The sequence below is a fragment of the Anguilla rostrata genome, chromosome 2, assembly GCF_018555375.3.
Source record: "Anguilla rostrata isolate EN2019 chromosome 2, ASM1855537v3, whole genome shotgun sequence".
In the NCBI taxonomy this organism is placed as follows: domain Eukaryota; kingdom Metazoa; phylum Chordata; class Actinopteri; order Anguilliformes; family Anguillidae; genus Anguilla; species Anguilla rostrata.
The window spans coordinates 31,834,512-31,957,354 of NC_057934.1; the positions used below are offsets into that span (position 1 = coordinate 31,834,512).

General features: G+C 44.5%; 5 protein-coding genes and 2 long non-coding RNA genes across 19 annotated transcripts in view; 2 read left to right on the plus strand and 5 right to left on the minus strand.

Annotated features, from left to right (window-relative positions):
- Positions 1-1,414: 1,414 nt before the first annotated feature.
- Positions 1,415-2,876, minus strand: LOC135247799 (uncharacterized). The gene is made up of 2 exons (XR_010328304.1): positions 2,738-2,876; positions 1,415-2,087 (listed from the first exon to the last, which is right to left on the minus strand). It is a non-coding gene; the product is annotated as an uncharacterized LOC135247799 (long non-coding RNA).
- A 3-nt stretch (positions 2,877-2,879) lies between these two features.
- Positions 2,880-6,579, plus strand: psmc3ip (PSMC3 interacting protein). 2 transcript variants are annotated; one of them, XR_010328303.1, is made up of 9 exons: positions 2,880-3,239; positions 3,612-3,712; positions 3,802-3,891; positions 4,534-4,645; positions 4,956-5,101; positions 5,182-5,235; positions 5,350-5,409; positions 5,963-6,174; positions 6,552-6,579. XR_010328303.1 is itself a non-coding variant. In XM_064321642.1 (8 exons), the coding sequence occupies exons 1-8, from the start codon at positions 3,215-3,217 to the stop codon at positions 6,017-6,019; spliced, it is 645 nt and encodes a 214-aa protein (XP_064177712.1). In that variant the 5' UTR covers positions 2,880-3,214; the 3' UTR covers positions 6,020-6,537. The 2 variants fall into 2 exon arrangements, 1 of the variants encoding a protein (XP_064177712.1); XM_064321642.1 differs by lacking the exon at positions 6,552-6,579 and having other exon boundaries at positions 5,963-6,537.
- Positions 6,580-6,785: 206 nt separating this feature from the next.
- Positions 6,786-14,671, minus strand: mlx (MAX dimerization protein MLX). Of its 3 annotated transcripts, XR_010328302.1 has the most exons (9): positions 14,537-14,671; positions 11,890-11,929; positions 10,764-10,853; positions 10,165-10,274; positions 9,843-9,945; positions 9,503-9,602; positions 8,296-8,497; positions 7,796-8,115; positions 6,786-7,623 (listed from the first exon to the last, which is right to left on the minus strand). XR_010328302.1 is itself a non-coding variant. In XM_064321640.1 (8 exons), the coding sequence occupies exons 1-8, from the start codon at positions 14,576-14,578 to the stop codon at positions 8,059-8,061; spliced, it is 744 nt and encodes a 247-aa protein (XP_064177710.1). In that variant the 5' UTR covers positions 14,579-14,671; the 3' UTR covers positions 6,786-8,058. The 3 variants fall into 3 exon arrangements, 2 of the variants coding, with proteins under 2 accessions (XP_064177710.1, XP_064177711.1); XM_064321640.1 differs by having other exon boundaries at positions 6,786-8,115; XM_064321641.1 differs by having other exon boundaries at positions 6,786-8,115; positions 11,890-11,926; positions 14,537-14,602.
- Positions 14,672-20,992: 6,321 nt separating this feature from the next.
- fmnl1a (formin-like 1a) lies at positions 20,993-68,858 on the plus strand. Its single transcript, XM_064321622.1, is given in 27 exon segments — positions 20,993-21,866; positions 37,059-37,142; positions 44,208-44,291; positions 45,493-45,566; positions 45,970-46,053; positions 47,013-47,156; positions 48,524-48,632; positions 48,960-49,036; positions 49,244-49,337; positions 53,079-53,153; positions 53,453-53,563; positions 56,889-57,038; positions 57,184-57,285; positions 59,643-59,895; positions 60,297-60,593; positions 60,596-60,685; positions 61,098-61,222; positions 61,581-61,783; positions 62,187-62,421; positions 62,861-62,929; positions 63,014-63,094; positions 63,544-63,673; positions 64,003-64,166; positions 65,147-65,248; positions 65,516-65,617; positions 65,834-65,948; positions 66,883-68,858. Coding segments are annotated over 27 exon segments (3,414 nt in total). The 5' UTR covers positions 20,993-21,707; the 3' UTR covers positions 66,984-68,858.
- On the minus strand, positions 24,625-26,891 carry LOC135247800 (uncharacterized). Its single transcript, XR_010328305.1, has 3 exons — positions 26,778-26,891; positions 26,460-26,572; positions 24,625-24,972 (listed from the first exon to the last, which is right to left on the minus strand). It is a non-coding gene; the product is annotated as an uncharacterized LOC135247800 (long non-coding RNA).
- Positions 68,859-71,018: 2,160 nt separating the features above from the next.
- LOC135248547 (uncharacterized) lies at positions 71,019-77,820 on the minus strand. Its single transcript, XM_064323324.1, has 2 exons — positions 77,795-77,820; positions 71,019-77,599 (listed from the first exon to the last, which is right to left on the minus strand). The coding sequence occupies exons 1-2, from the start codon at positions 77,818-77,820 to the stop codon at positions 77,077-77,079; spliced, it is 549 nt and encodes a 182-aa protein (XP_064179394.1). The 3' UTR covers positions 71,019-77,076.
- The window catches only part of LOC135247782 (SRC kinase signaling inhibitor 1-like), a 150,514-nt gene continuing 105,261 nt past the window's right edge, over positions 77,591-122,843 (minus strand). For 2 of the 10 annotated variants that reach the window (XM_064321604.1, XM_064321608.1), the window contains exons 4-20: positions 121,158-121,353; positions 120,299-120,591; positions 117,752-118,620; positions 115,109-115,198; positions 114,088-114,128; positions 112,841-112,864; positions 111,220-111,380; positions 107,181-107,356; positions 106,568-106,698; positions 103,873-104,020; positions 103,163-103,463; positions 102,435-102,696; positions 99,643-99,785; positions 99,005-99,160; positions 98,068-98,193; positions 95,525-95,617; positions 91,106-94,734 (exon numbers count right to left, since the gene is read on the minus strand). In XM_064321604.1, the coding sequence (XP_064177674.1) occupies positions 93,214-94,734; positions 95,525-95,617; positions 98,068-98,193; positions 99,005-99,160; positions 99,643-99,785; positions 102,435-102,696; positions 103,163-103,463; positions 103,873-104,020; positions 106,568-106,698; positions 107,181-107,356; positions 111,220-111,380; positions 112,841-112,864; positions 114,088-114,128; positions 115,109-115,198; positions 117,752-118,620; positions 120,299-120,591; positions 121,158-121,353 (4,731 nt within the window). In that variant the 3' untranslated portion in view covers positions 91,106-93,213. The other 8 variants (XM_064321610.1, XM_064321605.1, XM_064321606.1 and 5 more) reach the window with 8 other exon arrangements.

Here is a 122,843-nt window from a genome sequence, read left to right on the forward strand (position 1 = left end):
ATGTTGATCAGACTGTTTCCTCCAAACTCTCAATGCTTCATGATAAAAATTATATACACTCATATATCACATGTGTAACTATATACTAATATAATCAATATGTAATCCAATAACTCTATATCAGTAGTTGCAGCAAAGCTTATGGTAATGCAAGAAACCACAGTATTCACTGTAGAAAAAAGCCAAATGCAGAAGGCTTAAGAAAAATCATACTTACTCACTAAGCAGAAAACACTAATCGAATAATAATTCCAGCAGATAACACTAACCAAAACTAATCATATATTACTAAAAATATAATCCAAAAAACTAACAAAGCGTTATTACCCAATAGAAATATGCTAGAAAACTTAGAAAACTAATACTTTACAGTGACCCCTGTGTAACCTGAATAAAAAAGAAAAGTACAGAGGCTATAAACTCTATGAACTTGTATGTGTAAATGGAAAAATACAGAAAGCAATGACGTGTATGCATAGTGAAAAAACACAGAGTAAGGGAAAATTGGAAAAATACAGACAGCAATGACGTGGTGTATGCGTAAGTGGGAAAGTACAAAGTAAGGGAAAATCGGGGTACCTGTCCACTGATGAAGATTAATTAAGAACATCAATAGACTAATTAAAGACATCAATAGAACTAAAAATCAGTTTTGGGGCACCTGTCCACTATGATAAGAATACTTACTGATACATTAAGAACATCATAAGGACCAAAAATCATCTTTATGCCAAAAAGGTCAAGTTGACCCACGAACAGGAAAGTGAAACTCCTTGCTGTGCCAGAAAAGACCAGAGGGCTGATATTTTTAGAAATGTGTTAAAGGGGGGTTGTGGGCACAAATTGTGTATAAAATGTATGCAAAACTGACAATCGAGGTTCAATTCTGCTGAATTGATCCGGCTTTGTGCAACTGTGCAATAAAGTCTGAACTTTCTGAAGAGCTTGCTGCTGTTGTGTCTTTTCCCTCCTGAAATTGTTTTCTACAGATTGGCGATTGGCGTGGAACTCTGTCGTTTCCTAGACACGACACTGCTCTTCAGGTGCAACAGGAAACTCACTCTGTCTCTCCCTCTCCTTTCAAAGGAACCTCTCTCTCCACATTCTCTAATCTATCAGGGTAAGTTTCTTCAACAGGGAGCTGTAATTGATGCTGAGCTGAGGCAAACTTCATCAAGGGCAAAGAGAGAGCTGTCCCTGAAAAAAGATCCTAGTTTCTGCCAGTGATTAATTTTTTTTTTTCATTTTTGCAGACTCTTGCTTTTTTGGAGGGTGCTCATCAGAGATCTAACAATAAAAAGCAAAGATGGACCATACAGTGTAGTTTGTAAGTATACGGACAGTGACACAATTTTTGTTGTCTTGGCTCTGTACTCCCGCGTATTGCATTTGAAATTAAACAATTAATATGAGGTTAAAGTGCAGACAGCCAGCTTTACTTTGAGGGTATTTACATCCATATCAGTATATTACAGTCCTGTATCATTTTTTGAAAACCGTGTTCAGTTAAATGCTAAATCCAGAATTGGACAAATTGCCAAATTGAGCAGAAAAAACTCTTGAAGGCAGCTTCTCCTCCCCAGTCTTTAAGGGAATACATGATATTATTTTTTTCCCCCAAGGGGTGAAATGCACTCCATCCTTAAGAAATAGGTCAGCATTTCAAATTTTTGTAAGGATGTGGGACAGAAATACCGCCTAAATTTCAAACAAATATAGTCTTGATAATTATTCACCCACTTCCTGGTGTTATCAATCTTCCCCGGATTGGCAGTACTCCATCAACGGCCCAGGGTGATCCCTGACAGGGTGATCATGGTCCCTGGAAAATGCCAGTGGAGGTCTTGCAGATCCTATTTCATTCCGTGTGGTCTTCCCAGGATTGTTCCAGGTACAGTGAATGAGCAGGACCTGGGGCTGCTCTTCCTCTCATGGACTGGTGAATGAAGGTGAGAAGGTGCTCCCACCTCAGGCTTCCCCAGCCAAACCAACAGACTCTGTCATCCAGACTCAGGCTCTCATGTCTCTCATGCTCTCTCCTCCCCATACTGGATGCAGCTGTCAGCTACAATCCAGATAGTGTTTTGCTGTGGAATAGGATTACAATGAAATATGTCTCATTCACATATACACTTATATACAGCCATATATGTAAGATATTAAAAACATCATCCACAATGTAGACATAAGTTTGATAGTGTTAACATGGTGCATGGTGTTTTGCCCAATTACACAGGGACATGCTTGAAACATTTGCGATGTAAGAGAAACACACTTGTGTACATTACTTAACTGACTAGTTTAACTCTCAATGCACAGAGTGATTTTTTATGATTTAAAAATATTGGTACTTTGTTGTAGAAGTTGAGTACAGACAAATTCACGTCTGTGTAAACAATCCGTCGTGCAGAAGCAGGGTGGTAAACTTGCTTTACAAAGCGAGATTTTTTCGACTCCAAATCAGTTATTATTGGATGCTTGGTAGATTGGTTAATGATCACTGGCGGTATTTATACTAATTTAAAATGGTTTTCGAAACATTCGTGTTAGCTAGCGGTTATGCTAAAACGAAGCAGACGGTGGTGGTGAACTGGCATTGGTTAATTTAACAGACTACGGTGAAAACCTATGCTGACCATTAACAGCAGCACTACGGGGACATTTATAGTAAAATAAGTATCGGAAAAATAACAGTTCACATACATGAATCAAACATCCAGCCTAGCATCTAAATTACCTTTTCACAAGCCCACTGGGAAATGAAAGGGGAACAACAGACATCTTCCCCATAGACTGTATGATCTTCCTCCTATTTTTATTTTTTACATTTTATAATATTCCCACAATGCTCCACGGCGCGCGAAGTTCGGCACCTGGCTCTTCCAAACAAACGGCGTTTTGCTGCGCTTCGTATGCCACAGGCTAAAATAAAAATGCGTTTGTAGTCACACGTCTTCTCTGCTTGAATATATATATCATCGCTCATTGGAAAGCCTTTTAATACCATTTGAACAAGATCCCAGAAGTTAGTTTTCTCATTTTAAACGTTCCCTTGAGGAATGCCGACTCAGTGGCTGGCGATTTGTACAAAAAAGCAAGTAATGTTAGCTAACGTTTGCTACTAGCTTGCAGTAGCTAACGTTAAACCTCTTAACGTTACTTAATAGTAGTTAGCCAGGTAGGGACGGTTTAACTATCGTCGCATACTGCCGAAATGAGTAAATCGAAAGATGCATCAGGTATGGGTCCTGTTTCTATTTGTTATTCTACACGAACTAATTAAGTTTATCATCTGACAGCAGCTAGGTAGCTCACTAAAGCTCTTTAGCTGTGCCGTGAGTATGTATCTAAACCAGCTTAGGGAACATTAGCAGGCATTTAGTTTACTTGAAAGTGACATCTAACTTGTAGGATAGCTGGCTACTAGTTGTCATTTTATTGTAATGTTAACTTTGGGGGTTAGCTTGTTAGCAAGCCTAAAGTCCAAATTATTTTGCATTCTAGATCATTACTTTCACTTTTTATAACCAAGTTCTAAAACTAACTCATTGGCAGCTCCAATGTCTCTGTAGATATGGGTCTTGCACGTTACCCGTTTTGTTTACTTGCAGGTGTTTCTCTCATTCTTGACTACTTGAATGAAAAAAATCGACCATACAGCGCTCAGGATGTGTTTAGTAATTTGCAGAAACAGCACGGCCTGGGAAAGACGGTGAGAAGAGACCTGCGAAATGTTAATAATTCTACCATTTTGTTCAACCCTGTGAACAAACCCTCTAACACCCATGTTAAACTTCATAGGCTGTGGTTAAGGCTGTAGAGCTGCTGGCGCAACAAGGAAAGATTAAGGAGAAGATCTATGGCAAGCAGAAGATATATTTTGCAGATCAGGTGAGTGTAATTTCAGAAAGTCTTATGAAGTTTTTCTATCTCTCTCACTTATTAAATCCTGAAGAAGTGGTGCAAGAAGGTTTTGTGGTGTCCCTTCAGTAAGAAGCTAATTTAAGTCTTGGAAAGTGCAAACACTTTAGCCAGTGAATGACTTAACTTCTGGCCTGGCTGAAGCACACCAAATAACAAGACAAAGCATCTCTAGCACTTGAGTTTAACACTTGTGTGCTAACTAATTGGACAGCTTACTGATTTGAATAATAATTCAGCTACCAAAGTTCATCAGTCACTGGACAGTTAAGTCTTATCTTTGAAGACAGAAAATAAGTTAAAAGTAATTGGCTTCAAAGTGTAATCCCACCATGCAAATATAGCAGTGACCAAAACACAGTGGGTAAGGAACTAGACTTGTAACCGAAAGGTCGCAGGTTCGATTCCCAGGTAGGACACTGCCGTTGTACCCTTGAGCAAGGTACTTAACCTGCATTGCTTCAGTATATATCCAGCTGTATAAATGGATACAATGTAAAAATGCTATGTAAAATAGTTGTGTAAGTCGCTCTGGATAAGAGCGTCTGCTAAATGCCTGTAATGTAATGTAATCCTTAATGTCATTATAGTAAGTTAACCCTGCCCCCTCAGTCCCAGTTCACAGATGTGAGTGACACAGAACTGAAGGGTATGGACAATCAGATCTCGGAGCTGAACACCCTTGTTCAGACAGTGTCACAAAGCTGTCGACAGCTGGACTCAGGTGAATGGCTTTTGGATCACCCTTGTTTGCTGGTTGTAACTATTTTTTTAATCTGTACGTATTATTCTCTAGGTTGGCATACTTAACTCGCGTTCAGCACTTCTGTGATGTTGCATAGACTTGCTTGGCTGGGAATGTTATTAGCCAGGTCTGGCACTATGGTTCTTAATACACATGGGGTGGATGCAGTGTTTAGTTGGCTATGTTTGCGCACATGTTCTAAAGTGCAATCTTCCTTACCAAGACAGTTGTAATGTTTCAACCTTTTTCCCTGCCTAACCCAGTCTTTTCCATGATGCTCTTGGAACAGAACTGAAAGAGCTCAACAGCTCCCTGACCACAAAGGAAATGACATCAGAAATCCAGGAGCTGACACAGGAGTGTGCCTTGTACAGGGAGCGCCTGGCGAAGATCAAATCAGCCACTAACCATGTCACTCCTGAAGAGAAGGAGAAGGTCAGGGCACCAAGACCCCTCATTTTAGGTCTTCTATTATGAGTTAACTTTGAACTTTAGCCTTTGTTTTTTTCTTGTAGATTCATAAGGAGCAGAGTCTATATGTTAAAGAGTGGAAGAAGAGGAAAAGATTGGTAAGGATCCCTTTGGAAAACAAGTGGAAATCTTCAGTACTGTAGTAGGGGTCTGGCCATGTCTAACCTGCGAATGGTTCAGTTTCACACCTACATTTGTTGTGTGTCATTCAGGCAACTGATATGATGGGTGCCATTTTGGAGGGATACCCAAAGAGCAAGAAGCAATTTTTGGTAAGCCAAATTATTTCTGTCCTTTGGTTTCATGTATTTGTGAGACTAAGCCATAAATCTATTCTGAAGTTTTCCAGCCTTCCTCGTTAACAAATAATTGCTTGAAAGAATTGTGAAAGAAAATCATTAGTAATACACCATACATACGAGATACAGTACCATGTCCAGTCTTACCCAGTGCCCTAATGCCTCAGTTTCCAGATTTCAGTATCTTTAGTACGGCTGAGAGCACAAGAGAAAGACGTGCACTGTGGGAGACTATTTTTAGTAAGCTGAAAAGGAAGTAACTGTTTTATTTTGAATAATTCTGCTAAATCTGCCAAACGTGTGTACTCCACAATTCATATTTCACTGTGGATGAAGAATAACAAAATTTAATATCGATAAAATAATTTATCTTAGGTCGCATTTGAAGCATGCAACCAAACATGCATTTCTGGTCAAAAATAATTTCTTAATATTACCACACATTTGTACACGTGGACTGGGTGCATTAATGTTTGAGGCAGTTTTGAAATGTTCAACTAATCTGCTGTATTCATGTCCAATTCAGGAAGAAGTTGGCATAGAAACAGACGAGGATTGCAAGGTGACAATGCCAGATGTTTAAGAGTTCAAGTACGGCAAAAATTCTGTGTAGAAATACCTCGCTGGATTGACTGAACTGTTCAATCATATCCAGTATGCAATCTCCACAGAATATAGATTGTTCTACTGTCTTCATGTTTATGTTGTATATTTTTCTGTTAAAAGTTCATTTCAGTTGTAAAACAAAACAAAATTTTCTAAATGTATGAAAGGACTTGATAACTGATGTCCACGTTAATTTGCCCTAATTTTTGCTTCATAAGTATTCTGTTTTGAATGCAATTTGTCCACCACAGAAACATCACAAAATGTTGCATTGCTATCAGAACATGATGGGCAACATTTCTCATACTTTCAAATGCAAAATTAAAAAATTGAAGCCAGCTACAAAACGAAATAGCTTTCGTACCTTACATATTGTTGTATATTTTCTGTTGCATTGCTGTGGTATGGTAAGCTGTTGTAAACTCACCACTGAGTCAGTGCTAAATACATCAATTGACTGTCATGCCAACTAATAAATGTTATACATGATAATTAGCTGAGGAATAAAGAGTTGTATGCTATTTTCTGAACTATAAATCTCCAGGAAATTCTTGAAGACAGAAATGAAGTTCATTGTGTATTTGTGCTGGTAAATCTTTTATTTCAAATTAAAAATTTGAAGCAATTCTTCAGTTGTATTCCCTATCCCAACTGATCGAATCGTCACATCAAGGTTGATAGGCTGAATTGATTTCTAAAACTTCTACAGACCATTGAGGCAAATAACTTAAAATGTTGAATTGTTCTTTTTTTTTTGCAGTTCAGCCCACATTTTACTGGACACAAGATTATAGAATTAATGCAGTAGTTAATGCAGGTGGACTGGATGTCCATTAATAAGCACAGGTGCTTCGACACCAGTACTTTGAAACAATCCGGAGCACATTAATCGAGCAAAGCAAATGCACATCCATTTGCCCATATAATTAGGCCTTATTACATTGAGAATTCAAAGACGCAAATGCAAGATCCTGCATTTGTGATAAACTGGAACACATTGCTGTTTCACTCGCATTCACAATGAGAGTGTGGTCTCATTACCAAACACAGTTCTGTGAAACTTTCTCTTTACCTCATGCATCTTTGGAATTTTGGGCAAAATGATTTAAATGCGGTACTCAAAATGTTTGCATCACATTCAAATTTCCACCCAGGTGTCCATTGGGATATGCTTGGTTGGGCTAACATTCAGATATTTGCTGATTTAAAAAATCTTAATGAGCCCATTTCCATGACACACAGAAAATAAACCCTGTAACATTTAGAGAGTAAAATCTCTGAATTCTTGGTTTTTGACCTGGGATGTCCCTTTCCTATTATTGGTGATGTCCCTCTAGGTTTTGAATGTTGTGTTCAATAAGAAATGGATTCAATTTAATTTAGAGATAATCGCTTCTGTCCAACAACTAATTAAACAATAAGTGTTGAGACAAAAATCTGCATGTAGTATGGAACTGGGGGCAGAAGATGAGTGCAGTTGCTGAAGAAGGTTTCACATACTGAATGTGGGGAAAAAAGATGCATTTGAAATTATGTACAGCAGTGGTCTCCAACCCTGGTCCTGGAGAGCTACAGGGTCTGCTGGTTTTTGTTTTCCCCTTAAACTCAGCACCCAATTGAGACCCAAGACACCAGGTGAGTTGAGTTAACTGTGTAATCAACTGCTCTAATTGATTCATGAAGTGCAGAGTCACTAGGAAAACCAGCAGACCCTGTAGCTCTCCAGGACCAGGGTTGGAGACCATTGACTTACAGATTCCAGAAAAATCCAGATTCCTGAGAAATTTTAATATGAAACTCTTAACAAACCAAAGTACAAGCTAAAGAATAATTTTGTTGTGAATATTATATAAAAGGGTAAAAATATTTCAAAATTGAAGTGTCTGACCGAGGTTTGCTACATACAAGACACCGTTTCTGTGGGACAGGCCAAACTCATTTGCACCTTGAGAGCCCAGGACAGCCCACAGGTCAGCCTTTACACTTAAATCTAGTCTAGAGGCCTTCCCACCGTCGTCAGTACAGCTGGCCGTTCAGCTGCCGAAGCACTCCCACCACGAACTCTCGCAGCGTCTGTAAGGGGACAACAATTGCCATCGTCAAACTTGTTCAGTGCTAGCCATTGCAATGCTGTATCTTTCCTCTTTGTGCAAAGTGCATATATTAGAGAATGAGAGTTTCTAGGAGGTCCCTCAGCTGAACCCCATTTTGTTGATTAATTCCCCTCCCCTCCAAAACGGTCACACGATTTACCTGGGGCTTGCAGTGCTCCTCCAGCCAGCTGAAGACACAGGCGGAGAGTTCCCGGAAGCTAGACACTGAGATGGAGGCACTGAAGGACTGGAACAGGGAGTCCATGATGTTTTGGAACACCCGGAACTTCACCTGGTCCGACACATTGTCCTCACCCTGTTGTGGATTGTCCTGATGTGCCTTGACTATGTGCTCATAGTTTCTGTGTGGATGGAGAGAGATGAGCAAACTCGACTGTTCATTTGCATAATGTAAATGTCAGCGGTTCAGAGCAGATACAGTACGGATTATACAGCAAGAAACATCATAACTGATGTACCCCTTTAACTGCATGTTGTGGATAGTCTCCTGCTTTGTCCCTTGTCCTGATCTTTCACCCTACTATATACTGGTTCATAATATTAAAGTTAACCTGGATATAATAAACATTTAATATAGGTAACTATGGGCTGGTTGCAAGGACATGGGTGAAGCCTAATCCTATACAAAAATTGCCTTTTAAATGACTCAAACTCAAATTGGCTTAGATTTAGACTTTCAATTTTACCGTTCTGGTTTCAGACAGTATGTCAAGCTCCTATAGCACTAAACAAGGGCTAAGCGGCAGGTTTACCTCCAGATTAATGTTGGTTAATGGCCGTATAGGAGAGGAGAGGTCCAGCAAACAACACTGAGACACTGAGGAACATGTTTGTCTTCAATGTCCACAATAAAGGGCTGAAAAGTAACTATGTTGCCAAGATACCTACTTTGATCAACTTTAATCAACCTTTGGAGTCTTTACTAAGGACCTTGATTAGTAGAATCAGGTGTGTAACTGCTTGGTTGGAACGAAAGCCTGCACCCACACCGGCCCTTTCTGGCCCGAGTTGAGAACCACTGTTCTACAGGGTGAAAACTTAAACATGACATACTGATATTTCTGATATTTGCTTAATTTAACATTTTGAAAAAAAGAAACTGTAAATGTAGCATGTGAAAAACTTTGCATCCTGCAGAGGCTGTGTTAACTTATTTTCATAACCTTTACATACCAGTGACACTGCTCCAAAAATATCATACAATTTCTTTTTTAGTTATTTGTTTTTTATGTTCATTTATCCTCTAAAGTAACTGACAACTCTATTCTTTATGAAGTATGAGTATAGTAGTGTAGTAGTTTCATTTTTTAAACCAATGACAGGTTCAGGTTCCCTGACGAGCTTACATTTTCATGATTTTCAATGCCATTACTTCTTTCCGCAACGTGGACACTTCCTCTTCCTGTTTTTTCTTCTCCTTGTGTAGAAACTGGATGTAGTCAATAGCTGCTCAATAAACACACAGACAGATTCAAGATTATGAATTTAGAAAAATGGCCACAAGTAAAGCAAATATTTAATCTTCCTCTTCCTGCTTATTTCATGTGGCATTTGCAGTGTCTTCCCTGAAAGCTTATTTCTGTCAACAGAAAAAGCTCAGATCAAGCATCATTTGTAAGAACCCTAAAGACTGATAATAATGTCTTGAGACATTGGAATGGAAAAAAATGTAGAGGAAGTACTTGCTTTTCTGTAGGACAGTGGCCTTGCTGATTTTCTGTGACCCCACAGTGAACTCTGACTGCTGTTGGCATGTGGGGACAATTGACTGCAAGTCATCATAGCCTTTCTGTATGGAATGCAGAGAACACAAAGGACAATAGCTTTCAGCGGAGCAGCACAATCGTGGGGTAATGCAGGAGCTAGGCTTAAATATCAGACTGATTCGGCTATATCCCCGCCAGTGTAATCGCTTACCTTGGATATGAATTAACATTTTTTGTAATGTACTTTTTCCACATAAACTAGGAATCTCCCCTTTCCCTTCACCCGTAAGCCCCCTGGCTACCTTGATGGCATCCCTTCGTTTCTGCTCCGCTTGGGTGTGTGCCTTCCTCCGCCGGTCTTTGTACGACTCCTTGTACGATGTCTCCTGTCTGTAGTCACTGTCTTCATCATCTGGATTCAGAAAACAATCACAGGCTTGCAGTTGGTACGATGAAAAAAAAGCTACAAATGTACTCCTACCGCCTCCACCCACTACCAACACAGAAAACATTAAAATCAAGGAAATCAAACTGAACTTGGATTTGGAAACAACATCATTACATTGAGCATCTTAAACTTCAACTGATAGTGTAATAATGTTATCTTGCTGACAGACACTGGATAATAATTAATTAAAATGAATGGTTAAATTAACAATAAAAACAAGGAAACCAAACTGAACTTGGATTTGGAACACAATTCATTTACTTTCCTGTGACCTTAATCTATCACAACTTCAACTGATATTGTAATAATGTTATCTTGCTGACAGACACTGGATAATAATTAATTAAAACAAATGGTTTACAATGATTTCACAAATTTAATGATGGTCCTAATTTACCATTTTGGTTGGTTGTTACAATGAACAGTTGACACCTTGACTCACACAAAATGTACCTGTATTTGGTACTGATGAGGCACTTGTGGACCCGATGCTATTGGCTCTAGAGCTTCCCATCCCTTTCCCAGCATTCTCAGTCAAGAAATCTATGCAAGAGACACGTAAAAAGGTATAGCCTAATAGAAAATAGAATCAGAGTTTTCATTTATATATGCTACCAGCCAGCATTAGATGACAAGAGCATCAAAACACTGCATCTATTTTAATAAGCAAGAACAGATATCTAGGGCCATTCTGATATTATCCCTGTAGCTACAATAGACACTACATTCCTAAAAGCACATGCAAGGCTGATTTCCCAGACAAAAGATAATTTGACCTTGAATTCCCAGCCAAAAAGATAACCCTAAAAAAGTGCCAGATATTCAAACTGAAACAATTTGAGCTAACAAAAAAAAAACACTCACATAAAACTGCATAATCCAAAGAAAATATTTTAAAATAACAGGCAAAATTGTACATCTGTCAAAGAATTAGCACCCTCCTGAATTTCTGTTTATCATTAACAGAATATAGACTCAGGACAAAAGATTAATTTAAATATAAAATTAAATATAATCAACAAATAAGCCAAGTCTCTTTAGGTCACACACTGATGGAAATTAACAAAAAACAAAAAAAATACACTGTGGATGACTTAATGGTCACCTCTGATGGAAAAAAGTGGAGTACAAATGGTTAATCTTAACCATACTTACTATATAACTGAATTTCTATGCTAGAATCTAAATAACCAATATTTTAAGCTAAATTAACAAATGTGTTTTATTAAGCCTACACATAAATAAATTGAATATTTGAATTTTGAATATTTTATTGACATACACAAAAAATATATTTAGTAAAAAACTTAAACCAGACAATCATCCAGAAAAACGATCTATGGTGTTTTTGAAAGATGCTGAGGGACGATAAAATCTGGAACAAACTACACAGTGACTGACAAGCTTGAAGAATAGACTTTGTAGCCCTTTAGTCAAATAGTAAAAAGTTCCGCAGACTTATCACTTATTACAGTTCTCTGATCATAACTTAATTGACCACAAGCTTAAACGGGAATATTAATTTAAATGAAAGCGGGTCCCAAAAAAGGCAGTTGAAGACAACGTGCACAGTACTTACTCTGGTCAAAACTGCTGTCGCCGAACACACCGTCTGCCTGCTGAGACATTGCAAGAACAGTCCCAAATGGGAGCACGGGGAAATAAATGAATTCAGAAGAAGGCTGATAGTCATTTATTCTGAAATTTCAATATAGGGGCGGTCTAACGCCTTTTCGCTCAACAAAAAAAATACTTTGTCGCGCTTGAATCAAAGCGGCAGGTGGGCATTCAAACGGGGCAATCATGCCCTACCTTTTCATTATGAGTTGCCTCTCCAAACAGAGACTTGCCCTACATTTCAGCTAGATACTTTATTGTTGGACAGACCAATCTGACTGACTGTTGAGAATGAATGCATCTTTACAAAGCAACTAAATCTATTTTAAATATGGATAAACACCAAACAAAAATGTTTAATCAAATGTTCAACATGCCAAGAAATAATATGGCTCCATATTAACATTGAAACATAATGTGTTTTGGACTAGTGTTTCTCAATCCTGGTTCTGGGGCACTAGTATCCATTTACTTTAATTGAACCATTTGTTAATTGCTAATCGTTGATATCTTAAACTGTAATCTTCTATGTTATTAAATTTTCTTTAACAGGATATAATCCGTTGAGATGCACAATCACCTTTAGAGGGGTCCTGTGTAAAAGCATTATATACATACAGTCGGATTTTACTTAAATTGCATGCCATCCACTGTAAGCACAAACGTAACAAGTGCATATGCTAACAATACAAAAGACAAAAGACGCAACAAAATGGATGAAATGAAAGGGAGACAAAAGTGAACAACAGCACAACAGCTACACTGCCTCTCTCTAGGAACAACACAATGATTAGGAGATGAATATGCACAAAGAAATTACAATGGCAAATTTAAGAGCGTAAGCAATTTGTCTTTAAGTATGGGATACGTCTGTACCTTGTGAACCAAGTAACGTCAAGTCAGTTGGCAGATTACTCCAATAATTAGGAGCCTTAAAATGAAATGCCATTTTTCTCAACGAACGTTTGAGAGATTGTTCACTTTAGTGAATAGATATTTTTTTTTTAAGTTGCGTAAGGGAAGTGCATTTAAAAATAAGCTGGCACCAGTGCACCAGCTGTCTGGAACATTTTTTACCAAGGTCAGATCCTCAGGTCACATGATGAACACAAGACCAAGACCCTACTATCAAAAATATCGTATACCTACAGTTTTGTCAGTACGTATCAAGGAGTTATTTTATACATATGCAACTTTTTTCAATTAAATGTCACTAACATGACTATAACAAATCTGTAGCCAACAGAATGAGATTTGGTGAGCGAAATCCAGCAGGTCAGATTGTGTTATATCCTCTAAATGAGAATTTTCAATTGCTCAGGCTGAATCGTTGTTTATAAACAAAATGACATCACAGCATGTGAGGAATTTAGCGGATTGCACAAAGCGGCTGAAATGTTGCCGTCGGTAATGTTCAGTCGTACAATCACAATGGCAGACATTGCAAGAAAGCAACTGCAGCCCCAGGGTTTTTCCTGCAAAGGCGGCAGCCTTGATCATTTAACTGTGCCGCCTTTACAAAAATGTGAACGAAATTTACGCATTTAGAATTCTGAGCATATCTACTTGAAATATGATGCCACTTAAAAAATTGTGTTTGTCCATTTGTTATACGTTTAATAAATAATATATGTGACCCAGTACATGAAAACATTTTTTCATATATTTCATGTAACGCAGTAATCGTAAGTAGCTCTTGATAAGACCGTCTGCCAAATTAAGGTAAACACCTCACAGCTGATACGTCAGAAGTGTGAAATATGTCAGTAGGTATAAAGATCACAGCTCCCTCGCACTTTGAAAACGTTAAATAATTAGAGCTCAAAAAACTAAAACCAACAGACTACATGATTTGCAGCCAACCATGACAAGTGTTGCTGGAAATCTTTAATCGCATACGGATACACTGCGAATGACTGGTAGCCTAGCCGACTGGTCATATGAAAGCTCAGACATACAAAACACATGGGTATAGCAAACAAATAACTGCAGTTTTTTTTTAGAAAACTAACCCATGACTGTACTATAAGACGTATAACTAATCAGACTGCTGCAAAAAATAAATAAATAAATAAATAAATAATAAATAGCCAGCGACCCGAAAAACGTCTTTTACAAAGTACTTAGTAGTTTAGTCTATGCAAAGACGGCTGCTTGTTTTATTTAACCTAGCCCATATAACACCTTGAACCCGTGGAGTCGCCCGATTACACTGTCCGTAAATGTCACTTTTGCGTTGTAAGACTATGGTTTAACTCAGGACTACTAGCTAGAAAATGATTAACTGTATCTTAACATTGGGTGGCTAGCAAATCGCTGTGAACAAACTTGGATTGGTTTTGGGGGAAAACGGTTTTACTACAAGTTTTTCCAGCTAGCTAACTAACAAGCAACGGGTAATTTCTGCGGCACAATTAACAGCAAGCTAGCTAATTTAGCTAGCTAACGTTACATCGCAAGTGGGTTAGCTAAATAACAACTACATATAGCGACTGTACACAGCAATTAAACGCAATGTATTCCGTGCCACTGAAAATACGTTTTATCGAGAAGCGGACTTGCTATCAGTAAGACTGGCTATGCTAGCTAATTTGTCGTTCCGTCCTTACTTTGATCCAGGGATCATCAGACGACACGGCACTTTCTGTCATTTCAGTCTTGTTCTCCGCCGAAATATGACTCGAGTCAAGGTAGCTAGTTTCAAGACAAAAATTGTAGCCTGTGCTCTTCGCACAGAGGATGATGGGATACGACCGGACGTGTAGCACAAGGAGTCAGTGCAGTGGCTTTTCCTTTTAGCCCATGTATTGATGTATTGCAAAAATTGGTGTGTTGTAGAAAAGCTATACTGTGTTGTTTTTACAGTTACAGTCTTATGTTGGCTTATATTCAACTAATTACAGATTCACATATCACTGTTTAAAGTACATGGATTGTGTCAAATGTTCTCTGACTATTTGTAACCAAATAAATAAAAATGTATTACTGTATTGACTTCCCATTTATTTTTTAAACATGTGATGGTGTTATCACCACTGAAATTATTACAATCCAGCTATTGAAACGGAAACAGATTGTTTAACCTATCAAAGCATTGAAGATTTGCTTGCAGAGGTACAGTTGACAAGACTATTTTCAATTTCAATTGGTTTAGATACACTGTATCTGCTAGAATGTATTGCTCAACTCACCTGTGAGTGGTAATTGTCTTTGGAAAGAAATATGTAAACCATAATGATCTTTCAAATCTCAGGTGTCCTCAGAGACAAGTTGTCTCTCTCAGCAAATTCAGCAGTCTGGGATAAATACTCCTGATGTTGGAATTGCTCCTCTATTTAGCACATGCTTGTCAAAATGCTCATAAATGTTCTATAAGTGGATTTAGCATTAATTTTCTCAATCATAAAGCAAAAAAAGAAATATAGTCATAATGTGCGCATTTCCAGAATGTCACATTTTCATCACACGTGAGCTATAATGGTGGTCACCTGTCATTTTGCACCATGCTGGGTTTTAGCCATACAATTTAAATACAATAGTTGAATATTCCATTTTTATCACAAGAAGAAGGTGGCGGTTGTAATTTAAAAAATAGAGTTTTCAGCAAGTGAAGCCAAGGGGAAGCCAGAATAAATTTCAAACTACAATCATATTTTTGCAGTCTCCATGCCCCATAGATACACTGAAACACAAAGATATCAGTGTCGTAGATTTATAAGAACACGGTTTTAAAATACTGTATTTAGGTTTACCAACTGGGATATACTTTATATAAGTTATGTTTGTAATAAAATTAATTTAGCATTTAGTGAGCTATACACAGTATGTAGTCAGTCTAATAAAATAGCTTTATTCCACTGCTTATTTTATGTCAGAATGGGGAAACTTTGATATAACATATGAAACTGCATTTATTTGTTCATTTATGTACAGTGACTCAGTTATTGAACTTTAAGTCTTGTACCTTCTCCTTTAGCAAGCCATAGTGAAATGCATCCATGGATCATGAGACATATCCAACCTGCTATGTGATGGAAAGTCATGTAGGCCTACATTTCTTTATATTGTTGTAACTTAAATGTATTCAGTTCACCCAAAGTCAAAAGTTTATTTACCCTTAAAGCTGCCGATTGTTCAGGAGAGACCTGGATCCTCAATTTCTCCTTATATTTCCAGTGAACAACTGGATATGTTTGTTAGCCTATCTACCTGAGGCAGAGTAAAATAGAGCTCCAGGCATTGCTTACTGGTGTGAACCAATCAAAAGCTGCTGCTATCCATAGCTAAGCACTATGATTGGTTTGTCAGCGAGTCTGACAACAGATAATGGCTGCACCGTATTTGGTGTTCATGGATCCTTATTCACCCATCAGTTCATTGAAAACCCCAAGCCCAACTAGCATTTTTTTATTAAAAAAATTATTATAAAAGGACCAAGGGGGCGGAGGCTCTGCCCGTCCAAGTGTTAATGTAATGGAATATTTTATATGATATAATATTATATACAAAAAGCTGCAGGACCAAAAACAGACAGAGATTTGTCCTCTTGAGTATTGTTCTGAAATAATGTTTTATAATGTCAAATCTGTTTGTCTTGCATATGCATTTTGTTAGCAAATTGGAAAGCAGAAATTTGATCTGCAAAAAAAAAAAACTTAGTATTCAGGAACAGGCTGCATGACTGATCTGAGAAACAATATGTGCAATATGAGGTAATACCCAGTAGGTGGAAACCTTGTATTTTCTTGTAATTCTGTCAGAAGTTCAAATGACAAATAAATAAGTACAGATCATAAAACAGTGGAAATGCCTAATTAGCCATACGTAAACAAGCCAAATTTGAGGCCAAAGGTTTACATACACCTAGGCTAAAGACATTCAAACTTAATTTTTTCACAACTCCACATATTTCATGTTACCATACATGTCCTATGTTAAGTCAATTAGGGTATCTACTTTATTACCATAAGATGTCATTTCAAAATAATGGCTAAGAGACAGATTTCAGCTTTTATGTACTAAATCAGATTTTCAGATTTTCAAAAGTTTACATACTCTTTGTTAGTATTTGGTGGCATTGCCTTTTAATAGCTTAACTTGAATCAAAAGCTTATGGTAGCCTTCCACAAGCTTCTCATAATACTTTGCTGGAATGTTTGCCCATTCCTCGTGACAGAACTGGTGTAACTCAATCAGGTTTGTGGCCCTCCTTGCTCAGACATGCTTTTTAAGTTCAGTCCACAAACGTTCTATGGGATTCAGGTCAGGGCTTTGTGATGGCCACTCCAATACTTTCACTTTGTTGTCTTTAAGCCATTTTGTTACAACTTTGGAGGTACGCTTAGGATCATTGTCCTGCTGAAAGACCCAGTCGCAACCAGGTTTTAACTTTCTAGCTGATGTCTCGAGGTGCTGCTTCATTATTTCTAGATAATCCTCCTTCCTCATGATGCAATCTATTTTTTTAAATGCACCAGTCCCTTTTCTAGCAAAACACCCCCACAACATGATGCTGCAACCCCCATGCTTCACAGTTGGGATTGTGTTCTTCGGATTAAAAGCCTCACCCTTTTTCTTCCATACATAACTCTGATCATTATGGCCAAACAGTCCTATTTTTGTTTAATCTGACCAGAGCACACCTCCGAAAGGCTAGGTCTTCGTCCTGGTGATCACCTGCAAACTTCATTCTGGCTTTTTTATGCCAGTCTTGGAGTAAGAGCTTCTTCCTTGTGTGACAGCCTTTCAGGCCATGGCGATGTAGGATTAGATACTAGGATTAATGGTGGATGTAGATACTGTGGTACCTGATGCCTCCAACTCCTTCACCAGTTCCTTTGTTGTTGTCTTTTAGGGTTCAGCTGAACCTTTCGGACCAAAGTTTGTTCAGCGCTGGGAGTTAATTTGTGCCTTCTTCCTGAATGATGCAGTGTCTGTCTGTCTGTGTGGTCCCAAGATTTTTATATTTGCATACAATTGTTTGTACAGATGCTCGTGGTACCTTTAGTTATTTGGAAATTGTTCCTAAGGAGGAACTGGACTTGTGGAGGTCCATAATTTTTTTTTCTGAGGTCTTGGCTGAGTTGCTTGGATTTTCCAATGATATCAGGGGCAAAAAGGCAGCGGCTCTAAAGGTAGTCTCTTAAATACAGCCACAGGTGCCAATTAACTCCCAATTAACTCCAAATTATGACAATTGGTCAATCAGAAGTTTCTAAAAAGTCATGACATCAATTTCTGGAATCTTCCAGACTATTTAAAGAGAGTCAACTTGATGTTTGTAAACTTTTGACCCACTGTAATTCTGATGTAGTGAATTAAAGCAGAAATAAATCTGTCTCTAATCGATTGTTTTAAAATTACCTCTGATGTGAACAAAGTAGATGCCTAGTATTGACTTGTCAAAAGAAATGTACGGTAACATGAAATGCGCAGAGTTGTGAAAAACTGAGTTTGAATATCTCTAGCTTAGGCATATGTAAACTTTTGGCCTCAACCGTATTAATGAATAATTTCAAAATACATTTTATGGCAAAGGTTTGAAATTAACTATATGGGCTGGCGTCCTCTCCAGTCATTTACCCTTTGAGTGACAGCGAACAAAAAAAGTCACAATGCCATATTCAACAGAAAGTGAGCCATAAAAGGATCTTTTCCAAAAATATTGAACTTCTCAACAGAGGGTCACACATTAATTTTTCACATCCTCTTTGACTCTTATATTTGTCTTCGAAGTGCAGCTGACCTCAAAGTTGTCTGAGAGAATATATCTATGGTGGTAAGTAGGATGAACACAAAGATATCAGGACAACTTCATAAATTGAAAGTTTTAACCCTTATGTTGTCTTCATATTATCATAAGACAATCTTTGCACCTTGATGATTTAAAAATATAAAAAAATAGCAATGTTTAATTATTTCTAATCGTAGAGACACTCCACAAAAAGTAATCAAATTTCATGCTGAAAAATTTAAATTTTGGGAATTTTTACTGCTGTTAAACTCAGGATAGGATCATTTTTGACCCTGAGTTTGACTTTGTTAAGAGGATGAATGTGCTCTCTCATTGAAAGCTTGCATGTCCTCAGACTGCCTGAAAAATAACAAATAGTTGGGAAGTTAAAGAAAATCACTAGTGAAGGGTCAGTACTATGTGGTAAATTGTATCCCCAGATAAACAGCAATTGACATTCTTTTCTTGGCACAGTCATAATGTGTTCACTAGCCATGTGCTTTGTATTTGTAAGGCTTGGTCCAAGTGCTAGGCAACGGCTTTGTCATCTGATATCAGATTCCATTAAATGATTGGCTACACAATGTTGGCAGTTAGGTTACACATGCAGCAGCGCTGTCTATCCAGACAAAGTCAGTGGCAGTGTTGTAGCCTGGACAGGTGTGTACAGAACCTAGGGGGTGTCACCATACACCTCATTATTTATTTAAATACTCCTTCTAAGCACTCTTTCTAAACACTCCTGTTCATTGCAGCCAAAGAGCAACAAGAGCAACACCTCACATCTATCTCATACCCTGCTCCTTGAACCTATGCATTGTGTCCCCCACCCTTTTTTAAGTTTTACATGAAATGTCCCAGCCCACAATTGTGGCATGGCTACATCTTTCCCCTCAGTGACTATTTAATCAAAAAACCTGATGGTAGGTTTTAACACATAAAAGGTAATTTCAGTTACATGCAGAATTGCCAACTTAAAATTAAAAAGTGGAAGGTGGCCTCACTTGACGGACCAGCTGTAGACATATAAAGCAATATTATGACATTCACTTGTGTGATTTGCACTGTCACTGTTTCCATTAAAAAATCTGCAAGATGTGCTGTCAAAGAAGGTGTCATGTGATCTCTATTTTAAAATAATTTTCTAAAATTATAACATGTTCTCATTACTTGCATAAGAATGGGGTCTTAGCCTATTTTCCTCCTAGTCAATTTACAGCTGGTTTGAGAAACCCGTTCTTTGAAAATTGTTAAGCCGTGGACTCTGTCAGCAAGCTGGAGGGTGAATTTCACTTGAAGACAACAGTTGTGCAAATCTCATACCTAGCATATTTCCAGTTGTTAATATGCAGTCCATGCTTGCAGGAAATGCTGGATAATGCAAGAAAGTGACTTCAGAACAGTGTAGACCACAAAGCTAATGAGCCTTTCTGACCGATTAGCCTGGCTGGGGGGGGGGGGGGGGGATTTGCATTTTTCCTGGCAGATCAACATGGTTTGTTTACACAAATCTTCCTGATCCTGTTCTGTCTCACCAACAGGATCTGTTGCTGGGGACACCAGGGAATGGAGAATGGATGGAATGAAGGTGAACTGATCTCTAAACTTGGCCCTGGTGTGCGGGCTCCACCTTTATTTTTTCCCACATACTGACAGGCCAATGCTCCCACCCACTATTATTATTATTATTATTATTATTATTATAATTAAGCAGCCACTTAGCCTTGATTAGATTCAGCCACCTCCTGGAGTTTCACTGCTGCACGTTTGCCTGTGGCAATCTCTCTGATTTCAGCGACAGTGCATTTTGGATTGTGTTTATACAGTTAAGGTGTTCTATAACTAAGTCCACGTTAATGTTGGAGGTTTTAATGGCTATAAAGTACTGATGGAAAGTTTTATTAATGAAGATATACTTTATTGTCCCCAAAGCACACGTTAATCATTAGAATGTTAATTAGCATGCACCTCATCATGCATAAGATTGTATCGATACCATACTGAAGTCAATGTTTTGAATGAGACAGTCCTACTGCAGTACTACAATGCACAATTAATACAGCATTATACAGCACTACTGGGCTATGTGAGAAATATATGCCTTTGTTTTTGATATAATTTTGCTTAGCCACTGAAAGTAAGTATCTGTGAAGACAGAAGAAAATGTTGTTTTTTGGAATTCTTAAACTGGACCTGTACACAGGATTTACCCCCCTCCTCCAACACAACTCTCCCTCTCTCACTCAGAGGGCACTAAGACCCAGCAGCCACATGATCTCCCAGCTCCTCTGTCCCTGACAGAGCTGCATGTGCTGTTCTGTGTGCATTCAGTCTCCACTAGTAGTACTGTAGGTGGCTGTGCATCCCTGTCTCTCCTCTCCGGCTCCCCCCCCCCGCCCCATCCCATTTGCTGCACTATCCGGTATGGCTCCTGCAGGGCTCAGCATCTCCAACACTACACGCGGAGCCCCATCAGGAGAGAGAGGCCATCACCCTGGACTCCATAGCACCTCTTCTCACCTCCGGCATCATCTCAGGAGCATGTCTGCTGTCCACATCTGAGTTTCTCTTCTGCACAGGAAGCCAGCATCTGGCCCCTTCTTTTTTTTCTGCGGCTTTTGCTGCTGTGACTGTGTCACACTCCAGTTCTTCTCTCTCTGTCGGGCGGCTGAGGAACTCCCGCTGCGGCTGTGTTGTGACAGGTCTAACTTTTTGCTCTCGGCGGTTTTTTTTTTAACCACCTGCTCCCCCGGCGGAAAGGATGAGGGTTTAGGGTGTCGCCGGTAAGATGCGGTTCTGTCTTGGGCTGTTACTTTGGGGTCAAGGATATTTTGAAGGGTCAAAGGCTACCACGACGTCCATGCTGTGTCTCACCGAGCCAGTGGCACGGGGCTGAGAGGAATCACGTCGTCCTTGTCCCTTTTCAGCTGTCGCGTGTGGATTTTTGTCTGTGAGTTGGCTGAGAGGTCAGCCTACGTGCTTCTGTGGAACTTTGTGACACCTCAGAGCAAGCGGTGGGGAGTACCGGGGCTTGGGAACTACTGGTCATGGGAAATGCAGCAGGGAGCATGGACCTGCCCCTGGGGCGGGAGTCCAAGAGCACAGCGGGCTCCCTCACCCCAGCGGCCCCGCAGAAGCAGCCTGCACCCCCCAAACTGCCTATGCCAGGCGAGGAGGAGCTGGAGGAGCGCTTCAATGTGGTCTTGGTGAGTGTGTGGCCACACACACGCACACACACACACGCACTCAGACATTCTTTCATGTACCCTCATACGAGGTGGTGTGGTTCTATCAAACTTCCTATAAATATCCAATGAGCTTCGCTATTATACGGCGGTAGCACAAACATGTATGTGCCTAGGCCAGTGTTATCAAGGCGCAATGGACATTTAATATCAGCAGAGTAACCATGGGCACATGGATGCATTATAGTGTAAAGTAGAAGCTTGTTTATGTGTTCATAATATTGTTTATAAGTTCAAATGTGCATTGTACTGAAATATACGGTCAATCGGGGATGGGGAAAGAAGGACTTGTATGTAAAGAGAGTACTGCAGGATGGTGTAGTGTCACAGGTAAGAGGTATTCAGGAAAATTTCTAGTAACACAAATTCATGGTCTCACTGCTTGCTTGAAAACAGGGGATTTCTACATTTTTCAGTCGGTAAACTTAAAAAAAACACCTCATTTCAAAGGACCTACAGAAGCAAAATATTTCACTGCCTCTGCAGGACACATTTGGTATTCTACAAAGGAATGTTTGGAACCCAAACTTTCTCTGCAACTAGATTTTCTTGTTACACCTTTTGCCTGAAAATATGTGACTAATGCATGACGCTAACCTAATATGAAATACTTATGAACAATAGCCCTTGACGGAAAACTGCCTCTGGAATTTAAATAGACTAAAAAATTGTGGCACCAAGGAAACAGACCAAGGCACTCTGCCTCCAAGTGAAGAAATGGATAAAAAGCCTCATTAAACAATTATGCTTGACTTGATGAAGTTGGACTAATTGTCATACTACTCATTTATTCTAGGAATGTTGTTTTTGTTTTTTTCACAGACTTGTTTTCACAAAAGGGTTTTTAACAGAACATTCCCTCTGTTTGAACAAAAATGTAGGAGATATGTAGGAGAGCAGTAATGGAATTATTTCCTACAACCATAAACCGTGAAGTTAATGAAAAAAGCCTAGTTCTGAAAGCATAGTGTGAATGTTTTAAAAGGCAGGCAAACCACGAGCTGGCCGCAGCTTATCACCATAGACTCCATAGATCTCCAAGCGAATAACATTTTCACCTTTCTGTTTCTGTATAAGTTGCTTTGCATTGATTCAAATGATGGAATGAATGGACATTTGCTTAAATGCCTACATCATATTTGTGTATTAATAGAGTGAATCTTCTCAGTTCTAATGTAAAATGCTAAGCAGAACCAAGTGCAAACTTTGCATGAATGTTACCTATTTGACTTTATATTTTATTGCCTCGATGTCAGTAGAATTCAGTGTACATTTGCTGCAGTGGTTACTGATGTACATCTACATGCAGCAGATATGACTTGCTATGAAAGTCAGTTGAATTCCCCCTCTCCTTCAGCTCTGAAGGGGGGGGGGGGTGGTAAACGTGTCTAACGAATGGTTCCGTTTAGAACTAAGCCAATCGCAGTACTGGAACTGCTGCCAGTGTGGCCGATTGTATTTGATGACCAGTCAGTTCACTGGGAAGAAAGACGTTTCTTATGTTCCGTTTACAGTTCACCAGCATGTCACACACAGGCACATTTATATGTGTGAAATAATTCCTGGGCATCGTGCCATAGCAAACCACTTCCCCACCTGCATGTCATTCAACCATGTGGAAGCTATTCATTCGGTAGGCTGAGAGGAAGAAGTGAGTCGCCACGGCTCAGATGAGTCTAACTGAATTATTTGGGAAGATCCCTGTCCTGTATTTGTCTGTCAGAGTTAACAGCGGTGGGGCACGTGGCTGTAGATGGGGCTATTAGTGGAGTGGGGGTGGCACCGGATGAGAAACAACAGGTGGGATTAGCAGTATATGCGTCTAAGCTGGTGTGTGTGGGGGTGTATATCTGCATGTGTGTGTGTGTGTGTGGGTTGAGGATATAGAGCAGTGGTTCTCAACTTGGGCCAGAAAGGGCTGGCGTGGGTGCAGGCTTTTGTTCCAACCAAGCAGTTACACACCTGATTCTACTAATCAAGGTCCTTAGTAAAGACTCCAAAGGTTGATTAGTAGAATCAAGTGTGTAACTGCTTGGTTGGAACAAAAGCCTGCACCCTCACTGGCCCTTTCTGGCCCGAGTTGAGAACCACTGATATAGAGTAAACCATTTGCTTCTGAATTACATTTTGAAAATATTTAATTTCAGTTGAAATACTGAGATGAGTTTAGAAAGTTGAGAAACATTAGAGACACTGACACCGAGAAGTCTGAAAAAATAAAAATATTTTTTAATTCTGTGATGTTTTGGTGAAATGAATGGATCATTTAGTTCTTTTTATATCCTTTCTCTGCCTTTCTGTAGCTTTCCTGTCTAACTTGGAGTCCTGCTGTCAAAAGTACAGCTGTGTCACTGAAAAACAGGCTCTCCAACTGAAAACGCATCCTGATTTGCATGAAATTCGGTTACAAATTTGAGCCGCATCACTCTTCTCCAGATGGTGGGGTCATGTGGAGTGGTTCCATTTCATTTCAGCATCATTTTAACTGCTCGTGTCCTCCAAGGTAATGGAGTAGAAGTTTGTTTTTGGATAGAATGGCAGTTAAAATTAAGTTCAGTTTCTGTCTCTCTCTCTCTCACACACACACACACACACATGCACACACACAAACACACAAATGTACATGTGTATATTTATTAGTAATTAAGTATCATTTTATAATTACAAAAACAAATTTGTATTTGTGTAGTTCACTACTTCTCCAAAAGTATGTGGACACCTGAACATCACACCCGTATGTACACATCTCATTCCAAAACCATGGCATTAATATGGAGTTGGAACCCTCTTTGCTGCTGTAACAGCCTCCACTCTTCTGGGAAGGCTTTCACAAAATTTTGGAACATGACTGTGGGGATTCACTTCCATTCAGCCACAAGGGAATTTTTGAGGCTGGGCACTGATGTTGGGCATAAGGCTTGTCTTGCAGTTGGCATTCCAATTCATCCCAAAGGTCTTTGATGGTGTAGAGATCAGGGTTTTGTGCAGGCCAGTCAAGTTCTTCCCCACCAAATTCAGCAAATAATTTCTTTATGGACCTTGCTTTGTGCATGAGGGCATTGTCATGCTGAAACAGAAAGTGTTGCCACAAAGTTGGAAGTGCACAATTATCTAGAATGTCATTGTATGTTGTAGCATTAAGATTTCCCTTCACTGGAACTAAGGGGCCTAGCCAAAACCATGAAAAACAGCCCCAGACCATAATTCCCTCCAACAAACTTTACAGTTGGCACTATGCATTCCACATACTTTTGGAAAAAGTATGTCTCTATTATTCTTTCATTATAATGATCTGGATACCAAAGACCTCCTCTATTTCATGATGATGGCATTTTTCCACTAAAGTTGAACAGCAACTGCTTACAGGCAGATGATAGAAAAGTCATTTGAAGGTCTCCTTTTATTTACCCTGAGAGATTCCTCACGTTAACTAAGAAAGGCACAGCCAGCAGTATTATGTGCAGTATATAACTAGCCTGTGGAGGATTGGCTAAGATGTAACTGAATTTTCCCACTATGTTTGTGTAAGTACCTCCTACTGAAACAATAGTCATGAGCAGAAATCGGGGGCCAATAGTGTCACACTATTTGAATATCCGGATGAGCTGTCAGACAGACACATGGTGAAAGGATGGAGAGGACAGGGATTTACTATAGCTTATCAAGCAGGGGTTGAACACTGAGTGTGTAACTTACTGAGAGCTAAAAAATTCAGATTATTTTATTTTGACAGTGTTTCTTCTTCTTCTTCTTCTCCTTCTTCTTCTTCTTATTATTATTATTATTGATGTTTTTGTGTCAAATTGGCTAGATATGAGAGAGAGCAAAGTATTGGAACCTACCAGACCAATACTATAATCTTTGTTCTGCTCAGTCTTTCCTGGTAGGGCCCTTGTCTGTGACTGCATTGTCCTTTGCCATTCAGAATTGACCTTTCTCTCACTTACTTGCCAGTTTGCCACACACGATGCACTCATAATATAATGGGACAGCACTTTCCTGTTCCCTGGGAGTATCTGCTGTGAAATCCACTAGAAAGAATCCATCAGAGCTCCTCGTGTCAAAGCTCATTTAGTTTCAGACCTTGGACCCCTAAACAATAATTGTACCAATACCAATAATTGTATAATACCCCCAGGCTAAACTGGGGAAATGCGGCCCCATTGATTCCGATGTACCGCACGTGTATTCATTTTTATACCTCCGAATGGATAATTTATGACTGTGACTTATACTGCATTCTATGCGTATGTATAATGAATTGGATTTTCATAATTCAGTAGTGTAGTGGCAACAGGGGGCAGTCAGCAGCTTTACACCAGTGAAAGGACTGATCTATAGTGAGGGCAGATTGGAGGGGGGGCTCTAAATGTTATTCTGGTTAATTAGTCTACCTGACAGTGGAAAAGCATTTACTATGCATCCTGCCACCTCGTCCCCACCCCCCCCTCCGACTGACAAATCAGGTTACCCTGGAGCTCTGCATGAGGTGTCTGCTGGTGTGGGTACAGGGAGGGGAGCGTGTATCCCCTCTGACACAGCATACATGCTCACCCATCTGAAGCAGGGGTTTCCGCTCCATCACGCTGTTGCGAGCGTCAAACGCCAAAGATGGATCCCTCCGTCCAGGGCCCATCCTCCCCTGCTGCTGATTGCGCATAGTGAATCTACCAAAAAAGCCGTGTTCACCGCATACAGAGCAGCCTGGTTGTTATGCAGGATACCCAGTACAGTCGACCGCAGCTGGGAGGAGCGTAAACTACAGCAGTAAAACTCCGACGCCCAGGTCAGTTTGGGAAACAGGCTGCGTAGTGCGGGCCGAGAGACTGAGTGCTTCAATGATAAAGAAATATTCAGTTTTATGATGCTTACCGAAGGAGTATGTGGAGCTAATGCTGGCTCCATCGCAGAAAGACTGGTCTTCCTCTGTGTTCCTTCTCCACACCAGACCCAAAGCTTGTATGCTGAGGTCTGCACACTTATTTCATTCCCCCTGCAGTCATTTTGATCCGTACAAAAGGTGAAGTTGTTGTTCCTCTTTTTCAAACGGACTTTCTCTTGCTTCTCCTGCAGTGGCTGTGGGGATCCAATTTGTTTTGTCATATCTGCAATTTTTTACGCTTGTATCTCAGCACAGTGTCATAAGCAGATGAAGTAACTGGTGACAGAGCTGAAAGGTGGCAATATTGCTGTAAACGTACTCCCCATACATTATATGAAGTGATGTTGTCTCACATAAATTGCAGCGTGGTGATAAATTGTGCCCTCATGGAAAATAATCTGCATGTGTGTGAGTCTGTGTGTGTGCATGTGTGAGTCTGTGTGTGTGCATGTGTGTGAGTCTGTGTGTGCGCATGTGTGTCTGTGTGTGTGCCTGTGTGAGTCTGTGTGTGTGCATGTGTGTGTCTGTGTGTGTGCCTGTGTGTACAAATGTGCATGTGCGCGTATGTGTGTGTGCATGTGTGTGTCTGTGTGTGTGCCTGTGTGTACAAATGTGCATGTGCGCATATGTGTGTGTCTATGTGTGTGTATGTGTGTGTCTGCGTGTTTGTGTGTGTGTGAGTCTGCGTGTGTGTTCCGCTCAAATGGGGACAGGTGTATGGCAGCCAGCTCCAGCTCTGTGGAGCATGAAGGTATCCATGGCACTACCGTGCACAATGAGGCTTTTGTGACACATAGTCCTGTGTCACCCGGGTCTCATACACTAGCTGGCTTTTTTTTTTACCTTTCACAATGCAGCATCGCGTGATATGAACCCGTGTCTGTTTAGGCAGTCACCTTCTGTGTCCCTGGAAAAGCTGGCTATGCCACAGTGTTTTAGGATTTGAGACAGACAGGTTGAGTTCATCATATGAATATTCTGTCTGTCGTCCCCCTATGCTTTGTGTGAATGTGATTCTCTCTACAGTCAAAAAGGCTAATTCTAATACCCATCAAGGCAGGTACTATAATATAGTCACTATGGGTAGTGAGACCTGTGATGCCCTAACTGGTGACTAAACTCAATTGCTAAGTTAAGTTAGTGCAGATGGAACCCTGGGCTACAGCAGCATTTAACCTGGAGCATGTTTGACCTTGAGGGTGTCAGCACCTATTACCTTTCTTTGGAGGTTGCACTACACACTTTATTGTGGCTTATAAGCCCCGTACCTTACAACAAAACACACACGGCCTGTCAGTCAGACAGCGATATTTATGCCATGGAGGAAAAGTATGGATTCTCTACTGGATGGATCAAGAGTGAATGTTCTGGAAGTTTTCTGCCTCAGATCACGGGGTGTTGCCGGCTCACACGCGGGCACAGTCCCGGCGGATCGATAGCGCGTCGGATGGGGCTGACAGCGACAGCTCTGGCTCTGTGTGCCGTAGCCGCGCGTCGATGCCTCCCCTTCGGGCGCTCTCTCTCTCGCTCGCCTAGCTCGATGAACATCACGCTGTCTGCATTCGCTAATGCGCTCATCTGCAAGCAGCAAACATATGTGGATATGTAATGGAATGTTTCTTTCGTTAATGTGCAGCCGTATAACAGTAAGGAAAATAGGTCAGTTTGGCTTGCTTTCATAAGCATATATATGTTTTATTATCAATTGTAAAATACAAAATGTATGTATGGACATATGTATGATGTGTGTGTGTATGTGTACATATGTGTATATGTGTGGGTGTGCGTCTGTGTGTGCGCGCATGTGTGTATGTGTGTGAGAGAGATTAACAGACAGGTCCTGCTGTACTTGATGTGGGGAATATAGCTGGCGTCAGGAGTCGTAGGTCCCTGGGCTTGGCTGCAATGTGGAGAATGTGCACATAGAATGGCTGGTGTGGGAGATGCACATTCTCTTTGGCCGCGAGGCTGACAGCAGTGGCCTGAGCTCCATTTTAAAGTGTCATGTCATCATCCTGTTATTGTCCGTGCATTCTAGCTGCTGAGCCACTGAATGGCTGGATTATGATGGTAGAGATAAGACAACCCTGTTGAGAAAGGGTGGCATTGATACATATGGATGACACATGCTGCATGCGCGTGTGTGTGTGTGTGTGTGTGTTTGTGTGCGCACACATGTTAGTGCAAACAAGCTTCCTTCCTGTCCTATCTCTTTCTGACAGCACATGTGGAGAGAAGCTGTCCCTTCACCACAGTTTGCCTTTTCCAACAGCCAGATTTTACCTCCTTTTTCAGAAGAGAAAACCACAAACTGTCCCGAAAAATATCTGCTGCAGCACTGTTGGTTCTGGTTCCTGTAGTTTTGGAGAGGGACTGAGAATGGAGGTGCAGATACTATTTATGGAGGTACATTTGCAGCTGCCCTGTAGCAGACACTGACTGATTGTGGTTATTTTGAGAATGAAAATGAAGCCCTGAAAATTCTTTAAAATGAATTAAGTGCCTGCCTGGTTGTTGGCATTTTGGTTTGCCTATCTTACTTTTCTTCCATGTCTTACTGATAGTCCTCTTGGGTTAGTATTAGTGCTGTCCAGTCCGATCACTTTAAAACGATGTAAGTTGTTACATGTGTCATGTGTCTGTGTATTACAATGCTGTAGCAATCAAAATGTCACAAAATGTTTACTCTTTACATTGCTAAGAGTCTGTCTTGCAAAAAGGAGTTGACTCCTTTATTTGGCTCCTTTTTTCTTGATAAATAAAAATGAGAGAAAAAAAGAGAGTTTATTTTTCAGTTTGTACACATTTTACATAAATTTCAGTGACCACAGAACTCAATAAATAAAAAACAAGGTCACAAGGTATGGACTAAAAGTTTGCTTTGGGAAGGGGGCCCACGGACACTGCATTTGCACAGGGCCCAGAGTTTTGTGCAATAGCCTGTGTAAGAGGCATGGATGGAACATCACTGCCCAAAGAGCAACTGTAAATGTGCCAGTGTTCTGACAAATCAACACATCTCCTCAGAGTGGTAGCTCAAATATTTTCCTCTTATGGTTTTAATAATTTCCTCTTATGTTTTTTAAGAAATATGATCACCTTTCCCAAATTGTACCATTTGAAAATAAACAAGCACTTAATGGCTTAAGTAGAAATTATTTATTTATTTATCTTTTACATAACTGTAGACTATTGAGAAATAAATTAAAAAAAACATTTGTGGTGTGACTGGGGGAACACTCTTGATGTTAGCTAGCTGGCTAGCTAGCAGTACACTAACAAAGGCTAGCTGGATATAATCGCCAACATTATAACACCAAACCATAACATTACATGTCAAGAATAACTTTAAAACTTAAATTACTGAAAAATGTGGCAGGTTTTGTGATACAGTCAACAGCACTGAATCATGGGCGGGATAAACAATGATTGACAGCAATGTGAAAAACTTTAAATATTTGCTTAATAGTGGGTAGGTCTTATTATGTACAGCATAGAGTGTCTAATTATATTCCTCAGCATTGGGCCACCAGAGGAGAAAGGTGAGGCCTTTTATGCCACACTGTAGTCATATGGGACAGTGTGACATTCCATCACTCCCATCAGGCAATTGAATTTATGAGTCCATTCATGTGCGATGATACGATTTTTCTTCCATACTCTCCATTTCTAAATTATATAGAGGAATTCTTTTCTTCATGGAGGAGGAAGCTAAATATCCACTGCCCACATCACCAGATGTCCCTCCTTGATGCAATGAATGCTGGTTGTCTGGCATTCACAGCCAGTGATTGTCAGGGGGGGATGCTCTTCTGCAGGAGATTTTTCTTCTCGTTGCATTGCGAGGGAAAGCATCCAATGTAACGTTGATGCTGCTGATCAAGTAGAAAGAATGAACAGTAATGCAGTTGTCTGCCATTTTGGCCATGCCTTGTTGTGACACCCACTTTCTGGCACTCCAGCTTTACACACTATAATTATAGTATCAAAAATGGATATAGGGTATATTGAAAAATGTAATTAGTATTTAATTGGGCCATTGTGTAACTTTCTGTGAGAGGACAAGTTGTGCTGTTTTGCCAGGCTTATTTGATTTTGTGACATATATTCAATGTTTCGGGCATTTTGCAAATGAACTGTGTCATTTTGGCAAACACAGTTCAGCTTTGAGGGTTGTGTTAGCTGCTTTGCAAAAGTAATATCTGTTTGGAGTAATGTGCTCACGCTATTGGGAATTACTGAAAAGCAAAGAAGACACTAGGTATTCTAGTCCAGGCCTTGATTTTAAAAGCTAATTTAAAAAAACACACTCACACACACACGCCCCACGCACACACACACACACACACACACACACACACACACACACACGCGTTCACACACACACACACACACACATACACATGACATACACAAGTCAGCCCTTTTAATGCAGTTTTCTCTCATGGGTGCTCAAATAACCTTGCTAAAATTAGGCTTAGAAGCATTACATAATAGCTGAGATGTTTCATCCCAAAATTAATTTGACAAGTGCTTTGGTTGCAGCTTATACTGTTGAATTGAGGGGTTGCATTGACTTTATACTAGGTGCATAATACTGCCTCTGGTTGGGCTGCAGTGCTCAAGGAAGTGCAGCTATGAGTGTCATAACTGCTGAAAATGATTTCAGCACGCCTCCTGGGTGGGTATCTGGGTGAGGCACTTAGGCTCCATGTAATGACGCAAACCAACTGCAAGCCAACATTCCATTGGCCATAGCGTCACCCAGGTAGGGAGAGTTTCACCTGGGTTGTCCTGTCTTTTTGCTCACAGTCATTCTGATGACTGAGATCAACCTGCTCCACCCATTTCAGTTATTCTGTCCTATGAAGTGGTGACCGGCTCCCCAGCTTGTGAATTGCAGTGTGAAAACTAGAACTTGCAGCCTGAACACAATTCAGAGGATGCCACCAAAATTTCTGTGGAGGCTGCAACAGTAGAATACACTTAATGGGAGGACTATGTATAAAAAGTGCTGCTATTTCTACATGGAGAAACCAAAATTTATTTTAAAAAATGCCCTTTAATAAAAGCTGAGAATCTCCCCTTTAACATACAACTGCATTGTTTGGTTTCAAATGTAAAATTGTGAAGCGCTGAGCCAAGTTTTTTTTAAGTCTTTGTCCCAAACATTATAGAGCTCACTGTATATACTGTGCTTTGTACACTGCTGAGAGAGACAGAGCTGGGCATCAGCACAGCTGGCTATCTCTCTCTCTCCGACAGATCAGGCTGTGGGTGCAGAGATGCAGCCTCGAGTGGTGACAGAACGCCCCTTTAATGCCCTACTGCCTGGTCCTGCGTAGGCAGGGGAGGTTGCGGTCACAAATCACGAGGGCTCTTTCATCATCATCACTCTCCCTGTTACGGCGTGGGTCAGGCGGAGGGCTCGGTCACGGGTGGGAGTGAATCACAGGGGCGAGAGCTCACACAGCCCTGATCAAGGTCCCAGGGCAGGGCAGGGCAGGCCCAGGTACAGAACGTACCACCTGTTTTGAGCGAGCGTATGTGTGCTTGTGTACAAGTGAGCGAATGAGTCTGTCATTCAGTAAGCTAATGTGTTTGTCTATCAGCACGTGAGTGACTGACCAAATTAACATGTTTGTGTATTAGTGAGTGAATAGATTTGTTTGTATGTGTGAGTGAATGGATGAACATATGTGAATGAGTTAGCGAGTCAATATATCTCAGAGTGAAAGAGTGAGTGAGTCATGTGAGTGAGTGAATGAGCATTTTTGAGTAAAGTAGGCTGTCCTAGCATGTGGCTAAATATGAGATTGTGTGTGAGGGGCAGCTCATTTATAAAAGTGCCTGGTGTTAGCTTGTGTGTGTGTGCGTGCGTGCGTGCGTGCATGTGTGTATGTGTGTGCGCGTGCGTGTGTCTGTGTAGCGATCGATACTATCTAATTAAGGATTAGTGCAGTCCTCCCCCCTCACTCAGACCATTGGAGGGCTACCAGGCCTCTTAAAGTGACACACGCTTCACTCATTTTGACAAATGCTGTGCAGTGAACTGAACTGTAGTAGCGTGTCTTTGACAGATTTTGTCTATGATGAAATAAAAGTTGCTGGCTTAACGCAATATGCGTTTATTGCAGTTACTGGGCCTTCCCTCATTTTGCAGTTTTCCCTTTCCCCTGGAGTGAAACTGCTCTGAAGCAGTGGTCGGAAGTGCTATGTCGAAACCTGTGGTCCTCATGGGTCTTGCACAACCAGGGCGAAGGGCGAGGGGCACAGCTCTGCTGACAGGAAACATGCTGGTCTGTGTGTGTGTGTGTGTGTGTGTGTGTGTTTGCGTTGGGGGGGGCTTTACCCCACCACTTCCCATGTGAGCACCATTTTTCCCACCCACAACTTCATAAATGTGGTAAAGCGGTGATATGTTTCCCATGTGCCAAGAGGAACCCGCAAAACTTCCTCATAACACAATGAGATTCATTCAGTTCATTACACACCCAAAAATAATTTAATGGAACCAGTCATCACTATGGGTAGCAGGAATATTCTCGCTGGTCTCCAGCTGACTTGAAGTGCAACTATCAGCACATATACACCGTAAGACCCGAAAAATCAGTCTATGCCTGGCACCAATCCCACTCACACACTCCTCAGAGAAGTGAAAAATATTATTATCACCCACAACACTTGGAAGCCATGATGTCAGTAAAACCTTGTGATGCAGACAATACTCTTGTAGTCGATTCAGCATCTTCGATTCAGCATCACAAGTGGTTTTTTAATCCTGTGCTGATCATTGGCCAAGCAGGGGGCCTCTCCTGGCTCCTTGTTGGCCAGTGGGGTTGATAAATGAGGACACTGTTCATCGCCGCGCAGGATCGATTTATAAAGGCAGGATGTCATCAGATTCATGACAAGAACATACCGTATAACAATCAAATTGAGTGGGTTTGAAATCATTGACTATAACCCAAACATATATCATTTAAATAACAGATATATTTAAAGACATTTTGCCCTTGGCCTACTCAGATAATTGTTGTTGGTAGATTAGTGCATCTGTATAGCCATTCAACTCCACACACATTTTTGCACCGTTGTATATTGTCATTGTTGTTATGTCCCAAATCCACCCACAATTCAATAACAAGGACTTGCACGGATTTGAACACAACATAAAGTCCCTTGTGCCCAAAGCAAAACAAAGTGCAAAAGAAATTTCCCCCCCAACATACTATAAACAACCATTTGTTATAGACACACAAAAACAAACCCCCCAAACTTTCATGTACAAACAGTTGCAGGTGCTATACAAAACAGGTCAGGCCAAAGCAGGGCCTACAGATGAATACTAACCCTGGACTGCAACAAATAGTCATCTTTCTCCAGATGAAAACGAGAAATGGTGAGTCTTCTCTAGCCTAAAACCTGCAACGAAAATGTAGAAATAAAAGAAAAAGAACATTCCCCATCCAAAAACAAAATCACAAACAAAGCCACAAAAGTCTGCATCAATGTGCATGGACCAGCCACAAAACTGCTCCACAAAAGGTGTCTGCCAAATTAGCAGCTCGTTAAGGTGCAGCGCAGGTAGAGGGAGAAGCACAGATCACATGCAGAGGGTTAGATTAAGCACCTGCACGTAACATTATTAACATATTGTACAATAAATTGCATTCATTTCAACATAGAACTCATGATATCTGCACCCCGTAGTCACTTGCCTATACACTAGTGTCATAGCAGGAAACACAATTGTATTTATGCAAGATAAAACACTATTTTGGAGTCAGATAATCGAGATGACATTTAATTAATCCCCTTTCCAGTAGCACCAAGTAAGACTACACCTGTTCTTTCACCATGCAGATCCGCTGTTTGGTTTGCGGAGGGGTTTCTTACAGTTGGTGACCTCAACGTGACAAGTTTAGGTTTCTTACAGTAGGGAACCTCGATGCGCCATTTGGTGTATCTGAGGGGTTTCTTACACTGTACTAAAGTAACACTGTAACAAACATCACAGGACAAGAACCAGAGAGAATCTATCCATCAACTTTAAGGGACTTGTCTATGAATATCAGCTCAAGTAGGTCTTGGAGATAATGACTTTAGCAAACGTTGACTGGGACATGAGACAGTGGACTCACAGAATAGGAGTTTGGGCTCAGAGGGGTGGTGGTGGTGGGGGGCATCGAAGGGATGTGTTTTGTCCTTGAGTCAAAGTCTCCTGTCGCCTACCCCAATTTCGTGCAGCGGCAGGAGCACGCAGATCTATAATTAGCGCTGCTGGGTTGTGGGGGCGTCGTTTTTGGGAGCTGGCGCCGGAGGCGGTATCAATGCAGATTGTCTCTTCCATACCTGTGGGGTGGAATATAGGACACCCGGCAGTGCTAATGTGCTTTATCTGGCGGGGAGGGGGGCGTGGCCGTACTTCCCAGAAGGAGAGGCATGCACTGCAGCGTAACTCATTCATAACTTGCGCTGTCACCACTGAAGGAATTGCAAGCTGTTTCACTCAGAGGCAAGGAGACTGCAGTGCAGTGCAGATGGAAGAGGATTTTTTGGACTGAGCAAAGAATACTTGCATAGCAAGTGGCTTACGTAACTGCAGTGGAATAACAGAGCTACTGTACCTCCAAAGGCTTATTTTTACCCTGGTGTCACCTGTCACCTTTTGTGGTTTCATCAAAAAGCAGAAGAGCAGGGTGGCACTTGAGTCTGTCATAGCTAGTTGCACCTGGCTTCAACATGTTATTTTTAACATTGTCATTTTATTCGAACAATGTGATGTCCTAGGAAGGAAAACTATGATAGAATTATAAACTGAATACATTTTTGGAATATTATATTCAATATAAAGTATGTTTCTTAAAGATGAAGCAAGATACACTGAGAGATATTAAAAATGCACCTATATTTATTGCCAAAAGTTATCCAGATGTACATATTCACACATTTTAATGATGCTTTATTCATTTGATTTCCCAGCAGTGAATTACCCGAAGTTACCCCATTGGATGTTTGCATCAATTTCACCCTGTACATTTTAACATATATATTTATGTAACTGTTCCCATGGACATCCACATCTGAGTAGAACACAAAATATGAATGCCATTGAGAGAGAATGTAATATCATTGGGGATACAGTTTCTAGACAGTTTCATGTGCAGTTGTTGGTAATATTATAGCAATGATCACTAGTACTGTAATTTGGTATGATTTCACTTCAGTATCAACCATTACCTTTAAGTAGGGATACTTTGTTTATGTTGTATCCATTGGTTACCAGCGAACTAGCTAAACTCTGAGTCATATCTGTTGGTCTGGATTGCTGTGCAGCTATACATTTCACAACCGGCTTTTGAGGGGATATGACATCACCTTTTTGAAATGGTGGATCGTATATGCCATTATGGTCTTCAGGCAGAGAGAAGTGATACTGCTCTCTGAAGAGACAGACAAAGGTTCAGTGAAATGTGTGGGGCAGTATATAGGAAACACATTTGCCATGAGAACATTTCTCTCATTCTCAGTTTCAATTCAATTTCAGTCGCTCAATTTTCATGACATTTAAAAACACATTTTGAAAACACAGTAATTAGGCTATGCAGCAATAGCACAATTGAACAGTTAAAGAAATACTTATAATACAAAGTAATAATAATTAGTACTAGCTCTTGTAATGTTGTTTTCAACACTACTTGATTGACAGGGGATCTCAAAGTTCTGTCTTTTGCAACAGTAAATTTTGTACCAAATGACAATACCATCAGAACAACAATGGTCTTTCTGGAATACAATATGTGATCGGTAATGACCTCCAGTGCTGATGATGACATGAGTCACTGGTGCATTGTGAAAGGACAGGACTATCCCCTCTGTGTGTTCTGCTTAATGATATCTTCCAGGGAGAGGGATACATTATTGAAGAGATAATCATAGTAACCAGCAGTGTGTGTATACAGAGGATCACCGGAGTCATTTACAGGGCACCTACAATTATTCTCTGAAAACCTGAAAATGTTTACTTAATTTTATGTCATATGCATATATCAAATTGGAGATTCAAAGCGAATTAATAGGTAAAGAAGGATTTTGAAAGGAACCCCAAAGAAAGTTTAGTTTGGACATAAAAAGTCAATATCTACTACATGGCCTGTTTTCTAATGCTTACTTTTAAATCCAATCAAACATTTTTCCTACACTACAGAAACAGAGCTGGGATTGGGGTGACATCCTGTTCTTATTCCCTTCTCACTTCCTCTCCGCAGAACTCCATGAACCTGCCTCCAGACAAAGTGAAGCTCCTGTGTCAGTATGACAATGAGAAGAAGTGGGAGCTGGTCTGTGATCAGGTGAGGCCACGATCTGTTTGGACAGCACATCTAAAGAAGAGGTTCAGGAAAGCTCATTTACGACCAAAATATGTAGCTGTCTTACTGTGGTCAGCGGGTGGTTCAGACATCTGGATCTCAAGACTTCCCCCACCTCCTGCACTTTGAAATAGAATCATATTCATGTGCTACCCTGATGTTTTTACATACCATGTTTAAAATGTCTGTCTTGCATTCTGATGTGCAATGGTGTATCAGAAGAACTGATTACTGTATATGACATTGACGGAATGTTTCCATTGTGGCTTCTGGTAAACAATTAGATCACAGTGAGACTGCGAGACTTTCATTTGTCAGTGCATCTGATTTTAAGGGAATTGGTCCATTGTAACAGCGCGTGTATCATATAAGACCATCACACCTGTGCTTAACCACACATCTCATCAATATTGGGGCGACATAGCTCAGGAGGTAAGAGCAGTTGTCTGGCAGTCGGAGGGTTGCCGGTTAGATCCCCGCCCTGGGCGTGTCAAAGTGTCCCTGAGCAATACACCTAACCCCTAATTGCTCCCAATGCGCTGATTGGTACCTTGCATGGCACCCTTTCACCGTTGGTGTGTGTGTGTGTGAATGTGTGAATGAGAGGCACCAATTGTAAATGCAATCCATTTACCATTTTGCACATGGCCACGGCAACAACAGCAAGCCGACTTCCTGCAGGCATGGTGGTGACTGCCACGGACATGTAGCCATGGCAGCCAAAACCTGTTTAGCAACAAACTTGCTTCAGTTTCCTCTTGTTCCTTTGTAAATTCACACTTATCTCACATTATCTCACTTCTGTCCCTCACACAAGGTATCGTTGACATCATAGCCTTCTCGGAATGAGACACACATGAATTCTGAAATGCACACAAAAGTGCTGTTTCTGTCACAGCAGGGGCTCATTTAAGCCAATGGGGATTTCCCATGCAGTCCTAGCACAATATTACCTCCCACTACTCCAATAAGTGGCAAACTATTATCATACCTCTTCGGATGCGGAGCTGAGAATGTCCCAGTCAACTTAGCCAAAAAATTGAAATTCAAAATGAGAGACCCTAGTGAAGATGGCACATCAAATTAACTGCCCTGGAGACACCTTGTGCTGTTAATAGAAATACAGGGAAAAGACTGAATTAGTGGTCCTTGGGGACCACTGTTATTCAGGTTTTCATTCCAACCACAATTGAATTCCCAGAATTTTAACAAGCTGTTAATTGTTTTTTTAATTAGGTGTGCTGTTGTGCTGTTCATAGAAATATAGAGAAAAGACTGAATTAGCCTGAGATTAAACAAGGATAACGGTTGCAAGATACATCTCTCGGATGCTCTGGGATGCATCATCAGTGTTCCTGGGGTCATAGGGGGTTTCCGGTCTTTCAACATCAGACCCCCTCGCCCAGGAGGCCCAGCCGGGGTTCATCAAGTCCCGGCTTGCATCCCAGCAGCAACAAGCCACACGCCTGCCCTCTTTATTCAAAGCTACCTAGTGGCTTTCTCTGCGGCTTCAGTGATGGAACATATGGCCCCCCTCTTTGCTGCACCAGTGATTCCAAGCCCAGCCAGAGCTTTGCAGAGTGAGCGCCCGCAAACCCCCGGCAGCCCACTTCAATTGGCTCGCAGTGAGCCTGCCAGCCTCGGCTTCTGCACTGCTTCACTAGCTCCTGGTATTTGGCAAGTTTCCTCTTGTGAGCCTCCTCCATGTGTTCTTCCCAGGGCACTGTCAGTTCCCACATGATCACCTGCTTGGTGGAATCTGAGAAGATGATCATGTCTGGGCGGAGTGTTGTTTGTGCGATGTGATTAGGGAACTTTAGTTGTTTTCCAAGATCCACTCTCAGCTGCCAGTCTGGGGCTGTGGAAAGTAGGCACGGTCTTGTCTGTGGACGTGAACAGGGCTTCTCTCCAACTTTGAGAAAAGGGATGGTTTTCTTCCTGGGGTGGTGTTTCCTGGACTGAATGGCTGTGGCGACCGCTTCCGCAACTGCCTTGAGCACCTGGTCATGGCGCCAGCGGTAGCAGCCGTCAGCCAAGGCTTTGGGGCAGCTGCTGAGGAGATGCTGAAGGGACCCTCTCCCAGCACACAGAGGGCAGGAAGGCGTTTCACTCTTGCCCCATGTGTGAAGGTTTGTCGGGCTTGGTAAGGTGTCGTAGACAGCTTGGATCAGGAATCTGATGCGGCAAATGTCCGCACACCAGAAATTTGACTAAGTGATCTTCCACTGCAGTATGTTTTCCCACCTTGTCCAGGCTCCTTGTTGACTGAGTCCCACCATCTTGCTAACCCGTACCTCCTCTACGCCTGCGCGCACCTCTTCCTGGAGGAGATGTTGTCGCTCCTTCCCTTTGGCCTTGCCAATCTGGCAGCTTGGAAAGTAGCCCAGGCCTGATCTACAATCTACTGTTACCATCCCAACAAGAGCCTTCTGCCTCAACCGTGCCTCTGCCACCTGTAACTCTCTGGCAGCGCTCCACTTTCTGCCTGTGCGGACCTCAATGCCAGCTGCTGCTACTTTAGGGTCCCTGGAGTCTCTGTACTGCATGGCTTCTCTTGTTCGTGTCACCACAAATTCTTCTGAGAGGCCGCTGAAGGGGAGCTGTAAGGTGTTAGTGGATTCGTACAGAGCAGCACTGCTTAGGCTCCTTGGCAGGCCAAGCCACCTCTGCAAATAGCTGCTGATCTTCTTCTCCAGGGCTTCTACAGTTGACATAGGGACATCATATAGTAACAGGGGCCATAAAACCCTGGGCAGGATGGCATGCTGGTATATCCAAGCCTCGAAAAGACCAGGCAACCCAGATTTGTCAACCTTGGTAAGCTAGGCCTCAAGGTCCCCGCTGGTTTTGTGCGGGTCCTCGGCAGTCCACCTCTGCTGACTTGACCACCATATTCATGGCGAGGGCGAAAAGGATGACTGAGATGGTGCAGCCAGGTATAATTCCTTTCTCAAGCCTGTACCACTCTGATGTTGTAGATCCAGAAGTAACTTATAGTAATCCAAAATGAGGTCATTGATCTTGCTGGGAACATGGTGTCTTCGAAGAGCCTCCTCACCAGCTTGTGCAGCATGGACCCGTAAGCATTGGCAAGGTCCAACCACAGGACCGCCAGATCTGCCTTGCCTTCCTTTGCTTCTCTTAAGAGCTGCGTGACTGCCCCTGTATGCTCCAAACAGCCAGGTGTTCCAGAGATCCCACCTTTCTGTACTGACGTGTCGATGTAATTATTCCTTAGGAGGAACTTTTGTCAGCCGCCGAGATATCTTGCCTTCTATGCTGAGTAGTGAGATCGTTCTAAACTGCTTGATGTTTTTGGAGTTCTCCTCCTTGGGGATCCAAACACCCTTGGCACACCTCCACTGGTTGGCGACCTTTCATCTCCACCAGATCACTCTTAGAATCTTCCACAGTTGCTGTCTCGGACAATGTTTAAACACACTGTACGGTACTCCGCTGGGCCCTGGGGCAAAGGCTGATCTTGCTGCCTTAGCAACTTCCTGGACTTCCTTCCAGCTTGGTTCCTTCATGTCGAACTCAGTTGTTGGGAGTGCTGGGCTTATCAGGGCTTTGTTGTGGCCAAGCTCCTGCTCTCTCGCAGGGTGTTGCGAAGAAAGGTGTTTACGTCATCCGCTGGGCACTCGAGGTAGCCGCTCCGCTTATCACCAAGCAGCTTCTTGGTAAAGACTAAGCGGCCAGAACCAGACTTCGTTTTTGAAGCTCATTTCCTGGTCTTGTTGTTCCTGGTTGCTCACTAGCACCACTACGTTTGGCTCCAGTATAGGTGTTTTCATATCCGGTAGACTTACATGGAAACCGGATATGAAAACACCTATACTGGAGCCAACCGTAGTTGTGGTCGAAATACAAAGTTGTGGTCAAAATACAAAGTCAATAACTTTTTCTCATGAGAACAAATAGTCACAATATGTGTATTTTATTCGTCTTATGACTGTCCATGGGTCGATTTCATGATTTATTGTGTCATTTGGGCACTGTTATAATATTTGTTGTGGACCAATGAGGTACAGTTTGCATCACTTCCTGATTACTGCGGAGGACTAAGCTACAGTAAGGGCTACAGCCTATGGTCACTGGGGTGGGAGGTGGCGCCTCTTGGCCTTGACATTGCGGCTCCGACTATGGTCCACCTGTGCGAAGTCAGAAAATGCAGGCATCCCATTTTGTAGTGATTTCATTATGGCATGTGCTATTTACAGCTGCACTAGATGACCATAATCCTCCTCTAAAGTTTTTCGGTAGCCAAGTCATTTTTGTTATTTCCTTTAGCCTACTAATTAGCCAACCAAATAATTAGTTGGCAGAAAGTGTAATCAGCTTGCTATATTTGGTAGTCCAGTAGCCTATGCTAAAACAGTTCGCAACTTTGGCTATCAAGCCATTTGACTAGCTAGCTAACCCTAAGCTGCAAATATTCAATCTGTCAAACGTGTTTGACGGCTTTTCAGTCGTGTACATTCCGTAAATGTCTACCTGGGCCATGCTTCACGATTGTGACAAAGCTACTATAATCCCGATTTTGGGATAAACACTGCAAGATTTTCAGTTTCACGAAGCGAATTAAGAGTCTTAAGGTTTATTTGCTGAATAGCATACAACACACGATTAAATCACACACACAGAATTTAACGAAATTAACCATCTTTGTAAGACTGGCATTTAGAAAGGAGCATGTTTTTAGCATTTAAGAGACCAACAAGAGCATTTTTTTTTCTCCATTGGTTTTGATGATTTACAAGAAAAAAATAATAGGCTAATAGTCTAATAATAATTAGAAATTCAATGTACATTATTTTTGTCTTCATGCACCAGGTGGAAAACTTGCTGTACAAAGTGCGTTGTCATATTTACACACCTGCAGATCAGTTATTAAAATACTTGGTAGATTTGTTAATCACCACTGACAGTGTTAATTTTTATTCGGTAGAAAGTGACTTGCGAATGATCGGTCAGCTACGCTAGCTGAACCAGCACCCAGCAAGTGAACACCACAAACGGCGATGGAGTAGCTAGTAGCAGTTACTGGCTCATTAACTGACTGTGGCGAAAACCTACGACGATAACTTGCTCGGTTAACAGCAGGTCTACCAGACAGTTATACGAAAATTAGCCTAGTCAAATCACCAGTAGCCTACACATCTCTGATTGATTGACCATCAGCTAATGCTAATGCGTGAGCTAACCATGGATAGCCTATCTAGCTCACTGGCAAGCTGATATGCTAGCTAAGCATATTCGCTTTGCTGAGAAACATAAATTGAAGATAACTGAACATAATTGTATTATTAATGTCATACATATAACGTGATTACATGACACACTACAGTCACGGATGGAAATTAAAAAAATAAAATTGATAATATATTTTAAAACATAACGGCAGACAGTCAGCTAGCCTCAAGTTCGTTCTGCAATCGTTCGTTCAGGTTGATGGGCTTTTTTGCACCGGACTGTCAATCACAAAGACCGCTTAACTCTATGGTTTTGGCTCCAAATCGACAACATGGCCGCGCCCGCCATTGAGCTTCAAAACGTGTTTTAGAGACCCACGGAGAGTCAATGGGTGACATCACAGTAGCTTTGTCCATATTTTTTACAATCTCTGGTAAAGACGAAGGGGTTGGCAATGAAAGATGTCCACTTCTTGGCCCTTTCCTTTCCTCGTCTTCTGTGCCACTCTGCTCTGCAAAGAGTTATGAGCTTTTTCCTCAGGATGTCTCGCAGCTCTGCTACTGGTTGGCATTCCTCTTCACTGGCCCCCTTGTACTGTTTCTTGAGAGTTCTCAGCCCCTACCGCAATTGTTGTATTTTGGTGGCCCTGCGGTTTTTGTTGTAGGGTTTCTTGTTGTTCCCCATTTCGACGTGGCCGAATCTCTCAGACGCATAGCTAACAATGATGGTTGTCATTGCCTGCAACCGTCTGTCAGCGTCGCCTTTAGCTGTTGTTTGTAGGATTCTGCTCACCTCTTCTTCGATGCATTAGGGCATAGAAAAATAAAACAACAATGTATTGCATTATGTACAAGAAATTATATTTATATTTATATACAGTGTATAATAAGTGTAAGTGTTATTACTTATGCAATAATATAAGTGTCTTTATCAATACCATGAGGTAAGGATGTCACATTCACTTTTTAATAGCATAATGTTTGCACATCCAGAGCAGCCATTCTCTACAGCAGTGGTTCTCAAACTCGGTCCTGGAGGACCACTCTTCATGCTGGTTTTTGATCCAACCACAATTGTACTGTAATCCCAGAATTGTAACAAGCCGTACATTTTTTCTAAATTAGATGCTTTTCATGTTTAGAGGGATTATTAACCCTCTTAAGCCACATTTGTCAGAAATAGCCATGCATGCCACGAGGAATATGATGTAAGTCCCATGTTCCCATTGTGCTTAATGTGCTATATTGCAATAATAATTACATAAAGAGGTAACAAGGGTTTTAACTGATCAAACTAAAGGATGAGGTGAATCAATAGGTTCATAATTGGTGAAAGTGTGGGTACATGCCACATAAACTAACCATCTAGTAGATAATTAAAAATTCAAAGAATTTTGTATCCTATTTTATGCAATTGTTTGAAACATAGAACAAGCCCAATTTAAATATCTTGTTAAAATTCTGGGATTGCGATTATGTTTGGAAAGAAAATCAGCATCTACAGGTGTTCCCCAGGCCCAAGTTTGGGAAACACTGCCCTGCAGCATGTAGGGTAATTTTGATATACCTACTGATAAACCTGACACCATAATAATACCACATATTATGACTGATTCTGCTACGTACTGATGATGGAAAAATGATGATTTACTGCCTTCACCACAAAGGTAAAGTACTCAGTCTCTTTTATTTAATAGATGGCGACCTCCTATTTTAAAAGGCCGGGAAGTCACTGTTTGAAAGCTTTGTAACCGTAAGTAGGTCAGATGCATTAAAACATGTACTAACACCAGAGGTTCAGCAGAGCTGTATGAACGTCCTCATTTTCCCTGTGTATGTGCTCCTGTCTTAATAGGAGCGCTTTCAGGTAAAGAACCCACCTTCTGCTTACCTGCTGAAGCTCAAGAGCTACCTGGACCAAGGAGGGGTCAGCCGCAAGGTGAGTATCCTTAACCACAAGTGGCACACAAAACAGCAAATATACCAAAAGAGACCTCAGCCTCAATGTTATCTGAACAGAAACTTGTTTAATAGCTGCACGGACTTGAGGAAGTTTTAATCACAGATTATTTGAACTTTAGAAAAAACTGAGTTGAAACAGTTTCACTCCAGATTTATTTTTAAGTGCCTTCTTAGAAATAAAAACATCTTTTAATCCTCCCAGGAAGCACTGCTTTTAACAGGTTCATTTGATTTAGCTGTCATCTGTTGCCTCTGTTGGCTTTGGACCGTCTCTCACACAAATTCATCTCCTGAGATTTATTTACACCCACTTATAATTGAGTCTGTGCAAGACTGACAAACCATGTCCATGGTGTGTTATTCTCACTATAATCAAGTTTTTTGCAATTTCTAGTTTCTTCTCTAAACTTTTTATCTTTTTATTCCAAGTTCTTTTTAGTTAAAGTCTCAAGAGTGAACCACTTTCAGTTCTTTAGTCATTTTCTGCTATTCGCAGGATTTAATTTTTAAAAAGAACATGAAGAACAGGTAATGAGTTGCACCATATGGAACTGGTGGTGTTCTTGTTTGATGGGGGATGGTTCGATGAAAGGTTATAATAAATAGCTTATGTTTAAAAATATTGTTCTACTGAGGTTCACTAGAAGTAGTCAACACATTTCTTGGTTTTTGCAGTTTTTGAAACATGAAACCGATTGAGTGTGTTTGATAGAGATGCAGTTCTGAATAGCACCAATCACACACTATGCAGGCTACCTAACTACTAAGTAAGTTCTGCTATATTTGGATAATATATAAGCTAGTAAAGCCTGTTTAGGAAGTTCTCCACCTCATGCTTCCCATATCATATTGTTAATCAGGGCATAGAGAAATATCTGGCATTGTGTCAGGGATATGGTTTTTTATCATAATCCTTCAATTGTAAAAATCTTGATAAAATTGGCTCATAAAATTATTAATTGAACTGGTTTTTATTTGATGAAGGTGTTTATGCACCTGTGACACAGTGCACTGATGATTCTGATGACTCTTCATCTGAATCTAAAGTGCATTCACTAAAATAAAAATCTTTAAATCTGAGAGGTACACATAGTACACTCTGGGTTAAATAATTTAAAATATCAAAGCTAAAAATGTGTTTCTCGTGTTTATATTTACATGTTCTCCTTTGCTGTCAGTTTAAGAGGCGCGTCCAGGAGTCAACCCAGGTCCTCAGAGAACTTGAGATCTCCCTACGGACCAATCATATCGGGTGACGACCTTATTGCAACTATCCATTCTCCTGTTATCCTCCCGTACTTTATTGTCTCAAATTAACCTCAGTACCCATTACTACGTCTGTTTCTTCGTCTGCTTCTTTCAGCCTTCTCACTGTCCCCCCACTGCATTATATTTCTGAAAAGGAAGGACATTAAAATGCAACTTGAATTGTTGAGGCAGCACATTTCAATTAGAAATATTACCATACACTATGCCATTCTTCAGTTTATTTCCTGGATAAACTAAAATCTCAAAGTGCTGTCCTAAATTTGATTTGATCAAATACCTACGTAACTCATTGTTAATAAAAGAGGAATCTTAAAGTCCATAGACTGTTTCTGTGGTCCTTTCCTGGCTACACAAGTGGTCTGACTGCGGCTCTTGCTCTTCCTCAGCTGGGCACAAGAGTTCCTCAGTGAGGAGAACAAAGGGCTGGATGTGCTGGTGGATTACCTTTCTTTTGCCCAATGTGCCGTCACGTGAGTGCCGAGCTTGATCACACACCCCCAAGTCTAGACGTCTATTTAAAAAGAGCGAAAAGTTATTTTCAGGGTTCTGTGTTCTGACTCCGAACCATTCCCATGTGCCAAAATCAAATTCCCTCAAATCTGGCCCTCATGCCTGTAATGCCACTGGCTTTTTTCCCTACCTGATAGTCAGTTGATTCATAAGTCACTGATTGATGAAAGATCCCACACCTGGTGTCACAGGTCAGAATTAGTCCTTGATTACACTGTAAAAAAAAGTAACTTTTACAGCCCAGTTACTAGTATTTTACCAGATAAATAATGGTAATGATATATTAAGCACACAATAGCAGGCTGTATATCAAAATGTGAAATGTCTTATGGTATTTCACAATTATTTACATTTGAGCTCTCTATAATTTTGTACCATCACTATTTTACAATAAAATTCACAGGCATTTTTTACAGTGTACCAGCAGTACTACTGACCTCCAAGGCTTGATTTGAGTATCCCTGCTCATGGGATTAAGTCAGCTGGTACTTTACTTCTGTAGTTTTGTACACTTTAATTCTGTGTGTGTGTGTGTGTGTGTGTGTGTGCACGTGCGTCCATGCATGCCTGCGTCTGTGCACGCGTCCATGGGTCCATGCGTGCGTGTGTGTGCGTGTCTGTGCGTGCCTGTGTATGTGTGTGTGTGTGCGTGTCTGTGTGTGTGTGTGTGTGCGTGTCTGTGTGTGTGTGTGTGTGTGTGTGTGTGTGTGTGTGTGTGTGTGTGTGTGTGTGTGCGTGTCTGTGTGTGTGTGTGCATGTGTGTGTGTGTGTGTGTGTGTGTGTGTGTGCGTGTCTGTGTGTGTGTGTGTGTGTGTGTGTGTGTGCGTATGTGTATGTGTGTGTGTGCGTATGTGTATGTGTGTGTGTGTGTGTGCGTGTCTGTGTGTGTGTGTGTGTGTGTGTGTGCGTATGTGTGTAGGTATGACATGGAGAGTATGGATAATGGGGGTCTGCCAGGAGACAGAGGGAAACCCCTGGATAAATCGGTGGAAGACTTGAGCAAGAGTGCCAGCAACTCACCGACCCATGGAGCCTCGAAGGCTGCTCGTGCACTGACAGTCCGGTGAGTGCAGCAGAGATACTGGTCCCTGCATCAATAAAACCAATTACCCTGCTTTTAAGTACGCTAATCAACTGTCAAAAAATAGTATGCTCAAATAATCAAAAAATCTAAATCTAATGACTAAAGTTAAAGAAAAAGCGCACTAAAACCCACCCTTTATAAATTATGTTGCAGAATGCTGAACTTTGATTAAAGTTTATCTGCATTTTTGTTTTTCGTTTTTTTTACTTTTAATTTTTGGTGCTTATGAGTACTGTAGATAAAAAGACAAATGAAATGTTTCGTTTTTTCAAGATGTTGTTCAGGCTCTCTTACTTCATCACAAGGAATGTGGGCTTTCTACTTAGTCTTTGTCTCCTGTACGTAAACACACATTTAGAGTCATGCTATGAGCATGTCTGTTCACATGCCTATGTCTGCGTGGCCTCCACACTGCTGCCATGGCAACACACACCGGCACTGTAAGGACTAAATAGTGATTTGGGGCGTGGCAATGCCCCTTGAAATGGCATACCAGATCTTGAGCTCTGTTGTAGATCTGATTGACGTCCAACAGCCACTGGATCAATGTAAGAGAGCAGCAGGAATGATTAAAGCTGAACGATAAGAAGGCTTGTTTGCAGTAGAACTGCAGTCTTGTGTCTAATGAACCACTGATGATTAGCACTGCAAAAATAACTGGGATTACAAGTGCTGGAGTGGTTACTGCCTTAGAAATGGGGAAAGTGATTTTCTGTTTGAGAAATAATCCACCACTCAGAAAGAAGGATCACTGTCAGTTTAGACTGAAAATGCAACCACAAAGCTTATGTAGGCTTTCAAGTTATTTTAATTTTACTCCAACTTTCAAGTGACAAGTGAATAGCTAATAGGCACCTCGTAAGGTGCACAGATTTCAGCGTCCACTGCTTCACAAAAGTCCATGATGACGATCTGAGCTGATTGTCAAGACGGGGGCCAGTATGCACACATTCCATCAGCAGTCTTCATCTGAGCATCTGCATAGACTCAGTTTGTTTTATCAAATGCTGCTGATGAGCACGTCTTAAGGCATTCCTAAAATTTGACCAATTAATGATATACTCAGCGGGTCAATGGTAACAGCTCAATTCATTGTTTTCATTTTTTCAGTAGACACTGCCTGTTCCGCTCCCCTTTCCCGTCATATCATTTCTTCTGCTCTGTACTTCCCCGTTCTCAACTATGCATTTGCAGTTTATTAACGTTGTATTTCGTGAACAACATTTATAAAACAATTGTGAAAGCTGTGGCACATTGATAACTATAATTATCTCTCTCTCTCTCTGTCTCTCTTGATCTCTCTCTCTCTCTCTCTCTCTCTTTTCTCTTTGTTGCTTTCCTGTCAGGTTTAACTCCCTGCACAGCAGGAAAGCTCTGCGGAACTCTCGCATCGTCAGCCAGAAAGACGACGTGCACGTCTGCATCATGTGCCTCCGTGCCATCATGAATTACCAGGTACAGACTCCACAGCGCCCCCCATGGGCACTGCTGAGAACTGCACCCATCCTCTTACTGAGTCACCACAAAAAACAATGTAAGAGAATTTTATGAAAATTGCGTGTTAGCAGTGTGAGTGCGCTAGCTTTTTAAATCCCGCTTTAAAATCACCCTAAGCAATTTGGTGTTAAGTCCTTTGGGATCCTGATTAGATTGAAGACTTGAATGCTGAAATTGAGTCTGTCCTGGCACAACAGACAAGTCTGCTTCCAGAGTATAAGACGCAGGGATAGTGTGTATGTGGACCATGAGCTGGTGTGTGATTGTTCTCACTCCGCTCTTCAGTCCGGATTCAACTTGGTGATGACCCACCCACGTTGTGTCAATGAAATCACACTTAGCCTCAACAACAAGAACCCCAGGTGAGGATACCTTGTCTCCATCTGCTCCAGCTTTTCAGTCTGTCTCAATCAACTACAGAATTTCAGCCTGTCTCAGTGACACTGTTTGCATGCACTCACTATTATAGATAATGGTGCTTATCCGGAACGGTTGATAATATTCCTGTATACATGGTTATCATAGTAACCCAAATTAACTGCAGCTGTGTGTGTGTGTCTTACCTACAGGACCAAGGCACTGGTTCTGGAGCTGTTGGCTGCTGTGTGCTTGGTGAGGGGAGGACATGATATCATCATCTCTGCCTTCGATAACTTTAAAGAGGTGAGGAATGCTTCAGGTCTGCTGCGGCTCGTCTGGTCTTCAACCTCCCCAGACACTCCCACGTCACTCCCCTGCTCACTACCCTCCACTGGCTGCCTGTTATAGCTCGCATCAAATTTAAAACATTGGTCCTAGCATACCAGGCAGTCAAGGGATCAGCCCCAGCATACCTCCACAAGATATTCAAACCCTACATGCCAGCCAGATCCCTCCGTTCTGCTACCTCAGGACGCCTAGCACCTCCCCCTCTTCGCACCTGCACTTCCAGAACACGTCTCCTGTCTGTTCTGGCCCCATGATGGTGGAATGACCTCCCCGTGGAGGTCAGAACAGCTGAGACACTGACCCATTTCAAACGACGACTGAAGACTCACCTCTTCAGGCTGCACCTCTCCCCATCCCTCCCTACCCCCCTGTAAATGACTGTAAGCTTAGAGTTGTAACTAGGCAGCTGTTTCGTAGGTGACTTAGGTGCATTAACTGTCTTAACTACTTCTTGTATTTTTTCGATAGACTGCGTTGTTGCCGTTCTCGTTGTTAGTGTTAATCAGTTTAACCTTCAGGGTCCAAGTTGAACTATGCGGTTGTTCCCTGCACTTGGACCGGTACTTCTCTCTAGGGGTTTCGTCATACTTGTTCCTGGTTATGGTTATATACTTTGTTGTACGTCGCTCTGGATAAGAGCGTCTGCCAAATGCCTGTAATGTAATGTAATGTCCGGACCCAGAGACCATCCATTACACTACCCCCTGTTTCTGACTCCCACTCCTGAGCCACACTGCCTTTCTCCTTTGAGGGTATGATCCGCTAAGGCTTTATCACCCCCCTTTCAACTTTCTCACACAAAATTGCTTTACAATCAAACCTGAGGCCTCTAACTCCTACCCATATCTTTTAGAGGCGAGAATGAGGCATGCTGGGAATTAGAGTGTTTAATGTTCTTGCTGTGTGTGGGTCTAGATGGGAGGGATGCTTTTTTCAACAATACACCCCCTCATTCCTCATTCTAAGCAGTTGCCCAGACAGTTGTCTGCATTCAAACACACTTGCTGGACTTGACATCTGACCTGTCCCTGAGACTTCTCTCTTCAAACCACAGGGAAACAACTGTTCTCAGTCCTGCGTACTACAGACTAACTAGACATGTTGGTGGAAGCAGGCTATTATTAGAATATGCACAGTAAAAGTAGCCTGCTGGACTAGCATCTAACCATCTTTGAGGCTAATCTTAGACCTTTTAGCCTTGCATCTGTGCCAGTGACACACTGACACAGAACGTGTTTGCAGTGACCGCTTAAAGTGTGAAACGCAATCTGTTAAACAGTTAACTAGCTTCCATTTGTGCATTTGTTCTTACACATTTGAGCCCAGTGCAAGGCTCTAAGTGAGGTTCAATTACTTCAAGTTAGTGTATTTTTAAACACCTGTAACCTGATAGCCAAAGGTGTGTGCCACCTAACCAATGTACACAATGTAGGCAAATATTTAAGGTTAAGATGAGGTCTTCATTTTTGAATTGCTGGCACTCTATCTACATGAGTGCATTAAAAGATAAGCTATTTATTTTTGTGTTAACGTTGACAAGGCGACAACTTACATCACCACTGCTATGTGCATGCCTAAACGGCGCTGATACGCTGTCATGCCAGGCTGCAGAAATGCACCGGAGAACCCGGATGCCCGCACTAAGGAGCTCCTGGCACGAGAGCGCCCGGAGCTCGGAATGCAGGCGATGCCTGGCCGGGTGCCAGCGCTAGGGACGGGCGCATTGCGGGGGCGGCGCGGCGAGAGACGGACCGCCGGGCCTCTGTGGGGGCGGAGGGAGTGGCAGAGTCCCCCGCTCCTGAGGCTGGGCGCCAGCGCAGCTTGTGCCGCTCAGAACGGCAGTGCGTGGGCATCGCCCGGGGGACCAGCGGGCAGGCTGGAATACTGCATTATTCAGAGTGGGTGTGTGGGTGAGAAGAACGCGGCTTTTTAAATGTTAGTTCTTCTTTTTTCATACGCTGCGAAGCTAACTATAAGTAAAAACATGTAGCATGCACATTTGCTTGTTTGAACCCTGCACGACATAATGTGTCATAATATTTGGATGTGTCCTTTAAAAGACAGAAAGGCTGTGCTGTTGACCCAGACTTCTGTAACTGCTTAAAATAAGGATGTCTACTCAGCAAGTATGTCTTAATGATCAGAACAAGTTAAAAGTCTTTCCCTCTTTTTTCTCCTACCTCGACAATATTTCTCAGGCTGCACACAGCGAACCCAGGACTGAGGCAGTAATAAATTTCCCAGTTCCGCATTCATTATGCAGCTTCCTCCATGCAGACCTCCTTCTCCTCCGATAGCTCATCTCCTCCTGCCAATCATCCGTCTCGCGTTCTGCCAATAGCCCGCCCTGTAATGTGATTGTGTGTAGACAGACTAAGACCACTTTATGGTATAACTCTATTGATTAGCCTCCGGTGCCTGGTAAATAGGGAGAAGGGAAAAAAAAAAAAAACAGAAAGTGACTATGATAAACCTCCCAGGAGATCTCAGCTTTCAGCTCTGTGTTCTAACAGACCACAGAGCTCAGGTTAGGTTCCCATTAGCCTCTCTGAAACATGGTTGAATAATAGAGGGTTATGTAACAGCCTCTCATTTGAGTAAGAGTCAGTAAATAAGGCTGTGGGATAGTGTGGCAGGACTCGGTTTGTGGGTGAGGTTCAGGGCAATCGCAGGACCACACCTACAGATTAAGTAGGCACATCAAGATGGAGTGCATCAATTATTAGTCCAGGTATTTAAAGTGTGCTTTCATCCGAGTAGGATTCTGTGACAGAAGGGATTCACAGTCTGTGAGATGGAATGAGAGGAATTTACCAGCAAAGAGAAAGCTGAAAAGCAGTTTTTATAATTTTGGTTATTTTTTGTCTTTGTTATTTTAGTTTGTTGTGTTGGTTTACCCCCCGCGACCCTGCTCAGTATAAGCGGGTATAGATAATGGATGGATGGAATGGAAGTTGGTTTATTATTTTTACCCGGATCTCTTGAGGCGAAGCTGTTTTATTTCTTTTTTGTAATGACCAAGTCCTCTCTTTCTCTCACTCTGATAAAATAAATCACATCTCCCTGAGCTGCGACACACCAACCACAAAAAGGGTGTGTCGCGGCGCACGACAATTGTTTCATTCAAAATAACCCCAGAAGGGATTTTTTTTGGCTGAAATTAAATGTTATTCAAGTTGTAGCCAATCCCTGTTTTGACATCATCCTGATTGTTCAATTCCGATTTGTCCAAGTTATGCCAGGAAAGAGGCCCTATAAAACGTCTAGACAGCCAGAAATCATTTGAACAACAATGTCATTGCATGTATTTCTTTGCCAATATCTTATCTGCAGTGTGGCATAAAGCATTTTAGTTTCACGAATGGGTGTTTTTTGTAATTACAATATAAAGGAGACATGCGCCGCATCTGGATTCCGAATCCCCGGCAGCTCGAATGGTATTCCACAGCTAGCTATGACCTGCTGCCAGTGTACATGTTTTCTGGTGGCTAGGTCACTGGGGAAACCTTGTTTTACATATAATTTTTCGCCTGTGTCCACAAAAAAACTCTTCTGTGCTCTCAGTGCAGAATGTTTTAAGTGCAGCTGTTGTTGAGCTGACTGGGTTGGGAAGCAACACTGCCTCTTTGTGGGCATGTCTGTAATAACAGGCTGGTAACGGGTATGAAGACCGTCTTTCTGTACCTTTCTCTTCAGGTGTGTGGGGAGAAAAACCGCTTTGAGAAACTGATGGAGTATTTCAGCAATGAAGACAGCAATATTGACTTCATGGTGAGCTTAAATGAATAGTTCAGAATGTAAAATTAATACAGAATTCTGTACATAAAAATCTATGACAGCATAGCCTACACAGTATAATTAGTTGGGAGGGATGTTAAAGCTGTGTAGCTACATATGGATCCTGAAATGATCACCATGTGCAACTGTGACTGCTGGATTAATATTGTTCCATGGTAATGGAATGGTTAGTATTGTTACTGTTTTGGTTATATTCATGGGGTGTAATACGGCAACTATCAACTGCATGGCAGATGACATCACAGTACTCCCTTCTGCTCATCCCCATACAGGTGGCATGCATGCAGTTCATCAACATCGTGGTCCACTCTGTGGAGAACATGAACTTCCGGGTACACCTGCAGTATGAGTTTACCCACCATGGACTGGACGAGTACCTAGAGGTAAGGCTACTTGAGATTGCATTGACAACAGAAAATCAAATGAAATTTGACCTCTGACCCCAGCAACAAACTTAACCATTGATCTAAAACCACCAGCGGTAGGATAAGGTTATATTTTAACATGAAAAGTATGACCTTTTACCCCTGGTTTCCACCGGGTGCGGGTCCATGACGTCGCGTCTGTGACGCGGTTTTGTTCCATCCTCCGCATGGCTTCATACCCCACTGGAAGCGTTTCAGAAGCAGAGTGTTTTGTCTGCCTGATTTTGTTGACTTCCTGATTTGGTCATTTTTCCTTGATTTTTGTGCTTTTTGTGAGGAAGGTTTGGTGGGACGCATGCGCAGGTGGTCCTTCGTTTAGTAGGACGCATGCACAGGTGGTACGGCACACAGCTTTATCGCCTAACGCTACTTTAGCTAACCATAACATGTTCGCATTTCGCCTACTTTAGCTAACCTAGTTAGCGCGTACGGATGCTATCCTGCACGCATGAGTAGGAGCTAAGGACACACAGCTACAACCACCGATACAGGTGTATGTACACATGGAGGACAACAAATAACGTTACAGAGGTGAGGACGTGCCACAGCTAGCTATATAGTACGGAGGGCAGAACGGAGCTGTAGAATGTCGCCAGCAGAGTATACGCATGAGCTTGACAACACATTTCTCATAGAAAATGTAGTTTGTAGCCTTTTTTTTAGTTCATTACAGTGGTGGTACAAGTGGCAAGAAGTAAGTGGTACTGTGCTGTTAGCCTTTATTGATCGCTGTACAAGGCTAATGTAAAGTAGCTAGCACAATCTGACAGCACTAACCCATAAAAATGTACTGTGAATGGTACTTGCTCAATCGAACAGTAAATGTGAAAAACATTCAATTACAGTCAGCAGCACCAAAATTTTCTGTCACACCCTCAATAAACGGCAAAACTCCCAGTAGAAGATTGAATGAAATCTTTTAACGTTATATATTTTCTGAAATGTTATCGATTCCGCTTGGCCACAGTGAGTGAAACTAGGCGATCTGAGTGTATAGTTTCTATGTAAATTAAATCAAAAGGATTCAGCCTTGTTGTTTGCTGCCTAAACTTCACAGCACAGTCATTGCCGTTAACAATTGCCATATATGAGCACGTAAAATCAATCAAAAAATATAGTTTGCCAAGTTTCGCCGTGGGCGGTTTCATGCTTTTTGTCTGTTTTAATTGTGTTTATTGTTGTTATTTCCTACTTTGTTGTGCTGTAGCCTACAGACAAAGTTAATAAAGTTAAGTTATGAACGACATGGATTAATATCACATACAGTGCATGTTGGCCGGAGGAGAACACTTGCATTTCTTCGGCTTGGGCCACACCGCTTACCTCACCTGTGCGTGATGGCCGCGGAACCTCTTGCTTTTCATTTCGGCGCCCATGTTAACAGGGCTGTGTCCCAAATGACTGACTTGTTCACTCATTCACTATTCCCTATATAGTGGAAAATATGTAGCACACTACATTATTTGCTTTGGGACACTGTTGTCATCACTCTGTGCCGCTACTATCTTTTGAATATCTGTCGCACAATAACGGAAATTGTCAATATGACTATCAGCAGCTCTTTTCATAGTCTATTTTTGCTGGGAACCGCGTGTATATAATGTGCTACAATTTTGTTTCTCAGATGGGACACACTACAAAATGGCTGATGCCAAAAGTAGTGCACTATATAGGGAATAGGGAGTGATTTGGGACACAGCCCAGGTTAGAGCAGCCACACAGCCTGCGTGAGACGCACGTCTGAGGTAGTGTTGTGTCGTTTGCGAACGATTTGTTCAAAAGAACGAATCTTTTGGGTGAATGAAATGTACTGAATCACTTTGTGAAACGATTCGTTTGCGAACGTGAACTGGTAGTTCGCAGTTCAGTGATTCGTTCACTGAACGTACTACACCCGCCCCGAATCGTTCGCGAACGACAGTACACTTCCCAAATCGTTAGCGAACGGCAGTACACTTGCCCGAATCGTTTGCGAACGACACAACAGTACTTTTGCCCGAATCGTTCGCGAACGACACAACAGTACAGTACACTTGCCCGAATCGTTCGCGAACGACACAACAATAGTTCGTTCCTCTTGCTGTAGCGAATGATTAGGAAAGTGGGTATGGAAATATGGATAATAAATGGATAATAATCAAACATCACTGTCAAGTGTGCTGTTTACTTTCAATGAAATAACAAGCCTTTTTTAAAAAAAACATGCCTCAAAGTAGGCTAGCCAAGGCTACTATTTCATCGACTACATTTTATGAGAAAACGATAGCCTATATCTACTTAGCCAACGTATATCAGCACTTTCTCTTTCAAGCAGCCGTTAGAACAAGTCACGGTAAAGAAATCAGCACCTAGGGCTAAAACAACACATTTTGGGAAATTTAGTAACATAAAATGGTCATATCAAACACATTCTTTCAAAATAAATTGTTTAGAATAATCAAAACGAAAACAAAATTTTATTAAAAATAGGGAAAGAAAGTGCTTGGTTCTTTGGCTATGAAATATATAGCCCACTTTTTAAACTGGAAAACTACATTCAATTAAAGTAAAATAATGTGCTAATGTATGATTGCTGTTGTCATTTTCGGTAGGCTACTAACTGTCAGATGTTTTAGGTACGATTTTTCGGTACACTGGGTCGAACCCCCGTCCGTCCGTCCGTCCGGTTGTCTGTCCGTCGTCCACATGCAAGTCCCACCCCCCCACTCCCCCCCCCCCCCCGCTCGACAAGTGCTGCACCCGCCCCCTAATCCCCCGGCGCCCCCGCAATGCCAATATTAAAATTCAGCTAGGTTTAGGTCAAAGTGGTCTCACAACATGCTTTTTATCCTGGCTAGCTAGCTAGCTAACTACTGAATTATATTCAAAACAGCGGTTACTATAAACGCAATCGTTAACAAAGATACAGAAGAAAATGTGTCCCGTAGCCATGAGTTAAATATGGAACGCCTATTCTACTGTCCAAATAAGGGACGATTCAGTATTTTGCGGGATGGTTGGCAGCCCTAAATGAAGCCCATAACTAGAACCGTGATTCAACGTCGCCATCAATTGTGAAATTGGACATTGAAAAGGGAATGGGAACGTAACAACAATTAAAAATCAAAAGAATAATGTTGCTGTTTTACCTGCTTTAGATTGCTGGACTTTGTAGTGCATTGATTTTAGAACTGTTAAAAGGCCGATGTGTCCCTTTACTGAGAATTAGTAGTGGCTCACAGAAAGGCAGAGACACACTGTATGTGTCACTGCTCACAGCATTATGTTTCTCTATGTGTGACAGAGACTGAAGTTTACAGAGAGCGATAAGCTGCTGGTGCAGATCCAGGCCTACCTGGACAATGTGTTTGACGTTGGGGCGTTGCTGGAGGATGCTGAGACAAAGAACGCCCTCCTAGAGCATATGGAGGAGCTGCAGGAGCATAATGCGCAGGTATGAACGATATTATTGTTGCTAATTAACAATCAACACTAATCATATGCACACACTGTTTTCATTGAACGCATATTTACTGCCAATAAAAAGTGCTGACTGTTGATTGGTTGTAACAGTAATTTGTTTGTCTACATGCTTCCAGCTAAGCAGCAGGCTGCAGGAAAGTGAGAGCCAGGCTGAGGAGAAGAGAGCAGAGCTGGAGAAGCAGCTCATTCAGTCCACCAAAGAGGTAGAAGTGCTGAAGGTACGGTATATGACCCCAGCAGGAGGGAACACAATCACACAGTAGAGTAGGGGGGAACACAGTCACACAGTAGAGTAGGAGAGAACACAGTCACACAGTAGAATAGGAGAGAACACAGTCACACAGTAGAGTAGGAGAGAACACAGTCACACAGTAGAGTAGGAGGGAACACAGTCACACAGTAGAGTAGGAGAGAACACAGTCACACAGTAGAGTAGGAGAGAACACAGTCACACAGCAGGGTAGGAGGGAACACAGTCACACAGTAGAGTAGGAGGGAACACAGCCACACAGTAGAGTAGGAGGGAACACAGCCACACAGTAGAGTAGGAGGAAACACAGCCACACAGTAGAGTAGGAGAGAACACAGTCACACAGTAGAGTAGGAGGGAACACAGCCACACAGTAGAGTAGGAGGGAACACAGTCACACAGTAGAGTAGGAGGGAACACAGTCACACAGTAGAGTAGGAGGGAACACAGTCACACAGTAGAGTAGGAGAGAACACAGTCACACAGTAGAGTAGGAGAGAACACAGTCACACAGTAGAGTAGGAGAGAACACAGTCACACAGCAGAGTAGGAGGGAACACAGTCACACAGTAGAGTAGGAGGGAACACAGTCACACAGTAGAGTAGGAGGGAACACAGCCACACAGTAGAGTAGGAGGGAACACAGCCACACAGTAGAGTAGGAGGGAACACAGCCACACAGTAGAGTAGGAGGGAACACAGCTGCACAGTAAGTGTGGAAATAGTGTATCCATCCAGACTGTGGTTTGATAATCGATTAACTTCTTAGTTATAAAATAAGAGCCTATTAAAAATAAGGCCATAGGACATGGTGGACATTTTCAAGTACATTTTGAATATTATTAAAAGCAAGTGGCACATTCTTTATAGCCTGATGCACTGAAGTGGTGCATGCTTAAATAATTGTGTCATCAGCATGCAGATGTAGCTTACAGTTGTTTACAGAAAAGGTAATATTTTTCATATGAATTGTTAAAAGGGCAGGGCCTAAAGTAGAGCCCTGGGAAATGCCTTCAGAGACTTGGATTTGTCAATTGCATAGAATTAACCACTATACATTGTGTTCTGCCACCTTCACAATAAGAGCAAATGTGTGTGATGGTTTCAAACACTTTTGATGGATCAATAAAGAGGGCAGCACAAAATGTCATTAATCACCAAAGAAGCAGCAGAGATAGTACTATGGCCAGCTGTAAATCCAGATTTATGTGCAGGCAATATACTCACCTAAGAATGCAAGGAGTTGGATGTTTAAGACTTTCAAGAGTTTTAGCTAAACAAGAGAGTTTTGATATTAGACAACAATTATTTAGGTCACCAGGATCGCCTCCCATATGGAGTTGGAGAACATGGGCTGTCTTCCAAATTATTGGGATAATTTCCAGAGGGTAATGTTAGGTTAAAAATGTAGGTCAGTGGGACAACAATAAGGGGAGCTGCAAGTTTTAAAACACTTAAGTCGAGCAGGTCTATCCCTGTTGGTTTTTTTGTGTCTAGGTTTTGTAGAGCTTCAAGCACATCATTAGTGGCAATCTAGGCACATATGGACCAATGGTATACAAGTTAGCATTCTAAATTATTTCTTAAAAATTGATACATTTTGCCTTTACTTTAAAGTCACAAACATTTCAGGGCTCTGATTCCAGAATAGTTTGTATCTCTGAGGTTCTACTGTGCCTTGTTTCCATTCACCAGCAGTCATACCACCCTGTACTCTTCTCATGGTAACTGGCTGGAGCTAAGCAGGAGTGATCTTTGTTAGTACTTAGATGAGACCGCCTGGAAAAACTAAGCTGCTGCTGGAAGCAGTTTAAGTTAGCCAGCAGGGGGCACTCTTCCCTTTGAAACTAATGTAATCCCAATGCCTGAGCACATTGATGGGGTCAACTGTTCTGTAGAAGGTTCCCTCTTAAAGATGATATGTTAACCAAAGGTCCTGATTCAGTGTGTTAATTAAATACCCCATGGAACCTTTCAAAACAGTGGGGCTTAATTTCCAAAAAATACTGTCTTTCTTTGTCTGGCTGCCTAATTGTTTCGCTAATTGTTCGTAAATTTGATTGGCTGCACAATCCCTCCCATTCCTACCCACTTTAATTCCCCAGGGCATTACTACAAAAAAGAATTAAGTTCTCAGTAGGCCTATCTAGTTAAATAATTAAATACAAAACAGATTATTTTTTATATTTATTCAGTGTGAATATACCTATTTAATAAGGGCTGTTAAGTGTGATGTGTTTTCTCATAAATGTGAGCTGTTAAACATTTTGCCATAAACGCGCGTGTGTGTGTGTGTGTGTGTGTGTGTGTGTGTGTTTTGGACAGGAGGGCCTGAGGGAAACATGCAGTCAGGTGACTGTGCTGCAGCAGAGAGAGCGGGAGAGGGAACTGGACAGGGAGAGGGAGAGAGAGCGAGAGAAGAGCCAGGAAAAGGCCTCCACTGAGCTGGAGCTCAAAGTGCAGGAGCTGCAGTCCCGAGGGCTGATCCGCCTAGAGCGATCGGCCTCTGGAGCCCTGGACATCCAGGTGGTGCCTGTCACTCTTACAGAGCCTACCCCAGGATTGACCAATCACACAGGTCAGACACTACCCTAACCCACCCAGCTTCTATCACATCTTCCAGTTACACAAGCCAGTGTCTCCCCCTAACATCTGCCATCACACAGGTCAGCCCACCCCCATGCTTGCCACTCAAATAGGACAGCCCACCAAAGCAGTTATGCCTGTACATCGGCTATATTATATATATGTAGTTTAATTCATGTAGGAACATTGCTGCGATTGCCTCAGTTGACCACCCCATCATGTAAAGACATGTTTATTGAGTTCATTTTCAGATTCTTGATGTACACACTTGAAGCCAGCATTACCACAGTACACAGCATTCATACATGTTGAATGTACATGTATTGTGGGCTGCAGGCTCTGCCAAATTAAGGAAGTGAAGATAAAGGTTCCCTGTTTTGGGTTTCTGTGCAGGTCCAGTTCAAATGGCAACTGCTGAGGGCCCTGCAGCCCCTCCTCCTCCTGCCCCTCTGCTTCCCACAGCAGCTCCACCTATTCCTCCACCTCCTCCTCTGGCTTCTTCCTGTGCCCCTCCTCCTCCTCCTCCTCCACCCCCACCCCCACCTGGAAGTGGCCCTCCCCCACCCCCTCCACCACCTGGAAGTGGCCCTCCCCCACCCCCTCCACCACCTGGAAGTGGCCCTCCCCCCCCCTCCACCACCAGGAAGTGGCCCTCCCCCGCCCCTCCACCACCAGGAAGTGGCCCTCCCCCGCCCCTCCACCACCTGGAGGTGGCCCTCCCCCACCCCCACCTGGGAGTGGTCCTCCACCTCCTCCAGGAGGATTACCTGGTGGATCTCCAGGTAAGGTGACCTAATTGTGGCCAACAGAATAGCCAGAGATAATTTCACATAATAATTTAGCTTAAGTGTGTATGGAATCCATTTTAAGACATTCACATTGATATAGTGTCAGGCTGCAGAAGTCACTGATCTGACTTTATGTGCAATGCAACTTTAGAGCAGCCAAAAAACAAACAAACAAACAAATATAGTTGTCTGGGGACTTACAACTGTCAATTTTTCATCTGACTCTGAGGCATGAGATGATTCCCTAAAATGTACAGAGAAGAAATCTCAGTTGTGGAATGTCAAATTCTTGGATGCAGTTGAACTGGATGATGACACGATTAATGGCATGAATGCCAATGAACTTTGGCAAAGAAAAGCTGAAAGTTGACAGCGTCCTAAAATGTTTGTTTTACTCTCCTTTCAGACAATAAAGGCAAAAAACCCATCAAGACAAAGTACCACATGCCTCTCTTCAACTGGCAGGCCCTGAAGCCCAACCAGGTCACTGGAACCGTCTTCAATGAGCTGGATGACGAGCAGGTTTTGGGGGTAAGATCTCTAAATCATTACGCTACCCTTTCTATATGTCTGTGCAGGTGCCTCCATTCTGGTTTTTCTTTTTCTGCTTGTCTGTCTCTTTTTTCCTTTAAGGCTAATTGGATTTCTGTCTCGGTGTGTGTCTCATTCCTTTTTTCCCCACCACCTCATTTGTCTCCTTCTCTCTCTCTCTCACTCTGTTTCTTGCTCTCTTGACCCTTCTTTGCTTTGCTTGTGCAGCCTTGCGTTCTCTCTGTGCCTCTCTCTTTAATGCACAGCAGAAAAGCCCTGCACAGCTAGAACTTTCTCTTTCTCTCTCCTAGTCCTTGTCAGAGGCTGTCTTGTTTCAACTTTTCACTGTTGTCGACAGGAGCTCAACATGGACACGTTTGAGGAGATTTTTAAGACCAAGGCGCAGGGCACTCCAGCTGACCTGGGCACGCTGAAGGTGAAGCTGGCCCAGAAGACCTCCAACAGAGTTTCCCTCATTGAGGCCAACAGAGCCAAGAACCTGGCCATAACACTGCGCAAGGGCGGCTTGAGCGCCTCCGACATCTGCACAGCCATAGAGACGTACGCATCTCCACAATTCCCCCTTAAGTCTGAAATAGTCCTTGGGTGTTCTGTAAGAAGCTCATCTCCACCTCGTCCACCTCGCTCTGCCCATCAAGCGTTTGTCAGAACGAAATGCAAATAACCGATTCTTCTTAACTTTATCCTAAATAATCCAGCAAAAGAATCAAGTCATAACTATTACAAGAGTAACAAGGAAACAACCAGCTCAACAGGGCATTATTTGCAATCAACGCATTTCTGAATTCTCACACTTTCATTCACATAATTGCCCATGCAAACTTGTAAACATTTTCAAATTATTACTGTAAAACGAAAAGGGCTACCTGTCATTATCATTAACCCCCCCCCACCCCACCTTCTCTCTCTTTATAACCCTCTTTCTCTCTTCCTGTTCTCACAGCTATAACCAGCAGGCCCTGAGCCTGGACTTCCTGGAGCTGCTGGAGCGCTTCATCCCGTCGGAGTACGAGCTGAAGCTGATCCAGAACTACGAGCGTGACGGCCGGCCGCTGGACGAGCTGTCGGAGGAGGACCGCTTCATGATGCGCTTCGGGAAGATCCCGCGCCTGCCCCAGCGGATCAGCACCCTCACCTTCATGGGCAACTTCCCCGACAGCGTGCAGCTACTGCAACCGGTCTGGCTCCTGACTGCTCGCCCGCCACTACTGCTCTTATTAGGGGTTACACCAAGGGTCCTCAATCTTGTACAAAAAGGGCCGGTGTGGGTGCAGGCTTTTGTTTCAACCAAGTAGGAACACACCTGACTCTACTTATCAAGGTCCATAGCAAAGACTCTAGGGATTGATTAGTAGAATTAGGTTTGTAACTGCTTGGTTGGATTGAAAGCCTGCACCCACAGCGGCCCTTTCTGGATAAGATTGTGTTGGGTTACACCATCTCTGTCGATAGCTGCACATTGTATTCTGAGAGTCTTAATGGCTGGAAGTTACTTTGCTGCCTGTGAATGTCAATAGCTGGGCATCACCTTATGAGAATTTCAAAAAGCATTACATCATGTTATGGGAACTCTTATGTGTCACTTGGGAAAGTCAATGTTCATGTGATGTCTTCCAGCAACTGAACAGCATCATTGCAGCGTCAATGTCCATTAAGTCCTCCAGCAAACTGAAAAAGATCCTGGAGGTAAGAGGTGATTTTGTGCTTTGTGGATGGCGTCGTGCTTCAGGAGGCCAGAGCCTGAGAGCGGTGTCTCTCCTCTCTAACCAGATCGTCCTGGCGTTTGGGAACTACATGAACAGCAGTAAAAGAGGGGCTGCGTATGGGTTCCGCCTCCAGAGTCTGGACCTGGTGAGTAGGCCGCACAACCAAACGCAACATTGAAACAACTTCTAATAGCTTCTGCCCCACCTGCTATCAGCAAGTCCCACACTACAACATGGTGAATGTGACTGCAGCCTCATGTGAAGTCAAGTAATGCCAGACATGGCATTGTTACTCGGCATTTCATTCAACCAATTAAAGCAGTTAATCGTATAATTAAAGCAGTTGATTACATGGTTAACTCACCTCACCTGGTTCCTTGGATCCATTGGTTGCTGATATTAAGGTGAAAATAAAAAAACAAAAAAGACCTTGCGGCCCACCAGGACCAGGAATGAAGATTACTGACCTAAAGCATTTATTATCCTGATTACACCTGTTATTGCAATACATCTATGGGACATAGTGTCTGTAGTTTCATAGAGCCCTAATGTTTTAAGTTGCAGTCCAAGCACTGTCCTCTCCCTCTCTCCTAGCTCCTGGAAACGAAGTCCACGGACCGCAGCCAAACCCTGCTGCACTTCATCGTCAGCATAATCCAGCAGAAGTACCCTGAGCTGCAGTGCTTCCACACCGAGCTGCACTTTGTGGAAAAAGCTGCCCTGGGTAAACCCCAACCCGCATACACAGACACACATCTTAGCTCCACTACATTTGTCTAGTATAGATTTTTCTTAGTGTTTATCTCCATGAAGCCCTGGTTCTTACCAGTGTAGATCTATTTGAAAAACCCCCGCAGTAACAGAAAGACATATACAATATAGCTACTTTAACTTTTAGGCATTTGTGGGTTTTTAATGAATCGATTCGTTTCTAACTTTGTGCCCTTCAACATAATAAGAAGAAATGCTTTCATGCCTTTCACGCTTTCTCTACCTCTGCTATGACTTCATGTGTGTGTGTGTGTGTGTTGTGTGTGTGTGTGTGTGTCTCAGTTTCTTTGGACAGCATCCTGCAGGACCTCCGGTCGCTGGAGAAGGGCATGGAAGGGACCCGGAAGGAGTTCCTGGTGCAGGATGACAACCCTGTGCTAAAGGAGTTTCTGAAAAGCAACAACGAGCTGCTGGAGACACTGGTGAATGATGGGAAGACTGCCCAGGTCAGCCTGCACTCTAACTTACTATCCCACATTGGGCATTAGCAAAAACAAATAAATATAGTGGAATGTGAAGGCTAAAAGTCCTTAGTTTTTCAAGGATGTTCTCTGTAATTTAAGTATGTGGAATTCTGATTAATCATACAGTAATTATGAGGGAGGTAGTATGGTCCAAATTATGTAGACAGTATGATCAGGCAGCTAAGGGGTCAGCACCAGGGTACATCCAGAGGATCATCAGACCCTACACACCAGCCAGACCTCTCCGTTCTGCCACCTCTGGACACTTGGCACCTCCCCCTCTTCGCGTCTGTACTTCCCGCTCCCGTCTGCTGTCTGTCCTGGCCCCTCGCTGGTGGAATGACCTCCCTGTGGCGGTCAGAACAGCAGAGAATCTTACCACCTTCAAACGCAGACTGAAGACTCATCTCTTCAGGCTGCACCTCTCCCCACCCCTCCCTAGCCTGTAGTTTAGCTCACTGTACCTAGTTAGGATAATATGATTACATTAGTTTATTTGGCAGGATTGTTGTTTTTGTCTGATTAGGCAAATGTGATTCCAGTACTAGTTTGTACTTGGTAGGATTCTTGTTTGCTGAACAGATTACTCTACAGGGTTGGAGTCCTGATCGATGTGGTCACTTCTGGCACTACGATCCTTACTTCACTCTAGTGTTTCTTTTGCACCTCTACATCGTGAACCAATGCACTTATTGTACGTCGCTCTGGATAAGAGCGTCTGCTAAATGCCTGTAATGTAATGTAATGTAATGATCTGAATAGTGTAGATAATCCACTCTGACTGGGGTACGTAATGTGGTCTGACTAGTGTAGACTGGAGTGGTCCGACTACCATAGCTAGGTAATCCTCTGAGTGGTGTAGTATGGTGTTTCTGCTGAAGATAAAGCATTGAGTGTTGTAGATAGAATGGATTGACTAAGGTAGACTGGAACTGTCTGACCGTCCTGTCTTTCCTCTGCAGGAGGCATATAATTCAGTGGTGGAGTATTTTGGGGAGAACCCAAAGACCACACCACCCTCCGTGTTTTTCCCCATATTTGTGAGATTCGTCAAGGCCTACAAGGTGAGGAGCACTGCCTGAACTGGACTGTGTTCTTGGCTATGAATAACTGTACGAAATGAGTATTGTACCTTATCGAACCTGTGTTTTGTAGTTGTTCCAATGACCATGACATGCACTTTTGTACGTCTCTTTGGATGAAAGCGTCTGCTAAATAAATGTAATGTTGCCCAACTATGTGTCTGTGCGTGGCAAGCTGATATTGGGTGTGTGTGTGTCTGTGTGTTTGACGTCTTGCACTAATGTGTTTTATCCCTCTCAATCCCACAGCAAGCCGAGCATGACAACGAGAAAAGGAAGAAGCAGGAGGCTGCAGAGGAGGCCGGCGAGGCACCTGCCACGCCCATCAAGAATGAGCCCGCAGGGCACAAGGTGTGTTGGGTACTGCACCATACCTCAGTCTCAGTTGTGATTGGATGTCCTCCTGTATGCTGACATCAAGGCCAAAGCCAATACAGTTTTTCTAACAAATTAGCAAAAAAACACCACAGAAAGCGGCACGAGACGGCACAAACTATGCCCATTCCACACTTCATATTTGCGCTAACGAAGTAAAACTGTAAGTGATTAACCTTTGACCTGTGGAAGATGCCCATGATGCCCAAGATTCCCCAGATGGATCTCATCGCGGAGCTCAAAAAGAGGCAGGTGAAGCCCGTAGTGAGAGAAGGAAAAGACGGGGCCATCGAGGATATCATCACAGGTGAGTAGAACAGTCGGGGTCATTTACTCATGACAGGAAGGGGGTTCATCATCGCCGATGGGGGGGAACCAAGTTACCCACTCTTAAAGATTTTATCTGCTTTACTCGCTTTGCTATGTAAGTATACCTATGACTTTAATATTAATGCTTCTTTTTTCCCATTCTTTCCCTTCTCTCTTTTGTCTGAAACCATACCATTTCCCCTCTCCTTCACAACCATCCACGTGGCATGAATTTGCATGACCGTATCATCAAACTGCTACTGCCTTATCTCATCAATCCCTAACTCATGGGCGCCCTGCGTTGACCTCACATGCTTTATCTCCCTTGGCTTATCTCTTCTCACTGGAAAAACTCTTTCCCTCCCTCTCTCTTTCTCTCAATCCGACACGCAATATGCTCAACCCCTACCGATCATTATTTTTTTCCTATGCTTTCCAAACCTTACTCTCCATCTTTCCCTCCTTTATCTTTCTCTCTGGTTGGCGCGGGGCAGCTTTGAAGGCTGTACCCTTCACGGCTCGGTCTGGCAAGCGCTCGTCTCGTCTGCTCTGCGACTCCGGCTACGGCGATGAGAGTCCATCGTAGCCGCGGCTCTCTCGCTCTCTCTTTCCCTCTGTAGGTATCTCAGCAGGTGGGAGGGGACTTGAAACTAACACTTGGGGAAGGGGGTGTGATAGGAGGGAACACTAGGGTAGAACTGGGCTATGATTGGGCAAGGGAGGGGAGAGGGACAGGTGGTAAATGGTCTGGGGAAGAGTACAAAGAGTAGATGGGTTGGTTCATTTGGGAAGAATGAGTTAAGGTGTTACTCACTTGCATCTGTGACATTATCGATTATACCTTTCCACTGTTTCTCTGTCCCAAGCATGGTGGGACACATATACGTTTCCCATGACTGCTGGTAGTGAGTCTGTCTGTCTTCCCTTGCCAGACCTGAGGAACCAGCCATACAGACGGACAGACGGGGCCCGGCTAAGTAGCAAAAAGAAACCGGGACAGCAGCTCCAGGTGTCTTCTGACATCTCTCTGTGACGCGCTACAGCACACCTGTAGCACACCATGTGACACACACATGCAAACACTCACTCACACATGAATGCACGTGCACCAGGAAAGCCAAACAAAAGCAAAGTGGCCCTCTCCCCCTAGACAGTGTGTGTACTGTAGGTGTCTCTGACTCAACGCTACATGGCTGCAGGCCAGCTCTCAGAGCTGATTCAGCTTTGCTTGTTGTTTCACAGCTCAGTGCCAGCAGCTGCAGACAAAACCCACTGTGTCTTTGCCTTTGCCTTTGAAAGCTGTGCTGATGCTTTATAACATCCTGAATAAAGCTGTCACATCCTTCCCAGTGTAAACCAATACCTGTGCTAGGGTACTGGCTGTCAGAGAAGGCTCTTTTCGCGGCAGTGGAGATCTTATAAGGCTGTGTAACCTGTAAGAACTTCATCGAATTCCATTTTTGTAGTTCTTAGCTTGTTTGTTTAAATCGGAAATGTTTTTTAATAGAACGATAAGACTGGATCTGACCAAAGATGAATAGCATACAGCAGTGGTTCTCAACCTCGGTCCTGGGGGCCCATTGTGTATGCTGTTTTTCGTTCCAACCACAATTGCAATCTCGGAGTTGTAACAAGCTGTTATTTTTCCTTAATTAGGTGCTTCTCATGACAGAGGGATTATTTGCCTGCTTAAGCCACCTTGTGTCAGAAATAGCTACGCATGCCATAAAGAATAAAAGTCCCATATTCACATTGTGCTATATTGTAGACGATTAGGTAAAAAGGTTAAAGAAAACTTTTTAACTAATCAAAATAAAGACTGAGGCAAATCAACAGGTTCCTAATTGGGGAAAGTGTGGACACCTGGCCACTAAATCTAATCATTTGATAGATAACGAAGAATTCAAAAACAAAGAAAATTATAACGAGTCAAACCTGTATTGTGCTAAATAGTTTAAGGGAAATATTATGCACTTAAAGCACTTAAACACATGTGTTCAGCAACCTAATTAGGAGCCTATTAATTCCCCTCGTTAATTTGATCTGTTAAAAATGTTACCTCTTTTTAAGTGATTGTTTGCAATCACTTAAAAAGCAACACAATAACACAATGGGATTTTATTCTTCATGCCATGCATAGCAATTTCTGACATTATGTGGATTAAGAGGGTAAATAATTCCTCTTAATTAAGAAAAATGAACAGCTTGTTAAAATTCTGAGATCGCAATTGTGGTTGGAACGAAAACCAGCATATACAGTGGGCCCCCAGGACTGAGGTTGAGTACCACTGGCATACAGGAATGCAATGACTCTCCGTTCTTATCTCCCTGCCTCTATTGGTCAGTGAGGGAATTACCTGAATGTCCAGAGAGAAACTGAGTATTTAATATACATGTAATATTTATTACAAGATTATGTGACCTCTTGGCAATAGAAAGAGGCACTATCGAGTCCCGGTAACTCCCTATGAACATCTAACTCATTCACTAAATCATTGGCTAATGTATATATGACCTGAAAAACTGCTTAACCTACATGTACATGTCCGTGCAGCACAGCCTGTATGTATGTGTAGTGAAAAAAACTAACAAATACCTTGGGACTGCTAAAAACCCATTTTTTATCAGCCTGGGCCTGTTCAGTAAATGGCATGCAGTCGTCTGTGACCTGACCTTCGAAGCAAATTGCAATAGACTGTAATTTAGCAATACACTGTAGTCGCTAGGCTTATATACTATAATACAGATTACCTTTGCTCAGGTGCAAGCCTAGAAGACAGTTTGTATGTATTATATTGAAAAAGATTTTTTTTTAATGAATGTGTAACAATTACTCAACCTTTTTAAGGCCTTCATTTGGATGTTTTTGTTACTTTTGTTTTGAACTAATAAAGATTTTTATATTGTGGTAGATGTCTGTCGATATATGATTTAATGAAATCTAGAATAAGTTAAAGCTTTTCTATTAAAGGAGTACCATGGTGATTTTCACACTTTCTCGGTTTTATGTGCTATTTGCACAAGAGGGATTGAAGAAACACAATGAGCAAAGTATTAAATATGTCCGTTCTGTATTTTTGGAGAAATATGCGTTTTAAATTCATCGTCCTATTTTCAACCGGTTGAGAAAGTTGTCGTTTTTCTACGTCACGAATACAGTAACCACTCCTATTTCCACACCCCGTAAAGAAATCTGACAGGACACACCTTCCTGCTGTTCAGACAATGAAAATATTTGACTAATGTTAGGTTCACTTAAATTAGAGTGCCTTTAGATTATTTCTGGTTATATTCATTTAGCTAGCTAGCTAACGTTAGCTAGCTAGGAGGTTTGCTTTCATAAGGCAATGTTATCGATAACGTTAGCTTGCTAGTTTGCTTTTATGAGGACGTTATAGTTGTGCTTTTATCTTAATTTGTCTAGCTAGATAGCAAAAATTATAACTGGATATAAATCAACTTCCTTACCTTAGCTATCTATCGATACTTGATATACTACTAAGCTAGCTAGCTTGTGAAAATTCAGTCTCCCAAAGAGAGCGCGTATCATGGGGGTAGCTATGGTAACGGGGCACGGTCTGTCAATCATAGCTAACTGACAGTTCTCATTACCACGCCCAGACGGTTCGGGTGAATTTTTATAGTGGGAAATTTAGGCTTAGAAAAATACGTTTTAAAGTACATTGAAATGACTTAAGAATAAAACAATTATGCACATTTGTTTTGTTGTTGCCTGAAGACAACTGGGAAGTGTCACGTTCAACCACCATGGTACTCCTTTAAGGCTCTTATTCTATATAAATTGTTCAGATTAAACCCATCTACAGTGCTGTGCCATTGCTTAGGCGTCTCACCTTATAGTAAATCGCATGATCAATTCCTACTGACAGAATACACCTTCTGGGTTATTAAGTGTTGCCAAGGTTTAAACAAAACCTAATTTTAGCATGTCTGTGGAAGATGTGTTCACCACTGAGAAAATAAAAATCTTTGCCCAGTTGAGGCAGCAGACAGATATTTGGTAATAGGGATGGTACTACAGCAGGTAGAATGGAACTGGAATGCTGGGACTGTCCATTTAACAATCTTAATTGGGACACTATTACTATTTGAACATTAAAATATGTGGTCATAGCCTTACAACTTTCATTTCAAGACCAGTGCAAAGTGACTACTGGGTGTCAGTAAGAGGTCCAAACCAAGCTTTGGTTGTTGATTGCCATTTGGTCACGTTGCAACTACACCCTGACATTTAGAGAACAGTGATATGAGAAAATTTGATTGCAGAAAAAGTTCCTACATTTGAATCCAGATGTTGCTTAAATATGATTAAAATGAGTAATTAGTAAATGATCATTGCTACATTAGACTTCTTGTTTAAGGCTACATTAAAAAAGGCCCAGTTACTTTGTGGTAGCACATAAGCTGGAATGCAGTTCTGCAGAACAGTCTTTCTAACTAATGGGGCCAAATAAAATAACCTGGAACATTAAATAGGACAGTAAGCATGCATTAGTTATGTCATGTTCTTATCAACATAACATTTTATGGCCATATATATGTTCAAAAGCAAACTCGTTTAAAAAAAAACAAAAAAAACAGCTCTTTAATGAGCTGAAATCGAGCCTGTTGCCTAACCATATTTCTGTCTCTGCTATTATAAGTTAACCCACATAAGATAATGCTAAAATCCATGTAAAAACTTAAACTTTCCAAGTAATGGGATATGTCTACTACTGTAATATTTTTTCATTTTCCCATTTTAAGCCTATTCAGTGCCTGATGATAGCTGCTACGCATTATTGGGCCTGTTTTCTTAATTCTTACCTTAGCATGGAAGTGGTCACTGGAAACAGAACTGAACACCAAGCAGGTGTGTGGGCCATTTAATGCAGGCTGCACTTCGCCAAGCTGGGTCAGTGGATTTAGTGTTGTAGCTGCAAAGACACACTCACACAACCACTCCCCCGCCCACTCCCCGCCCACTCCCCTCCCCACCCCACCCCACACATACGGGACACTTCCTTGCATTTAAAAAATATTTCCAAGTCACACAAAAACGGACACCGCTGTTTACAGATATATTTTTATTAAGGTCTTTACAGTCATCTTTGAAGTGAAAATGGCTAAATGGGAAATTGTTAGTTTCCCTTACGATTTCTGGATGAATGGTTTCAGCAACATGGTGCTGATATGGAATGTACCAAGATACATCACTGTGATTGGACGAGCCGTGCATCTGTCTGCACAGCAGTGAAATGGACAAATGGACACTGTGCTTGTTCACAATTAAGAACCCATGACTTGACTGTACAAGAGAGCCGCAATTAGTCACACAAACACAGCAATTATGTACAAAAGACACAGTCTCTGTCTTCAGTTTTCTCACAAAAGAAGCACATTTCTCACAGAATATCATGGCATCCACACTGATTAGTTAGTTAGTTTTCATAGTTTTATTTTTGTATTTTTTGTTGTTCATAAAATCACTAGTCTACAAATGGAAGCATCACTCAGAAAAACACAGTCGGTTGGTTGATGGTAAAGGTCTCAAACCTTCTTGGTCTCATCTTTATTGAATCCACCACTCTTTTTCTTAATATTACAGACCACAATAAAACTCATCATGCCTGATCCACAAACACATGGTATAATTAAAAAAGATTATTTCTCTCTACAGTATTTGATCTTTTTGAACTTACATTTATTTAAAAAAACATACTGTAGACTTTTTTTTTGACTGCACCGTGCAATTGCTTGGAATATACATGCATTATTTGAGACTTTTTTTCCTTTCGGTTTGTTTAAAAAAAAATCTGGACATCAAACTGTAGATTCCCTCTCTAGGACGATTCAGTCTATATACAAATTTATTTCTCTTTTGATGCCATGAGCTTGAACACCCACACATTCATGTAGAAACCTTCAAATTAACCATAGACGTCATGAAAAATATGTGTATACATATATAGATATAATATATATATATATATTTCTTGTTTCATTTTAAAAATAAAAATTTGAAATAATAACTCTGCCAAAGACAGCTTATTCCATCAGTTGCCCTTGGACAGGGAGTGATTGGGAGAGGGGTGTAAAATGTGCTCTCAGTTGTGCCCCCCGTGTGCTCAGGGTCATTCGGGGTGAACTCATCGGTAAAGGGGAACACCCCTCCTCCAATGGCCCACGCTGCCCATCAGTATAAAGCGCATCAGTTTTTGTAGAGCTGAAAACAATACCTCTGTTATTGTTTGGCCAGAGGAATGGTTTGCTGTGGCTGTGTCCCCTAGAGGAGCTCCTGGTCTGCGAACTGGACTTCTGACCAGTGCGTGGAACAGTGTCAAAAAGCTGATGGCCAGAATCTGGGGGACCCAAACTACACCCGGTTCACAACAATCGGTGCAGAAAACAGCCTCGGCCAAAGTGCTCAAGTTTCACATGTTGTACTCTCACTCAAGAATAACAATGAGACATCTGCCTATATCTCACACAAACAGCTTATGAAGGAATTTTAGAGGCTATATTGTTGTGTCCTGTTGTAATGGACAAGAACTATAAAAGCAGAGTCCATTTTGTGCGAAAGCAGTGGGAGAGATAAAAGTGGGGCATGGGAAAAGGAACAAAAGCCGATGGAGAAAAATTATTAGAAGCTTGAAGAGGCCAATTATTATTTTTTTTTACAATTATCCAGTACTTACAGCAGAGAAAAGGTCTTGAAATCAAAATTTAAATCTAAGGTTGTTTGCTGGAAGCAGCAGGGGCCTCTGTGCTAAGTGTACATTGTGCAGGTTGGGAATGGCAGTGCAGAAAAAGGAGAGAGACAGACACACAGAACAGTGATGTGGGCCTCCGTGCATCTGACGCTCCAGGTCTCATAAGACGCTTGTTCGCATGACATCACTGCGATGTCATCAGGTTGAAAGAACATCGCAGGAAGGTCATGAGAATACACTGGGGAGTATTTTTTTTGGGGTTCACCGGTCAGCTTCCTCATTCAGTGTTCAGGGACCATTATTTCCCTGATACCCGCGCCTCAGAAACACTCATTAACTGTTCGCTGCCCTCTGTTACACTGTTCCTCACAGCCATTATTACATGTGTTGCTTCAGTTTTTGCTTGTTATTGCAGTTGGCCTTGCCTCTCTCATAAAGCATAGGCAGGCTGGGTAAAGACACAGGGACTCTGAGCCCCGTGCTTTTAAAACCCCTTTTCCGAAACCACACCGCCATATCCTCGCCTCTTGTTTTAAAATGAAAGACAACACTGGCACAACAAAAGCAGAAGACACAAAGTAGCACTTTCGGAGACTTCTGTGAAATCACATTGCTCGATGACAATGAGTCCACAGAAATTCTAGAACAAACCAACTGAAACAAACAAAGCACTTCAAATCAACCCATACTTCGAAAAAAAAAAAAAATATACTATAGACACAACTGTTTATATATTACATATGCACTTATTATATATTTCCAACTAAATATAAAAATGTTAGCTGATTCAATAAAAATGTCTCATTTGCGAGTAAAATTATTTGCTAAAATGGTGTACCTTTTCAAGAATAAAAAAACTGTACAAAAAAGCATACGTATTGTGTATAAAAAAACAAACAGATGAGGATCTCATTTGACATTGTATAATATTTAACCTATATAGCACACATTTCTTCACACTATATATTAATTTCATACACAAACATCTCACTAAAGATATATTTATAATTCTATATACTTCTTTTAGTTGTTTTTTTTTTGTATCAACTCTTTGTATTAAATTATCTATATGTGCTTGATTGGAGAGGGAACACACAGGCCAAACTGAAGGCTTGGTTCCGGTTCTTTTGCTCCCCCTCTAGTTTTCTATGTCTACAGTATTGAAAACTTCTCCCTCCATTAATGCAAGAAAAGTCTAAGGTATCTGTGGACTTGTAGCTGCTCCCAGATGGCTGCAGAGCTGAATTAGTCTTTCTCGCAGGGTGTTGAATTGAGCGGTTCGCGTTATGCGTGTGTGTGTGCGGTGCTGCATAAATCAGTGGATCTCTTTCGTGTCATTACACTAAGAGAACCCTAGGTGGAGCTCTACCAGCTTCAGCCAGCGTCCGGCATCGGCATTAGCTGAGCATTCTGTGAAGCGAGCCCTGAACTTGCATAAAAGAGGGGACAGGACAGGAAGAGTGGCGAGCGTGCGCTCACTGTATTGGGTCCACAGGAGCCACGACGGGATTCAGGCTGTGAAACAGTGAGATCTCCAGCGCAGTTTTGTTTCTTCCGCGGAACGACTCGGTCGTCCACCCGTTCTTTTTGATCCCTGAAAGCTGAGAGTTGCAGCGCTCTAGACTTTCCCATCCTTTGTGCGACTGTCAGTCAAAACAAATGCACCCCCCCCCCCCCCCCCAACACCATAGACCTACCCCCTGTTGGGGCAGTTCACACAAGCCAGCTTCAAGCCATTTACAGCGGGTGGGGCGGTGGGGGGGGCGGGGCAGGGGCAACCGCTGATATTTCACCATGACATTCTAACAGGGCTCAGCCGGTCCGAGACAGACGGACACAGAGGGCGGGCCGATGCTACTCCCTTCTCTGGGGAGCCACGTCCGTACAGCTTATCACGCAGACGCACGCCAAAGCCACTCCATCTTCCCACATCAATACAGGCCCCCGCTGACACCTATCACTGTGACACATTCACGCGTCGCCGTTTCGGAACGAAGCTGCGGGTCGGAGCAACGGGGAGACGGACAGTCGCCCGGCGGCAGCTGCGGTGAGATCTCCGAAAAGCGTGAGAGACAGGCACCGTCGCACGCCCTCCGAGCGAGTCGCGGACGTGCGGTCGAAGTCAGGGCCAATCACCGAACTGGAGAAGCACGAGCGGCCATTACTCAGACGACGCTCCACCTACAGCAGCCGCATGCATATTTAAATCATAATAGGAAAGAGGCAAGAGAAGTTCTGTATGTGTCGCTCGTTCTCGTTATTAATGGTAGGTATTTGCTATTGAAAGAAATGAGCCATCCCTGTTACAATAGCTTTCTCACAAAAAAAAAACCCCCGCCTTTCTTCCCGATTGTTCGGACGACACACTGTACCTAATAGCCTCGTACAGCGAAAAAAAAAATTGCTCTTAACAGCACCAGTGTTGCCGTGTAAATTGTTTTGAAATGCTTCGCACGGCATGCCAAATCATTTCCAGGACATCTCGGGCGATACTGCCCCTCCTATCAGCTTTCGTGTTTCGTTTCGCGCCACAGTTAATCAATTCTGCAAACACACAACAGAGAATGAACAACCCAGTCAAACATGAAGGCGAAAATTAGTAACGACGTGTTGCTTGTGCCTTGACACAACAGGAGCAATATTTTTTCCATTGTGGTCACAAACTTCCATTTCCCACAGTAAACACCGACCTAGCTCGTCAAGAAAAAGCATCCACTTTAAAACCAGAGGTCCAGTTTTCTTGTCTGCAGTGAAAATTGTCTACAGTGTCAAGGAAGGACTGGTCTCGTGGTGAGAAGAGTTTGAGAAACATCGATAGTCGCAGAGATCCTCCTTTCACTGCATTACACTGGCAGAACCACAAAATAATGCACCTACCAGCAACACACCAGCCAAGGCTGCAGTTTCAGCCCTATTTACTCTAGTCATGTCCCCCTCCCTCTCCCTCTCTCTCTCTAATCTCCTATGACCTCCTACCTTTGAAAAAGTAAGGGAAAGCAACTGTGAGTTCATGTTTACAGAGGCAGATTGCAGCAAACAAGAAAGCATCACATTTATGTCTTCTCTGAAATATGATTCTGCATACTGCGGATGCACCAAGAACCTGCATTTTCCAGTTTCTCACATAATAAAATCGGTATCATAGACTGTCAATGACCTGGTGGTAGGGGGATAAAATTATGGGCTTGGGTGTGACTGCGTGTGTACCATGGACAGATATCACTACCTGCCAGACGGTCCAAATGCCACTCCTGCCCCACTGGTCCCAAAAACACTGATTGTCTAATAGTTTCACTCTACACTCTATAGTTTTACTGTCTTATATCCACATCATAATCAATCTTTTATCCACATCATAATTAAACAACAGCAAGCTTATTTACCTAGTATTTGTATATCCATTTACCTTTAAACGTATGCATTGGTTATTTTCTGTAACATTCTCAAACATCTCAAAAAAGCAACAGAATAGGACTACTGTCCCTTTAAGTCCTCATTCCATTGTCCTAACTCCTACTCGTTCTTCATTATTTGCATACCTTTCGTTCATCTGGACGGTAATTGAGTTACCCAGACCATTACCACTTTTGCTGAGCAGCACAGTTCTGAGAGAAATGTTGACTAGCACCAGTTTTTCAACAGACCATGAAGAATTGATTAATGTTGAAAAAAATGTAAAACTGTCCTCTCTTGTTGGTTCACGTTTTTGCAGTAGAAAAAATGATATGAATCTCATAGCACAATCACTGAATCTGATTATTGCAACTATTTTTTTAAAATATTCCTCGCAAGTAGAAAATAGTATCTTGAAGAGATAGAAGCTAGATTGCATTGTACTGTATGAAATTTGGCTAAGGTGAATGGGCTGGGTATTTTCCACAAAGGATTTTATGTCGGATTTATTCTGCATATCCATACCTCTAAGGGCAGCTGGCAGTGACATTCCGAACCTACAGTTGCCATGGTGAGGAACCAGCGGTACGGCTAAAGGAGGGAACGGCCGACCGGCTTATAGCACGCGGTTCAACCGACTGGACCGCGCACAGAACCGAAATACAGAAGCGGCAGGCCTGAGGATTTGTGAGCAGTTGGCAGTGGAGAGGGCACACGCCTGCAGGTTAGCTTATGACTGTTGTGAGTAACTCTCACAGGGGACCAGACTGAGGGGGACTGTCCTGGGAATGTGACTCTTCCAGCAGGCTCGCGGAGTTCAGCGGTTAAATTGCCCCTTCACTGGAAAGTCTGAATCATAAAGAGAGTGAAACCAAGAAAAACAGCACCCAAAAAGACAAAAATACACAAGAGGGAAAAGATCTGGAGGGATCGTCCAATGCTTTGCCGATGGTCCCTTCTGTGTTGGACTGGGCAGGGCTGTCACATGTCCTGTGTTTTTTCATGTATATTTTTTGGGCTTCATTCTGAAGTTTTGATGTCCCATGATCCTCTCTGCTCACTGGGAGCCGGGTTTGGGCAGCTCTTGCCGCCGTGCTCCTTGAAGCTGTTGAGGCTGCAGTATTGGAGGCCGCGGCCGGAGGGCTTGAGGCCCAGCGAGGACAGGGTTAGCGGGGTCAGCTGCGTGGGCGAGGACGGCGAAGAGGAGGAGGAGGGGCTGGTGGAGGTGGGCGAGGAGGCGGTCGCGGCGGCGTTTGTCGCGCGCCCGCCGGGCGGCGGGGCCGGGGAGGGGCGCGTCTCTCTGAGCAGCCGCTGGCGGAAGGCGGGGGAGAGCAGGGCCTCCGCGCTCAGGCCCGATGCCGACAGGCTGGACAGCAGAGCCTCAGCTGAGCCGGAGGAGGCCGGCAGGGACGAGGAGAGCGCCCCCTCCTGGGGGTACCTCTTCAGGCCCGGGGCGATGACGGCGGTGGACGGGGGCAGGGCCGAGAGCGAGCGGCTCGAGAAGGCGACGTTCCGCAGCTCTGATAGGCTACTGCTGCTGCCGCTCAGAGCCTATAGGCACAGTCCCCAGGGCAGAAGAGGGAAGGGTGGAGAAAGGAGGAGAAGAATAAGAAGAAGAAGAAGAAGAAGAAGAAGATGAAGAATAAAAAGAAGAAGAAGGAGGAGGAATTTGGGAGGGTTTCAGAGAAGAGAAACAGAAAAGAAAGCACAGTCTTATAGTCGGGGAGGCCGATTAGGCCTGCTGGGGCCTCGTTGTCCTCCCATCCCGCAAACAGAGACAGGGTGGCAGGAGTTTTAAAGGGAGCACTGGGCCAGGTGGACTTCTGGGGCAGGGGCTTGCTGGACAGGTGGGCGAAGTTCCGGGGGCCAGCGGGGTGGGGAGGAGGGGGGGGGGGGGTAGAAGTTTTGAAGTTGAGGTGAACCAGGAGGAAGTGAAGGAGGAGAAAGGGCAGTTGAACAGGGCGCTTACTGCTGACCCTGTGTACGACGCGGGGTGCAAGCATTGGGGTGTCGCCGGGCGGGCGGGACACACGGACAGACAGGTTGTGGAGAAACGGGCAGGCAGGTGAAGCGGGTGAAGGGTGAGGGGGTGAGGGGGTGGGGGGGTGGAGTGGGTGAAGACAAGAGAAAACAAAAACAGAACAAACACAGGAATTAATTATTCAGGTTACAATTCACATGCATGGTGCCAGCCATGTGTACCTTATACTTTATGGTGGTCAAAAAACATCTTTCAACATAAATTTCATAACACTTATGACTTTACATGCAACAATACTGTGTGGAAAAGCAGTACTGTTACCGATCACCTTGGCATTGTCACAGAAGTTCAGGTGGTTCAGGGGCCTCATTTGTAAAAGTTGGTACGTGCAGATTTCATCCTAAATTCAACAGATTTGATCGTATGTGAAAACTGCTGAGTCAAGCCTTTTTTTCAGACAAAATAATATTTTGCCAATCCCCTCACATATAGAGATGTAAAGGCTATAATAAATGCAGATATTAAATTTATGTTTTCAACTTACATTACAGGCATTTAGCAGACGCTCTTATCCAGAGCGACTTACACAACCTTTACATAGCATTTTAACATTGTATCCATTTATACAGCCGGATATATACTGAAGTAATGCAGATTAAGTACCTTGCTCAAGGGTACAACGGGAGTGTCCTACCCAGGAATCGAACCTATGATCTTTTGGTTACAAGCCCAGTTCCTTACCCACTGTGCTATACTGCCACTACTTTATTATTTTATTTAAATAATGTGTTTTTTTAATACTATGAGGAACAATGTTGTGGGAGGAGCATTAACATTATCAAGTGTGCAAACCTTAAACAGAACAGCCCAATATAATAATGATAATGATAATTTTATAAATCATTCATGGGAAAATTTTAGGAAATGATCATATGCTCACATTTAGGATGCATTCAAAGATGATTTTATAAATGAGGCCCCAGATGCATATGTGGAAATGGACATTACAATTGTAATGCTGCGGTGGGCCCACAGAGGGCGCTGTGCTGTCAGATCACTCCCGTCACCGCGACCCTCTCGTTGGGCTCAAAGCTCTGCTGCGGCTGACACTTAGCAGGCAGTCGGCAGAGAATGAGAAGAGCAGACACAAGTAAACTGCTCCTGAGATGCACTAACTCAGGAGTGAGAGAGAGAAGTGTGGCATCAGGGTCAATGCTTCATGACACCAGCTTGCATCGATGCCGATGATCACATTCTAGCTATGCAAAAGAAAGCGGAAAGCTACCGCTAACCTCACTGTACCAATGAAGAAGACAGCACAGCCCTGATTAGAGAGAGGGAGAAATTTCCCTGACAAAAATCTTTAGGATAAACTTTCACATATCTGAAAAGAAGTTTGTGATAAATTCAAAATAAATCCCATGTCTGGATGAATGCTGAAAATGATTTCTAAACCTTACAAACAGACCAGCTGTCATTGCCATTGGTATTTCATGTCTTGGGGCCTACATGGTTTTATACATTCTCAGATATGGGGGACATAAACAGAACAGGCATACAGTACCAATAATCTGAACTGCGATATGCACGCACATCCATGAAATGAGCCATCCATGTAATAGGAATTTGTATGTTAATGGGGAAATTATTAAAGTGAAATGAAAACTGCATGCATCTTGTTGGTAGGAGCAGTCCAATGTCCACTCTGGGTGATTCGTCTGGAATTGCACTGAATATACAGTACTTAAATTAGCCCATGCCAGGTACACCACCCACATATCCTCCTCAAACCCAGCAGGAAAAAAAAGTTTAAGTATTTACATTTTTTGGCATAAGTGTCTTGGATGACAGGAACATGTTTCCGAGACAATATTTTCAAAGATATTATATTATTTTTATTGAATTTTATTGTAAGTTTCAGCATAGCCAAATATATGGTTCTTCGGATTAAAACCAGACACTCGTGTCCCTCACAGAGGACAAAAATGAATTGCCGGGTCTTAGGAGGGTATGGAAAATGTGAATTTGCCCAAGGTTCTTTTTCAAATGCAGTTTTCTATTATAAGCCTTATTATTCAGTGCTAAAAAGGTACAGACGCCTTTACTTACAAAATGATCAGCACATTCAAATTTAAAGTGGAAATGTTGCTATATGTAAATCGCTGTAATTGTCATTCTCTCTGGATAAGAGGGTCAAGCCAAATGCCTTACTGTAAACGTAAATGTAAAAAAAGTCTTTGTCTTTGTAATGATTAAATTAATTTCACTAGGTTCAGCTGAAATTGGTTTATATGACTGGAATTTTTAAAAATGGCGCTGCGTGAGACAAGATGAATTACCTGCTAGTGGTTACTGATAAGAGGGAGGACTGTTGCAAAAGCCACAGAGGAGCTGGAAGTGTTGGTGCTAAACGGAATGAGAAATGAAACCGCGCGGAGCTCGCCTAAGGAAACGTGGCCTTCCCCGCGAAACAATCAACCCTGAGCCAGGAGTATAAACGCGCTGGGACCCGGGGGCCAGTGCAAGTGAAAACCAAGTGACTTGAGACAAATATAGAGACCTAAGGACCGTCGTGCCATATGGGCAAAAAATAAATGAATAAATAAAAAACCGGGTACAAAAACTGGTGGCTGATCTTCCATCAGTGTGCAAGGGTAATAGCAAAGGATGTACATAGGCCTTCAATTTGCTCTATCCAAGAAATGTTCAATTAGAATATGGAATGTTCAATAATATTTTACACAATTAATTGGCCTAACAACAACAGTAATAATAATAATAATAATAATAATAATAATACATTTGCATTTGTCAAAATTAATTTAAAAGATCCAACATCAATATGAAGAAAGGTATTTAACACACAGATCAGACACATAAATACATACATGATCAAACACGCAAAAACACACGCATACACACACACACATACAAACACACTCAGGGGAGAATCCACAAAAGGACTGTGATGCACTTGTGATGTAAGTGCTTGTGACAGATTCACAAATTTGTAACTGAACTACCAGGGAAATAGCAACATAGTGCACCATCTGGGTCATGGATAATTAAATTGCATTAGACCTTTCCATTTCTGCCAAATGTCTGGAATTTAGTCTCAGAAAGTTAGCTTTGACCCATGTCCCCAAGATCCCCAGTAGCTGCCCCTGTTCAGAAACTTTCTTTTTCTCACTGATATTGTGGTTACCTGTTTTCAAGCGTGTTGTGCTTTTGTACCATGTATGATTCTGCTCTCCAGGTATTTGGGCATGCCTATGAGGTCACTTGATTTGTATCAAGCTGTCATTAATTTGGTGTAGTTAGCATTTGCAGCTGTTTGTACAATACTTAGCATAAGCCATATTCTGTCATGCTCCTTAGTGAAGTATTCAGTATAAGTTTCCGATGCAGGCTTTAAATTCACTCAAATGGATTACGTCAGCAGGCTAGACTCATGGGCTCCCCTTCTGGACACAGTTTGCAAGTGTCCACTGTTCTGCTTTTTAACACTGGCGGCACAGGAGCTCCGTAATGACACCAGGCACCACAGAGAAATGGGCAGTGTCATCACTTCCACACAGTATACGTAAATGCACACTATGGACACACTAGACCCACATGTGAAATCAGCCCTTGTAAATATAACACCCCTTAAAATACATACAGATGAAAAGAGACAAAAAGAAAAAGGGTAATGCTCAACTCAAATTTAGATTAGTTCTGCACTTTATACATGACAGCTGTATATGGAGCACTCAGGTATTTCTACAATACCAAACAATGGTGTGGGCAACCTTACTGCCACAGGACGAAAATGTTCCCCTACGTTAGCAGACCTCAGGAAAAAACAGAGACCTCCGTCACTCTGTCGCCGCAACAGGCCTCGTCCTCAGGGCTCCAATTCCACTTCGCCGCACTAAAGTCCTTCCCATCAGCCAGTGCTCCCCGACTCCCTCCTCTCTGATACCGATCGGATCGTGTGACAGAGGCGTAGCACGGAGCGCTTCCCTGCTCTCGGGCAACGCTTCTCTTATCAGCGCGAGAGTCGCAAACGGGTCCCGATGACCCTACCTGACATCAATCTGCGGCGATACCATCGCTGCGTCGCCCCTAAGAGCAGTTACACGCCTCGGGGATCAGCGAGGGGCGTGTTATCTGCCTCCGCGTGGATCCGTCAGGACCCCCCCACCCTGCCCCCCCACCGTGCTCATATTCAGTCTGCTCCGTGTTACATCACTAGCTGGATGTTGCGCGGTTCTGTCTGTCGGGGCAGAGGCGGGGGGGGGGGGGGAGGATCATGGTATTCGGCAGCCATCTTTGAATAATGGCTTCCACTCAACCGTCATCTGATGATAATTAAGAATAAATGACTGAAATCAAAGGCAAATGCATGAATGGATCTAAATTGAAATAGATAATTGCTGCATCTGTGTCACTACTAAGCTGGTGAAAGAGAAGGGAATAATAAATAAAGAGTGGTATTGATTTAAAATCACCACCTCTCCCCTCAGTGAACCCTCCCCCCCCTCCCCACACAAACACACACACGCACACCCACATACGAACGCACACACACACACACACACACACACACATGCACACACTCACATATAAACACACACACACACACACACACCCTTCTTTTTAAATGATTCTTTGAGGAAGGTTTCCACCAGAGAAGGAAATGAAGTGGTAATCGGGGCATGATTGATGCCTCTCTGGTCCAAAAATCGATTTCTGTTTGAACTCTGCTTTGCCGTGATTGGCGGGGGGGGCGGGTGCTCTCTCTCTCTGCTCGCTGCACTCGATTGCTAACCTTCAGCTTCCCCGTTTCGGCTTGGCGGCGTTTCCTCTTCTCTACCCCCGTGAACTGTGTTCAGTCAGAGGCAGTGACGCATGGTCGCCTATGCTATTCTGAGTGTGTGACTCTGCCCTCACACTGGCACTGAACCTAACTCATTATAAATGTAATGGGGCAGTGAGAGTATTCTACACCACGGTCACTGACAGAAGTGTATGAATTCTCTCTTATCATTCCATATAACAAGACACTAGACCAGATCATGTACAGTAAGTAGCATACTGCACGCATTGTGTATCCACATTATGGGCTGAATTGTACATATACCATTTTTATATTTGAGGAACATGTATTCATGAGCTGAATGGGACCTCAGCAAAGAGTTCTGTATTGTCCAATGACCTTCAATCCCGTGTCTGAATCTGTGTATGGGAACGTCTCCACTGACCTCCAATCAGGAGGTGCGTGTGTTCTTGTGGAACCGGTGGAAAGCTACTGATCTCTTCCTTCTTCCTACTCCCTCTGCATAAAGAGGCACTCCCTAGTCTGCCATGACTATTTATCCCAAACTATTAATCCAGTAATCCTACTTCCTCTCGAGGGGGAAGAACGCACTCCCATAAACTCAACCAGCTAAACGCAAACAGCTCTTAACCTGCCTCTGAGGATAGCTTAAAAATTGACTTCTCGCATGGATTTATTCCAACAGGATTCAAGGTTCCGGACCAAAAAAAAACCTGAAGAAATGGAGGAACGGAACATTGTGGCAGGAAAGATTCTGGCTATCAGGTTCTCTGATCTCCACGACAACGATGCTATTGTTGAGAAGGCTGTTCCCGAAGACTGAAACTAAAAGTTTAATTTCGACTCCCCAGATATAGATATTCAAATCCTCGCGCTCTCCCTCGCAGTTTAATAGAACAACAGAATAAAAAATGAAGGTCGTTCTGCTTTTTATCTGGTGACAGCTACTGGTAAAGCTCAGGTAAGAAAAAGGTAAGAATATCTACTACAGAGGGCAGAAAGACATATTAATATTAATCATCTCTTTACCTTGATCTGTGGTCCCAGCAGTGCGGGTAAGTCTGATTGTCATTCATAGCAATGAGACAGTTAACATGAGCTTAACTAGTCCTCCTCCTCCTATGTCAGGGGTGCCACAATACCTCCGTGTGGAAAACAAATTACTTCTCGCTGAGGCTAATTCCCAACTCAAAATGTGAATTTCCTATTTACTTATGTGAATGTGGAACACCTGAGGCTACGTTCGTGCTTCTGGTCCCCAGTTTTTCTTCTTCTTCTTACTGTCCTTCTGCCTTCTATATGTGTGGAGCTGCAGAGGGAGATTAGGGGTTTATCGAAAACACCTGGCCACCTGCAATCAAGGGGATAAAACAGCCAGTCCCCAGCTGCCTGGAATGTCTCTCTTTTTCGCTCAACTGACTTACCAGATTGCTGGCTTATCTATTTTTTATGGTGTTCGCTCCTGTTTAAGTTCTAGCCTTTGTTATTTCTTTCTTTAATCTTTTTGTGTGGGGTTGCCAAGGACAGGCACTGCTAATTTTCTCTTCTTTTCTGTGCACCTTTTTCTTTGGTTTCGGGTCAGAGCAGAAATCCAGCGGAAGACTCGCCATTTTGTTTCCTCGGGAGGAAGAATAGCTACTGGTTTAAGATCAGGGTAGCAGTCTACATTATGCCCTACTTTGGCCTGTCCTTTCGTCTTTCCCGCTTCTACTTTCAACACCAGCAATTATTCATATGCGTTCAGTGATTTTGTTTTGTAGTCTTATGTTTGTGATTGTGTAAAAAAAAAAATTAAAAATTACATTTTTAGCACCTTGTTTTTGACAAGGTGCTAAACAGTTGTCCCCCAGTTAATATAACATGGGCAGACTTCAGGACGCAATACACAATCAAAGGAAAATCGGCAGTTTTTGCTGACTCTCAGAAATATGGCTCCCTTTTTCTAGTGTCTCGCCTCCCTCTGGCTGCTTCTCACATTGCCTCTAGCATGGTCGGGATTCCATACCAGACCCGGTGTATTAGCACGACAAGCCAGATGACAAGATAGATAGATTATTCATGAAGGTCTTTGATTAAAAACAACTCTCTTTATGCAGTAGTGATTTTTCAATACCACAATGATTGTAGCTGATTTCATAGCTCTTCAAACTCAAATTTAAATTAACTTTTTAAATGGAGGCATTCTTCCACGGAGATGCGCTTAATGATCAACGTTCTGCATTTTGTATGAACATGCCAGTCTGGGCTAAACTTGTTTGTTGTAAGCTAATGCTAACCGTAGCTATGCGAGACTACACAAAAGGATGGCTTTCCATCCATGCTGGCTGTTCTGTGATTATTTTCACTGGTGTGCTGAGAAATGGTTGTTTTTTCCTCTCTCTCCTCTCAAGTTGAGAAAAAAAACGCTTGGAACAGCTTCTGGGCAAAGAGACATGGTCGTGATTGAGACCCTGATTCTACTGGTGCAGGCTTTCCAAAGAGAAATAAAAGCTATCACTAAGCTTTGATAGGAGGTCCTTCCACAAAGAAGTCAACGACTTATGTGTGTGTGTGTGTGTGTGTGTGTGGATGCGCCTGTATAGGGAGGGAGCTTAGGTTATCTGTGCTTCCACTCAAATAATCTAATATCTCTACTGTGGCTGGGCTCTGATTATACTCTTGTCAGAGTCAGAACTAATGAAACAGGTTAGCCTGTCATTGACGAATGATTCCTCTGGCATTTATACGCCTGTGCCCCCAGCCCAGTCGCCCTACCTCCCGCTCGTATGTACGTATCCACGCTGCTGTCTGCCCAGACTGCTGTTGCTAAGTTTCCAAGATTTACGGTGCGTGCCTCCTGCCAGACCACAACCCGGGACAAAGCGGCCCGGCGGAAAAGGGAAAAGAGCAGCATGCCTCGGCCGGTTGCCGTTGCAACGGGGCTTGGAGATGAGAACAAAGCCGTCCCTGTCTGCCTGCCGTTTCCCACTGACGGACTGCGGCCCGCGGGCCAGGACTCAGGGCTCGCGTAACACGCATGCATGTACGCACGCACACATGCATTCACACATGCATTCACACATCACGCGCACACACACACGCACACGCACACACGCATTCACACATCACGCGCACACACACACACACGCAGACACGCATGCACACATCACGCGTACACACACACACGCGCGCACACACGCATGCACACATCACGCGCACACACACACACGCACGACACACACGCGCACACACACGCATACACACATCGCGCGCACACACACACGCACACATGCACGCACACACACGCGCACACACACACACACGCACGCACACATACACACACACACAGAACAGAAACGACGGGAGATGGGTGCTGCTGATCACCTCACTGACACCTGCTGAGATAACTGAGGGGACCAGAAAGGAAGGGGGAGGGGGGGGGGCCTTCTGGCTGGAAACTTCACCTCCATTATACTGTACATGGAGAAAAGTTTATCTGCTACCTGGCCTTTGTGAGGCAGACATAGGCCCTTTTAAGGTAAACAATGAGCAAGTTAGATAGGAGATATATATTTAAAACAACGGCTGAAAACCCCTGAGTAACATGCAGTACTTTACAGGACATATTCAGATTCTGTTGTTTCTTTTTTTTAAGATAAAATGAGAAAGTTGAGGTCAGATCTATGGCCTGGTTTAGGTAATACACATGGGTACAGTGCGGAGATCACGTGATTGACATCAGAACAGGGAAGGTCCATTAGAAACTGGCTTATCCCTGACATGCAAATTCATCATAAATGAGCAGCTGTTATATTAAAGTGTGTCCCCCTAAGAGTGCATAAAACGTGTCACATAGTAAAACGTATTACTCGCTGTGTTGGCATGGGACTCCGTGAAGGCACTCCTCTGTGTTCAGGGCAGTGGAATAACTCACAAAGTCCTTACGAGATCCCCTCTCTCCAGACCATCATAAGCCATGCGCATTTTGTCTCGAGCACGGTCTCGTACTACGTAGTTATAGGACTCCGGAACATTACGGGCTATAGTACAGGCCAGCAGCCCGCTGGCCCGTTTTACCCACGCCTGTCCTTCCTTATGGCGCTGCCTTAACCCTGCAACTGATGGGCTGAAATGAGGTAACCCAGCGCTTTGTGACAGGGAGCAGCATCGTGCGCGGGGGCCAGCGGTGGTGAGATGACGTCGAGCTCTGAGATTCTCAAAATGGGTCCTGAGGGAGAAGCAGATGAGGATGCAGGGGAGGGGCAAGAATGGGGCTGAGGGTGGAGCGGACAGGGAGGTGGGGGGGGGGGGCAAGGGAGGGACACAGCTTAAAAGGTCAGACGCATGTCCAGGACTGGGGCTTTGGGGGTGTGGGTAGTTAGCAGAGGCCTTGACTGGTGGGGAAGGGGGGAAGGAAGGAAGAGTTAGTTTGTATAAAAGGTTTGGTGGACTGAAACAAAAAAAACTGGGAGGGAGAAAAAGTGGGAGAGATGAAGGTCCTGGTGATTTCAGACGTTCCTCCTCCTCCTCCTTCTCCTGGGAGACTCTCCGATCTTCCCATCGTGGCCGTCCCGATGTTCCCAAAATCCAGCTTGCGTGGTTTAGCGGAAGCCGCTGGAAGGTGGGCAGGTCCCTGCGACGGCCTCCCACCAGCAGCTCGGTGCATGCGACTGGTGACCTCTGTGCGACTCCCAGGGAAACAGGAAGGGAACAAACCCAGCCCTTCCTTCAGGACAAGGGGTCAAAATCTCTCCAGCTTATTTTCATGCTTCCAGTTTACAGGGGGCACGAAATTCACCCGCACAGCCTCTCTCTGCCAGCCAGCTAACGGAGAATAGAGTCGCAATGCAATTGTGAGGCACAAGAAACAAAACAAAGAGAACGACAATTCGGGTTCGTCTGCACTGAATCAACAGCGGTCTGGCGGCGGTCCTGTTGGATAAGGAACGTGCGCCGTTTCGGTCCGCTGCGATGCCATGCCGCGCCGGTCACGGCTCGCTGACCGACTCCGCCGCCGCTGCCACACCCGCCAAGCTCGCTCACTGTGCCGGAAAATTGGCAACAGGCTCTTTGATTACACAGCTCTGATCCACTCTAATTGGTCCGGTTTTGATTAACCTGCTGGCCACCTCATCAGCTTGTTTACACCATGCCCCCCCCCCCCCCACCCCACCCCACCCCACCCCAATCCCCCGCTGACACAAATAAGCAGCAAAGTTCCAAAGCAAATGACACAGTAGGTTGTAGTCTAACAGACACGCAACGGGTACTAATGCTCAGTTATGAAAAAGCAAACAAAACAGGGATTACGTGACTGTCCTGAAGCCTCACTGCGTTCTTTTTAACCTGCCGCTGACTACGCAGGTCCGGTCCAAAGCACGCACTCTCAGTTCCTGTGCCCCTCAGCTCCCAGTTTCAGTCGGTACCAAGAACAAGAAGGCATGCGTCTTCTGGTGAAAGACCCGCTGACATCTCTTCCGTTCAGTAACAGCCCTGGCACCGTGCCCCCCCCCCCCCTTGCCCCCCACCCTCCACCACCATCCCGTTCAGTGTCTCGATATGCCACATTTCCCCATTACACATCCGCCTAATTGTGCACTGCAGTGAACCACCCTCACCATAAATCTTGGAAATTGCACCGGCAGTGTTGGGTTGAAGTTTAACTGTGTATTCAAGTAACACCTTGCAGCCAGGGGGGGTGAAAAATCTCACAGAATTAAAGATCTTAAGACCCTACAGTGTTTTCAACGATGAAGAAATACACACAACCACACAGAGGGACCATGGATTTACATTTGCAGTGATTATTTACTGTATGTTCATGATCTAGCAATATCTAAATATTGCCATTCAAATGCAACCCATTCCAAATTAGGTTAATTTGCTCACATATACAACATAAATTCAACATACTTGCCTACTTTCTTTGCAGATATTTGAATTGCTCCTCCGTGTAGGTAGGTAAACTTGTCTGGCCACAGCACACCTTTCTAAAATGAACCAACTGACTAGCTTCCATCTCTGATCACCAAGACCACCGAAGGTATAACACTGATTGTTGGGAGCGTATACACTCATTCTACGCAAATAAAGCATTTAAAACATTTTTGGAACAGTCAAAGCAGAAGTACTATTCTTGAAAATAACAACTATTTAAGAGTGTGAGAGCACCACATAATAATCCTGCCGCAGTTCCAGCCAGAGGTAACACAGAGACGCTAACAATGCAAGATGGCAGTGCCAGCGCACGTAAACGGAGAAAGGTGCCTTGCCTGAGAAGATTGCCCGCACACAGGGCTTTCTGTATATTTTGGTAAAGGACAATTTAGCAGGTCCACCCTGCCACCTCATACAGCGCAAAGCACAGCACCTCTGTTTTGATGTAGGAAGACCAGGTTGGCTTGTATAGTTCGCACATCAACCACGCATTGAGGATGAAACATACTCACAAAGACACCGTCAATTTAGGGGAACAGTCAGCGTGCTCATGTTTCTATCGGCCTAAATATGCCTAGTCTCTAATGGTTGAGCCTTCTTTACTACGACTAGTTCGGGGGACGAAAAGGCCATGATTCTGCTTTTGAGCGCAGAAGAGTCCTCAAGTTTTGCGCGACGGAGGTATTTACAGTTCATGCCCTCGTGTCACCACCGTCGCCGCGGGGGGCGAGGGCATGACGACAGTCCTGGAGCGCTCACAGTATCTTGTGTATTTTGGTTGTCGGGTAATGTGCAGCAGATTGGAGTAATGAAAGAACCAGCTGGCCGAGACGCCAGCTGAGGGGAAACAGCGAGATTCAAGCTGTCCTGGCTTTGCGTTGAGTTTGAGCTGGATTGCTTAAGTGCCGCTCTGTGGCAGCCTGGAGAGGCTAATTGAGCTGATAAGTTTTTTTCACACACATCCACGCACCTGACCTCGCCAGAGCAGCTGTCAGCACCCAGCATCTCTCCAGCTCCCCTTTCTCTATTATACATTCATTTGTTTTCGATGTTTTCCTCTCCTTCCCCGCCTCCTCCTCCCCTTTTAACACCTCTGCTTTCTAATTACATAGTGTGTGCCCTTCCTGACCTCTTCCTCTCAATGAGCCCCTGTTGTTTCTCCTCTTTCCTATTCCTTCCCCTTCCCTTATCGGCGCACGGTGAGCGCTTACATACCCTCTGCCCCTCCGTATGTCTCCCTGTTCTTTGTGGAAGGGTGCTGGGGAGGTGGAGTTGGGTAGGATTATGATGTACACTGTAGCCTCTGCTTCATTGAGAGCGCTCGTGTGAACATCTCTGGCCTGTACTGGAATAAGTCCTGTAGTCCCGCAGGTGTACCTTAGCCCCAGTCAGCTCAGGACTACAGCGGTACGGTCCCGCGCTCTGACGGACAGTTGCTCGGCAGCCCATGGCAGCCCAACACGGCCCGCCCCAAACCTCAACCCAACAGGATTCCATGGCATTCGCATAGCACTCTTTCCCTCTTTTTTTTTTGCAAAGCTGGGTCACTGATGAGCAGAAAATGATAACCCAGAGGACAGGACAAGTTATTAGCCAGTGCCTGGAATGAGGGTGCCTTAGAGAACAGTACGCAGAAACTCTCCGGGATGCTGGTTGATCCAGGGTGATATAGCCATATAACGAGGGCACAGGTATGGACCAGTGAGGGAGGGCAGAGGGGTTCACCAGCGTGTCCATGGCCCCGCATTTGGCATCTCCTTTGAGTTTACTTGGCACAGTACAGGAGCCCACATGGTGAGGAGTTTCACCGACAGAAAGAACCCTTATCACACCGTGAAACTCCCCGTGGTCCCATTTTGGCTCTATTTTCATTTGGAATACAGAACAGCAAAAAAATGTCACAGAACAGTGTAGGTGATAGACCGTAGGAGGTAACACAGATAATGTCAGTGGCCTCTCTGTGTGGACGCCCTGCCCGAGCTTGTAAACGGTGTCCACCGGCCCATGGCCGTGTCCTCCTGGTGTTTTTGGATGAGGAAGAGGCAGCAAAGGGCAGGGCGGGGTGGGTCAGGAGGGGGGAGGGGGGCAGGGGATTGTCATTTGTCAATGGCACAAATAGGTACACATCTGCAACACTAGCATGGTGGAAGGAGCAGGCTGTGAAGGGGGGGCCATTAGAAGTGAAATACCTGCTGCTGGCCCTGGATCTTCAAGAAGTCCTTGCTTGCCTTGTTCTTTTCCGGGCTGGTCTGCTGCAGGTGCTTGAGACGGGAGGCAGCGGAGGAGTGCAGGGATTTTCCAGGGCCGGGGCAGCTGTTAGCGGTCTGTAGCGGAGAGGGAAAGGGGGCAGCGGGTGAGTCCCAAAGCCGGAGTGAGCTGTTCCCTCGCATCCCCCCCGAAAATCTTTCAGATCACCCAGTCGATACGACTAATAAAACCACCGCACAAATTCCAGTTTTAAGAAACTTTGCCAATAAAAATTCTTCTTGCGTGCGACAACACTTTTGACAAGGCCAGCCACAGGTTTTTAAGCATGAGCAAATAATGACTCGTTGGTGGTTTCGTTAATTCATTGTAGGAAAAGCAGAACAGAAGCAGATGAAAAGTTAAGATACAATATCTTCACCGCTGGTGCCCGGTAACGGCCTCCTAATGTATTTTTAATTAGAATTTCAGTCATTACCAGAGTCAGAGATGGAAATCCTGATTGCACTCCTGCGATAATTCTGCTATTAATTGTGTGTATTTCGAAACGAGAGAGTGAATTAGGGAAGAGTTAATGACTTTCGGACACCCCACAGCTGAGCAGAGCACCACATTGCTGTGGGTTTGCTGGCAGAGGCAAGCGAAATGTAAAGAGTGCACTAGCCAACATTTAAAATGAGATCCACCATTATTTATTAATTCTATAACGAATAAGCAAGTCAAGTTGGTCATTCTCAAATTCACACACAACTTGGCCATTCAATTTCATATAACCATTTCCACATTCATATAACCATATATAAGATTTTTTATACCTGTGTATATGTATGTGTTTCTACATACGCACATGAATGCTCATACACACATGCAGTACATACAATCATCATATTAGCATAATATCTACACTAAATTAGAAGAAATAACATTTCTAGTGTAAAAATACAGAATGAATACATTAAGATATATTTAGTAGATGACATTAAAAATCAATCATCTGACAAAAAATTTGAAAAATTTAAGAATTTTAATGTTATTCTGCATTTTTTATAGCTTCCTAGAATTCGCACCTGAAAGCAGAATCTGAAAATGGGAGTTTCCCCAACATATCTTTGTTTTATGGTCTTCCAAAGTTCAGTCTCTATTCTCAATTTGTCCTTGATGATATTTATGAGAGCAAGGCTGAAACCAGTATGCCTTAACGGATGCTGAAGACTCTATGTCCCTTAATGCCTGGCACATCTCTATCATATGACAGCCTGGAGGTATGGCTGTCTTTAAGGCATGTTGTTTGACATTTGAGAAAATGCACGGAGGCCAAAACCTCACCAGCCACCTTTAGCAGGACTAAAGAGATGCAGCTGCTTTTCACTGTCTCAGTCTGAAGTACTGATGAAGGAAGAGATATAAAATAAGAAGGAAGTGTACAGGAAGTACAAGAGAATCTGCTTTTCAACTGGCTTCATGTTCCAAGCCACTTCATCTATGTTTTGTTTGTTCCATGTTTTAAAATGTTGATGAGACTTTCACTTTATGCATTGCACTAAGCCATGCTAATGTTATGTCCCATTAACACACCTTAAAGGGATGTCCCATAAACCAAGGGGCAAATACGTCAATAGGCATCAAGCAATAATAAGGCTGGAACTCGGTTATTGATTTCAGAGTATTGGACAGGAAACACCACTGCACGTTGGGGAAAAACAATCAAGAGGCTTCAGCAGACCTTTTAGTGAGAGGTCAGTGAGGGAGGGGACAGTTTATTGATGCAGCGACAGGAGTCCACTGATTTACAGATGGGGAACATGACAGAACAGAGAAATCAATACGCACGTTCCCAACAACCATGCATTCAAACAAGCCAGTAACCCCACCTTCAGAAAATAGAGACCAGCAACCAAATGAGCGTGTGACTGTTCCAGTGCTAGTACTCAATTGCTAGCCCTAGCAAACTAATTACAATGACATTGGATTATACCTGGGTCAGTCCATCTCTAAAGGTGAGGTTGTAGACTCTTTCTGAAGAAACAAGGAAGCTAGGAAACCACTTATTTGCTTTAGTCTGTTAAGTGCCCCTGTAATAGGTCAACCAAAGTGCCTCTCAATACCTTTATCCTCATATTTAATTAAATTAATTTTAATTGAACTCCGATTTAATATGATTCACTTTTAAGAGAATTCAAAAATTGAAATATCTTCAGTAGCAAGAGCACATAACAGATACAATAGCAGCAAATTAAGCTGTCCAGCACTGCCAGTCAGGTGAAAGAACAGCCCCTGCTTGTCTCCCAGGAGAGGATTTTTCAGAGAGAAGGCCAATCCCAAGCCAGAAGAGTACCAAGGAGATCACTGTATGACCAAACAGGAAATGACACACCACGGAGGGCGGGAAGACCTTAATCAGGTGCACCGGGATGCCGGATGGCTTGGGTGGGACAGGAGGCTTCTTCTTGGAGATGGGGGAGGGGGAGGTGGCCTCCGAGTCTGCAGTTCTGGGCGGAGGGATTGGACCTTCTGTGATCTGCCCAGTACTACAAGGCTCGCTCCTGCTGTCAGAGCTCAGCTGCCTGAGAAAGTCTCTGGGGAAGAGGTAGCCCGCTGAGGGGTTGGCGCTGATCTCCTGCAGGGTGTTCTCCAGTACGCGAATGGTCTCCTCCAGGCTGTCCAGCCTCTGGAAGGTGCTGCTGCGGACGTCTCCTGCCAGCGCCCCTTTAAGCCCGCCCCCCTCAGCTCGACTCTGCTGAGGACGGGCTGACCCATTCGGCGTTGACGCGGAAACCCCAGGGCAAGGTGATTTTGACCTGCAGTCGCCCACCCTGAGAGACAACGTGCTGGCGTCCCGCTCTGCGCTGATGAGGAGCTGCAGGGTTCTGTTTCCTGTCTGAAGGCCCTGCCTCAAAGCCTCCCTCAGGGTGACCAGCTGCCCCTTGGGAAGCTGTATCCTGGGGCCAGCTCTCCTGGAGGCGCCCTGAGTCCTCGCCATCCTCGGTTTGGGCACCGGCCTCCACCTCTGACTCTGACGGTAAACCTGGCCTCCAGCCTGGAGGTCTCCGGCCTCTTCCTCCTCCTCCTCCTCCTCGTCCTCCTCCAGCAGTGCCTCTAGTTGTCTGTAGGCCTCTTTGACCTGCAGGGACTCTCCGAACAACAGGATCAGTGGGGTGCTGCTCAACTGCAGCCTGCAAGGTTTAGTCCCAGGTGCGGGGAGCTCGGCATCGCCCTCTGGTGCCTCAGGTTGGACCATCACAGTCCGCACCTCCTGGCCAGCTCCTGAACTGCTGAGCTTCTGAGCTTCTCTGCCGGACAGCACCCTCACCTCCCTGTCTGTGAGGATAAGGGCCAGGTCCTCCCTGCCCTCCTCTCCACCCGCCTCTTCAAAGGACTCCTGGATCCTCAGCTCGTAGCTTTGGGGCCTCCTCTGTGTCCGGACTGCAGGAATTTCCTCAGGAGGCTTGGACACCTTGGGGAGTGCCTGGCTCTGTTTCTGAGGGGTGAGGCCAATCCTCGTTAACTGTTGGTCATCCACTGTGGTCAGTCTCGGGTCAATGGCTGAGGTGACACCAAAGGCTTGGTGAGGGCTCTTGACGTTACTGCAGCCTCTTCCTGTGGTTATGCCCTGCAGTGTTCTCTGTGCAAAGTGTCCCTCTGGACCAGCCCTGACCGGGCTCTCAGAACGGGAAGAAGAGACAGATGTCCAGTCAGTCAGCATGATGCGGGGGACCTGACTGGATGAGGAACTGGGGGCAGTAACATCACGTTCCTGAAAACAAAGATGTGAGCAGTGAGCTAGGCTATTAATACTTCCAAGATTCAACTGATAAATCCTGCCATACTAATTCAAGAACAAACAGGAAAGAACCAGCTGAGCTTCAATTGTAGTGCAAATTATTCTTCTACATTAACAAAACCTGCTACTTCTACCACCACTACCCTACAGCAATGATTACTGGAGTATAATAATCACTAAAATGACAGAGAATGATAATCCAATTTAATGCTGTCTGTGATAACAACAAAGAGCAGCGTCAGACTTTCTGTTGGCTGTTCACTGTCATTATAATGAGAGCAACCTCACAGAAAAGGGGGGCGGAGGTTGGAATAACAAAGTGAAGCAGAACCGGAGAGAGGCTGCAGAGCAGGTTTTAATAGGTCTGGACAGCTCTGACAACGACCTTTACTGAGAGCGCCTCCCTCGCTGCAGCCAGCCAGCTTTTTCTGCGAAAAGGGCAAACTGTTCACTCAGGCTTGCTCTTTCTCAGGCTGTTTTCCACGCAGCCATTCCCAATAGGTTCGCACGCAACCGCCGCGGTAGCCAATTGCGGCTTAGCCGTCTTTCGGGGGCCCCATCGCGTTCATTTGGCGCTGATGAAACACAGACGTGGTCCGGGTTCGGTGCCCTCTCTCTTACAGGGAGGTCGATACGCAGCTCGCTTGTTCAAACTGCAGCACGAACGAATCTCAGGGGATACGAATTTATCCGGCGGAAGAGATTCACAGCAGTGTAACAACAGGAAGCACAGAAAAAATCACTGTTTGCATCAGGTGCGTACCTGTGAGTCTGGTGCTGGGGAGCTGGCGTTACGCTTATACAGTTTGCCCAACTCCCACCGTAGGCTGGAGCAGTCCAGGGAAGCTGAGGACGTCTGACAGACACAGTGTACGGTACCACATGACCACACGGCACTCTACCACCACCACCACAGCCCACACGATGACACACACAGAGGTGGAAAGTCCAGGGGTCAGAAAGTAAAAGTCCTGCCATGTATTTCTTCCACCCATTAACCCAGCCAGCTGATTCTACTGACTAGTTCTACCTCTCGGCTTAAGAATTGCGCTAATTAAGGAATCCACGTGGTTGGAACGAAATACCGGGGAGGACTTTTACTTTCTGAACCCGGATTTTCCACCTCTGGACAGACGGCACACTCAGGCACCATGTCCTATACCACCACATCGCTTTTTTTAATATGTCATCTACAAACTTGGTGCAAAGACGCAGGAGGTTAACCCCTGGCATGATCACACCGTACTCACCTACCGATCGCATTGCTTTCCACTGTAAGGTACGTCATTAACACATTGCCAACCCCCAACCGCCCTTGACACACAACACACGTTTGGTTCTGCACGTACAATCCAGCTGTTCACTACTAGACCTGAGACTTCCTTAAGTGTAAGAGATTTGAAGTGAGTGCTCAGGTTAGTAATAAGAGAAGGTGTTGTTAGGTTGTCATCACTGTTATTATAGCAGACATGAGCTAGTGGTGTCAGTACATCAGTTAGACAGACGGCGGGATCCAGACTGTTAGATGAGGTGGTGTGTGTGCGTGCGGGGTGTGTGTGGGGAGCGAGGGATCCGTGTATATCGTGGCAAACTGTTTGCTGTCTGAGCCTCGCAAACGGCAAAGCCGTTTTTAACATTTCCTTTTTCCGTTTTTCAAAATAATAAAACAGGGAGACTAACGAGAGGAGGGTGGGGGAAAGGCGGAGACAAAATGTCGATGTCTAAATTGACATTTTTAAAACGAGTCACATCGTCGGTTCGACCACACGCAGGGAGCAGTGTCACTTCAGTCTTATAATTAGAGGCATAATAATGCAAATGTGAATTCAAAATAAATTGTTTACCGCATGAAGACCTTGTTTCAAGGAGTAATACCGTTGTGGTAAGAGACTTCACACAGGCTGGAATGTGAAGTAGAAGTGTACAACAAAGCAGTACACAGTATGCAGGGAGATTCAGGGAACATTCTCAAACAATCTTAACGTCTTCAGTCATGGCTCCCACCACTCTAGCCATAACATAGGCCTAATTCACCTCAGTTTAATGAAAATCAAATGGTCACACACAGAAAAAATGGATCAAAGGTCGTAAAACAGACGCTTCTAAGATGTCTCCGAAATAGCACAGACACACTAGGGCTGCCAGAAGAAATTAACATTCATAATTATTTTACGTTTGGACTACTATATCCAACCTAGGCTATTTAGTCTGTTGTTGTAGGCCTAAAGTTAAATGACGTAAATGAGTGTTTGTGTTTCTGAAAAAGGGGGGATGGATAGAGGAGGGCACGTTATCATAGATAATCCTAAATGTAAAAGTTCAAATTAATTAGGATGAATTAATTACTTGCAGCTGTGCCCCCCCCCCCCAGGTGGGAGCATATGCAGCTGGGATATCTGCCAGTGCAGTGGGTCAGAAGCTCCTGGACCCTGGTAAAACACACCACCCATTGAACACGAATAAAATTTAAAGAGAAAACCTTAAGCACAATGATTTCTTTAAAACGAACATTTCCTCCGTAATTTTCTCCAGCTAACTAGTATGTTAAAACTTCCCCTTGCCTTCATAGTGGACCTTTAGAAAAACTGAAGCTTTAAACAAAAAAAACGAGACTCACTTTTAGAATGTGCTATGTTACACCTATTACACCCAGCTAATTTTTGAACAGGACACTGAAAGATACATTATCTCAATGACTGGCATGCCTGAACAGTTTTGACTGATGACCCTGCCTTTTGCCCGCCAGCCTCTTATTAGCCTCTCCGTATTTTCTGTTTTGCAAGTGAAAAATGGTGAAAAGAATTGCTTGAAACCAATTTGCCATTTGCGAGACTGAAACAGCAATGGCTTGCACATATACACGGATCGCGAGGACTCAAAATGAATAATACGCCAGAGAACCGGACCAACTGCTGCCGTATTTGAAACCCCTGGTCTCTTCAATCGAAATCGTGTCTGTCGCGGCTGTTTGTCTCTACGATGGCCCGAAGGAGGGAATGCCTCCCTCCCTTGTATCCGTTTGGTGTTCGCAGCTGCTCCCGTGCCCTCAGACTGAGACAGAGTAGAGACACTGCACCACTGCAACCCAAGCATGCAGGCAGCAGAGAGAGAAAACTGGCATGTGTATTGGGGTCGGAAGGCCGGCTGCTATGACCCTGGACTGAATCCCCTTGTCGCCCGCAGGTGAGTTAGTGGCACCTGATGCGTGAGGGGGAGGGGTTAGTGAGGGGAATGAGGGAGGGACGAAGGCGAGGCAGAGGGAGGGGCCTCGAGGGCAGCAGTCCACACAAGCCGGCACGGGTTTACCTTCCTTCCCGCGGCCCCTGAGGGCCACAGGTCCAGGCTGGAGGGAGGGGTACTGGTCCTGCGCAGGGTGCTGGGCAGGGAGTGGGGAGGGGACACTTTGACTCTAATTGGGGCTCTCTGAAACACCTGGCAGGAAGGGGAGGGGCAGGGGGCGGAGACACGGTGAGTGACAGGTGCCGGACAGGGAAGCCTCTTAACCCGGCACAAAGGACACAGCATAAAAAAGTGAATGTTATATACAGCCGAGAACAGCAAAATGGCAGCGCAGGTCCGCCTGCTCTTCACTTCCAGCAACATGTAGGACAGGGAACAGAAGACGCAGCACGATCAAGGAGCTTTCAGATCCCATTCCAGAACCTTCTAGAGACACTGATTAATGTGGCTAGCTGGGTATCTCTCACTCACTTACGGAGTTCAATCAGTGAGAGTGCAGCTTGTGTGGAGTTTAGCACTGCATCCAAACTCAAGAACAGGGCTTGGTCCATCGAGGCAGGGGGTAAATGGGGTCACTGGGTTGTTGCATTCATCTGACCTCATGTGCCTGAGGCAAAACAACTATACAGCAAGAGTTGATTTGTTGCCTCTGTTAATATGTTTTTTAAATCTCCAAGACCTTCGGTGATCACACACAGCCAGACGGCACAGTACACATGGTCTTTCAAAAACATCTTGCATGGTGAAGAACTTTAATAGAGGCACTTAATAACAATAACTGTAAAAACACTATAAATATTGAGACTTATAAATAGTGAAGGGCGTAGTCTACCAGTAGTTTGTAGCTTAGGTGAAGAGTGTGGCAGCAATGCAGACAACGTGCTAACACTCTTGCTGTGTTCACAATGTTGCAACAATTTTGTGAGACAGCTGAATTACTAGTGTGTCGGCCGACTGACGATGTGCAATTTTTGGCTCCCCTCCCCGAAACCTAGCCTCCTACCTCCAGCTCGGCGATGATCTTCTCCTCGTCGTCATCTTCCTTGACCCCCGACGCGGCGATGACAGGGGGGGTGGAGGCGGGCCGCGGGGCCTCGGAGACGGTCCGCCGCAGCTTGACGTGGGGTTTCTGGGTCTCCGTCTCCTCCGACTCGGACTTCTGCACAGACGGAACAATAAGTGCCACGGTACACAGGCTTTGCTTTTAGGCAATGTAGACGGCCAATACCGTCTGGAAGAAGAACGGAGATGAGCAAATGGGACCGAATCGGTGAGGATAACATCGTGGGCTCAGAGAAATGAAAGTACGGTGAAAAATACTATTGGTCACATTTGTGGGATAAATTGCCCATCTGCATTGCCTCAAAATGGTGCCTGTGTATCAAGGCCGTAAGACAACAGGGGACATGAGAGAGAGAGTGAGGGACATGCTTGCAGGACAACAGGGATGGGACACCAAGAGTTTAGGAGGTGCGCATGGAAAGGCTGTCAGGATATCACAGCCAGCTGATATTCATAAATCTAAGGTCCTTTGCTTGTTTTTTTTTGTTTGCATTTCACATTTGTGTGTGTGTGTGTGTGTGTGTTCTGTGGTATCTTCCTCATGGATTATTCTCTGTAATATATGTCCACCGCCCCCACCTTGATGGTCTTGCTGGTGACGATGACCTCCCCGCTGCGGTTGGTGGTGAGCCCATGGGATGATGGGAAGCTACGGCGGGGTGGCGGGGGCGGGGGCGACTTGGAGGGCTTCTCCGTGCGATACCGAGGCACCATCAGCTCGTCTGCAGAGAGACGTCGGCATCGCTTAAAACAACCTACAAACAACCTACAAACAACCTACGTACTTCAGCCTTCACGAGTGTCCTAAAAAGAGTGTTTTCTTACTGAGCGAGCGATTATTTTAAAAGCCAGTGAGCAAACGTAAAGCATATTAGTTTGCTGAATTGCATTACACCCTTAATTCTAAATTTTTACGCTTTTCTGCACTACTGTACCCAACTATCTCTCCCAGCCTGCTCTGGATTCTCCCCCCTTCCCTGCCTTGGCATGCACACCAGCTCCTTAAAGGACATGCTACTCAGTTCCTGGAACTCTACCAATTGCAAACAGTAGAGTCCAGAAAGCTGGCCACTGAGATCAAGAATCTTGCTCTCAAGGTGCTCTCGAGGTACTCAAACAGTCAGCAACGGAGGCAGACAAACTCCCCCTGAAACTTGCTTTCATCCTGAAATCGTCACAAAGCTTTGCCAAATATTTACTTTTTAACTATCACCCTATCTTTCCCTATGTCTAATTTACTGCTGAGACAGACACGAAGACACAACTTAAAAGCACACGGGTGGCTCCAGACAACTATAAGCAGCAACCGAAGGGAAAAAATTAAGGCACTTTTATCTAACGTTTAGCATTGAATAAATAACACGAGAAATAACTACCCAGTGTGGAATCACTCAAGTTGTAATCAATTAACTTAGATAGGTTTTACTAAATAGCAATGACTGAAGGAACTCTTGTACTAGGAAATGTTTTATTTATATCTAAAAAAAAATACAACCAAAATATACCCAGAATCAGAATATAATAAATGTCAGCTAATGTTAGCATGAAGCAATAAGGGCAAACTATCTAACTACAATTATATTTTGCACCCGAGGGGGTGAAAAACCACACAAAAAAAACCTCCAGTCAGCAAGAACGTGGCCAAATTAGATAACTGGCTAGTTTTCTAGCTGTCAGTGAGTATCAGTGACCAGTCAATCTGTATCAGTGTCCCCATTGTCAGGGAGTATCATTGTCCAGTCAATTTGTATCAGTGTCCCCATTGTCAGTGAGTATCATTGTCCAGTCAATCTGTATTAGTGTCCCCATTGTCAGGGAGTATCATTGTCCAGTCAATCTGTATCAGTGTCCAGTCAATAAGTAGTAATGTTCACTCCTTCAGTGAGTATCATCCGTGCATCCATCCATTATCTATACCGGTTATCCAGGGCAGGGTCGCGGGGGGTGCTGGAGCCAATCCCAGCGTGCATTGAGCGAGAGGCAGGAATACACCCTAGAGAAGCCAACAATTCATCGCAGGGCACACCATTGAGTACCAGTGACCAGCCAATCAGTAGGTATCAGTGTCTACCTTATCAGCGAGTACCAGAGTCCACTCAATCAGTGACTAGCAGTGTTTATGAATTATCAGTGAGGATCAGAGTCTACTCTATCAATGTTTATGAATTATCAGTGAGGATCAGAGTCTATCTATCAGTGACTATCAGTGTTTATGAATTATCAGTGACTATCAGTGTTTATGGATTATCAGTGACTATCAGTGTTTATGGATTATCAGTGAGAATCAGAGTCTACTCTATCAGTGACTATCAGTGTTTATGAATTATCAGTGAGGATCAGAGTCTACTCTATCAGTGACTATCAGTGTCTATGAATTATCAGTGAGGATCAGAGTCTACTCTATCAGTGACTATCAGTGTTTATGAATTATCAGTGACTATCAGTGTTTATGAATTATCAGTGACTATCAGTGTCTATGAATTATCAGTGAGGATCAGAGTCTACTCTATCAGTGACTATCAGTGTTTATGGATTATCAGTGAGGATTAGAGTCCACTCTATCAGTGACTATCAGTGTTTATGGATTATCAGTGAGGATCAGAGTCTACTCTATCAGTGACTATCAGTGTTTATGGATTATCAGTGACTATCAGTGTCTATGAATTATCAGTGAGGATCAGAGTCTACTCTATCAGTGACTATCAGTGTTTATGAATTATCAGTGAGGATCAGAGACTACTCTATCAGTGACTATCAGTGTTTATGGATTATCAGTGACTATCAGTGTCTATGAATTATCAGTGAGGATCAGAGTCTACTCTATCAGTGACTATCAGTGTTTATGGATTATCAGTGAGGATCAGAGACTACTCTATCAGTGACTATCAGTGTTTATGGATTATCAGTGACTATCAGTGTCTATGAATTATCAGTGAGGATCAGAGTCTACTCTATCAGTGACTATCAGTGTTTATGAATTATCAGTGACTATCAGTGTTTATGGATTATCAGTGACTATCAGTGTCTATGAATTATCAGTGAGAATCAGAGTCTACTCTATCAGTGACTATCAGTGTTTATGGATTATCAGTGAGGATCAGAGTCTACTCTATCAGTGACTATCAGTGTCAATGAATTATCAGTGAGGATCAGAGACTACTCTATCAGTGACTATCAGTGTTTATGAATTATGAGTGAGGATCAGAGTCTACTCTATCAGCGACTATCAGTGTTTATGAATTATCAGTGAGGATCAGAGTCTACTCTATCAGTGACTATCAGTGTTTATGGATTATCAGCGACTATCAGTGTTCATGAATTATCAGTGAGGATCGGTATGCAGGATTCTGTGGCTTGGCGTGATGTCTAACCAGAGCCACGCCGTGAGCCGGGCTCCTTGCTGGACAGCTTGTGGGCGGAGTGCTGGGGCTTGTTTGGGCGGTGCTCCGGGGTGGTGTTGCCGCTCTGGGACACGGGGATCGCCGAGGGCTTGTTGATCTGCTTGGCTGCAAAGTCCAGGTCCGGTATGGCCTTCATGAGTTCAGCCTGCGTCTCCTCCAGGAGCCGGTTGATGTCCTGGGCGCTGTACTGCGTCAGGTTCGCCCGCTTCTCCTCCCAGTCCCGCTCAGCGGCCTGATACACACACACACACACACATACATACACACACACACGCACGCAGGCACGCACGCACGCGCACACACACACACACACGCACACACACACACACACACACACACATACAGCAAGGTCACAGATGCAGGTCATTGCTTCTTTCAGGGGCTCTATTCGATAAATAAACCTCTCAGCCCACTGGGTACTGATTGCACTGCATGTACAAAACTATCCTCACTAACCTCACAAAACCTCAAATATGCAGTATCCAAATTGTCCTGTGCATGCCAACACACATACAGACAAGGCTGCACGCAAACACAAATCAGAACCCAGACACAAATGCTCAAATCCAAACACAGGCATATATTCCTATAATACAGGCATTGTCTCACACACGCACACACACACACACATACACACACTATCGATCAGACACAGGGGACACACAAAGTAGTGCGCATGCAAGACAGGTGCCCAGTACCAGTCTGACCTCCGCCGACACCGATTTGTCTACGCCCCGGCGGCCCGACAGATCGTCCAGGGCCCGGTTCTTCAGGGACCCCGGGGGCTGGGGGTCATGGTGCAGACCCGAGGGGTTGCCTTGGCTGGGGCTGGAGTGAGGGGTCCAGTTGGAGAGGCTGGTGCTGCCCCCCAGGCTGTTGAGGCTGAGAGGAGGGCTGGTAGGAATGTCAAAGTCTGCGCTCTTGCTAAATTCGTCCCCCTGCTTGGGCAACGAGCTTGCAAAGTCCTCCTGGCTCTTCCATGTTCCCTCATTCACTTGCCTGCAGGGATACACACAGATCACCCTTATTATCAGCTGTGAGGAAAGCAACATATATGTCACCAGGGGCAATCTGGGAGAATTACAAGACCTAATATTGATTGGTTTAATCTGATCTCACTGCCCATATTGGTCACTGTGTGAGATCTTATAGTATGGAGCTGTTGTATGTCATTGTCTAAACAAGAGAACCACATTGGGCATTAGGCCGTAGAGAACCACAGGAGAACCACATTAGGCATTCGGATGAAGAGAACCACAGGAGAACCACATTAGGCATTCGGATGAAGATGTGGAGGGGTGTGCTTGAAGCAAATGCAAAAATTCTCACTTCAGTATAAGCCAGTGCAATACTGCAGTGAATAATAGTGTAACTAGTTTATGGCAGTGCGGTCGGTGTATGGTCGTGCCTGCGCAGGGTGGTCAGCGTGTCTGTGACCGTCTTGCAGCGTTTCAGTAAGGCGTCCAGCCTATGTGGCTCCTCCTTGAGGAACTTGACCGCCTCCACCTCAACCCTTAACACCACCCGCATCTTACTCTGTAGGCTGGGGAACTGGTCTGCAGGGACAGAAGAAGCTGAGATCAATACACACATCCTTACACGTGCACACACAGACATACACACATGCACACACACACACACACACACACACACACCATGTATTAATTAACACTGTCAGATCTACTACGAAAGAATACTTAATGGTACTTATTGCACACCAGTTGTGTGTTATCCCTGCCATATTAATGACTGATTTACTTAAGTATAGATGCAAATGAAGTAACCCTGTAACCATGCCCAAATAGTCGGAGAGTGCAGTTAATGATGGCAGAACTGGACAAGACCGAGACACAATGAAATGGGTGAAAACAATGTCAGTGAGAAAGAGAAACATCAAGTGTTCTAAACTGGTGCTATAAATCGTCGGTCAGTGCTCACTTGCTATGACCAGAACTGAGAAATGAACTTTAACCAAAGGTTTCATATATAGAAGTCTCCTGCGCAGAATGTTAGGGCTGCATAGGTGCTGCTCAATACGACGGAGCAGACATAAACAAAACATGGAATGATCTTTATAGGAGAATCAAAAGAAAAAATGGCCTTCAATTCAACTCATCAGGAAGCGTGGGACTCGATGACAATGTACTGTAACACATGATGTATGAAGCGTGATGAATAACTGGTCCAACAAAATATTCAACCAGAGAAAGATACTTGAGTCTACGGTATTGACACCACTGAATCGCATACTGCGGGTGGGAAAATTTAATTACACCCTGTTACAAACATGCAGTTTGTTTTGTTTTTTGATGGGTATGTTCCACATAGTTTAGGCCAAATGATCTCATTTATTATGCCATAAACTGAGCACCTATCTCATTTAACACCTTGCAGAATTTCATTGTTACTGGTTTTCAGCCGCCATTTAGGGAAGCTGAATTCATTGGAATCGTGTCATTTTAGGCAAAATTTTTCTTATTTTTATTTGGTGCACATTTATGGTGCATGAATTATTAAAAAAGGAGCCACAAATGAGATTGTTTGAATGACCAGAAAACTACATGGAACTCATATAAATTTAACATTCCTATTAATGATTTTTATTAAAGTAACAAGGTTTAAGGCCAAACAAGAGTAAGGCTAACTATAAATCTCTGTACAGTAAAACAGTCAACTTAAAGGCATACTATGCAGGATTTTCACCTTGAAAATGTTATAAAACAACCCTGCTCAGTCATTACTATGATGCACTGACAATCTGTACCTGTGTGCACTTTTGTCCAGTCCTTGCTTGTCTGCTTGTGTTTGTTGTTCTAAAAAATGTTTGGGACCCCTTTTTTTCTTTGTGGGCAGTATCTGAAAAGCATGTGGCCAGTAGAAGGACATGTATGGACTGGCTACAGTGGTGCGTTTTCAGTGAGTGCTGGAGGAGAGATAGGCTCACCTTGGTAGCTGTGGCTGGTCAGCGTTTGGTGACGTTAGGTAGCTTCCATTATTAGCTAACTAAATTCAGTTATGTTTGGCAGGCCGTTAGCTGGCTGGCCGTGAGGGCCAGAGAATTTGCTGTGGGTTTGATATTTTACAAAGCAACAACTTGGCTGAAGGATAAGATTCCAATCCACTTCTCTTGGTTCATATGAGCTAGCTAGCTATCATTTGCTAGTTAATAGGGGTGGGTCCACCAGTCAGAAAATCCTACTATCCCGTATAGGTTAGGCATATTTTCCAGATATGACTGTAGTTTGTCTACTACAGACCAATATCCATTGTCAGAGAGATACATTTCATATTTCACTAAATTTCTATCTTAGATGAATGAGCGGGTCATTTGCCTTTGTTGCCCCTTTGGCTGGTTGGCCGCAGCCTGGAGGTCTTCTATGCTACTTCCCCGAACTTACAACAGCCAGCAATACGATGTTATAAAGCTACCGCCATAGCTAGCCAGAGCAAAATATTTAGCTGTTTTTTTGGTGCGTGAGCTTCGTCATCTTGGGGGTTGTAGGAAGGGTTGAGAATAGAGGAGGAATTTTTTTTATTGTAAATACAGGAGTGAAGCAAGAGAAGAAATCCTGAATAGTATGCCTTTAAATGACAGCAGAAAACGAAAATTGTAAGTGGCAGATTCAATGGCACCCTTGACCAAAAGCAATTATAGTACTGAATGATAGCTTGTCATTTTTAGTTAATTTTTATGTTAATCCAAAGATGGAGACCGTTGTATGGAATATTTGTTCTCCTGCATGGATTTTAAATAGACTGCACCCAATTACTGCCAAATTTCAGGTTGTCTTAAGAAATCCATTCTAATAGCGAGAGGTAATTTGAGATCATCGTCGTAAATCAGGCATGCCACAAATTGAGCCTCATTTACAAAATAAATTAGTTATTTTGGTTCTGAAAATGATGCAGATAGCACAATTTAAATATGCATGACCCAGCAATGTGTCCCTGTTTCACAGGCAGCGCAGTTGTACACACTTTCCACTCTCTGTGGTACTTTGTGAATCAGTGAACAGGCGAAAAAGCATTACAGTTGTGGATTTCCTTCCTCTAGATGTCTACTAGAGTGCGCTTCTCAGCAGATCTCCAAGCTAAGGACTCACTCTTGAGCTCGGTGAGCGTTTCTCCCAGCTTCCTCAGCACTGTGGCCTTCTCCTCCAGCTCCTGCGCCGTCACCAGCCGGTGGTTCACTGACGAGTCCTTCTGGATCTCCTCCACAGATTTCTCCAGGTCACTGCAGGACGAAGCAGTTAGACCACAGACCGCAATGACTCAAAATGGCTACCATGAAGTTACTGCTTTACTCCTACACACCTTCCTGTCGCTAATCAAACAGACCACACTTATGGGCAGAGTAGGGCGAATCCAAATGTGTTATGTCAAGCTTACTGGAGGTTTATAATATCAAATATGTTTTCATTGAACTTTTCCAATTTATTTTAGAAGCTGTTACAAGTTGAGACAATTTGCTAGCTTCTTTTTTTGTTTGAACAATTGAACAATTTAACAGTAATAGACAGTTGTCATGTTTTCTCTGCTACAATTGCTGCACTAAATTGCCCTGGCATGTGGAACAAGTATGTTCCATTAGAAACTGAAAGCATAGTAATTTTGTCATCCCTTTGACAGTCAGTGTCTGTGCTCCCTTTAAAATTCATTCTCAGTCTAATGTTAAAATGCTAGTGACAAGCACTGATGTTAAGTGACCAAACGCACTGCAGCTGCTGAATAATCAGCTCCTCCTCGTTCAGGTACTTCAGTCGTTCCTCCTCCACCAGGAGGCGCTGTCTTTGCAGGGGGTCCTCCTGTTTGCGTAGTGCGTCCGTCACTCGCACGCTGATCTCTGTTTCCGTCCGCTTCAGCAGCGACCGCACTGAGTCCTGGTTCTGGAGCTGCACACGAACACACACACGGACGCAAACGCATTGAATTGTGTGGAACATTTTTTACTTATTCATTGTAGAAATGGGCGATATATCGCGACGATATTTATCAAATGCAATAACAATCATAGATAGCATATGGTGCATTACCTTTCCTTTTAAAAAATAAATTATACCTGAAGTAGTCCAATACAGACCAGAGCAAGAGCAGGGCCCGTTTGTTAACACACGCACACATGCACCCACGCGTGTGCACTGATTTTAATTTCATGCTGTGAATTAGGGAAGTGTAATATATCGCAACAATAATTATTAAATGCAATAAAGGTCACGGCCACCGTGCAGTGTATTGCCTTTCTTTGTCTTTTTCTCTTTAATTATACCTGATGTGGTAGTAAACAACCACACTTCAGAGGCTGTGTAAAATGCTTCCTGGAGAAAAAAAAGTGACCACTGTTATCTATTGGATGTTGATAAGACAGCCAATCAGCATCACAGTTGTACAGCTTCAGTGTGATCATGTTATTTTGTCAATCACGTGGAGCTGCAAGCCCTTGTTGCTGATTGGCTGCCTTATGGTCACCCAACAGATAACAGTGGTGACATTTTTTTCCAGAAGTATTTCACGCGGCCTCTGAAGTGTGGTTGTTTACTACCGCATCAGGTATAATTAAAGAGAAAAAGACAAAGAAAGGCAGTACACTGCACAGTGGCAATGACCTTTATTGCATTTAATAATTATCGTTGCGATATATTACGCTTCCCTAATTCACAGCATTAAATTAAAATCAGTGCACACGCGTGGGTGCATGTGTCTGTGTGTTAACAAACGGGCCCTGCTCTTGCTCTGGTCTGTATTTGTGTGCAAAGACAATGAGTATGCATTCCAGGCTGCGGTCCCTAATCTAAATTAATTAGGTGTTTTATTGGACAGAACCTGTCTGTGATGGCTTTGAACCCCTGCGTTGGAAGCACAAGAGAATTTCTGAATTCAGTAAAATGCAACGGAAATGGATTAATACGCAAAAGGAGATGGTTCATTGATTTATTGTGTCCTCCTACGTTTGTACACCACAATATTAAACGGGTTGCTCTATCACCGTGAAAGCACCTCATGATTGCTCGCTGCACATGTACGCAAAAGTGTGTGTGTGTGTGTCTGTGTGTGTGTGCATGGACGTGTGTGTATGTGTGTGTGTGTGGACATGCATTACTATCTTTGTGAGAACCAAATGTCCCCACAAGGATAGAAAGATGAGGGAAATTACGCAAGGTGGGGACCTTTTGCTGGTCCCCACAAGTTCAAGAGGCTGTTTTTAGGGTTAAGACTTAGGGTTTGGGTTCGGTTTACAGTTAGGTTAAGGTTAGGGTTAAGGTTAGGCATGTAGCGGTTGGGGTTAGGGTTAGGGTTAGAGGTTACGGAATGAATGTAGTCAATGGGAAGTCCTCACAAGTATAGCAATGAATGTGTGTGTGTGTGTGTGTGTGTGTGTGTGTGCATGTTTTTAAGTATTCCATCCACACCAAGCACAGCCTCCTCAGTCCTATAGTCACAGCCACCCCCGGCGAGGCCTGCCCCATCTCTGTACGTAGCAAGTAGCGCATTCCAGCGGCAGATGTGGCCGCTGAGCTCCCCCCCTCGCCGTGTGCTGCGAGGGGGCCCAGCTGGAGCAGAGGATGATGGGAAAACGTGGCCGCGGGAGGCGAGCAGCTGGGAGAGACGCGACACACACAGACGGCAGCTGGAGTGAGAACGAGCCACCGCTCTCAGTCCCAGGGCCAGAGACCGCACGCACTAACGAGCAACCAGTGTGGGAAAGGAGAAGCGGAAAGAAAGAGAGAGAGAGAGAGGGAGGGAGGCAGGGAGAAACAGAGAAAGAGAGGGGGAGAGAAAGAGAACAAAAAAAAAGGCAAGGAAGGAAACAGGCAGCAGCCCGGACGGGCCTCGCTTTTCATTTTCGGCCGAAGAAGCCTTCGTTTTCTTCTGCGCGTGTCTGAACCCCTGTCAGTGTGATGGACCTTTTTCACAGCTCGCAAACCCATAGCGCACACCACCCGGCACGGTGTCCTTCATTATTCATCGGCCGTACTATTCATTATTCATGCCGTACAGCAGCGAGCGTTTCCGTACACCCTGGTAACGGGGGTTCAAAGGTACGACGCATGCTTTGACGCTCAGTTGCCTGCTTCTAAATATCTATTTCATGTGTCGTTTGCAGTGTCATCCATTCCTTGCACCTATGTTCTCAAACCTCTGGAAGCTGTCTTGCTGCTCCTAGATGAGCAGTTGACAGGAACAGTAAGTAAATTGTGCAGCCTGGACTCTGTGTTACAGGACATGAGGCCCTGCAAAAATTCAGACTAAGTAAATTCCCAGTAAGTAAAGTAAATTTACTAAATTTACTGTACTTACTGGACTCACCAGTCCAGTGGAGATCACTTGTTCCTTAGCTCTGGCCTGTCCAGCTTTTGCACGTATCGATCCATCTGACCAGTCAGCTGCGGCAAGCAGCCATCTCTTTTTCTCTCTCTTACAGCCTCACACACAGCCATCAGACTGCCAGAGTAGGTATTTTGAAATGTTTTTGTTTTTTTAAAAATTATTCTTAAGTCAGTGTTCTAGAACTGTCCGATCTCCAATTCCAATCACATATTTTTGTACTCACACCTTAAAGGGTTAAAATGACTGCAGCACTGTGGAGGGCGCTGCAATTTTCACCGGTCCGATTTACTGTACAATTGATGGACTATCTTCTGTACGAGCGCTCTGGTAAATTTGACACTATGCAAGGGATAATAAATATTTTCCAATTAATTCTGCCTTTTATCATCCACCCCAAGGTGTATAAACTGAGAGACGGTTCCTCAGGGAGCAATCAACCTCTCCACAAGGAGTGATATTGATGCAGCAAAAGAGGGATTCCATGGACTCGTGCTGAATTACTCTCCAGGGTAACAGGACGCCTCAGTGTGTATAGATGTCCAGAGTCTAGAGTTCCACACATCGGTTAAAATAAAATGGGAGTCAGATACAATCACTTCTCTTTCCGATCTAAAACATTCTCTCCTTACACTACAGATAGAATGACGCAAATTCAAAGCTTTAAAAGATAGCGTGCTAACTGTATTAGAGGAAGAATTCCACGTCCACGAGGTCCAACTGAAAAATGACAGTTAGAATTTGTGCTTCGGGGGTTGCGATCATAACAAAATAATGGAATATAGACGTATCTCAAGATGCCGTATGTTCTGATTTAGGCCACATCTAAAATGGCTAAAGGCTAAGCTAATCATAAAGGTCGTTAACTAAAGGACCTGCATTCGCTGGATTGTTATGGCATGCAGAGAGACATTTGTGCATTTGGCAGGGACTGTTAACTCTTCAAGGCAGTGGTCTCAAACTCATTGCCACAGAGGGCCTTGTGTATGCAGGTATTAATTCCAACCGATTAATGCTGCCTTAATTGATTCCAATTACTCATGCAGCCATATGCATTTAACTGCATTAAAGCACAAAATATAAGCAACAGTAGTTATTTAGACAACACAAATAACACATTTTGCTTTATAATGCATTATGTGCAGACCTACAGCCCTAATTCAGCAAATTATTAATGATATAATCAAGGTCTGAGGTTGGAATAAAAAGCAGCATACACACGGCCCTCCATGGCTCTGAGTTTGAGACCCCTGCTTTAAGGTGTAAGATCACAAATATATAATTAAGATGGTCTTAACTGAATATTCTAATGCTGATGCAACAATCGCATCCGGTCATTGAAAGCAATGGAGCGGCGGGACACTGGCTTATAATTTGGAAAAAACATTCCAAAAAGCTTTCTTCTTCAAAGGGTCAGGCGTAGGTGCGTCACCTGCATCTTGCGCAGCTGGGACAGCTGGTCGCGCAGCTCGGTGGCGTTGTGCTGCAGGTCGTGCAGGTGCAGCTGCATCTGCAAGCGCGTGACGGTGGTGGCCTGCGCGGCTCCGGCAGGGGGGGGCGGCATCAGAGCCAGAGGCGCCGACGGCGTCAGGGCTGCCAATCGGAGAAAAGTGACAGTGAGTCATTTACCAAAATCACTTTTTTTCACAAATCACTTTTGCAGCATCATATGTAATATTTCCAAGGGAGATGAGGTGCTTGGCATTATCTCACTCTACTCTCCTTTCTTTCTCTCTTGCTTGCTCTCTGCTGTCTCTATGTCTCTCGTTCTCTCGCTCTCTCTCTCTTTTTTTCTCTCTCTCTCTCTCTTTTTTTTTCTCTCTCTCTCTCTCTCTCGTGCACACCCAGAATTAATATACAGGGCTCACACGTGCTAGCACGTCAGAAGTTTGTTTTCATCGCGGACCTAAACAGAGATGGACACAAGTCAGGCCTCACCCACAGATCAGTTTACATCGTTCAGACACAAAACTACACCGCATTAAACCACAAACTGAGCCCTTCACACTACAGCGCCCCAAAGGCCAACGCCTACAGCGCAAGCACCAGTCTAAGAGCCCACAGGATCACACCTACAGCCCCGCGCGAGCGGACAGAGGAGCAAGAGCCAGCGGAGCGAGAGGTCCTCCTGGGCTTCTAAACTCAACACGAGGCAAGAACAGGCAGCTGGTCCAGAGCGAATACGCAACCCCCCCAGAGAATCCGATCCGGAGAAACAGCGGCCGTGGGGAAGCACGCGGAGGTGGCGGGGTGGGGGGGGGGGGCTGGAGGCTGGCCACACGTCACGCTGTGGCCGGATTTACCGACCGGTGGCATCGATTTGTCGTAAAACCCGCACTCTGAGAAGGGGGGCGCGGGGAGGGGGGTGGGAACAACCTGGCGAGGGAACCGAACACGCCCACATCCCACACACATTTGTGTTTCTCAAACTTTGCTTGCTGTCCCTCCTCTTTACAAAACAGCCTTTAACAAATCCAAGCCAGGTTCACAAACGGCTCTCTGAACCGTGGGTAAGAAGAATAGGTCCGTAGGTCCTGTTTTCCTGCGAACAAGGCCTGGATACTGCGGGGGGGGGGGGGGTGGGAGTGCCGAGCATAATTCAGTCCTCTGACACAAAGGCGGCCCACAAATCACCCTGCTGGACCAGCGCTGTCCGTGCCTCGGAAACCTTAGAAAACCCCCAGCCCCCCCAGCCCCCAGCCCCCCCACAGCCCCCCCCATCCCCCCTCCCCTCAGGAATACACAGGAGGGCCAGGAGAGAGACACACAAACAGACGGCACACAGCGGGAAAGACGCCTCTACTTCGACCAGACCTGGGTTCAAATACGCATTCGTCTCGGATTCAAATACTTTTCTACGCTTTGCTGATCACGTCTGGTGTATTGAAACCAATGAAATACCCTCAAACCCCGTCTTCTGGTCGTATTGGCAGGCTCAGTTACGCCAGGCAAGATCAACAGAGCACAGAGAAGTATTTGAATCCGAAACAAGCACGCATTTGAACCCAGGTCTGATTTCGACACACTGGGGCAAGAGCGGAGAGAAGCGATACCTTTCCTTTTTTTTATCCGTCCAGCTGAAACAAAGAAGGAATGAACTCGTTAAAGAGAAAAAAAAAACGAAACAAACCAGAAGACAAAAATCTGTTTCAAAGCCGCCAGCGCGGGACGAAGGATCCGCTGTCCTTCCGAGCTACGGCTAAGCGGCACAGCGACCCCCCAGCCAGCAGGGGCTTTGTTCAGAGCCCCCTTTCGGGGCGTGGCTCTGGTCTGGCTTTTTAAGCTCTGGCCCACGGAAGGGGAACTACGCTGGGGGGGGGGGGCTCGCGGTGAGATGAGTAGAGAAGAGACAGGAGACGGCAGAAACAGAGAAGGGCGAAAGAGAGAGAGAGAGGGAGAGGGCAGAGAGAGTGAAAGAGAGAGAGAGGGAGGGGGCAGAGAGAGTGAAAGAGAGAGAGAAGGAGGGGGCAGAGAGAGTGAAAGAGAGAGAGAGGGAGGGGGCAGAGAGAGTGAAAGAGAGAGAGAGGGAGGGGGCAGAGAGAGTGAAAGAGAGAGAGGGAGGGGGCAGAGAGAGTGAAAGAGAGAGAGAAGGAGGGGCAGAGAGAGTGAAAGAGAGAGAGAGAGGGAGGGGGCAGAGAGAGTGAAAGAGAGAGAGAGGGAGGGGGCAGAGAGAGTGAAAGAGAGAGAGGGAGGGGGCAGAGAGAGTGAAAGAGAGAGAGAGGGAGGGGGCAGAGAGTGAAAGAGAGAGAGAAGGAGGGGGCAGAGAGAGTGAAAGAGAGAGAGAGAGGGAGGGGGCAGAGAGAGTGAAAGAGAGAGAGAGGGAGGGGGCAGAGGCGGGCGGGGGGCAAGCGCACTGCAGAAAAAAAAAAGTTGCTTTGGGCCTGAAGTCTGTGCGCTCAAGCTGTTTGCTCCAGGGAAACAACCAGCACTGGGAACAGGAATCTCTGGAGCAGGTAGCAGATTCAAAAGTAGCGAGGCAGCCATGGTCAGTGCGCAAAGCAATACAGTCATTTTACATTTACCACCCGGGCAAAGAAAACAATGAAAAACTATTGTTATTTTTATTACGTTACTAGGCTACCGTTTTCTATTGTAGACCGAAAATGTCAGTTGCAAATTGATTGAATTTTCCCGATTTGAATTTAGAAAATCTGACACGAGGCACTGTGAACACGACCTCTCTAAACAGCCTCGTACGCGTCAGTCGAAAAACGAGTGGTGAATGTCGTATGACGAGACTGCTTTGCGAGCGACCCGCTGCGTGTCATCGGAGGGGGGGGGGCGGGGGGCGAGTACTCACTTCCTGCGCCCGAGCAGTCGTTGGCGGACTCGGTCTTCTCGCTGGAAGAGAAAGGGGAGGCCAGTGAAAATCCCACCCCCGGATCCGAGCGGCCCACCATCAGGCAGAGCCGCAGCAGGCAGCATCTGAGGATCAATCGTCACAGGCCAGGGGCTCACTTCAGTCCGCTGCCTGCCCGTCTGACTGTCTGCCTGCCTGCTTGCCTGTCTGTCTGTCTGTCTGCCTGCCTGCCCGTCTGTCTGTCTATCTGTCTGTTTGTCTGTCTGTCTGTCTGTCTGCCTGCTTGCCTGCCTGCCTGTCTGTCTGTCTGTCTGTCTGTCTGCCTGCCTGCCTGTCTGTCCGTCTGCCTGTCTGTCTGTCTGTCTGTTTGCCCGTCTGTCTATCTGTCTGTTTGTCTGTCTGTCTGCCTGCCTGCCTGCCTGCCTGCCCATCTGTCTGTCTATCTGTCTGTCTGTCTGTCTGCCTGCCTGCCAGACGCACCTCTCTCTGTGTCTCTCTCTCTCTCCTTCCCTCTCTCTCTGTCTGTCTCTCTCTCCCCCCTCTCTGTCTGTCTGTCTCTCTCTCCCCTCTCTGTCTGTCTGTCTCTCTCCTTCTCTCCCCTCTCTCTCTGTCTCCCCCTCACTCTCTCTGTCTCGCTCATTCTCTCTCGCTGTCGTACATGCACACACCCTTGCAAACATACGTCCATATTTACGCACACACACACTTGCATATACACACAAATGCCTGTACACACCCATGTCCACGTAAGCGTACAGACACACCCCTGAAAATACACAGACACACACACACACACACACACACTGCTGTTCCAGATTTCAGCATTGGCTAAATACACACACACACACACACACACACACACACGCATGCACACACACACACTGCTCATTTCAGCGTTGGCTAAACAAACAGGAGGTCCCCTTGCTTGGCTCTGCTCATTGATTGTATTACAGGGCTGTAATCGGTGTGTGAGGGAGTGCGTGACACGGGCACGGGCGCTGGAGACGCTCCGCTCTCTTACGCGCTGTCGCTGTCTGGCGCTCTGGTCAGCACGCTCTGCACCAGGCCCGTGAGACTGGCGATCTGCTTCTCCATCGCCTCCATCCGCTCCCTGCAAACACGGCAGAGTCAACACACGCCGGTTAGCTTTCTCTCACACGCACGCACGCACGCTTGCGAGCGCACATGCGCACACATGCACGCTCGCAAGCACACATACACACACACGCACGCAGGCTCGCGAGCACATACGCACACACACGCACGCTCGCGAGGACACATACACACACACGCACGCTCGCGAGCACACATACACGCACACACGCACGCCCACGAGGGCACACACACACGCACACGCTGACACTGAAGCCGGGTCACTCAACCCACACACACAGACAGAGAGGATTGCCTGAGTACCTCTCTCGCTCTCTCAATGTTTATCTGCGCTTCTGTTCAGTAACCTGCTGCACTGAGGGGCAAATCCACTAAGAAACAATTAAGAGCTTGGTTTACATTACATTACATTACATTACAGGCATTTGGCAGACGCTCTTATCCAGAGCGACGTACGTTTGTGCTGCTTATTGCACAACACACAGTAAAATGTTCAGCGTTAATTCAACTCTGAACGAGTTCGTACGAGTTCAAATGTATTCTGCAAGAGTTGATTTAACACTTAACGTGTTACTGTGCAGCAGCAAGCCCTATCTGCACCGTGTTAGTGACAGATTCAATAAAAATATTGATACAAATCAAGAAACCATAGTCAGTGAGCATGATTCACAAGTACAACAATACGTCAGTTTTTTTAGTTTTTTGAGTTAGGCTTGGTTAAGTTCCATCTTCTCTGCTGCATTAGTTTACATTTGAGGCTAAACCTCATCTCAGATGTCTGAGAACGATTCTATTTGAACTCAAAAATCATTGCAAAATATGCACAATAGATACGTGAGTTTAATGGGTCTTGCTGACTTGTTATCTCTGAATGCGAAAAAAAAAATGAAAAGGCTGGTTTCGCTCATTTTTAAAGTTGAACAAGTGCTGATTCAAAAACATGGATTTGAAACTTGCCCGTAATTTTCCAAAAGGAATTAATTTTAATTTGGTACTCAAATAATGGTGCAGGAATAATAACGACTAAAAAAAAGGAACAGCCACAGATGGAACTGATTGAATTGCCAGCAAAGCACTCCGTCCTTATTTCTAAGAACAACTGTCTATCTTAATTCATCAAATTAATGTTTTTATTAAAGTACCACGGTTGACAGCCAAATGGGAGTACGTCTAAATATTAGTCTTCAAACAATTAACAGGCCTCTCAGATTACAGCAGGAAACAAATCGCCACTGTTGCCGAGCAATTATAGCGCCTGTATTGACACATGCTTTCTGTCGCTGTCAAGCGAAAGAGGGATAACCATTTAGGGAAGATCCACTCTCTTTCGCCCCAAACACGTCAGTGGTCTTTTCTTCTTACAGCTGCCATGGCCATAGCAAAGTTTACATACTGTGTGGCTTTTAAACCGACTGAAAAAAATAAAATAAAATAAATAAATCCACGATTATTGCGAGAGGTAATCTGCGAACATATTTCTGAATTAGCCGTGTCCTGCATTGACCCCCATTTGCATAAAAACATGTCATTTCGGGTCTGAAATTTATGTAGATAGCACACTTAAATATGCATGGCCCAGCCTGCGCTCTGTGTCGCTCTTCTCCAGGCAGTGCGGTTACATGAGCTTTCCACCCACCGCTGGGTCCGAGTGAATGGTACATAATTTTTTGTCAAGCACCATCAGTAGTCGTCAGTTTAACAAGTACAAAAGCATCGCTCTCGTATGGTTGTAGTTCGTATTTTACTGCGATTGCGCATCCTTTAATTAAAATACATTGGGGGAAATGTATGCCGACTCTGTGGACATATTGAAGATATGAACTCTCAATATTGAGGTATATACTAGTGTACATACACGAAAACGTGCAACTGTAGTATACACACATTAAGTTCACAACACTGTAGTCACAAACATGCACATGTAAGTGTGGGCACTAATACTCACACAGACAGAGTAAGTGGATTAGTGACATGGTAAAGTATTGCTAAAAAGATAAATAAAACACACATAAAACATACAAACACACACACCACACACCCACACCCACACACATACACACACTCTCACATACGCACACACACACTCACACACACACACACACTCTCTCTCACACACATACACACATGCACTCTCACACACACACTCTCACACACTCTCTCACACACACACACACACACATACACTCTCACGCACGCACACACTCTCACATACGCACACACGCTCTCTCTCACACACACACACACACACTCTCACACACACACACACACACACACTCTCTCTCACACACACACACTCTCACGCACGCACACACTATCGCACACTCTCTCCACACCTCCACACTCATCCACACACACACACACACTCTCTCTCACACACACACACACACTCTCACGCACGCACACACTATCACACACTCTCACACACGCACACACACTCTCACGCACGCACACACTATCACACACTCTCACACACACACACACACACACACACACTCTCTCTCACACACACACACAGCAGAACACCCCCCTGCCCCCCCCCACCCGCTCTCACCGGGTCTCTGTTTCATTGCCGGGCAGCGGGGAGTTGTAGCCCGGCGTCCCCGTCGTCCCCCGGTTCATGTCCCCCCCGGGGAGCACGGCCCCGCAGAGCGGGTCGGAGCCGGAGGCGGCGCGGGACTTGGGGCTCTCGGCGGCGAAGACGGAGGACGAGGAGTCCTTCCGGAAGGCCTGGCGCACGGGGGAGCCGCGGCCGGGCGACCCGGAGTACGAGTCCCGGTCCCGCAGCTGCGCCTCCGGCACCTTCTGCGGGGACGAGGGGGGCATGCGGAAGCCCACGCCCAGCGTGGAGGCGTAGGCGTCGGGGTACAGCGGGCCGCCGGGCTTGTACAGGGCCTCCTCCAGCTCGCCCTGCAGGGCGGCGGCGGCGGCCGAGTAGGTGCTGAGCGAGCGGACGGAGCCGCGGCGGTACAGGCCGCCGGACACCGGGAAGGCGAAGGGGTCGCCGATGGCGGCCAGCGACTGCGTCGAGGCGATGCTCAGGCGGCCCTCGTGCACCAGGCCGTAGGGGTCGGCGTAGAGGCCCTCGTTCTTCAGCAGCACCATGTTCTTGGACGTCACCTCCTCGTCCGGCTTGACGTCGCGCCGCTCCAGGATGGCGCTGGGCGACGGCGAGAGGCCCGCCGGGGGGGCGTGGTGGGGGTGGGGGTGGGGGTGGGGCAGGGCGTGGGGGTGGCCCGAGGAGGGCGGGTGGTGCTGGGCGTGGGGGTGCGCCTGGGCCGGCCCCACGAAGGAGGGCGGGCGGCCCCCGCCGTACGAGAGCCGGGAGCGGGAGGGCGACGCCGAGGGCGGGGAGGCCGACGACGGCCCGCTGTTGAGCCGCCGCGTGGGGGAGGAGTCCCGAGACGTGTACACCATCTCTCTCTGCGGCGACAAGGGGCGGGGGGGGGAGGGGGCGGGGTTTAAAAACCTGACCGGCCAGACACCTCTCAGGATGACATCACAGCAGCTCAAAACTCAACGCGAATTATACTGAAAAGCACAGACTCCGCCACTGGCGTTAAGAACTATTGCGATAGGACAATAAAGAACGCAGAATCGCATTTTGCCATTGTCATCCCTAGTTCCCCTTTCGTGGGCCCGCACTGTGGAAGAGCAAAGCTTCAGATATACCGAGGCCTTCATCGCTCCACACAGAGGCCTCCTGCGTATTATTGAGCTGAATTAAACGCATGTGCCCGACGCAGGATAGTGGTACATTCTGATCTCTGCAAACGTATTTGAATCGACGGCAGCCTCGCTCGGCGGCTACTGTTTGATTACCAATGGCGCCTCTGAGGCGGGATTCCCGCTACGCCGCTACGTTCTCTCTGTTCCTTCCTTCCAGACGCCGTTTGCGCTGCGCCCCTGCACGTCCCCCACAGATTTCTCCTGTCATCTCAGCTAGCTTTCTCGCTCTGTTCTTCCTCCCAGGTGCCTCATCAGTCTCTCCGACTGCACCTCCTCTCCTCTCTTCCATCCACCTACCCTTCCTTCCCCTGGCATGTTTACGCATTTGGGGGGGGCCCCGTGGCAGCAGTGCTGACGGTTTACTGTCTCAGACGCTCATTTGCTGCCCCTTTGCTCGTCAGCCTTCACTCTCTGCCCTTGCCACCAATCGAAAGCTTCCACCTCTTTTCAGGCTCCGCCTCTCCCTCCTCCCATAGGAGACTCAAGGTAATCGTGCAGCTCAGTAGAACCACACAGTGGGAATCCCATGCGAACAGAAGCCCGGAGGGGCCACCGGGAATTGGGTCGGTTGCCCTCGGAAACAAACCCGGCAAAGGCCAATCATGCGCAAGTAATTGAAGGCTGTCTGGAGCTGCACTACACAAGGTGACGGGGAGTGGCTGACTCTCGAGGGAATTTCATGAGCTGTAGCAATTACATTCTAGTACGGCTTGCAAGTGGTAACCAGCGTGAGAACACCACTGTCAAGGAGACTGCTTGACATTTAAACAACACAAATTTCATGTAATAAAAAAAACTATGCATAATGTACGGAAGAGATATATAAATTGCTTCCTATTTGTGAAACAATATGACATGACAGTCAATAAGAGCCTATGCCATCGCCACAATATTCCAAAGGGAATTCTCAGCTGTATCAATCGACAGAAGACAAAAAAAGACCAGGTCAAAACCTAGTATATGGCTGGACCTAACACACTTCATCCGGCCGACCAATGGTGTAACTTCACTCAGTCACAGACATTTGCGTTTATAGGGCTGGCCCCGCTGTTGCGGTCCAGCCAAAAATCACCAAGAAAGGCAACTCCCAGGAGTTTTGCATGGACTTCTAAAACTAATCTAAAAGAGTCAAAAAAACATCTTAATTTCCCCCCAAAAAAGCTAATTTATTCATTTGACCAGTAAGAAGAATCTTTCAGAGAACTACAGTAAATTTTTTAAAAATCCAACCTATTCAAAGACAATCACTGTGAGATTTCAGGTAGGGATTCATCCTCCTGCCACATACCCAGTCTGCTATCCTAATCCTACCCCCTCGCTCAGTCACCCTCACCCTCCCCGCCCTTTTGATTAGCCCCCCCCCCCTCCTCACCCGCAGGTCCCCGTTGGCCAGGTGGGCGGCGGGGTAGGAGGCGTAGATGGGCTCCTTGCGGTAGATCTTGATGATGCTGCGGTCCTGGATGTCGCGCACGTCCTCCAGCTCGTAGAATACGTTGCGCGCCTCGTCCTTGATGAGGATGGCGGTGTTGGGCGACTTGAGCATGCCCATGGTCAGCTTCTGCGGGAACATGTGCACGATGAGGGCGTGCAGCGTGTCCAGGCTGCTCAGCTCGTGGGTGATGTGCACCCGCCGCGTCTCGTCCCCGTACTGCAGAAAAAGCACCCCTGCAGAGAGAGAGAGAGAGAGAGAGAAGGAGAGAGAGATACAGAATTATACAAAATCACTTAGAAACATATACACATTTGCACGCCATATATACACACCTGCTTACATGTGTGCATATATGCATGCACATGCACACACACACACACACACCCACACACATGCATGTACACATGTTCCCATATGCACACGTGCCCCACAAACGCACACTCATGCACAGAAAATTAGGGCTGCCCAATTCATCGTCTGCTTCCTTCCACTTTATAGTGCTTTTAAGCCGCAGAGCATTGCAGAGCATTACGGAGCTCTCACAGAGCACTTCTTCCACTCGAGCGGCTTTGAAGTTCATAATTCAAGCTCGCGTCACTCCGCCGTAGCGCTAAATATATCGGCGTCCTCGCGGCGGTGCGGTTCAGGCGCGGCGCGGCCGGACGGAAACCGACGACCGCAAACGGCCGCGCGACGAACCGCACGGCCGCGCGGAAACGCCAGGTCGTCGTCGCGGCGACGGATTAAAGGCCCCCCCCGGTGCGTGTCTGCGTGAAGACGAGAGGAGAGGAGGCCTGACCTGGCGAGCGCAGCTTGGTCTGGCTGGCCGAGCGCGACAGGGGCAGGCTCTGCCGGAAGCGGTTCATGCGGTTGAAGCCGAGCGGGATGTCGGCCTCCGACATGGTCTCCAGCGACTCGGCCGAGGCGAAGGACAGCTTGGCGGCCTGGTCGGCCAGGCCCGACTGCGTGGACTGGGAGTGTCGAGGGCTCCGGCTCTGCAAGGGGGGGGGGGGGAGAAGCAGCCCTGGTGTTACTGAGGCAGAACGCACAAAACCGACTGAACGGCACAATAAAAAGAGGCTAATGAAGGCTAACTATCGCACACAATGACTGAGAATGAGAGTGTGAGACAAGCAGAGAGAGAGAGAGCGAGAGAGATAGAGAAAGAGAGTGAGAGAGTGAGAGATAGATAGAGAGAGGGAGAGAGAGACACAGAGAGAGAGAGAGAGGTAAACACGGAGATTTTCAAAAAGCCACAGAGACACAGCATCAGTTTTGAACACGCTGTGCCCAGAGAGCCAGCGATGACATCACCTGCAAGCGAGGCTGGAGTGGGGGGGGGGAGGAGAAGGGGAGGGGCTGAGGAGGCTGCACCTGTTTGTTTTCACCCAGAGGATTTCAGGCTCGGAGAAACGGAAAGAGAAACTGAGAGAGAGCGGCGCAAAATGCGGCAATTAGAGGAAGGAGGGCGGGGGGCGGCCTGCCGGGTTTTAATCACCCCGCCGCGGGCCGGCGGGGGGAATGTAGGGGGGGGGAAGGGGAGGGGAGGAGAGCGGGGCTGTCACAACAGGACAGTTCCGCCCTGCCCGGGTCCGGCCGTCGGCGCGGCAACGGGGGCGGGGCTGGAGACGCCGGGCTGCGCTTAATGAAGCGGCCCGAAGATCCCCGCCGTCGGGAATTTTTCGGTCTCCAAGGCGACGGTAATGAGCTCCCGGGGCGCCGCTCCCGGTCCGGCGAGCCGCCGCCGCCGCCGCCGCCGCCGCCGCCGCTAGCCCTTCCTCCCCAGATCCGCCGGACCGTAAGCCGGCACCGCTCTGTGCGGTGTTACACTTCAGCTCGGCGAAGAATCTTTTCAGAAATATCTCCCAGCGCGCCAGGAAAAACTCATATGCGGACATATTTGCGATGCTGAACCTCCGCTTCCGCGAAGCCCGGCCTCTGGCACTGCGTCCCTCAGCACAGGCGAATGCCTAAACTTCGCGGAAGCAAGCGCTCGTACGAAAAGCGCACAGCGCACGCAAACACGCGCGCGCCCGCCTGCTCTGCGCCCACAAACACAGCATCGAATATTAAGCGTTCTCCCGAAAGCCAAAAACCGAGCGCTGCTGGTGAGATGTAATATCGCCAAACTAACTCTAGCACAGAGCGGGAAAAAAAACACCACCTATCCACATACGTAAACAGTGCTATGGAAGAAGTTCAGTGGGAGAAGAGTTGATTTTTTACACGAAGCAAACGAACATTGCGGAACCCTATATGTGTAATCGCCGATGGAAGGTTCCAGCACATACCTTTAAAGGTAATTGAAAACATAACTCTGTTACAGTTAAGGGGACCTTGAACGGTTTTAGCACCAATATAGTCTATATTGCCATCCCTACACACAAAGGAGTTTTTTCCTTGCAGTCCTTATTAAGGTATGAAAGAGGGTTACAGGTTTGAACTCCGAGTGGGATAATGCTGTTGTGCCTGTGAGTTTATTGTT

Coding starts and splice junctions, on each gene's coding strand:
- psmc3ip (XM_064321642.1), top strand. CDS start 3,215: ATGAGTAAATCGAAAGATGCATCAG. Junction 3,892..4,533: donor AGATATATTTTGCAGATCAG/GTGAGTGTAATT, acceptor CTGCCCCCTCAG/TCCCAGTTCACAGATGTGAG. Junction 5,236..5,349: donor GGAAGAAGAGGAAAAGATTG/GTAAGGATCCCT, acceptor TGTGTCATTCAG/GCAACTGATATGATGGGTGC.
- mlx (XM_064321640.1), bottom strand. CDS start 14,578: ATGACAGAAAGTGCCGTGTCGTCTGATGATCCCTGGATCAAA. Junction 9,603..9,842: donor GGCCACTGTCCTACAGAAAA/GCAAGTACTTCC, acceptor TTTATTGAGCAG/CTATTGACTACATCCAGTTT. Junction 8,116..8,295: donor AGGAGCACTGCAAGCCCCAG/GTAAATCGTGTG, acceptor GTCCCCTTACAG/ACGCTGCGAGAGTTCGTGGT.
- LOC135248547 (XM_064323324.1), bottom strand. CDS start 77,820: ATGGGAGGACAACGAGGCCCCAGCAG. Junction 77,600..77,794: donor GGACAACGAGGCCCCAGCAG/GCCTAATCGGCC, acceptor ATAGGCTCTGAG/CGGCAGCAGCAGTAGCCTAT.